The sequence below is a fragment of the Candoia aspera genome, chromosome 5 (assembly GCF_035149785.1).
Source record: "Candoia aspera isolate rCanAsp1 chromosome 5, rCanAsp1.hap2, whole genome shotgun sequence".
NCBI classification, from domain to species: domain Eukaryota; kingdom Metazoa; phylum Chordata; class Lepidosauria; order Squamata; family Boidae; genus Candoia; species Candoia aspera.
In genome coordinates this window covers 10,904,438-11,006,830 of record NC_086157.1, presented here as the reverse complement: position 1 = coordinate 11,006,830, position 102,393 = coordinate 10,904,438, and the positions used below count along the sequence as shown (strand labels likewise).

The following is a 102,393-nucleotide window of genomic DNA, read 5'->3' as shown; positions in this document are numbered from 1 at the left end:
GAACGATGAACATGACAGTAAGAGAGTCCCAACAGGAAGTAGAACTTGCTTAGTTCTTACGTGGAAGACCACCACGACATCCCAAAGTGGGAATTCAAAAAACATTTGGGAAGAGGGCAATGTGGCATCTATTGCCAAGAAGCTGAGTTTGACCTGAGAGAGACATTAAGAAGGTCTCTGAATAGAACTGAAATATCAAAAGAACTGGGGTGATCTCCATCCTAACTTCCCCGCAAACACCATGAAAGCACCTGCTGTTCCATCTTTTCTAGACACATCTGGCCCTAGTAGCTTTAGCAGATGACTATACAGGTAGTCCTCGCTTAATGACCCCGAGACCAGAATTTCAGTTGCTAAGCAAAGTGGTCATTAAGCGAATCCAACCCAACTTTACAACCTTTTTTTGCAGCAGTCATTAAGCGAATCACCACAATTGTTAAGCAAACCACATGGTCATGAAGTGAATCATGCAGTTCCTCATTGATTTTGCTTGCCAGAAGCCAGCCAGGAAGGTTAAAAATGGTGATCACGTGACCAAGGGATGCTGCGATGGTCATAAAAGCAAACTGGTTGCCAAGTGCCCAAATCGTGATCACATGACCACAGGGACGCTGCAACAGTCATAAGTGTGATTACCGGTTGTAAGTCTGGTTTTTCAGCACCGTCGTAAGTCTGAACAAATGGTCATTAAGTGAGGACTACCTGAATGGCACACCAGACTTAAGCTTTTTTACCTGGTGCAAAAATGAAGCCATGAGAAATTAACTAGCTGTGTCCCCAGTTGCAGTTAAGAGCCACCCGAGGAGGTAGGCTTAATAAAAAAGCTGCACTGGAACTCTCTGTTGTTTTCCTTGAGTAAACACAATGTGAGAAATAAGGTAAGATTGTTCAGCCTTTGGCTCCTTCACAGCTCTGATATCTAGCTGGGCAGTGGCTGAACAGAATGGATATACAGCAGCAGGTATGTAGCTCGATCGTGCCACCTGGTGGGCAATTTGATGTTCAAGCTCTAGAAACAATGTTTTTGTAGTGAGGACAAGTTTGTACAGTAACTGTAGACGTAGTTTAAGAAATGCAGGGTTTCAATCAAGTTGGCTCTAAATAGCAGCCGTTTATTACACGCACAAAAACTTAAATTAGGTAAAGATGACATTGCTGCCATTTCTTAAATTAGATCTGAGCTGTAATAAGTCAGATGGCCATTAGGTGGAAACAGAGTCATACAGAAAAACACAAGTCACCTGGATTATGGCAGCCAAGATGTGGTAGTCCTCATTAAACGCATAAAAGCTTCACTAGGAGAAAGCAAGGCTGTCCTATGACATATAATGTAAACATTAGAACAAGGTAGGAAGAGAGACTTTTAAAGTATTGTATAGAAACCGGGAGACTGTGAGTTCTAGTCCTAACTTAGGCAGAAAGCCAAGTAGGTGACCTTGGGCCAGTCCCTCTCTCTCAGCCCTGGGAAGCAGGCAATGGCAAACCATTTCTGAAAAACCTGCCAAGAAAACTGCAGGGACTTATCCAGGCAGTCACCAGGAGTCAACAATGACTTGAAGAGAAGAAAGGGAGGGAGGGAGGGAGGGAGGGAGGGAGGGAGGAAGGAAGGAAGGAAGGAAGGAAGGAAGGAAGGGGGATTCCTGTTCTTTTCCACATTGAAAGCCTTTTTGTAAGACCCAATGAAAGGCACAGAGTGATTTAACATCCCAGTTACCTTGGACCATGGCAGGATCATAGCAGACCCCAACATACTGTATGCTCTCAAAGAGGAAAATCTGTACCATAGAAGGTAAGTTTTGGAAGGAGAGCAGGCTGGAGAAACACAAATAGTATAGAGATATTAAAAGATAGGGAATTCCCATGTTATGTATGAATAAGACAATGCAAATGAGTTTGCTTGGACAGCCCACTCCAAAAAGTTCACAAACAAGTCTCTCTTTCCCAACTACACTATTTCTTGGAGGAATGGCCAAATGTTGGATTGGAAGATCTCCCCAGCCGAAACCCACCCATGGCTTCCTCTGAAGACCTCCTCAGAATGTGTTGTGCTGGTTAGGTAGACAAGTGTTTGATGGGCTGGTGAAGGATCACCTCAGTTGTTCATTTGAAAAACTGCAGTTGGACCTCCAGAAGGAAAGGAATGAAATGTGTGTGCCAAGGGTAGGAAGAAAGGAGAAACCTTGTTATTTATTGAAACTTTGGACCTGTCTATTGTTTCAATTTACCCACAATTTGGTTTCTGAGTTCTAATGTTATTGACTTAAATGTTTCATTGCACTGATTTATCTTTGGAAAGAGAGAGATCTGTTGTTATTAGCCATGAGGACCTTTCTTCCAAAGTAGAGTCAGACCATAGCTCAGAGCTAGAGAAGATGCTTTGCATATTGAAGCTCTTTTTAAGGGATGCTGACTCTACACTCACACACCAGGTGGCCAAATATTTTTATCAAGTTATACCATTACGCAAAACTTGTAATTAGATATATTGTTTCACTGTTTAATGTTTTCCTTTTTCCTGACAACAATTTGTTGGATTAAACTATTTTCCTTTATTGTAAAGGCTGGTCAAAGACAGTAATAATGATATTCATTCATTCATTCATTCATTCATTCATAGTGAAGGTCCTGGTGTCAATCCAAGGGCCACTCCAGGTAGGACAGGGAAGAGCCTAGCCTGGATCCCCAAGCAGGCTCCATCAGTCAGTGTGGATGGAACAATATCCTTTTTTAATTTTTTTTTAAAATCATCTTTATTCATTTTAACAAAACAATCTCTAGCCTTAAAGAAAACATTAAAAATAAAAAGAAATTAAAAGTACAGACTAAAAATACAAACTAAGAAGAAAAAAGGTGGGGGGGAATCTATCTTATATTTCATACTTATCAGTAGGTAAAGGTAAAGGTTTCCCTTGACGTAAAGTCCAGTCGTGTCCGACTCTAGGGGGCGGTGCTCATCTCCGTTTCAAAGCCTTGGAGCCGGCGTTGTCCCTAAGGACCTGTCCGTGGTCATGTGGCCAGCATGACTCACGGAACGCCGTTACCTTCCCACCGAAGCGGTACCAATTAATCTACTCACATTTGCATGTTTTCGAACTGCTTGGTGTGCAGAAGCTGGGACGAGCAACGGGAGCTCACCCCGCCGCGCGGTTTCGAACCGCCGACCTTCCGATCGACAGCAGTCACTGGTTTATCAATGAATTCACTATTATAATATGAACAGTACAAGACATTATTGTAAGTTATCACAGAATCTCCGCTATGAGAAAAAAGAAGCAAAAGTACAAAAAGCATTACTAAGTAAATATTTAGTTTCTAACTTCCCCTTTGCTGTTCTCTGAGTGATACACAATATTTATAAACATTTAATATTTTCTTATATTCTGTTTTCAGTTCTTTAATCAATTGTTTTTTCCCTAAATACCATGCTCTAAATATTAAAATTTGCCCTGCTGTGTAATACATCAGTGCAATCCCATACTGAGTCAAGCTCCATAAAGCCAGGATCATGAAAGCTAATGCCTTAATAGACGCACTCCATGTTGTACAGTGTTAGGAATGATGTTGGCGTCAACTTCACTCTCCATGCTCATTTTAAGTAATATTTGAATGTAGAGGAGGTGACACATATCGCTGCATCCTTTGATTAGTAGAGAATACAGTAGTGCCTTCACCAAAACAGATAAATCACACATTTCTGACAACCATTCCTTGACATCTGGAATAATACCACTTCTCCAATTTCTTAATACAATTCTTTTTTAAATTCTTGGATGGATCAATATCTGATTTGCTACCAGGTAGTTCTAGAAGTTTCCCTAAGTGAAATAAAGATCTTGCAAAAAATAAATTATCTTGAAAGATCAGTTCAGATCCATCATAAGGTGCAAAGGTTTGCAATGTTTGAATTCTTTATCTTACAGAGAGACTCCTTAGCTATCTACATTTCTTGCACCACCTTGCCTAGCACATTTACAATCCATAATTAAAGCTTTAGAGAGCCAGTTTGGTCTAGTGGTTAAGGTGCTGGGCTAAAACCAGGAGTCTGTGAGTTCTAGTCCTGCCTTAGGCATGAAAGCCAGCTGGGTGACCTTGGGCCAGTCCCTCCCTCTCAGCCCAAGAGTCAATCAGGCGTAGTAGGAGAGTTCTAGTCCTGCCTTAGGCATGAAAGCCAGCTGGGTGACCATGGGCCAGTCCCTCCCTCTCAGCCTGACTGGGTACAATGTAGACTAGCCTCCTCATGGTGTACCCCGGGCAATGTGGCTAAATAGTCTACACATCTGGCTGCTGGACCTCACAAGGATTTCCCAGCAACAAAAAGCAGCAAGAACACCGAACTGCTGTGCCATATGATAAAAAAAAAAAATTAAAGCTTTTCCTCAAACCAGCCCTCAAAATAGGCTTGTGTTGAATCCAGTACATTTAATTTAACCTAATTACACAGTGGTGATCCTGCTGTTTAGTCAACTCACAGCCCAGAGTAGAATTAAGGCTAATGTTCTATTGGAAACAAAAGCCCAGCAGTTTTTCAGACTGAATCTATTTAAAATAAACAAAGCTAAATTTAGGGATGAGTATTCTCCTTGTGACATAGTCATCACAATTCTGTGAATTCTACCTCCCTATTTATTGGAACAATAAAACGTAAAGCTTTCAATCAGAAGAGGCTGCTGACTACCAAGAGTTAGTTTGCACATGTTTATTAAACACATTGTGTAACACACAACATGAACTATGCATGTGATCTTCACAATGAGGATCAAGCTTGTATTTTCTAAATAGTCTTCTTATGCTTGGTCAGTTCAGTCAAGAGGAAGGGATCATTGCCAAGGATTTTAACAGTGTTTAGTATATTCAAAGGGATATTTTTAAAAAAGAACAACATATAATCCATCCTTCTTCAAAGTGGCTACCTTTCATCCCCAGATATGTAGAGAATACCCCAAAATATTATGAGAAAAAAAAACCCAAATTCTTTATACATTAGATAGTTCCCTTAAAGTTGAATTGACTGAGTTTATTGTTGCACTGTTACACTATCAAATAATATACAATGATGAGATGCCAAAAAAGACACAGACTGTCCTCCTGCTGATAGGCCATCTGAAAGAGTCTGAAGAATATTTTCTTAACACTAAAATGTTTGGATTTTTAGCCCAATCTCTGGAAAGCCATAATGGCCTTTTTCACTAGAGCACAAATATGTAGATTGGTCAATGGCTATTTATCTGCCTCATTTCCAATAACTCAGGTTAGATACCAGGCAGAATTGTCCTCTTTTTTCTCTCTCTCTCTGCTGTCTTGGTGACGGGGGCCATTACAAATACAGGTAGTCCTCGCTTAACAACCATTCATTTGGCGATGGTTCAGATTTATGATGGCGCTGAAAAAAACGACTTGACAGGTCCTTGCACTTATGACCATCAGAGTGTCCCATGGTTACATGGTCGCCATTTTCGACCTTCCCAGCCAGCTTTCCAGCCAGCAAGCAAAATCAATGGGGAACTGCATGATTCACTTAACAACCACATGGTTTGCTTAATGACCACATGATTCACTTAACAACTGCTGCAAAACAGCTTGTAAAATCAGGTCGGATTTGCTTAATGACCACATCACTTAGTGACCAAAATGCCAGTCCCAATTGTGGTCATTAAGTGAGGACTACCTGTATTGCTTGATGAAGTGCCATTAAGTTGGGTGTTGACTCTTAGCAACCACTTGGATAAAATCTCTCCAGATTCTCATAATACAAATACCATCAGACTTGATGTTGATGATATGTTAATGGCAATAATCATCTGCATTATTATTATGAATAATTATTATTCAAATAATCGCCCTTACTTTATTAATAGATTCATAAACCTTGTTCTTAGTGCCACCTAAGGATTTAAAATAATCTTTAAAATTACTTTGAAACAAAATAACAAATTGGAAATTCTTAAATGCAGGTTCACGATTTCTCAACACTTCAGCTTTAGCAACAATAACCTTTCAAGGAGGGCAGTGATTATTTCAGGGAACTGGAACAGCACACCTACCCAACTGTAGTATTAAGCTGTCTACAGTTTAATTTATCGACTAGGGGCATTGAGTTAAATGGAAACTTTGACTAGAACTTTTCCATCAAGGCTCACCTTGGAACAATTCAGTACTGTTTCTCTTAAAGTAACCAGAGCTTTATCATGCAATAGTGCATAGAAAATAAAGACAAAGACACTTTTGTCCATAACAGTCTCTTGGGTGTACTACCCTAGGTGTACTACCCTAGTCATGGACACTGCATAGCTTTGCTCAAGACTCTGGATTTTGTGGAACTTTAAAAGGAAAAAAAATGACTTCCAATCACTGCACAATTCAAGCATAATTATACCGGTGAGACAAAATGATTGGTGTAGTCAGAGATGGGTTGTTTGGCCTCTTTAAAAAATTGCTAGAAATAAATCACTGAATCTGTCAGTCCAGGAAACATCTCCCAGGCCAACACCTTTGCAAACTTAGTGTATGAATGAGGCTTTTTTCCGATCCTCAGAGAGAGAGATAAGGAAAAGGCGTTATTTGCTAGGCTCTTAAAGCTTCACTCCAGAGTAAAATAAAGTTGTCCATAAATTATATATAAATTATATATTATTACTGCATAGGTATGTCCATGGGTCACAACCTCATATAGTGCTTATAAACTGTTACTGCTATAAACTATTTTGGGACTGAGGGCATAACTCAAGAGGCACTTAGAAAGAGGTTGAGCCAACTATGAGCTACTAGTGATCTTTGAGATTTATTTCCTTTTCCACTGGCCTAACTATAAAATATAAGGGATGCGGTGGCACTGTGGGTTAAACCGCTGAGCTGCTGAGCTTGCTGATCGGAAAGTCGGCGGTTCAAATCTGCCTGATGGGGTGAGCTCCCGTTGCTAGTCCCAGCTCCTGCCAACCTAGCAGTTCGAAAACATGCCAATGTGAGTAGATCAATAGGTACCGCTTCGGTGGGCAGGTAATGGCGTTCCGTGTAGTCATGCCGGCCACCGGACCATGGAAGTGTCTACGGACAAACGCCAGCTCTTCGGCTTTGAAACGGAGATGAGCACCACCCCCTAGAGTCAGACATGACTGGACTTAATGTCAAGGGAAACCTTTACCTTTACCTAACTATAAAATATAGTAGGTGATTGGCTGAGTATTTCGTGCAAATTGCATATGCACTGCCCAGGTTAAGACATTTCTTCTTGTCTTTAAAATAACAGGCAAGTATTGCATAAAGCATGGACAGCATAAAATGTAGGTGATGAAAATAGCATGCAACAGGCCATTTCAAAAAAACGTTTGAACAAGTGAAGGCTGAAATGGTTCAACCAGAAAAGTGAAAAGAGCTACCAAGAAGGTATATGTAGAGAGTACCATTGATCTTTCCCCATTGAGTGGAAATGCTGTCCACTCATTTCTGAAGTGAAGAAATGTCTTCAGAAAGACATTTTTGCATCATCCAACCATCACTGAGACAAAATAATGATGATGAGGACAGACTTTATATCACAACAACATCTGGGTGACTCCTGAAGATATGTAAATCACTTGTGAAGAAATGGCTCAATTCAGCCGAAAACTATGCTGGCATGAAATCTCCTGTCCCCCTTTCAGATTGCTCTTCTGCCTTGATCGCTGGTATTCCCAGTCACTGGTTTCCATCCAAGATAATAGGTGACAAAGATTGACAGATTTGACACTCCTTATGGCAGTCCTTGGATGCTGTTGGAAGGCTTTGGATGATTGATTATGTGCCATCAAGAGAGTATTGACTCCCAGCAACAACTTAGGTAATTTCTCCAGGATGATCTGTCCCCAACTTGGTTCTTCAAATCTTCCAATAGCCTGCCTTATTTATAGGCTAGGGACTAGATGAATACAATATTATGGGAAGTTTACACGGAATTAGATGCAAGTGAGGACATGGGGCACAGTCAAAGTAATCTGAATTGTACTATTAAAATAGTGGCACCCCTTATGGAAATCTGTAGCCCTCCAGATGTTGCTGAACTACAGTACCCACCAGTCCAGTCTGCATAGCCAATGCTATGATGCTGTGAATTACAGGTCAACGACATCTGAGGGATCTCAGGTTTCCTACACCTAAGTAATAGGAAAGGAGTTGCTCACCCAAAGCCCTGTCTTTATGCTACCTATGCACATGTTGAGAAATGTTCCTCTTGCATTGGTCTAACACATGCAGGATTTCCAGACTGGAAATTCCATTTTCCCTAAAATTATTAGCTGCCGATGTATAACTGGCCATCCTCTGTCTGTACAGGATGCTATTTTTTCATCTTTAGCTTATACAAGGAATGAATAACTCAGCTATTAATATAAGTGCTCTTATAAATTTATTTTGCCATGTATTTGTAATGAAGCAAACCATCTGCCTATTTATCCTAGCAACACTGTTATGGGACTGTGTAAGTTCACCCACAATTTCAAGAATACCTACATCACACATAATGTTGCTTAATGTGTGGTCACTTCTAAACAAGGGGTGGACAACCAGATCCGGGATGCAAATCTCCCACTAAGGAGCAGCAAAGGGTTAGAGTTTTTGAAATCCCTTTGCTTCCATCTAGTCCATTTTTTGGCTGCCCAGATGGGGGGGTGTTGTTTATTCGTTCAGTCGCTTCCGACTCTTCGTGACTTCATGGACCAGCCCACGCCAGAGCTTCCTGTTGGTCGTCAACACCCCCAGCTCCCCCAGGGACGAATCCGTCACCTCTGGAATATCACCCATCCATCTTGCCCTTGGTCGGTCCCTCTTCCTTTTGCCTTCCACTTTCCCCAGCATCACCATTCTCTCCAGGATGTCCTGTCTTCTCATTATGTAGCCAAAGTATTTTGGTTTTGTCTTTAATATCATTGCCTCAAGTGAGCAGTCTGGCTGTGATGATTGCCTTATCCTAAATAAAACTCTCAGACTCAAAATGTCAATTCAGGTTCTGGATTTATTTAGAAAAGAGTGCAAACAGGTAAAAAGCTGAGAATGAGAAAAGCGTGCCTAAACTCAAACTAAATAGCGTCTTTGCAAACAACACCCCACCCCCTCCCTCACATACAGTTCGCCCCACATTCCCAGGTGCTCCTAACGAGCTCTGCTGATCAACGGGCAAAAAGACCTTGACATTTCAGAGATAGCCTAAACACATTCCACCAGGCACAGATCAGCACGTCTCCTGTACAAGGCTCTCAGCAGCACCCTCCCAGCCCGGACACGTATCAGCACCTTGGCAAGCGAACTGTTATGATGGAGACAAACACCGGAACGGTGAACATGACATACCTCCCCCCTTAAAAAAATCAACTAACAGAGGGCTTGGAAGGGTAGGCAATATGAAAAGCGTGTGTTAAATCAGGGGCAAGAACATCATGTGCAGCAACCCATTCAGGATGGGGAAAGTGTTTCCAGCGGACGAGGTACTGCAGAGACCCACGCAGTCGGCGAGAGTCGAGCACTTCTTTAACCTCAAAATGTTGCTGGCCATCAATCATGATCGGTGGAGGGGGAGGTGAGCGGGGATGCCAGTGAGCCGAATCCTGAGCAGGCTTGAGTAAGCTGCAGTGAAAAACAGGATGCAAACGCTTCAGATTATGAGGCAAATCCAAACGAACAGTGACAGGATTGAGCACGGCAGTAATTGGAAATGGCCCAATGAACTTAGGAACCAGCTTCCGAGAGGGCTGAGGGGACTTTATAAACTTTGTAGAGAGATAGACCAAATCCCCTACTCGAAAAGCCGGCTGGCGGCACCGCCAATCAGCATGCCGTTTATAAGCCTCTTGAGCCTCACAAAGAGCGGTGCGAATAACGGGCCAGGAATCAGCCAGCCTGGAGCCCCAATCGCAAGTGGCAACAGCCGGAGCAGGAGGCTGGGGAAACTCTGGAATGGGAACAAAATCCCTACCAGAAACAATACAAAATGGGGTTTGTCCCATGCTCTGGTGAACAGCATTATTGTAAGCCACTTCAGCGAAAGGGAGCAAGTCAACCCAATCATCCTGATGATAGTTAATATAAGAGCGAAGGAATTGCTCCAAAGTGGCATTAAGGACCTCAGTGGATCCGTCAGTCTGGGGATGCCAAGCGGTACACAAAGCCTGCTCAGTGCCAATAAATTTCAAAAAAGCCCGCCAAAACTTCGAGGTAAATTGTGTGCCCCTATCGGTCACCAAACAAGAGGGGCAGCCATGAGGACCGTACACGTGTACCAAAAATAGTTTAGCTAGCTGTTGCGTCGAGGGAATAGAAGCGCAGGAGACAAAATGAGCCTGCTTAGAAAAATAGTCCTTGACCACCCAAATGACAGTTTTCTTCTGACTGGGGAGTAAGTCTACAATGAAATCCATGGAAATCACATCCCAGGGGTGTGCAGGGTCAGCCACTGGCTGTAGGAGTCCCTGTGGCTTACCAACAGAATGTTTGGACATCGCACAGACAGGACAAGAAGCCACATAGGCTTTGACATCCTTATGTAGGGTGGGCCACCAGAATTGCTTTCGGATCAAATGTAGAGACTTCAAAAACCCAAAGTGACCAGCCTGCTTACTGTCATGAGAACGAGCCAGTATAGCAGGACGTTGAGAGTCAGGTACATACAACCGCCCCTTAGCCCAAGCGAGGTCGTGCTCCATGGACACCTTGTCAGGATTAGCAAGTAGCCAGGGATCAGAACATAGCACAGAAACAAAAGTAGAGCGCAATGCAGCGGACAATGGAGGCGGCTTGCGAACTGGCGAGGAAGGAGGCGGGGGCTGGCCCCGAGCACTGCTACGGGTGACAGCCACCAAACCCAGTTGTGGCCCCGATAGGACAGTGCCAATTACATCGGAAACCGGGCACTCATCTTGTGGCAACCTGGAAAGGGCATCAGCCAGAAAATTCTTCTTGCCAGGTATAAATTTAAGCTGGAAATTAAAATGGCTGAAAAATTGAGCCCACCGAATCTGCTTTGGGCTGAGGCGCCTGGGCGTACGGAGCACCTCGAGGTTGCGGTGATCAGTCCAAACTTCAAAAGGGGAGGAAGCACCTTCCAAGAGATGCCTCCAAGCCTCCAAGGCAGCTTTAACAGCAAAAGCCTCCTTTTCCCAAACATGCCAGTGTCTTTCTGTCTCGGAAAATTTTCGAGACAGATACGCACAGGGCTTCAAAAGCCCAGCAAAATCCTTTTGTAACAAAATAGCTCCAAGTGAAAAATCAGAAGCATCAACTTAACGACAAAAGGAAGGTCAGGGTTAGAGTGGGAGAGGATGGGCTCCTCAGTAAAAAGAGCCTTCAGCCGATCAAATGCAGTCTGACAGGCAGGAGTCCAATTGAGCACAGCCCCCGGGTTCTTAACTTTTCGGGTGTCCCCCACTCTCTTAGTCCGTAACAAATCAGTTAGGGGCAGGGCAATTTCAGCGAAACCCCTGACAAAGGATCTGTAAAAATTGGCAAACCCAAGGAAACTTTGAAGTTGCCGCCGGGTCCTGGGTCATTCCCAAGAAAGCACAGCTTGAATCTTAACAGGATCCATCTCAATGCCCTTATCGGAAATCCTGTAACCAAGGTAATCCAAGCAAGACTTATGGAACTCACATTTAGACAGCTTAGCATAAAGCTTGGCAGCCCTAAGCTTGGTAAGAACCTATTTGAGCAGTCGTTCATGTTCCTTTAAGGTTTTAGTATAAATGAGTACATCATCCAAATAGACCAAAACTCCCTTAAACAAGTGGTCATGCAAAACTTCATTGATCAGCTGCATAAATACCCCTGGCGCCCCCGCCAGACCAAAAGGGAGAACCTTATACTGAAAAGAGCCCAAAGGGCAATTAAAGGCTGTTTTCTATTCATCCCCCTCCCGAATGCGAATGCGGTAGTAGGCTTCGTGGAGATCCAACTTTGAGAAAACCCTGCCAGTGGACAGATGTGCAACCATGTCTTTGACGAGAGGCAGAGGGTACTTGTTGGAAAGGGAGGTGGAATTTAATCCGCGGTAGTCCATGCAAAGTCTCAGGCTGCCATCCTTTTTCTCCCGAAACAAAACAGGAGCCCCGACCGGCGAGTTAGCCGGTTCAATGAAGCCTCGAGCCAGGTTCTTGTCAATGGACTCCCGCAAAGCGGCAAGTTCTCTCTTAGTCATAGGGTAAATCTTTTGCTTCGGCAAGGGGACATCCGGAAGAAGTTCAATAGAACAGTCAGTCTTGCGATGGGGGGGTAACTGGTCGGCCTCCTCCTCCCCAAAAACATTGGCAAAGTCCGAGTACATGGCCAGAAGACCTTCCAAGGGGGATGGGGAAGGCAGAGAATCAACAACCTCTGCCTGCCCAGCCATCGGAGGCATGGCACGCCCCAGAAGGGGAGCTTGATAGAAGCCATCCTCAAAGGTAATGGAGTGGGACCGCCAATTGATGTAGGGGTTATGCGAGGCGAACCAGGGAATCCCTAACACAACCAAAGGATTCCCTACGGGGGTCACGATGAACTGAATGAGTTCGAAATGGGACCCCATATGCAAAGCAACTTCGCCAGTAAACTGGGTAGCCGCCCCCCCCCCCTGCTGTAGAGCCATCCAGCTGTTGAAAAATCAGCGGCTTTGGGAGAGGGAAGCAGGGCAAATCCAATGCCTTGACTAAGTCAAGATGGATTAAACATCGAGAACAGCCTGAGTCCAATAAAGCCCAGACCTCGAGGGATTTGGATTGACATCCCAATTCAATTTTGACAGCGAGGATAGGGCAATCAGCACTCACCATGTTGGGATTGTGCCCGGATCGAACCACCTGCCCCGTGGCTCCGGTTAAGACAGGTGGAAGTCGTTTCCCGCCAGCTGTTCCAAAGCCTCTAATTCGTCTCCCGGGGTGTAGATATCATCGTCGTCTGCAGTAGCCAGTGCCCCTGTCAACCGATGAGGAGGGTTGGTTGGTTTCTTGGTTGGTTTTCGGGGCACTTTTGCGGAACGATCCGGTACCTTAGCTTTAGGGCAGTCAACAGCGCAGTGACCCGGTTTTCCACAGGTGATGCATTGACCGCGAACAAAGCGGTGTTGCTTCTCCGCATCCCATCTAGAGGTCGACGGAAGAACCGGAGCTCGGGTAGTGGTGACAGGCTTGTCTTCTTTGGTGGCCATCATAAAAGTGCGCTGGGCATGTTCTGCTTTACCAGTGAGGCAAATCCAATCATGTAATGAGTTGGGATCATCCCGGCCAAGTGCCCAGCGCAAGACTTTGCGATTGAGTCCATCCTTAAAGCGATCAGTTAAGGTGGCCTCGGACCATTCAGGAACTTTACCTGCCAAAACCTTGAATTCAAGTGCATAATCAGCCACAGGCTTCTGTCCCTGAACCAGTTCTTTAAGAGCGACCTTAGCCCTCTCTTTAGCCAAGGGATCTTCAAAGTAGCACTTCAGCGCAGCCAAAAAGGCATCGAATGTGGCCAGGGCTGGCGCCCCAATCTCCGACAGTTGGACATACCAGTCAGCAGCCCTGCCTTTCAACTTCGTGGCCACTGCAGCTATCTTCTCTTTCTCTGAAGGAAAGAGGTGGCCATGCCGTCTCATGAAGCTGGCGGCATTGGTGAGAAAGAAGGACAGATTAGCGGGGTCACCATCAAACTTAACCGGGAAGTCCCGGGGGGTTCCCCCAACCTGCGGGACCCCACCTGATTGTTGCCTCAGGGCCACCCCTATGGGAGTGGATCCACGCGGACCCGATGGAAAAGCTCATGGTGGGGTTCCTCCTCCAGCAGCCGGTGATGGGGAAGGCGGGAGGCTAGGTGCCCTCATTGCCCCGGGACCTCGGACAATCTGTACTAGGTCCCCAAAGGCAGCCGACATAGAACGCAAGACGTGTTCCATAGATTCGATCTTGGACTCCAGGACCCTAATCCTGTCAGGTGTAGTGGAGTCCTCCAGCACTGGACCTCCCGGTGGTGGGCTCCCTGATACATCAGGTCGTACCTCTCTAGGAGTGTCGGGCCAGTGGAGCTTCCATGTGGAGCGGGACGTGCCTGGTCGGGGGTCCACCAGGGCATCCCATAAAAATTGTTCCTGTGCCTCCATGTCATCTGGCGGGGGTTTCTTCAACCCCGCGGTAGAGTAGGAGTCCCCGGACTGAGGTGTGGCTTGGGCTGGGACAGGGCTTGGGTCCCTGCTCAGGAACGTCGACTCAGGGAGTTGTTCCGCCTGCTTCTCGAGCTCCGTGGGATCCTTTCCCCCTTCAGCCATTGCTAATTCCTCTTTCACAAGAAAAGTAAAGAGTAGCGAGGTTGGTTTGAAAAATGATTCTCAGCTTTATGTGATGATTGCCTTATCCTAAATAAAACTCTCAGACTCAAAATGTCAATTCAGGTTCTGGATTTATTTAGAAAAGAGTGCAAACAGGTAAAAAGCTGAGAATGAGAAAAGCGCGCCTAAACTCAAACTAAATAGCGTCTTTGCAAACAACACCCCACCCCCTCCCTCACATACAGTTCGCCCCACATTCCCAGGTGCTCCTAACGAGCTCTGCTGATCAATGGGCAAAAAGACCTTGACATTTCAGAGATAGCCTAAACACATTCCACCAGGCACAGATCAGCACGTCTCCTGTACAAGGCTCTCAGCAGCACCCTCCCAGCCCGGACACGTATCAGCACCTTGGCAAGCGAACCGTTACGATGGAGACAAACGCCGGAACGGTGAACATGACACTGGCTTTATTTCCTGGAGGACGGACTGGTTTGATCTTCTTGCAGTCCGAGGCACTCTCAGAATTCTCCTCCAACACCACAGTTCCAAAGCATCAATCTTCCTTCTCTCAGCCTTCCTTACGGTCCAGCTCTCACAGCCATATGTTACTAGTGGGGTAGCCCTATTCTAAAGCAATTTTGTCTCTCATTTTTCCACTTCAGACATTTGATGAAGTGGACTGGGATGCCCCCATTCTTATGCAATAATAAACAAGTTCCTATTTAAGAAGCCTCAAGACAGTGGTGATGGGCACACTTTTGGGAGACCTTCAAGAACAGGTTATAGATAGATCATCATGAAGAAAATCTATGTGGCTGCTAGGAGTCAAAAATGACTTGGTGGCACATAATCAATACCTCAAAAGAACAATTAGAACCTTTTTAGAGTTAGCTTGGTTGTAGTTTTCAATATCTCCCCACACAAATCTGATACACAGATACCAAGAAAAGTCGTATCAAAATATAGTTCTAGGACAGTTTTCTGAGTCAATTCAGTAAATGGCAACTACTCAGACCATTACATGATCTAAAGCACTAGATGGCGCTACAGAACGTGCTTAAAACAAACCAGATCATTCCTCTGCCTGGGAAGAGCAGCATTATACTGATTTATTTATTTGAACAGCTGTCTGAAAGAAATCTCTGAAAGATCATATTCTTACTAACAGAAAGAATTTGTCAGCCAATCCTAGTCGATCAACTGTTCAAGTTTTATCGTGCAATGCTAATCAGCTCTTCAAAGAAGTAAGTGAATGGGGTTTACTTCCAAGTGTATAAAAGACTATAGCCTTAGTTAATCAATTAATTCATTAATCAATTACTTCATTGATTGAATTGCACATTTTAGAAATCCAACAGTTCAAATGGTTTGTTTTTTGGTTTGTTTTTAGTGGAATTCTAGTGAAAATGTGAGTTACTTAGACTATTTACTTAGTTACTTAGACCGTTCCAACAGGTCTACATCATGAAGAAATTACTCTGGATCTGACCCTTCATTCTTAGATACTTCATGGGACTTTTTAAGTACAGTAGTTTTTATGTAATACATGTCCGTTTGCAGCTGATATTTTATTTCTCTTTCTTCTCCCACACAGGGTGGAATGCCTTCTTCTAAAATGTTTGTCATCTACCGTTTTTAGAGCTACTTATCTTTTTAAAAGTTAAACAAAATGTTTTTAAAAAGACAGTAATGTTCCTCACCAATTCCTTGGAAAGCTTTCATTCATCCGACCATCTCATTTTGAAACCTGTTTCATGGGGATCCCATCATGTTCTTCCCACTGAGTCCTGTTCATTTCATGAGAACAAGATTACCTTCAAGTTTGAAATGAACACACCTCTGATGTGAAGGTACAGGAGTTTGGGCAAGATAAGACAGTTACTGGACTTCTAGACCACCACCAACATCTTCTCTTAATTTCCCCCTCTGGCCACCGCTAATACTCAATTGGGCAGGCTGAAAAATTGAAAAGCATCCAGCAGTGGTATTCTCACTTGAGTTCCTCGGTAACTTTAAGGGTGCCCATGGGATAGTTGTTATGGATGCAACTATTGTTCCCTCAGGCACCATTCTATGTATATTATTATATTGGGTTGTTTTTACTGTGTTTTTAATTGGTTAGCCACCTAGAGTGGTTGTCTGCAAGATGAGTGGCCATATACATTGACAATAAATAAAATAAATACATAAATACATAATAAAGTATCTATAGTATTTGGAGATAGAGAATTAGATACAAGATTAGGTGATGGTTCTGAAGGGGATATTTTAGTTTTGCTCAGCTGCTTTTGTTTGCTGTCGTTTTTCTTTTCTTCCCTAAGTAGTTTAGTACAGAATTTTTACTTCTGTAAAACCTTTTTTTTTCTTCCCTACTATATAGTTGCTTCTGTACGAAAAATTAGGTTTCTTTCATGAAGCGTGTAACTCTAGATATCATAATTATATACTTAGTTTGCTATTTGATTTATATATCATACTACAAACTTTGGAGGGTTTTTTTTTCCAAAGAGCTGTTAATCTTAATGCTTTTGAAGTTTAATCAACAATGGAAAAAATAAAACATGGCTTGAAATGCCACTGAACAAACAAACCTTTTAACACCTTCTATCTCGCAGGCATTATAAATCAGCAAAGACTGGGACAGCTGTCCAAAATGGATGTCTTCCACCATGTTCCAAAACCACATTAAGCCCTACTGAGGCATTACATGAACAATGTAAATGCCCAAGAGCGTTTTGGATAAATCCTCCTTTCTCCACTAATGTTGCTAAAATGTTGCTGCAAACATTAAGGGCAGTCAGCAGAAGTCTTTGCAAGAAAAACAATCTCCACATGTTCAGCTGTGAACAGGCTGGCTTTCATAAAGCCAGGAACCAGAACTAGCTCAGAGAAAAGCCAACACACATTTCAGTTGCACTGACAATGGTGTTTCTCCTTGTTGGAAGTCCTGGCAATCCAGCATGCCTCATTCGCATGTGGATTAGCATGTAAATTGAGTTGTCCCACAATGCAACTCTGAGGGAGCTGTTTGTTGCCACTCCCACTTCCTCCTTCTGTCTTTCCCCTTCTTCCACCCAGGGAGAAGCGAGCATGCTGCTCTGCTCTCCATTCATCAGGGCCATGTGCTCGGGCCTTGATGAAGAGTTCTGCCCTTTGTTCCACACAGCTCTTGGCAGATGTAGGGCTGAGAGTTTAGGGCAAACTAAGTAATTAGAAAGAACAGAAGAGCAAAGGAACTTCATCTTTTCCACCAAGATGCATGTTACAGAAGCAACAATAAAGTCAGTAAGAAATTATTTTACTTATCTTAACCTAATCTGTCTAAGCGTGTGATTCTTTATGCTTGGGAGGGCTGAATATGTAAGATCCATAACCTGTGTTTCTCTGGCATGCTCATTGAAACTATCTAAGATAATTTTCTTTTTCTGTTCCAGCTTCTCAGCTGTGTTATCAGCTCTGCTCCATTTCAGTAGTTCTAGCAGGCCACTAAATTGGCTTCACTCCTAAACAGATTTGTGCTGAATGCACACAAATGCCTGGAGGAGAAATCCATCATGCAGGGGTTCATCTACAACACTCACCAAATGAGCAGTCCACTAATATAACACCTAAATTGGAATATTGTCTACATAATTTAAGTGTCTGTAAACACTCAAGGCCAACTAGGCAGGCTGAAAATTCAGAGAGCTACATTTTGGTACCTGGGGAAGGCTGAATTAGGCACTTGACCAAGTTCCCAAGGTAGGCTAGGTCTGCACACAGACTTAAAACTTGGGAAAGAAGCTGACCAGGGTTGGAAAGAGAAGGAGAGAAATGGTAGATGAATTAATATAAGTATTGCAGAACAACTATACATTACTATGGTCTTCTGTCAAGAAAACAGTGGGAAGGCACTCTACATGTTTCCATCTTCTCCCTGTCTCTTTCCAGCTTAATTATGCCCATTCACGGTTACTTGACAGATGGCTAAGCAGGAGAGAGGTCATCTTATTCTTGGCCACTGAGGCACAAAATCATCTTCAACAAGCAGGAACACAGAGAAAAGACTGGTGGAGCCGCGATACTATTTCTTACAGAGTATATATTCCTGGAATGATTTTTCAAAGCCAGATGTCATTGTTGATCCTAATACTTTTGGATTCAAGCAGAGTACATTTCCTCCACTGGATGCTTCTAGTGATGTACCTGGGCTGTGGGAAGACCTTTCTCTAGATTATAAGAGAGCAGTTAGAAAGATTAACTTCTAGTAGAAGAAATTCTCAGTTTTGACTTGATCGTAGTTTATAATTTTATGTAGGGATTTATATTGTGTTGGCCAAGATTCTTGATAGTTAACATTGCTTAAAGCTTAATGGTGATTTAATCATTTAAAGCAATATATTCAAGCATTCATAATTTACTAAAGATATACTGGAAAACTATGACCTCCTTGACATTTTTTAGATTCCTTGTTTACTCATTTGTGCTTTATTCTTTTATTTGCGTTCTAGTTTCTATTTATACACTTTCTCTAAAACGTTAAATTAAAAAAAAGAAAGGTCAACTTCTTTAAATTTAACCACTGTTACATGAGGCACAAATAATAGGAGGAAACAAACATTACTCTACTGCAGCCTTTCTCAACTCTTTGACCCTGGAGGAATCCTTGAAATATTTTTCAGGCCTCGGGGAACCCCTGCACATTCAGGCTCCAATATAGGCCAGAAGTTACCAAATTAGTATATTCGTTTCATGTGTGGGCCTGTATACAGTATATGCATCAACAGTGTTCTGAAACTAAAAATAAAGAATGAAACTTACCTCTTTAATGTGAAGGTGCCTGAATTTGAAATAACTTTTTAAATAAATCGTGATCTCCCAGGGAACCCCTAGTGACCTCTCACGGAATCTTAGGGTGCCATGGAACCCTGGTTGAGAAACCCTGCTCTACTATATAGCAGAATACATAAGCTTTTTTTAAAAAAAATCAGAAATCCTTTCTAATCGGGGCAGGGAAAGATGAGGTTATATCATAGTAGGATTTGCTAAGGTTACCTTCTCCAGCTCAGATAAGATGTTCATATTTAACTTGAAAAAAATGTGAAATGGGATCCTACTTGATATACTTTTCTATCCTGAAACAGTCCGTGGTTCACCTCTCATCTCTTTCTCGTATTTCAGAAATGGCCTTAAATTGTTGGAGGGAAAGCATTTGTGCATGTGTATGACTGATTCTGACAACAGGAATCAAACTTGAGTGAAGATTAGTGAAGCAAGTCTTAAAGTAATTACAAAAAGAATTTTTTGTGTCAAATATCTCTGATACAAACAACAGGTAGGGTAATAGACAAAGATGTAAAAAAAATTCCATGCCTTTGAGTCACTGTTGACTCATGGTGACTGCCTGGACTAGTCCCTGCAGTTTTCTTGGCAAGATTTCAGAAGTGATTTGCCATTGCCTCCTTCCTGGGGCTGAGACAGAGGGACTGGCCCAAAGTCACCCAGTTGGCATTGTGCCTAAGGAGGGACGAGAAATCATGGTCTCCTGGTTCCTAGCCCTGTTGCCTTAACTACTACACCAAAATGGCTCTCTAGACAATGATGGGGCACAGAGTAAACCATCAATTATGTATTGGTCAGTAGGCCACGCAGTGCTGAAGAGTTAGTGCCACTGAAATCATACTTCCAGCATAAATAAGATGTTACCAGCCAAGATGGGAAGCCTCATATAAACAAGCAGCAGGCTCATAGAATCATAACTGGGAGGACCCATTTAGTCCATCAAGACCAACATCCTGCTCTGGTCAAGAATTCAGATTAAAGTTATCCCAGAAGATGGCTCTCCAGCCTGCTTGAACACATCCAGGAAAAAGGAACTCATCACTTCTCAGAAACTAAACAATCCACTCCTGAATTGCTCTTATTTTGAGGAAATGTTTTCTAACACTCAACTGGAATCTGACTTGCCATAATGAGAATCCATTATTCTTTGTCCTGGAAGAATGGAGAACAGCTCTCCAAGCACATATTCCGAGGATTTATGGCCCGATAGGACTTGGGGCAAGTATTCAAATTCACAGTGGAGAAGATTCAAGCATGTTTTTCTGCGATGCTTAGAAATCACGTAACTCTATAAAAGACTGTCTCTGATTATTCTGTGGATTAGTGTGAAGAAGCTTCATACTATTGCTTGTGAGTCACAAAAAGTCTGCAGCATGGCAGACCCAGTGTTGGTAGATAAAACAAGATTTCTTTGCCACAATTACTACCACTCAATTGATAGGTGATGTAGACCGTTTTCAGCTGCACATATTACAAGGGTTTCTTTATTCAGTTACTATCCTAAACGTTCCATCATCCCCAACTTGCTGATCTTACCAGGAGGAAAGAAAACTTATGAGCAGTTGTACTAGTCACCCAAATTACCTACTCCAGCATTAGTTCTACCAGCATGAAATTCTCCCAGAATTTCCCCAGTCATAGTTCTGTCAAGCTCCAGCTTGATCCAGGCAAACTGATTCTTCAAGGTTATGATTTGGGAGATATTAAAGGCAAAACTGAAATACTTTGGCCACATAATGAGAAGACAGGACACCCTGGAGAAGATGCTGATGCTAGGGAGAGTGGAAGGCAAAAGGAAGAGGGGCCGACCAAGGGCAAGATGGATGGATGATACTCTAGAGGTGACGGACTCGTCCCTGGGGGTGTTGACGACCGACAGGAAGCTCTGGCGTGGGCTGGTCCATGAAGTCACGAAGAGTCGGAAGCGACTAAACGAATAAACAACAACATGATTTGGGAACCAGCCCGTCCTGCTCTTACACATTACTTGCCTTGTTTAACTGTCCTTTGGATTAATCCTCAATCTACATACAGGAAGGATCAATGAACACAACATACTTTGACCAGGCCAAAAGTAAGAGTCCTCCCAAAAGATTGAAACAGATTAGCACTAATGATTTTAGTTTTCAGTTTTGTTTTGCAGGACTAATGAAATATTACATGTTTTATTTAGAAGGCTAATGTAGGGGAAAACATCTGGATGCTCAAAAGGCTCAGTGTAAATGTTAAGCATTAAAATCATCTGTTTCTTTCTTAGGTTGAAAGAAAAAGCACAGGCTATGTCCTCCTGGTTATGTACAGGTAATCCTCTACTTACAACCATTTGTTTAGCGGCTGTTCAAAGTTATGACACTGCTGGAAAAAGTGACTTATGACCTGTTCTCGCACTTATGACCGTCAGAACATCCCTGCAGTCACATGATCAAAATTCAGGCGCTTGTCAACCGGCATGCATTTATGACAGTTGCAGCATCCTGGGTCACATGATCACCATTTGTGACCTTCCCAGCTGGTTTCCAGCAAGCAAAGTCAACGGGAGAAGCCAGATTTGCTTAATGACCACTTGGTTCACTTAACGACCACTTGATTTGCTTACCTACCACAGCAAAAAGGGTAGTAAAATTGGGCATGACTTACTTAATGACCGTCTTGCTTAGCGGCAGACATTCTGGTCCCAATTGTGGTCATGGGCTACCTGTATACTTATATATACTTAAGAGAGTAAAATCAGACTTGTTCTGCTTAGAGCAGGCCTACTGAAATGAATTGCACTTAACTTAATAATATCTAACAAATATCCCCCAGATTTCTAAGTAGCATCACATTTGGATTTCACTCAAGGACCCCAAAGGGTTGAGTTGTTGTTTTTTACAAAAACTAATGCTGAAAATAAGCTGTGATAAGGAATCGGTCTGTAGACGTTCTACAAAATGTAGCAGAAAGAAAAATGCAAATGAATGGGTCCAGAAGCTGTTCTTTTCCCAACAGAAGCTATGAATTGCCCGTTACTTTTGGCCTCTTTGATATTCAAGCCTCCATCTTTCTCTTGTTGCTGACATTTAATCCAGATGGAAAGTGTGGAAGGATTCAGACATGACATTCTAGGATCATGACATCGCCCATAAAACAGCCTATGATCTCAGCCAATAACTAACTACCTGTCATGGGAATTGTCATTTATCCTTATTAAACATGTAATCAAAATGTTGGAGAGAGAGTAAGATCAGGTCAACTGAAGAGGAATTAAAGAAAAAGGGGCCATTTCCCCAGATGTCTTTAATTCAAGTGCAAGACATGTTAAAAATGCAAACACATTATCATCACAGGAAGCGAGACCAGCTGGAAGAAGAAGTATTTGCAACACAGCTCAAGATGAATAGAAAGTACGGACTGGTCACATGCACGTTGGGTTAAAAAGGAGTGACAAGTTCAAGCCCTGCTATTGATTTAAAGTAAGACTAGCTTGCAAATTTTGATCTCTGAAAGATTCCCTGTGCATATTCTGAAATCTGAACTGGAGATGTAAAAGGTCTGAACCATGCTGATGGTGGAATTCCAAATTATCCCTGCTTCTCCTGCTCTTCAACCTATCAACAAATTTATATAACTGCCCAGAGTCATTGGGAGTCCAGGAGGAGGAGGCAGCAGCTATGAGTAACAGGCCCATGCCTCTACCTTTCCCTCTTTCCCCACTTGGAAGTATTGGCTTGGGCCATAAGGACCAAAAACCCCGGTAATGGTGGCATCTGTCTGAAGCCTAACCTTCCAACAAAGGTGGAATGTCTGTCATTGCATCTGCCACTTTGAAAACATGGTCTTTATTCATTGCTGAATAGCAAACAACATGAAATAGAATGTTGATTTTAGCAGCTGTGTCTATACAGTTTTACTTCTGATGTCCGCTGTCTGCACAATAGACAGGTGGGAAGTGAGAAAGGCTTCTCTGCTGTTGTCCTTATAATTTGACCTGTAAAGTTCCTGGAGATGATTCTCCTGCCATGTATCATCTTAACAGATGTTTCTCTCCTTCTTGGCTGACTTCCCAATGCTGTGATGTTCCTTCAACCACGCCAGCATGGAGCCAGGACTGGCCTTTGGGCAGGCAAGAACACTGTGTCCTCCAAAGTCATTCTTTCCATGGTGTGGGGGAAAAAAACACTCAACACGTCTACCCGTCACAAACAAACAGACCCTCTTGGCATTTACTGTGTATTTTTGTGTATACTTTTAAAGGTAGAAGAGGGGGGAGGGAATCAGAGTTAAGGCCTGTAAGAAAAGGTGGAAGCATGGAATTCATAGGGGTTCAAGGGTACAGTTCATTTTTTTCCCCTCCTGTCCAGATCATTTTAGGGAATCCTGTCTTGCAGAGATGAGCAATCCTCCTTCAGAAGAATGAATTAGATACTGGGGAAGCCTCTTTAAGCAGAAGATACTACAAGTGTTGCAACAAGCAGTTGGAATGAATTTTAAAAGCTTGCTTAGAAAGAGACGGGGGGGGGTGTCCCTGGGAAAGTAGCTTTCTCTAGTTCCTGTTCTCACAACGCTACACTCACTCACACACACTCACACACACGCACATGAACATACACCAATTAATAGAGTCAAACATTTTAAGGAGCCATGAATGGGGAGCTCAGAAAAACAAGGCAGCGGTGCCAATTGCCAATGTTTGCTTTGGGGTTGAGTTGAGAAGTTGGCGTCAGTCAGGGCAAAAAACGCGCCAGTGGAATGTTGCATCGAAAGGAAGCAGCGTGTCACTCAATCCCTGGCAAAACGCCTAGAAGCAACGGGTTGCCTTCAGTCTTCTTAGTTCTTCTACTTTTGTTTTAATTTGGTGGGTTGTTGTCATTTCTGGTCTTCTTAAAGCAAAAGCAAGGGCTAACAGTGAGAATTTTATTGCCTCGAGGCACAAGTTTATAGGAGAAGGTGTTCCACTTCCTGATTGTCCTTCCTTAAATGCCTTGCAGCTCTAGCAACACGCCTGGCTTGAATGAGTGTAACAGATGTGCTCAATCCTGGCCACCCCTGGGAACACTCCTTCGGCAAGGAGGGTAGGCAACTTGCAAGATAAGGCTGGGCATCCCACCCGCATGAAACTTGAACCGCCAGAATTCATAAAACTGGGGTTGCAGCCTACTTGCAGCTGCCTTGGACAATGGTGGGGCTTTCTTCTGGACGTAACTAAGGCAAGTAAGTCAAGGACTTCAGTGAGTACTACAAGAAATAGGCAGAGGATGAGAAAAACAGTTTTCTAAGAGGTATCTAAGGTATCTAAGAGTTTTATAAAGTTGGCTGTCACCACTTCATGGGAACATGGAAATTCACCCTCGTGATTTATAGAACACTTACGCAAAACGTTAACTGCTCTGCCCCACCATAAAATAGGGCAATTGGCTTGATTCCTTGGCAGGGGAAAAAATGCAGATGAACCCAAGATCTTCATGATTTAGGACAGACTTAGGACAGACTTGTAATGACAGTCTAGAACAGTGTTTCTCAACCTTGGCAACTTGAAGATGTTGGGACTTCAACTCCCAGAATTCCCTAACCAGTGGCTGAGGAATTCTGGGAGTTGAAGTCCATACATCTTCAAGTTGTCAAGGCTGAGAAATACTGGTCTAGAACTTCTATCCCTTGCTTGTGCTTACCCCATGTTCAGAAGCTTTTCTGCTTAAGACAAGCCAAAGGAGGAAGGATGTACCCAGAGTGTGTTCAGAAAGGTCAAATTGGCACACACAATAGTTTGATCAAAGCTCCGCCTGTACTTTATGTGTAATGCATATAAAAACTGGGAGGAGCTTTGATCACATCATAATGCCCACCATCTTGACTTCTTTTGAACACCCCCGCAAAGAGGGGACGATAACCATCCATGTCCAGCAGAAATAACTGTATGTAACTAAAGAGTCCTGATTGCCTTGCCAGTTGCTTCCCTTTGCAGTGACACTACCTTCTAGAGGTAAAAGATTAAGTATGTTCTAAGAGCAAAATTAAAACTATTTCACTTTCTTGACAGTTAAAACCATGGGATGCTAGCACACCCTTTAAAACAATCTTCCCCAACTTGTCTCAGGCCCTACTGAACAGCCAGGAGGTGGGGGAGTGGTAGAAATTGTAATCCAACACCCAGCTTCTATTCTACTTCTCTATCTGTTCATGCACAATGCAGCCTGCAATGATTATCATTTAAAAACCACAATCTTTATCTGTGGCAGATAAAATTCAATCCAAAAGCAGAAAAAGGAAGGGGAGGGGAGGGGGGAAGGAAAGGGAGAAATGGATGGAAGGATGGAAGGATGGACAATAACAACAGCAAGGACAATTGTAATAATACTTTCATCGGTTAGGTCCCTTGCTGAGTACTAAATTCAGCCCTTAAATCGCACTTTCAGAAGCAGTCAGAGCAACTGAGGTTTTAAAAAAATGAGGCAACAAAGATTATCACTGAAACTGAAAGAGAGGAGAGGGGGAGAGGAAACAAGGTAAGCTTAGCCTTGAGAACAGGCAGGATGCAAGAGCACTTTCCAAGTATCTAAATATGGAAAGCTTTAAAGAGCTGGGTCTTCCCCCGCAAGTGCTGAGATAGCATGAGGTAGGCGCTTTGGATGGTTCTGTTGGATCCATCCAAGGAGGATGGCTGCGGTGCCAGGTTTCTGTTTTTGGTTTTATTACCATGATTGCTTTTCTGGCTTTTATTGTTGCTGTGAGCTGCCGAGAGTTGTGTTCCTAAGATGGGCATACAAATATTTTAAATAAATGAATGAATGGGTATCACAAAGACTCATCCTCTATCATCCTAGAGGGCAAAACAATGGAACAATAGTCCAGATTTTCTGGAAGGCAGATTCCAGTTCCTCCTTCCCAGGGGTTGGGGAGCAATAGCAACCACTTTTGCCGCCTTGATACAGGTAGTCCTCGCATAACGTCCGTTCATTCAGAAACGATTCAAAGTTACAACAGTGCTGAAAAAATGGACTTGTGACTGGGCCTTGAATGTATGACTTTTGCAGCGCCCCTGTGGATTTTAACTGCAAAAGGATAGAGGAGACCCTTTGTCTCCCTTCATTGCCTTTCCTGGGTTTGTATACTTAAATATATGTCAAGCCGTAAAACAGCATTCAAGCAGATTTGGGGAGTGCAATTTGGAAGAATTCTTAGCTGTGTGTCATGATCTCTTATTCTCCCCCACCCTCAACATATTATAACATCTCATGGAATATTTTCCAGCTTTACTCAGGAAAGGATGGGAAATTGAACTTGGAGAAAAATGACAATGAACCTTGAAACCATGAACAATTATTTAATTTTTATTAATAACAGAATTCTGTTCCACAGCCTCTGCAGTGTAAGTTTATGCATACTGACTCCAAAATACAGTTAAGTCTTATTAAACATGGTGGGACGCACTCCCTAATCCAGGGTTTCTCAACCAGGGTTCCGTGGCATCTTCGGGTTCTGCAAGAAGTCCCTAGGGATTCCCTGGGAGATCACAATTTGTTTAAAAAGTTATTTCAAATTCGGGCAACTTCACATTAAAGAGGTCAGTTTCATTCTTTATTTTTAGTTTAGTTCGTACTGTTAAGGCATCTATACAGGCCTACTCATGAAACAAATATAATAGTTTTTTAAATTCTGGCCTCTGTTTGAGCCTGAACGTGCAGGGGTTCCCCAAGGCCTGGAAAATATTTCAAGGGTTCCTCCAGGGTCAAAAAGCTGAGCAAGGCTGCCCTAATATGTACTTGTAGTCCTAAGAACAGAATGTTGAGTGTCATACGTAGGAGTCATTTGTGATTGAGGGACACAAGTAAAGTGCTTAAAGTTTGATAAAAGTCATGCGTGAAACGTTGAGAACCAATCAATGAATTAGGCTGCTTCATTAAATGCCAAAAATCACTCTACAAAAATCCAAGTGGCAGTGAGTTTATTTGAATTGTGAGGCATTTCAGAAGAAGCAGAAATGTTTCACAACTAGCAGATCTGGAGAATGCTCAGAGACACTTTTACTTCTGGGTAGCTGCGTATTTCCTCCATCATTGTAAGAACTGCACAGACTTAGGGAAAACTTGGGCAAATCTGTTTGTTATAGCATCATTTTAGCAGCATTGCAGATACCAGTGCAATTCCCTGGAAATGCCTTTGTCCCATAAAGGAGTATGTATGTATGTATGTATTTAATTAATTAATTAATTAATTGACTGACTGATTGATTGATTGATTGATTGATTTCTATAGCCATTAATATAGCTGTTGCTAGTCCCAGCTCCTGCCAACCTAGCAGTTTGAAAACATGCAAATGTGAGTAGATTAATAGGTACTGCTTCGGCGGGCAGGTAACAGCGTTCCGTTTAGTCATGCTGGCCACATGACCACGGAAGTGTCTTTGGACAAACGCCGGCTCTTCGGCTTTGAAACGGACATGAGCACCGCCCCCTAGAGTCGGACGCGGCTGGACTTAATGTCAAGGGAAACCTTTACCTTTACCTAATAGCCGTTAATGTTATTCTATAGAATGTTGGGCCCAGACGTTCAGGCTGAGGTTTCCAGAAGACCACTTTGAGGGAATTATGAATCTAGAAGCTGTAAAAATACATCCTGGCCAGGTCTGTACAAGATTACAAGATGGCAGACCTTGTAATCTACCAGTGGAAGATACCCTGCCTGCCAAGACCATTTTATAATCTGCCAAGGACCTTCCTGTTACAGTCTCAAAAGCAGGAGATCCATGGAACATGTGAGTCATAGCCACCTTCAGCTTGATGAATTCCAAATTCTATAAACCTAAATATAGTTCTATAAACCTAGTTTAATATAGTAAGTTGATAACTATCCGCACCATTGTATTTCCAAACTGGGTGGAGGGGAGTGGGGGGGGAATCCCAGAAGAAGCCAAAGGGGTACCATTGCTTAGCTGGTGCCAATGAAATAAAATGATCAGGTCCATGTAGACCCCACCAGGAGCTAAGCTCAAGCCAAGGGATTCTCTACCTGACCTGATGTTGGTTTGGTAGCCTGTTTCTGAAGTTACATTAAAAGAGAAGTCTGCTTAAAGAGGGGGAAGTTACTCTGTGGGGAGGAACATAAACCAGTGTTCTTTTGTGCTAGTCTTCTTCAGGTCTAGCCAAACCTGATGAACTAGTGCGTATATGAAACCAGCACATATGTGATCTCCTGCAGTGCCCATCAAAAACTATGCTGGATGAGACCCGATACTCTATGTCAGTTGGCAGTCGGTCAGATGATTCTGCTCCTGGAAACCACCGGAGCAGAGTGTGCAATGCACACCTGTGCCTGTTTGCTGGAATTAGTAGCCTTTGGTAGAACTCTGATGTCACTCTGCTAATTTCTGGTCATGGAGCAAAGTAATAAACTAGACTGTTTGCTGACAGCATGGAATCCTTCTGCAGCTCCCATTGCTGTGAGGGCAAATGTTCCTGCAGGTCAGGTTCAGAAATGCTAACACCATTGTGAGAGTTGGGCAAAGCTTTGTAAGGCATGGGAAAAAGGATTGCTTCTCTCTGCGCATAAGTCTGATTTCTGCCCTGCAGCCTTCCACAACTGTCCTTGTGGAGATAACCCCAAACATATAATAGTAGTCTTTGTTCCTTGTTTTAAAAGAAATGTTGGCTTCATTATCTATTTCTCACAGTTAATTCATTTATCATTTGTATTTTGGTATTCCCTGGATTTTAAACTCCTAATGGAGTTTCAGCCATAAGGATGAAATAGAAGCAATGATAAAGTAAGAAGTATATCTCAGATTAAGAGCCTTCCTGAGCACAATAGCTGATGATGGTGATGGGGGGGGGGGGTATTATTGCTTTCTCTGCTTTCTACACTTCCATTTTGCTCTTGTGTGATTTGTGGATAACTCCCCAGCCTTTCCAGCTTAAAACACCCCACTTTGGTTGAAACAATTTAATGTGATCTCATTAACCAGAAATGTTTTAGAAAGGTGCTACTCCAGTTTGGTATCATCAACACCAGATGTACAAAATACCCACTCTTTTTTATATCATTGTTCTCAAAGCCTTTTCATAATTTAAGCACAGCTCCAGTCCCATTCAGTGAGTCTTTGGTAAGCAAATCTCTTGCTGTTTTGTGCCATTTAGGTATAAAGTTCAGCTCTGATCAAATATTCCCATCCAAATATTGCAAGAGAAGCAGCTATCATTTTCTGAATTTTAGTGTTGCATGGGAATTGCTACTTTGAAAGGAGTCTAGCCTATAACAGGGTCTTAGGACAATGAACATCTTGAGATATACAGTATATCAAGATCTGTATAGCTGTATATTTCAGATATAAAGCCATTAATTTTCCAACCTTGTCAGTCATATATTTTCACCTAGATATAAATATCAAGTAAGACATTGATTGCTATTTCTTTTTTCCTTATCACAATTTGCACATCAACTTCATAATTAGCTGTCCCCATGCCTGGCACAAGGGTTCTGCACATGGAACATGGTGCATAATGCCAGAGATTGCTTGCTGTTTTTACTGGGGCAGCTGTTTCTCCAGAAGAGATGGGTTTCTTGGCATTTCTGAAGAAAAACCAGCCAGAGAAGGTCTCCTTGCAACAGAGCCGAAAAGAGATAGAAAAGCATTCCCTGTGTCTTTCTAGCAATTATACTAAGAATTCAGTTTTCTTTCCATAAAATAGCACCACAGGAATGATTCACGCACACATCAATTTGATGACAAATCATATAGGCATCATTTGTGTAAGAGGAACCAGAGGCATCCACTTTCAGAGCCAGCCCCTGTTACCATCAGAACCATCAGTGAACCTCTTGGATTCTTCTTCTGTTCAAAAACCAACTTCCCTTTGAGCTGAGCTTGATTTCTGGTGCCTTGATGGACATCTCCAGATGGTTTTCTAGGCAGTAGGACCAATGTAGTTTGACCCTGTTTTCTTCTGGGATGTTCTTCACAGTTCAATCTATTTCACAGTTCAACCTACAGCCTTAGGCTTCTCTGAAGGAATCCCACACAAATATTAACCAGGCCTGATACTCCCATCCCAGACAAGGTCAGCCTAATGGTGTCACTTGCTGAGACTTTCTCCTGTTGCTGTGTGCTAAACACACATTCCCCAGCTCTATGTGCAATGCTGTTTGGAGCATGCCTATCTAGCTATGGCAGTGGGTCTATTCTGGATACTGATCAATGGAGCTGACTTTGTGCAGAAAAGAATAGGTATCACTCCTTACGAAATTGAGCATGGAGGGGAGATTATTGGCCACCTTATCTCAGCAACTGTGCCCCTTCCCAGTTTCCAAGTAGCTTTTAAAACCATTAGTTTTCCATTTTCTAGCAATATTCCCTGTACATTTTTATGAGTGTTAAAGCAAGGTTATAGGGCTTTTCCTAATGCAGGAAAACTTTATTTTCATTCATAACGAACACAGTTTTCTCTGATTCTTTACAGGTTCAATCTGTTCATGTTTAAATGAAGCTTTTATGGAACATAAAAATCATAGAATCGTAGGCCCTGAGGCCTGCAAATTATTCATACACTAAGCTGCCAACTTTTTAGATGTTGTCTCTCCATAATACAACTGTTCCTATAAAAATAAAATTGTTCCTCTCTTACATATGATTTTTTACTGCATGTATTTATGCATCACAATATCCATATAGAAGTTACATTTTGGAATATAACTGTGAGCAAGGCCCATTGTACAGCATGTCTTTTATGTGTTTAGTTAAATAGGAAAAGCCAAAATGCAGAATAGACCTTCCATCTTTCTCATGGATGTGTTACACATTGATATACCCTCTGGACCTGTTCAGTTGAATTATTCCCTTTGCTCTCTAACACCAGTGTTAAGATGCATGTTTTTCTGACGCTGCTAGAAAAAGATGATTGCAGATGGAAGTAGTTGAGAAAGAATGCAAGAAGAATACAGTACAAGCTGGGAGAGTTGTTTGTTTGTTTGTTTATTATTTCTGCTAGCGAATAAAATAGCATTTTCCAGACTGCTGATAGCCTAAAGAGGTTATAATGCAAAAGAATCTCATATTGTGATGAAAATGAATTATTCTTCTCTAACTCACAAGTGCACAATATATTTCACATTTGGGCACAATGGCATTTAATAAAAAACTTTCCCATGCATAAAGAAGTGCCACAAGTTTAGAGAACAACATCACTGAGAAATCGTTGTTGTTTATTCGTTCAGTCGCTTCCGACTCTTTGTGACTTCATGGACCAGCCCACGCCAGAGCTTCCTGTCGGTCGTCAACACCCCCAGCTCCCCCAGGGACGAGTCCGTCACCTCTAGAATATCATCCATCCACCTTGCCCTTGGTCAGCCCCTCTTCCTTTTGCCCTCCACTCTCCCTAGCATCAGCATCTTCTCCAGGGTGTCCTGTCTTCTCATTATGTGGCCAAAGAACTTCAGTTTTGCCTTTAATATCATTCCCTCAAGGGAGCAGTCTGGCTTGATTTCCTGGAGGATGGACTGGTTTGATCTTCTTGCAGTCCAAGGCACTCTCAGGATTTTCCTCCAACACCACAGTTCAAAAGCATCTATCTTCCTTCGCTCAGCCTTCCTTATGGTCCAGTTCTCACAGCCATATGTTACTACGGGGAACACCATTGCTTTAACTATGCGGACCTTTGTTGTCAGTGTGATGTCTCTGCTCTAAACTATTTTATCGAGATTTGTCATTGCTCTTCTCCCAAGGATTAAGCGTCTTCTGATTTCCTGACTGCAGTCAGCATCTGCAGTAATCTTCGCACCCAGAAATACAAAGTCTTTCACTGCTTCTACATTTCTCCCTCTATTTGCCAGTTATCAATCAAGCTGGTTGCCATAATCTTGGTTTTTTTTCAGGTTTAGCTGCAAGCCAGCTTTCACTGAGAAATAAGCATGCATAAGATTGACTAAACCATAACAATAATCCCTAACTTAATCTTGACTAAGCCATAATAGGGTCTACATTTAAGAGGAGTTTCATCTTTGCTAAAACCACAAATCTTTTCTTTATAAAGTTATGAAAATTTGTCCTGCCCCTATGAAATCTGATGTGTAAGATTCAGGATTGGACACAAGACGTCCAAATTTTAGGAAACATAGATGGAAAATACCGTAGCTACAACACTTGACAAAATCTAGATGCAGAAAGCTTTCTTTGGGGGTGTTTGTCATTATTTTTCATTGACGAGTTCACTTAGATCTAACGTAGAAGCTTTCCAAAATTCACCTGTACCAGTATAACCTTTTGCAGGTCCTTATGTTGACCATGATGGAGTTTTTAAAGGTTAATAAAATAACTTCAAGCAGCTAACAAGAATCTTGCAAAATAGAAGCATGAACCAAAACTTGCACATTAAGCTTAATTACATTCAGAAAAGAATTCAGTCTTCACACAGTAGTTAGGTGAAGAGAAAAAAAAAAGGTAGCTTACATTTATTCAGTAGATCTGGATACAATCAGCTTCATAGTAGAAAGCACTTATTCATCACTGGTTCTTTGTAGACACATTTCTATGTGGAATAGAAATGTCTGCATGCAAGCGAGATGAAAGGGACGAGAGCCGCATTCTGCAGCACCTCCTGCTTGCAGGTGTGCCAAAAGGGTAATGGAGATCGTTAATCCCCAAACCCAAGAAGAAGGAGGAAGTGGAAATTGGGTGACCCATGTAACATCCCACAAGCACAACAGAGATGTGTTTACTAGAAAGACCCCCTTATGCTTATGAGACAATGCTGAGTTGACCCCTGATAATTCCAACAGACCAGAGGAATTTGAAGGATCCAACACTTTTGTCCAATTATAAAAGCAGAATTGCTCCATTGTGACATCACACCTTCCATATGTGTGTGCAGTATAACATAACAATGCATGTATAAATGTGGCAGAGCCTGCATTGCATCAGTGCAATGCTGCTGTCCTCATCTTCCTCTCCTTGACCCCCCCCAACCAGACGCCTCTGATGCCAACCTTATAAAAGCATATCTTCTCCATAACACCAGAACCACCTAACTTGGGTTGGTTTCAACATTGGAAAACCTGCAAGAATACAGCCAGCCAAGACTCTAGCTATGGCAGAGGGCTACAGCAGTGGGAGGCTCCCCATGGATATCTTCTGCTTCTCACAATTCTCTCAAACTCAGATTGTCACAAGAGCCACATGAAAAAGTGAAGAATATCATAGTAGGCCACAAAAATATATATATATATATATATTTAAAAAGCTACTATGGAACAGAGATACTTATAAAACAGCTCTCATCAGCCAAGGAATGTCGGTTGGCGGGGACTAGAAGGCGTGCCTTCTCTGCTGTAGCACCCTGCCCTCTGGAATATTCTTCCTTCAGAAATCAGGACGTCCCAGACCCTGTTGGCTTTCTGTAAGGCCGTGAAGACCTGGTTATGTGCCAGTCCTGGGGCCCCGAGTGTGTTAAGGGCCCCGTTTCTTGGCTATACTAACATCTATGCATTGTTTACTTGGCGACCATATATATATTTTTGTACTTTTTAATTGTTTTCAATTATTTTAACTGTTTTACGGTTTTCATGATTCTAAGCCGCCCAGAGTTGCTTGCTGAGATGGGCGGCTATAGAAATTAAATAAAAATAAATAAAATAAAGTAAAATAAAACAGCTACAAAACAGCCATTTCAGTTTGGCTGCCTAGCTGGCAGCAGTATTCATTAACTAAAACACAGAGATTAGGTTTTTATTACTGGGTTGATACCTAATATTTTTTCAAGATCAGATGTAGGAAGATACTATTTGGGAAACTCTTCCAGTAACCCTGCCTTTCTTTTTCTTCTCTTTTCTTGCAGAGAAGACAAACCTTTCTTTCCCTTGGTATTTTTCTCATTTGCCTTCCCTTCGCTTCTTCCATGCCTGGCTGAGGCCTCCTTCCCCCCCTCCTGCCTTTATGCCTCCCTGCCTTTGCCTAAGAGAAGGATTTTGCATGCTTCCTCTTTCTCACACCCTGCCCAGCAAAAAGACGCTCATGGTGAGCAACCAAATCTGGCCCCTCTTCCTCTCATCTTTCCCTCCCTTGAAAAGCCCCAGCCTCCCATTCTCACTGGCTAAGACCTGTTCCTGCTGCCCGGGGAGCCCCGTGCCACCTCATACAATATCCACCAAGAAGTCTGAGAGTGGCAGAAATCCCCAGAGGGCAATGCCACGTGGTGGACACTGCATGAGGCGGCATCAGGCCCACCTGATGTTGCCAGAGACCCACCAGGTGGGTTGAGATGAGATGTTAGGCCACACTGCCAGCCTGCAAGACTTCACGCGGCCCATTCTGAGTGTCCATATGGTGGACGCAGAGAACAAAAATGACTTCGAAAAGGGCCACATGTGGCCTGCAGCCTCCAGCCTTGAGACCTCTGGATTAGAAGGGTATGACCAGAAGTGAACAAAGAGCTTCAAGAGTAGAGCAAGTAAAGGGTGGAATTTGCCTCTCTCTAAATTCTTCTTCAATGTTCTGTTTGCATTTCCCAGATTGATGTTTAATAACATTGCAGAACTATAACATGACGCTTTTTCTTGGTGTCTGGAATGAATTTGGGTTCCCTGAGCATTTTTTTCATCAGCTTGCATTAAACGATTGGCAATACAGGGTTCGCTTCACTTTCTCGTGAAGGAGCTTTCTGAAGTCTTTGCGAAAGAGTTGAATTAAAATATGTCATACTGAATGTATGATCTGTTACTTTCCAGACCTTTAATTTTATGGTTATGCACACATGATCAATTAGGAACGGTTTCCAGAGTGCATAATACACCAGGAAGAGCCAAGGATGAAAAGACACCAGGCCTCTGGATGTATTTACGTGGTTAATTAAGCTGCAGAAGAAGGAAGACTCAAGATCTTTGGTGCAAAGGAAAAAGGCCAGATAAGGAATTCTCAAAATGGGCAAATTTTGCACTCTGTAAAAGTGCAAAAGGGGGGGGGGGTTAGTCAAATCCGTCAACCCACCTTTCTCCAGTATCAGTCTTCTCCACTGCTTCTCAGCAGCAGGCAGTTAAGAACTGCTGCCTGTGATTCATGGCGTAGTGTCTAGCTATAAAAACCAACAGTCACCAATAAAAACCAACAGTCACCAATAACCAAATCTTCTATAAAGTTTATAGAATCCTAGGGTTGGAAGGGACCTTGCAAGTCTTTGAATCTAATCCTGTGGCTGGGAAACCTTAGATCATCCCAAACAAATGGCTGCCCAACCTTTGTATGAAAACCTCTAGTAATGGAGTCCCCATTACTCCAGGCTGAACGTTATTCCATGGCTTAATAGCTGTCATGATCAGGAAATTCCTCATTCAAGTTTGGATCTCTCTCAGTGAAGCTTCCAACCATTGGTTCTTGTCTTATCCTTGGGCGCTACAGAAAACGTCCATACACTCTTCCCCGTGACATGGAAGACTACTATCATCTCTCCCCTTAGCCTTCTCTTCTTCAGCTAAACATACTCAATTTATCCAGTGCCTTGAAATCCATCTAATTGCAGCAAAGTCCGGAATCCTCCCCCCATTTCTTTTTACCTTCTCTCTGCCCACATTTTCCATGTAACACCTGACTGTGTAGATGGTTGGTTGTCATGTCCCTCCTTACCTCCTTTGCTATAAACTAAAAGATGTGGTCCTTCTCTGCCCAAGATAGGATCTTGCCCACCAATAGTTTGGCTCGCCTTTTTCAGTGTTTGTTCCTATCTGCAATGTTCTTTTTGAGTGGGACAGGACATTCCAAACACAGTAACATCACAGATAATGCCTCTTAGGTTGGTAGGTTTATATATTATTAAATTGGAAGTTTTAGATTTGGTTCTCTTCCTGATGATTCCAAGCTTGGAATTTGTCCTAGTAACAGCCACATACTGGCTGGGTTGACACTGTCACCATAACTTAAAGATCCCTTTCCTGTTCTTCACTGAACCAGTATGTAATGTGTGAATCCATCCAGTATGCAGGATGGAGCAGTGCAAGATGGACCAGTGGTCATTTCAAATCATGACCCCACTTGAAACTCATAGCCTCTTCTAGAGTCATCCAATCAGTGTTGTGCCAAAATAACCATGATTAGGGCAGGTTTTAGATCAGCATTTGTCAGAAAAAGGGATCCTTTTTCTGACCAATCACAAGAGGGTGTCAGACGTATGAAAATGGTGGTGCTACCAAAAAAATTCTTAAGACTGTACTACTGGGTTTCTCTCATGGAATACTGGAAGAAAAATACTGGAAGAAAAAGGGCAGCTGAGTAACAGTGGCACATCTTACACTTGCAAACTTACAATCGCAGCCAATTGCAGCCTGCCCCCGCCCCCAAATTCCTGCAGTGCAGATGCATTTGAATGAGATCTGTTGAGCTAACTCCATTGTTTGTTAAGTGATGGAAGAAGCTCTTGCGTTTTTCCTGCTATGCATCTTCCCAGTCCCCTGAAGCTTGCTGATCATGCTTCCCAATCTAAAAAAAAAGTACGTTTTCTTATTCCCCCTCCCCTCTGGAATTTAAGTGAAATGAGGGAAGCCACAGAAGCAGCAGATTGCACAATGAAAGGAAGGAGACGCTCTTGCACATGTTCCTTGACCAGCTGATGTGCAAGATAAGAGCAAGAACTGCATAGTCTGTCTATATGCATCTGTAGGAAGGTGTTGCTGAAGGCGGGGGGGGGGGGAATTGGAGGGGGAGGGAAATGTTGAGAATTCCTTAGGGCGAAAAAAAAAGGCTTTTTTGCAGAGAAGAAAACTTTGGGGAAATTGAAAACAGATTTTCGCATTGTATCACTTTAATATATGAAATATAGATCAGATAGCAAAAGCATCAGATTCCCTACATAAGAAGGAAAGGAACTATAGAACCTGAAACAACTTGGCCTGTTTTTCTTTTCGTTTCCTTTCCTTTTCTGAAATAGGTGTTTTACAACTAGTCGTAATCATTATGGATGGAACTGGTGGAACACTGTGCGCAAACACAAGCACACACACAAACACAATATGGGAGTCGTGATAGTGCCCAAGGTGTCATCCAAAGCTACAAATGTGTCCATTTGGGACTCCATTATCCCACTTGTAGCTGTTAGTGGCAGGAAAGCCGATTTCTTTTCTTTCCACTCCAGGCCAATTAAGGAAGAGAATGAAGAGAATCCCAAGAAGGAAATTAGTCTAGGACGTGACTCCATCTTTCTGCATTTCACTCTGGAGTTTGCTAGGGAAAAAAAGAAGGGTATTATATATGATGACTGAGCCGTATCATTGAATCATCAATCTATCCTAAATCCACAAGAACAATTCCAAATTGCTGGTCTTTGCTACTCCCTCTGGGAGACAATCACACAGTTTATGCATCGCATGGCAAAATATTTTCCTTTGTCTGCCCTGAAGTCAGTTTCCAGCCATGATTTTCAGTATTCTGAGAAAAGGGCTTCCTCCACATTGTGCAGGGACGCGGTGGTGCTGCGGGTTAAACCGCTGAGCTGCCGATCGGAAGGTCGGCGGTTCGAAACCGCGCGGCGGGGTGAGCTCCCGTTGCTCGTCCCAGCTCCTGCACACCAAGCAGTTCGAAAACATGCAAATGTGAGTAGATTAATTGGTACCGCTTCGGCGGGAAGGTAACGGCGTTCTGTGAGTCATGCCGGCCACATGACCACGGACGGGTCCTTAGGGACAATGCCGGCTCCAAGGCTTAGAAACGGAGATGAGCACCGCCCCCTAGAGTCGGACACGACTGGACTTTACGTCAAGGGAAACCTTTACCTTTACCTTTACCACATTGTGCATAACTCTTATCATGCCATTCCTCCAACCCCATCACTGCTTTTTTTTTTTTTAAAAACAGCCTTTAATGGATTTCAGGGACCAGTCTGAGGAACAACCTATAACGAGGGTGGGCAGCCCATCCACCCCCATGCCCTATTTCAACCCCTCAGCCACCTGGTCCAAGATCACACCACCCAATTTCAGCCCAAATGTTGGTTATGTAATTCCATACCCTTCATGAGTTAGAGAGTTTTAAATGCTTGGGGTAGTTTCAAGGGGATACTTTTTAAATGGGAGCTTATCACTGAAGCCAATTCAGTGGCCTGCTAGAACCACTGAAATGGAGCAGAGCTTAACACAGCTGAGAAGCTGGCACAGAAAAAGAATATTATCTTAGTAGCTTTAATGAGCATGCCAGAGAAACACAGGTTATGGATCTTACATACTCAGCCTTCCCAGGCATAAAGAATCACATGCTTAGACAGAGTAGGTTAAGATAAGAAAAAAAGAGTTTTAAAGACTTTATTGTTGCTTCTGTTACATCCATCTTGGAGGAAAATATGAAGTTCCTTTGTTCTTCTTTTCTTTCTAAATACTTAGTTTTGCCCTGAACTCTCAGCCCTACAGCTGCCAAGAGCTGTGTGGAAGAAAGGCGCTGAATTCTTCATCAAGGCCCAAGCACATGGCCCTGATGAAGAGAGCAGATTCCGTGCTGCATGCTTGATCGGTGGAAGAAGGGGAAAGAGAGAAAGAGGGAGTGGGAGTGGCAACAAACAGCTTCCTCAGAGTTGCATTGTGGGACAACTCAATTTACATGCTAATTCACATGCTAATGAGGCATGCTGGATTTGCCAGGACTTCCAACAATCACACCTCCCAGAAATTGGCTTCCATTAGGGTTCCTGTAGAACCTTCTGCAAGGCCAGAACTGGGCCCAAAATTATTGACACACCTCTCCCCCCCTTTTCTCCATCACCAGAGGAAATCCAGTACCACAAATAGATCGCCAAAACGTTGAACATTTGTTTCAAAGACCATCTTCTTGACATGAATTAACGGAAGGACAGTACCACCCTGAAATCTGCCAGCCAAACCAGGAGGATCCCATGAGATGGAAATGAGATGGAAAATGAAGAGGTTCAGAAGAACTGGTTGGCTTGCAAAGGTCTAATTAGTTAGGAGAAGCAAGGTTTCAACAGAAGTCTCTCTCTCTCCAAACACTTTGCCCACATTCTCAAGATCAACAAGCTGAGAAGAATCCAGAATAACAGGAGATGCTGCTGCCAAGAATACCTCATTACAGTCTGGCCCAGTGCTGGAGTCCAAGCTGAGGTGCATCCGTTTGACATTATCCACAAAGAACCATGCAAATATTTGCAGCAAGCGCCTAACTGTTCTAGCCCCACCCCACATCTTGGCAAAGAAGAAACTGTATGAAAAACAATGTTGGCCTGCTACATTCTGCTGTGATGAGCGGTAGAAGAATGTTTTACTTGCTTCCCTCGCCACATAGAAAAGATCTCCAAATCCTCAGTCTAGTTTCACCTCCAGTGTCCTCCCTTGGTGCATTAACAATTGTCCTTTTTGCTTCATTGCTCCCAGTTCCCGATAAAACTGAGGAATTGATCTGATTTTTTAATGACAAAGAAGATATATCACAAAGTTATCATCCCACTGAGGTCATTTCTATATTCCTCAGGAAAGAGTTGGCGAACTTTTGTGAGTCGGGGGCTGAAACTCCAACCAGTCATTGGGCTGAGAAAACCTTCCTGTATTTTGTCACTTGAAGGCTTCCACTGTCATCCTTTCCTTGTTTCTGAAAGTTTTAGCCATGAATCCAGTGTCAAAAATTGGCCATTGCGCTGCTAAATTTCTGTCAAATCCCACATAGCTGAGCAAGATCAAGGGATCAAGAATCACACAGACTTCAGTATGGTATCTTTAATGGGGTTTCCAACTGAATCTTGGAAACTGCGCCCTGATTTATAGTGACTTGCTTCAAGTGGAGTTGCCTTGAATCCTTTGAAATGCTTCCATCCAGTTTTCCCGCTACCTGGTCTGAGTTTCCATTCATTAAATTAGTTACCATTGGCTCACCTTGTATCTCTTGATTCTTTAGGTCTATTCTCCCTTCTAATCCTTTCCCAGGCTCCACACAATCTCTCACCATTTCAGTGCCATCATCTTGGGATGCTTTGGGGGCCACAAATGGAGTTTTATGGGCTTCCAGGTTGCCCACTCATAAGCTCATAAACAAGATGATTCCCAGGTCCATTCAGAAAACCCGACAGGCTCACCAGAGACCCAGGGCAAGATGTTTTAACTTCCTTGTGGAAGTTCAGTGGCAGCCATTAGAAGCCTAATCAGAGTGATCTGTTGATAACCTTGGAATCACACGGTACTCCTCCACCTTCAGATCACCAACTCTCAGATCAAGAACATGCCCTGGAGTGTGATGGGGCCTGATCCTTCAGACATGTCATGCTGATCCTGACAGACAAAAGATTCAGAGCCACTTCTACCTGGGCCATTTCAGCATGGATGTTGAAGGAGAGGGTGACAAAGCCCACCCCTGAAATTGTTCCAGCTACTCCAGAAGGAAATGGTTGATATGAATTCTGACCAGTGCCAGCTCAAGAGAAATGCACTTCTAGGCCACATTGACTGGTGGCCTCACCTCCCACTAATGTGAAGATGTGCATTTTAGAATAATTTGGAAGGAGGGGCAGCCTTGGCGCCCCCTAAGCTTTGGTGCCTAGTCCAGTGCCTACGTGGCCTTAGCCTAAAACTGGCCCTGATCCTGATTTTGCCTGTGCTTGAGCACAGCAGTGAGTACCAGAAGGTCTACAACTACTTGACAGTCAAGACCAGTGTCTCTCAACCTTGGCAACTTTACGATATGTGGACTTCAACTCCCAGAATTCCCCAGCCGGCATGGTCAAGACAACTGAGCTCTGGTCAAAGAACCCCTCAACCCTGTTTTCCCATTCTCTGGACTTAGCCTGATATGAAAAAATGAAGGAATGGAAGGTGAGAAATGCTTCCCCCTTCCCACAGCCAGGTTTCTGAGGAAAACCCCAGGACACTCTTAATCCAGACACAGACTCATGGCTGGAGAATCCATCATGACTCCCCATTGTGAAGGGCAGGAGGGCAGTTATGACCAGGTGGGAATGTCCCTCCATGTTTCCGTTTGCCAGTTGCTGAAGCACTCCCCCTCTCGTCCTCTACCCAGACTCATCTTTCCAAGCCGGCATTAAAAACGTCAGAAGCAGGGCCTTCTCTGCCTTCATGCTCAGGCGAATGAGAGTTCACACTGGCACATGTGGGTCCATGAATCTCCAGGGACGCCCCTTCCCCAGCAGCGGCAGATCCAGAGAGTCAGGCAGGCACAAAGAGGCCGAGCATCCTTTCCAGAGGCCTTCAAGAAAGAACAGGTTGAGAGCAGACCCAGTGGCAACTTGCAGTTGCTTACAGGTAGTCCTCAACTTCTGACCACCAGAACTTCCATCACTAAGAGATGTGGTTGCAAAGTGACTCACGCTTGATTTTATGACCTTTTTCGGTGCGGTCGTTAAGCAAATCTGGTTTCCCACATTGACTTTGCTTGTTGGAAGCCCCCTGGGAAGGTTGCAAATGGCGATCATGTGGCCTCAGGATGCTGCAACAGTGATAAGTAGGTGCCGGTTGCCATGTGCCCCGAATTTTGATCATATGACCGTGGGGACACTACAACAGTCCTAAGTGTGAGGATCCGTTGCAAGTCACTTTTTTCAGCACTGTCATTACTTTGAATTGTTAAATGAATGGTCGCAGGTCGAGGCCTACTGGAAGATACCTCGGGCTGAGCAAGGGAGCAGGTGCCCACTGCTGTGTAAGTTTGGCTCGGAAGGAAGGAAGGAAGGAAGGAAGGAAGGAGGAAGAGGAAGGAAGGAAGGAGTGGTCTTGGCTTTCAGGTTGGCCTCATATGGTCGCAGCAGGAAGTTGCTCGGAAGAGGCATTTCCTCCAAGCTGGAGAAAAGCCCCTTCGGAGTTGCCACCTGCCAAACTGCATCAGAGATGGCAAGCGACTAGGTCCTGGGACCCCCTTGGGATCGGGCTGCGCGGCAGATTGCCCTGGCTAGGAAACTGGGGGCACGGCGGGCCTAGCTGCTCTGCAAAGTCTTCCGGCGCCTTTCGAGCCGCTCCGGCGCGCGGTCTGCAAAATCGCCGGGCTCGGCGAGGCGGCCGGCCGCCTGATCGCGCCCACAGGGGCTTCTGTGTAAACGGAGGCTAAGCAAACACAGATGGCTCGCTCGGCTGGGCTGCCCCCCCAACGCTGCCGCAGCGGCGGCGGCGGCAGGGACTTCAGCTGACAGTCTGCGCCGCCTGCCGCCACCCCCCCGCGCGCCGCTTCTGCAAATCTGGGCTCGGAAGGAAGAGCAGCAGCTGCTCCGCGAACGCGCCGCCAAAGCAGCAGCGGCGGCGGCGGCAGAGCAGCCGGCGGGGAGGCGCTGCGTCCCGGGAAAGCCTCGGCGCCGAGCGAGCCAGCCAGCCAGCCGGCCAGCCAGCCAGCCGGCCAGCCAGCGAGCGAGCGCCTCTCGGCCGGGAGGGCGCCCACCATGAAGAACTTGCAGCTGGTGGAAGCGGAGGCGCGCTGGCAGCGTTTTTGCCTCAAGGAGCTCCGCGGCATCCAGAAGCTCAAGCGCAGGAGCCGGCAGGGGCTGCGCGGCGGCGGCGGGGGGCAGCTGCCGGTCCCGGAGCACGTGCGCGCGGGAAGGCCGGGGGGCGCGCGGCCCGAAAGCCTCCCCGAGGGCGGCCGCGAGGGGCTGGCGGGGGCCGAGCTGCCGTTCCCGCCGCTGCGCTGCCGAGGGCCGCTTTTCCCCGGGCAGCAGAGCCTGCCGTCCAGGGCGGCCGCGGGGCAGCTCGCGCCGCCGCGCGCCCGGGAGAGCCCCCTGGCGCCGCCCCCCTCCCGCGCCCTTTACGGCGGCAGCCCCGAGCCCTCCGCCTCGCCCCGCAAACGGCCGGGCGAAGCGGCCGGCGCCGCCACGGAGATCAAAGCGCTGCAGCAGACCCGGCGGCTGCTGGCCAACGCCCGGGAGCGGACCCGCGTGCACACCATCAGCGCGGCCTTCGAGGCGCTCCGCAAGCAGGTAGGCGCTCCTGCCGCGGGGCGGGGAGACGGGGGCTGCGGGGCTGACCCGGGGCGCGGAGACCGTCAGCTCAGCCCGGGATGCGGAGTAGCGCACCCCGACGGGCGGCTGAGCGCGTGCCCCGGCCCTGCGCCCCGGCGGTGCTCCGGCTACTTCGCAGGCGCGGCCCCTGCCTTCAACGTCGGAGCGGCTTTCTGCGGAGAGGGCCGGGGACGAAAGTCCGGAGGGGGGGCGAGGCCCGCCGATTTTCCCGGGACGCCACCCCGGGGTGGGAAGTTTCCCGCCGCCCAAGACGCGAGTTGCCAGTTTCCCGCGGCAGCCCCCAATTGCCTGTCATTCCACCCGAATCTGGGGGTAGGTTTTGGAAGAGAGGCGTTTGAAGGGCTGGTGCCTGGCAGACGCCCCAGTCTACCGCACTGGGGATCTTTTTGACAGGTGACTTCAGACAACAGCCGCGTTTGATGCCCAGGAGTGGCGTTTTTGTTCCTCATCTGTGCATCAGGCAGGAGGGCTCCCCTTGGGGACACACACACACACACACACACACACAAGGAACATTGGACCCATTAAGACGACCATTAAACAAAGCATGGTATGCGGCTAATCGCTTGACACGAAGTGATTTGGGGTGACCCATCCCTTGCCTCCCCACACACACAGCTCCTCCCCAAGAAGTAAACTTGGATGAATCACAGGCTGTTATCTTAAAGTTCACACGGGTCTCTTGCAGGGTGTAAATTATATCTTCCTGTTAATCAAATACACTTTCCTGTCAGTTATCTGGCTTTGTGCTCCCAGCATATTTTTCCAGAGTTGCTCTGTGGGTATGTGCGTGTGAAGCAAGCTACAAAGTCAAATCCTTTGTCCAAAAATTGATCACTGTTGCACATGTCGGAATCCGTGTTTCTGTCCTGTGTAAATATGGTTATGCAAGGTATTAAGAGAACAAAAGGTTTTCTCTTTCTTTCTCCCTTTGTGGACCAAAGGTCCAGCTAGATTAGATTCCACTCTACAATACTGGTAGCACATCATTTACATGTATCTCCAAGATAAGAGCAACTGGAAGTTTGGCTTAATCCCAAGTGAATTAAATTAGGGTGGCTTTAAGACTGCCAGACAGGTCAACCACGAATCTTAAACCTTGCAAATAATTCCTAGAGGTATAATTTAGAGCAGAGAACCTGTCCTCAACCAGAAATTTGGTGACTTCAGGCCAGCTGGAGAATGCCAGACTGAAGAAAGTTGACTGAGAGGAAATAATAACAGCAACTAAGAGCAGGGGTGTTACATCTAAGCAGCGTTCACATGACATACTGAGCCACAAGCTAGCCAGCCACATTTTAATGGTTGTCCAGCCAAGGTGATTCATGTGCTACGTGAACCTAAAACACTGAAATTACTAAGGTTATCACGATACACTTAGCCATGAATATTGGCTAAATTCATTCCTAGCCTAGGATGCTGTTCTCATGGCAACGTGGTTGTTCTAAATATGGAGGGTTTGCTATTTGGGGATATTTAGTCCTGAACTACTAGAGAATTTAAATGGCAGGACACGTCTGGAACAGAGGATCATCTAAGCCAGCTTTATTCATCTCCTGTGGCCTGCACCTCCAAAATCTTCTGGCAGCAACACCGTTGATGAACTTCTAGAAGCTGAGCTTGACACATCTGGTTGGGAAGGGCTGATGTAAGCCATACCTGCACGTCTCCCAGAAATACTAGGATATAAGTAGAACCAATTAAAACTAGCCACATCATTGTGACATCATTTGTCCTTATTCAGCCATTATCTAGAGACTAAAAAGAAATTATAGCAAAATGTTATGCACAATATAAAGGGCATAGAAGTAGAGTGTGTAAACTGTTTAGTATCCTTTTTTTTTTTTTTTCGCATTTTGGGAGGACCAGGCAGTGTTAAGAAGCAAAATACCAGAACCCACCCCCCCATGGGCCTTAGCTCCACATACTTTTTCAGTGCAGATGTTCCATGATGCTCTCAAACTGTTGGATGTAATCACTGTTGGTGGTTTTTGATTGATTGATTGATTGGCCTCAAGTCGTTTTCAACTCCTAGCGACCCCATAGATAGATTCTCTCTATGATGATCTATCCCTAACCTGGTCCTACAGCCACTGTAGCTGAGTCCCTCCACCTTGCTGATGGTCATCTCTCTTCTCTTTCCTTCCACCTTTCCCAGCATTAGAGCCTTCTCCAGAGCTGGGTCTTGATCTTAACCATAATCACAACAGGGTCATCTTTTGCAACTCACTGCAGCCTGATATTACAACTTACTTCAATATACCTGCAGATAGGTAGTCATTCAGACAGCAGTCTGACCTCCTTTTGTACTTATCTGCCTTTTTAAAACATTTTTTTTAAAATCAGTGTTTGTGGATAATTGCAACTGTTCTGGCATTTTGGTGATTTCACTGAATCAAATCTATTCCCTGCGGTCTTTCCCCAGTGCAGAATGAAATAGTTGGCATTGCTGCAGAATGTCTGTTGGCTTTTTTCAGTGCTCATCCACAGGGGAAAAATGTGAAACTTTCTGTGTGGAACCAGTGTTACAAAGTTTGTTACTAGTCTCCAGAAATTTCAGCATCCATCCTCAATTTCTCTTAGGGAGCAATTGCTTTTTCTAGGAGAAAAAACCCAACACTCTGAATTTGGCCGACTTTTCTTCCCCACTTTTTCTAGCAATATGTATGGACCAAGGTAAGGTCAACGAGCCATCTACTTATATAATTTGGTATGTTACAAAGTGCGATCCCTCTTGCAACAATCTTATCGAATCTGTTTAACTTTTGTGGAAATGTATTTAGCCTGAGAAAGCGGCTTTGCCTGCAATGTTGCTTTTGGTAACCTTTAACAAGAAACAGCTCCTCAGCTTTTTATATAGCCCAATGGATAGTTACTACTGTTACTTTAAAAAAAAACACTTTCCAACTTTTTGGTGCAAATATACATCACTTGTTGATGGAATTATGAGGGCCTTTGTTAACTTTTGAAAAGGCTCTGGGAGATACCACTTTAGACCAGTGTTTTTCAAACTTGGCAACTGTAAGATGTCTGGTCTTCAACTCCAGCAGAATTCCCCAGCCGGTTGCCAAGTTTGAAAAACACTGCTTTAGGCCATGGCTAAAGATCTTATAGTTTGCTATTTACAGTTATTGTTTGATATTTCCTGTGGTATAAAAGTGCCATTTTAAGCAGGAGCAACAGGCTATATTGCAGTAGAATGACACACAGTTAGTCCTTGCTTAATGACCACAGTTGGGTCTGGAATTTTGGTTGCTAAGCGAAGTGGTCATTAAGCAAATCACCACTCATTAAGCAAACCATGTGGTCATTAAGCGAATCACACAGTTCCCCATTGATTTTGCTTGCCAGAAGCCAGCCAGGAAGGTCAGAAATAGTGATTATGTGACCACGGGATGCTGCGACAGTCATAAATGCAAACTGGTTGCTAAGCAGCCAAATTGTGACCGTGGGGATGCTGTGACGGTTATAAGTGTGAGCACCGGTTGTCAGTCAGTTTTTTTCAGCACCATTGTAAGTCTGACCTGCCACTAAATGAATGTTCATTAAGTGAGGACTACCTATATCGCAAACATTTTTCAGCGTTTTTCTCAGAGCTTCCTTGTGCTGGCTCCCCCAGTGATGAAGCTAAAGGAATGTAGCTTCCTCATTTATGAAATTAAAGTTCCCATAATATCTGGAAGTGAGAGAAATTATGATTACATTTCACTACAGATCTGTATTGTAAATTTGTTCAAAATGACAGAAAACAACTAAGCAATTGCACAAACCCTGATAGGGCATCAAAGCTCATCCAGGTCATCTGTAAATCTTCCCTCCAGCAGACCTTCCTTCCCATTCAAAGGGCCATATAGTTAGTGGATTCAGTCTGGATTTCTTCTTAATTTACATTATCTGAATTTTTGACCAGATCTTTCATAAGATTATGTCCCATGTTCTATTTCCTTGCTGTGGAGAATAGGTACCGAGGACCCACTATAAAGTAAGAGTTAAAATAGCACTCTTAATTATTATAAGTCATTTTAGCTGTTCATTGAAGAAAATTGACTTAATAACAATCTCCAGTCATTTGTTGCACAAACTGTCTTTATGGGGCCCCAGAGCTGTGGGCCTTTTAAGGTCCCCAGTAGGTCATTTTACACCAGGTGGAAGAAAGGTCTATACTGGCTCCAGTTTTATTTTTGATCTTCTGAAGACTCTCCTCCATTCTTCCATGGTCTTCCACTAATAAGGCCATCTTAAACAGCAGGGCAGCTTGACCTGAAACAGTGAAACCAATATCCTTCTTACAACCAAGAAGTTAAGGGGAAAAGGTAGTAGTCAAGTTCAGGAGGTCAGTATCCTGCCTGTCATTCTCTTCTGGCTTAAGAAGCAGGGCCATCCCTAGGAGGCAGCATGGCCAATCAACTGAAGCCCCCACCCTTTTCACGTGGGGGCTGATTGAAGTGGTGGGGTCTCACTTGCGCAGTCACAACCACCATCTTGGGCAACTTTGCAAAGAAGCAAAAGAAACCGCCTCGAGGACGGGAGGTCATTACCACTTCCGACTTAGGAAAGTTGGATGCAGTGATTAGAAGGGCGGTTCTCAAAGCACGGTCCTCAAGATCAAAACTTTTTTCATAATAACACTGAAATGTTACTTGCCTTTCCATGAGCCTGGAGTGGAGATTTCTAGGAGCTGCATGACAGGTGATGATGTCGTTGCTCTGAGGGCTTTGGAATGTGCGCTTGTGTATTCTTGTGTTTTCTATCATTTTCTCAGGCCGTAGGTTCAGGGAGTAAATCTGTGTGTTGTCAGAGATTAACTCAGTTTTAAGATTATTTATGTAAGCATGCATGTGAATCATAACCGCGTACAGGGACGTGATTTTGCTTTGCCGTAAAACAATAAGCAAAACTGTCTGCGATGATGCTTGAGCATTGAATAGACAGGCCTCCCCAAAAACATGAATACTTTGTATTGCCAGGGGTGGGCAACTTTCTGAAGGTGGGGGCTGCAACGTGCACCTTTAACCAGGTGGAGGGTAACTCATCATGTCACCAGACCAGTGGAGGCAGATTTGGGGGGACCATTGTTGAAATCTTTGAAGATGGGAATGGGGGTTCTCTGAGAATGGGGTTCTCTGCTACCCTTTCTCCCCTTTAAAAAAAACCTCTCAAAATAGCTCAGAATCATAGCGCTGAACTATAATGGCAAAATGGTGGGTTTGGGCCATACAATTCAGGAGAGTAGAGTTTTTAGAAATTGCTGCTGGTTGATACACAGTAGCTCAATGACTACTGTGTAGTCAAACTATTACACATTTTCAAGTATACCAAGAACATACCCAGAATAATATGCCCATGAGCGATATTAGCTTCTTGGGGTTTACTGGTTGTTTATGTATGGTAGGTGCCCCTGTCAAACGCCACTCCCTCTGCACTGATGATTTTACCTACCCTGATAATGAAATGTCTGCAGGAGAACCACCAAACTCGTGAACTCAACAGCTCAACCCTGAGCCACTCATAATCTCTTATTGCAATGAGAAATACTCACCTTGCATTTTCTTGTAATCACCTTGAGCACCATTCTCAACTTCAGGTGGATATTCAAGGTATCTTGATCCTGATCAAGGTATCAAGATACTCAAGGAGTCCGTATAATACAAAAAACCTAGAAAATCCCAGAAAAGCAACCTTTTTCTCTGACTGATCATTTCTAGGGCAAAGAAATTTGATCAAGCACCGTCAGACCAAATGTGTTTTTCCCCAGTGAATCTGTTTGAAAGCAACACATTCCTCTCAATAAAGCTTTCTGAAAATGGGCTAAAATCTAATTTGAGGTGGATTTATCAGATCTCAATCCATAATTTGTTTTCATTAGGGAGTTCACGTCTTTCTTCATATTTGTTGGTTAAATTTATTTTTCGACATACTCAGCCTGGCTAGAATGGCGCTGCAGAGTCTTCCAGAGCATCTGCTGAGAAAGTTTTCTTTTCCACAATAATCACAGGCTAGTCCTCATACTTAGAATTAGAGGTATTTAATGTGCGTAATGCAAACAAGACCCCTGTAACGTGTCTCCCTTTAAGTGATTTGTAACAATAGTACATCAGTCATATTAAGAAACTTTGCCAAAGCACTCCGATTACTACAATCTAAGTAATAATTTGGGTTTGTTTTTCTCTTTCATCAGTGAAGCACATGCAAAAAATGAGGAATGCAGATCCAAGTGTGTTTCTGGAATGATAGGATGCCAATTTTGGTTTTATTTTATTAGCTTTTATAGATTGCTTGAGAACCATTTGGTTTAGTTGGTTAAAGTGCTGGATTGGGCACAGGGAAACCTGAGATATAACCCTGCCTGAGGAATGGAAGCCAGCTAGGTGACGTTGGGCCAGTCCTTCCTCTCAGCCCTAAGAAGATGGCAAGGGCAAACCACTTCTTAAAACTCCATGTAGTTGCCAGGAATGAAGTCTGACCAAGGAACAATGCATGTGTGCAGGGGTATTCTCCTTCCCAAATGATCCATGTATTCGAGTTGTATACCCTTTAACTAATTAAAAAAGAAAAGACATGAGCAGATGGCAGGATCTGGCTAACCTTGTCTGGGCAAGGAAGCTAAGTAGGGTTGGACCTGATTAGTGTTTGGATGGGAGTCCATCAAGAATCTCAGTTCTGTAAGCTAGTCTGGGCAGCCAAAAAAAGTCACAGAAGGAAACACAATGGGAAGCCATTTCTGCATTTTCAGGAAAAGAATTGCATGAACCTATCCATGAAATCACCAGAAGTTGAGTTTGACTCAAAAAAGACTTGTGGGACCCAACTGGATCCAGCGTATTCCTGCCATCATTGCATGAAGAATTTGGAAAATATACTGAAATCATGGCTGTCGTGATTTTACCATAATGAATTGAGAGAATGGGCAAAGGCTTGGCAATAGTCATGAATCCCTAGTATGTGTATTATTACCCATCCACTCAGAATTATTTAATGGGGATTGAGCTTATACACTGTGTTAAAAGAGGATGAGGGTTCTGAACTACAGGATTTTCAAATACACTCTTAATTGCATGCTAAGTGATGGACCATTAAATGCTGTAGACACCTCTTTTAATACCCATGAAGGCTCCTCCTCTTCCTCTTTATTGTTGTGTTAAAAATGCTGGGCACTTTTAGTCCAAAATGGCAAATGTTTGAGTTCCTGAGGTGCAGAAAGCATCTTGTTGTATCCTTCTCTCTCAAGAATTATGGGTGGGTTCATGGCCCATGCAGTTTGACTCAGTGGCACCTAACTAACTAACCAGCTTTTATGGGCCATAAAAATATTAGCATGCTGGATGCTGAAGGACATGCTATCAAGTTGCTGACAATGTAAAAAAAAAAAAAAGGAGCTTTTAGGATTCCAGTGTTGATTATATATATTTTTTTATTTTATTTTTATTTATCAAATTTCTTCACCGCCCATCTCCCTCAAAAGAGGGACTCTAGGTGGCTTACAGTAAAGCTAAAAAAGATTAAAATACAATAAAAACAAGGTATCTTAAATATAAACATAAAATAGCATCCAAGATGGCAATATTAAAAGTTCTGATTTAAATTCATAAGTACACAGGAACCACTTTAAGGCACCAGCCACCCCCAGGATTGACTACCCCCCTTCCTGCCCCAAGCGAGATGGCAGAGCCAGGTCTTCACCTCTTCCCAGAAGGCTGGGAGAGTGGGGGCCTGCCTCACCTCTGGGGGAAGAGTGTTCCACAAGGCGGGGGCCACAGCAAAGAAGGCCCTCTTCCTGGGACCCACCCATCGACAATCCCTCATGGACAGGATCCGTACCATGCCCTGTCTGCCTGACCCAGTGGGACAGGATGACCAACACCTTGAATTGGACCTGGAAGCAGACTGGAACCCAGTGCAGCTCCTGCAGCAAAAGTATTATGTGTGCCATTCTTGGGGCATGCAAGACTGCTCACGTGGCTGCATTCTGAACCAGCTGTAGCTTCTGGATGCTCTTCAAAGGTAGCCCCATGTAGAGTGCATTGCAGTGGTCTATACAGGAGATGACTAGGGCATGAGTGACTGACTGGAGGGCCTCTTGATCCAGGAAAGGGCGTAGCTGGCACACAACACGAAATTGGACAAAGGCTCCCCTGGCCACAGCAGTCACCTGCTCTTCGAGCAGGAGCTATGAGTCCAGGAGAACCCCCAGATTCTGCACCAGGTCTGTCTGGGGCAGTGCAACCCCATCCAGAACCAAAGATGGAAAGTGTCTGGATACAGAGCAGCCCCCAACCCACAGTCACTCTGTCTCACCAGGGTTCAGCTGAAGCCTGTTGTTCCCCATCCAGACCCCCACAGCCCCCAGGCACCAAGAAAGGGCAGTCACTGCATCACTTACCTCACCCGGGATGGAGATGTACAATTGGGTATCATCGGCATACTGGTGATACCTCATCCTGTGGTGACGGATGATCTTGCCAGCAGTTTCATGTAGATGTTAAAAAGGAGCAGAGAGAGAACGGAACCCTGCGGCACCCTGAAGAGGAGGGGCTGCAGGCCGGATCTCTCGCTCCCTATCAACACTGATTGGGACCGGCCCTGGAGGAAGGAGGTGAACCAGTGCAGAACTCTGCCGCCCACCCCCAACTCCCTGAGCCGGTCCAGAAAGATACCATGATCGATGGTATCGAAAGCTGCTGAGAGGTCAAGAAGAGCAAGGATGGATGCACTGCCCCCATCCTGCTCTTGCCAGAGATCATCCATAAGTGCAACCAATGCCGTTTCCATCCCATATCCAGGCCTGAAATCCAACTGAAAGGGGTCCAGATAATCCGTTTCATCCAGAATCCTCTGGAGTTGCAACGCCACCACTTTCTCAGCCACCTTCCCAAAAAAGGGGAGGTGGGAGACTGGACGAAAATTGTCCAGCACGGTGGGGTCCAGCGATAGTTTCTTGAGGAGGGGGTGCACGAGCACCTCCTTAAAGGCAATCGGAAACACTCCCTCTCTCAAGGATGAATTCACCATCGCCTGGATCTACCCACATGTCACCTCCCAGGCTGCCTTCACCAGCCAGGAGGGGCATGGATCTAATTGACGAGTGGTGGCATTTACAGTCTGGAGGACCCTGTCCACTTCCTCGGGCCCAACAGTATCAAACTGTTCCCAGCTAACCAGGTAAGAACGCTCCCCAGGCATCTCCCCAGACCCTGCTACACGCTTGGAATCCGACTTGGAACAAATCCAAGCGATTTTATCCTGCAGATGCCCTGAAAACTCCTCTGCACGGCCCTGAAGGTGAGTTACTGGGCCCACCTTTCCCAAAAGGAATTGAGTGATCTTAAACAGGGCCTCTGGGCAGCATTCTGCAGATTCAATAAGAACGGAGAAATATTGATGTTTTGCTGCTCTTACTGCCCCAAGGTAGGCCTTGATAGCTTGATTATATATTCCTGTTGAATAAAATAAGAACAAAATGTTAGGGCTGAAGCTTGGCTGGAATGAATTGGCATGGTTGAAGTCAACAGAGAAGCTTCACTTGAGACCCTGTTATAATCCATGCAGTTGGAATCTCGTTTTGCTTGGCTTAGTTCTCCTCAACAAGTTTTGCAAAATGCAGCAGGTGGGCTCTGAACCAGTTCAAAGGACAGGGATCAAATGAAGCCGTTACTGAAATGACTGTTGGTTGGTTGCTTCTTGGCATATTTTCAGGGTTGATCTTAAACTTCAGAGGAAAGGATCAGCACATATCTTTCTGAAGTTCCACCTGTCTCTGTAGGAGCACTCAAATCTGCAGAGAATCCCCCCTGAAAATGTTCCCTAGTCAGAAGCTCATCTTTCTGGAATACAGAAGACAGCCTTCTCTACCCTGCCTTTTTCCCTGGCAAGGGAATCCATTCCCTTGGAAGTTTTATTTGTCTGCCACCTTCTCCCTAATTAGAATATCTGTGAAGACACCTCTCTTTTAACAGGCTTTGAATTTCTAATTGGTTTTAGTGTTAGTGTTAATGTTTTTGTTTTTGAAGTTGTGTTAGCCATCTTGAGTACCTCCAGAGGAGAAAAGTGGGATACATATTGAATAAATAAATAAGTCGGGGTGTATAGTCTGTAACCTCACCCATCCTGTTTGTGGCTCTGGAATCCCCTTAGATCTTGATTTAGCATCATTCAACAAAACACAATGTCTGACAGTCTCTCTCTGTGAGTGTCTCTATGGAGAATCATGAAATGCAGAATAAATATGTTAAGCTTCCTTTAGGGTTAGCATATCTATTCAATCCTTTAAAAACTCAAACCTCTAAAAGTTCAAAAAAAAATTAGGGGGACTTCCGGTCACATTTCTTCCAGTGACTGTACAATGACATTGCTACGTCCCCTTCAGTCCTCAGAGTCAACATTTGAGGAGGTGGAGGAGTAAGGACAGTGAAACATTTGTTCACCTTTTGTTAGAGAGTTGAACACTGCAAAGCTCTTGTCGGGGGAGTCCTTGGTGCTCCCTGAGCGTGGTTGCTCACAAACAACCAAGCTCAGAGAGCACCAAGGACTCCACAGTTCAACCCTGAGCTACCGATATCCTCTTCTATTGGAATCTCTTGACTTCCTGCTGTGGCAGTTACGAGTTGGTTTTGCTGCTCTTGAGAGAGATGAAGATTTGATTAACATTATTTAGGTCCCAATGAAGTAATGAAAAACCTCTGGGCACACTTATTAGTAGCTCACCTAGATGAAACCAAAACCAGAAGAATCAATGTCTAGATGGCATAAAGAGGATAATTTTGCCAGTTTGGCATGGGCAAGATTAACCTTGGATCATAATTCAATGCAAGCAGCAACAGGCATGGAATTGTGTTACTTGAAGATCTCCTGTCTCTGAAACCTGCTGTAGATGTATGGTATAGCTGGGAGCTATTCTTTTGTTACTGACTGGATTTAATTCATCTGTTCCAGTCTTCCTCCTTTTTTCTCTTCTTCAAAACACCTTAACTAACCTTCTAATTTAAACAGCAATCCAGATTTGAGCTGGAAGCTCTGGATACATTTCACAGTAATAAAACAGGAAAGGTATTCCTTTCAGTTATTTGCTTACTTACACATCTGTGTATATATATTTTTTTAAGGAGGAAGCACTAAAATGCCAGCAACGTAGCTAAGAAGTATCTTTAGGAAACAGATTAGCATTGTGAATTAATAGATCACACCACTGCCACCACCAAATAACCACTGTCTTTCATTGGTTTTCCATTAGTGCAATCCTTCAGAAACAAACATTTACCTGTGTGAATTTCAGGGATGCCTTTTGTTCTTGGAACACAGTTTCCATTTGTACCATTAGAAAAAGATGCACGTGTACCAAGTGATTGTTTCTGTTGGGTCTGAGGTTGGAAGGTGTTTGTGAAATCACGGCTGTCATACTGACTTTTTTGACACCCCCTCAACACATCTGCAATAAGGTAACCTCTTCATACCATCTAGACATTGATTCACATGGTTTTGCTTTCTTCTAAGTGAGCTACTGATAGTGTGCCTTTATTCATTGTCTCATATCTGAGCAAGCTGCATGGAAAACACTATGTTCAATAGGATGTTATAACATCCTATTGAATAATAACATCAATAGGATGTTCACAATTGCATAGCATTGAAATCAGTCCCAACAGATGAACACATCTCATGCACCCATGCACACATGGGTGCAGCAAGACTTTAAAACTGATGGAGTTTTTAAAGGTTAATAAAAGAACTCCAAGCAGCTAACAACAATCTTGCAAAGTAGAAGCGTGAACCAAAAAGAAACTTACACATTAAGCTTAATTACATTCAGAAATAAAATTCAGTCTTCACACAGTAGTTAGATGAAGAGAAAAAAAAAGGTAGCTTACATTTATTCAGTAGATCTGGATACAAGTAGCTTCATAGCAGAAAGCACTTACCTGTCACTGGTTCTTTGTAGACACTTTCTATGGAAATAGAAAGTCTGTGTATAAGCAAGATGAGAGGACAAGAGCCGCATTCTGCAGCACCTCCTGCTTGCAGGTGTGCCCAAGAGGTAATGGAGATAGTTAATCCCCAAACCCAAGAAGAAGGAGGAAGTGGAAATCAGGTTACCCACATGACATCCCACAAGCACAATAGAGATGCGTTTACTAGAAAGACCCCCTTATGCTTATGAGACAATGCTGAGTTGGTCCCTGATAATTCCAAGAAAAACAATATGAGGAGTAAGAAATTCTGTGTTCCATTTATTGTAGCCACTTAGATATAGAAAAGTATATACAGTAAGTAGTCCAATACATTTACATGAAGTGATGACTTCTGTCGGGTTTCCGGCTGAAAGTTTCCTGGCTACGATTATCAAGAACCATCAAGGGCACTTCTACGCGTCCAAGGATACATTAGTCTCCTCTCCAGACTACAGACAATGCAGATTTCCTATATGTCTATCATACCATTTGAGTAGCTGTTTTATGCATTTTCTCAGTCTAAATAATAAAGTGGTTGTAATCCCCCATGATGAAGGATCAGGCAACTTCTCTCTCATCTTAGTTTACCAAGAATTGACTCATGGGTAAACCTATTAAGCAATCATTTCAGGAATTTTAAGTATACCTCTGTGTGTAAAGGTCAGAACACAATGAATAAGATTGTAATACAGATTTAACTGCATTCACCAGTGTTTTTATACCTATAGAAAGAAGGATAGGCTACAGTGCAGTCCTATTCCTTTTCAACATAATGCTAAGACCCCAGTTTTCATTTTAGAAAAGAGCAAGTCATAGGATCATAGTGGGGGAAGGGGCTATTTAGGTCATCAAGTTCACTCCCTGGTCGGAAAAGGAAACCATTAAAGCATCCCAGTCTCTGGTTGAACATATCCATTGAAGGTATGTCACTGGTATCGCTGCTGAAATGTTCTTACTATTAAGAAGCTATTGAAAGTCTAACATAAGTTGGAATTGGTCTTCCTAACTTAAAACCAGGATTCGGTGTCCTCTACTCTTGTGAAAGAGAGAACAGGCTTTGACCTCCTTCTGTATGATATGATGAAGAGTGTCATCATATCCTCCCTTAGTCTTCTCTTCTCTCTGAGTCCAAGAATATGTTAGTCTCCTTTCCAGACTACAGACAATGCAGATTTCCTATGTCTATCATACTATTTGAGTGGCTTTCCCAGATCCTACAACCTTCATTGCCCTTCTCTGAACCTGCTGCATTTTCTCTGAGTCCTTCTTAACTTAGGAGGTGTTGAAAACTAAGCTCAAGAAAATCTGCTTAGTTTAACTTTAAGATTTATGGTCCATTTCTAAGGTTTATATCTTATCTTTCCCCTTCCCCAAATGCCACTGAAACTGGCAAACGCTAATGAAAAAAAGGATGCAGGTAGCATTATAACTAAATATAATAAATCAATTAAAGAATGAATGAATGAATGAGAGAAATAAATAAAAAGAATGTAGCCAATTAATTAGAACCAGTCTAACCAAACAGACTAACTTCGATACCTGTCAAAGCATCAAAATGTTGCCAGCTGTTTAAAATATTCTGCCTTTCAGGAATATCTGAAAGGGATAAGGTGAAGGCTCTTTCTCATTTCTGCCAAATGGGCCTTAATATGATGAGCCCAAGAGAAGCATTTCCCCCATGGATCCCAAAGCCTGGGAAGACGTTGTATTTCAAACCGCTGAGTGCCAACACAGGGTCATTGCTGGTGAAGTAATACTTCCAGGTCAAGCTCCACTCCTGATGACTTCATGATCTGTGAAGATTTTGCTAGCAGTGGTACATGAGTAGTTTACCATTGTCCTCTTCTGAGATTTTTTTTTTAACTTTCCTATCTAGCCTACAGCTCTGGGGGTCCCTGATGGTCTTCAGTCCATGTACTGCAGAGGTGCAAGCCTGTTTAGCTTCTGAGTCCAGAAAGGTCAACCAGATGCTATCACCTGCTGAGGTCAAAACATTCCAACCTCAAAATGGCTGTTCTACCCCTCTGAAATGGACCATTCCAAGTCTCTGACCTTGAAATGAACCATTCTGAGCTCAAAAGTTGGAACCATCCATTTTGAAGTTGGGCCATTTCCTGTACATTCAAAACGCCCTTTGAAATGTTTTGCAAATCTCCTTAACAACCAGCATTCTGAATTCTGTCTGGAAGTGGATTAGCAGCCAGCAGAATCATTTTAACAAAAAAAGTCATAAGGTCTGCATGATGGCCCCACTCAGGTCTGCATCATTTTGAATTACCGGATGCTTGAAACATAAAAGTGCTCCATATAAAACATGCTGGGATTTGGCTAAGGTATGTTTACTGTTATCAAAGTTGGTATCGTTACAAAGGGACACAGCAGATTAGCTTAGATGTGGAAAAGCACTCCTGGCTTTGCTGCAACCTGGATATCCAGAACTGAGTTTAGGAGGATGCTGAAATTGCAAAGCTGAATTTTCAAGGAATATGAAATCTTATCCAGTGCAAGCTGCATTCCTGTTACCTCATTTTTCAAGTTCCTCATTTTCACCCCTTTAGTCTATTAGTAATGAAGCCCATGCTGCAATGTCACCAAAACTTCCAGAAATGTGTTGTTCCAAGAGAGCATTGGTCAGTTCAGAATTAAAAAAATATAAGTATTGTGTTATCATTCTATAACATGAAGATCATTTTCATAACCTATCAGTGTGAAAATGTCATTGTTATAGAAAAAGATGTCATATTCCCTGAACATACTCAATATGTTCTTAAGGCAACTCTAATGTGTTTCTGCTTTATGTACAATATGATTTATATCAACAAAACACAGGGAAAATGTGCATTTGTGCTCTGGGTTCTCCTCCAGGAAAAAAACTTGGAGAATTCAATTAAGCATAGGCACAAGGAGTATCTAGAGAGCTGTGGCAAGATAGACAAAGTCTAATGAATGGCTTTTTGTATATTGAATTTCATTCCTCATAATAAGTGATAGTTGCCAACCATCTCTTAAGCAAGAGAACATCAAATAAATTGAGTAAGCATCATTGAAATAATCAAGAGCTTTGCTATAGTAGCTCCTGTACAGCGTTCAATAATTTCAGTGGGACATCGCCAAGAGTTTGCTTCCTCGAATTGGCTGTAGGTTGAGTCATGGCGACTGGATTTCTTTCTTTTTGGTAGAAACATTTCCCTGCTTGGGCCCAGACTGAAGAAGTTGCTTGGACAAGCAGTGAAACATTTCTACCAAAAAGAAAGAAATCCAGTCGCCATGACTCAACCTACAGAGAATTCCACCTGGTTGACTGAGAACCTTCATCGACATATTCCTTGGATTGGGTCAACTTAAGGGGAGAAGGACTTCCTGCCAAGTTGAAAAACATGCTATTCATACTCAGGGTCTATGTTTCATTACATACATTCTGAGTGTCTCCACATTTTATAAAGGACTCGTTAATAGGATTGCTTTTTGTGAAATCTCCAGGCATCAGATATGGTGGTGACTACCGATTTAGACTGATTTAAAGGGAAACTAGATAGATTTATGGAAGATAGTTTTGTCAGTGGTTACGAGCTGACTGGTTGGGTTCTTCATCCTGAATCAAAGGCAATGTGCCTAAAACAATACAGTTGCTAAGAAGGAAGGATAAACGCATGCCCTGTTTGCGAGCCCATCCAGTCCATCTAGTTGGCCCCATACAATACCAGCCGAGATAAGCTTTTGGCTTGTTCCATCAAGGCACTTCTTATGTTGCCATTTTAAGTCCCCTGACTCTCTACCGCAGGGCATTCATTATACACGATGCCCCTTTGTAACCTGGAGAACAATATGGAAAGGTACCTTACGACAGTTGGTCCATGTAACTGTAAGACTTCAGTTGCCTGTTAAGCATTGCTTTGATCATCTGACCTCATGTGCCCTACTGTCCTTTCCAGGTTCCCTGTTATTCCTATGGACAGAAGCTATCCAAATTGGCCATCCTGAGGATAGCATGTAACTATATCCTCTCCTTAGCTAGACTGGCAGACCTGGATTACAGCGCTGACCACAGTAACATGAGCTTTTCGGAATGTGTGGAGCAATGCACAAGAACCTTACAAGCTGAAGGAAGATCTAAAAAAAGGAAGGTATGTTTCAGATCAGAGGAGAAAACAGCCAGTTATAAATGAATGGGCAACTCTTTCTGTTCTTTTACTTTATAAAGATTTGCTGCTGCTGCTGCTGCTGCTGTTTCACCGTTATCAGTCTCTTATCTTTAAAGCTTTTCCCCAGTCTGTGATTTATGTTCTTCCACAGTTCCTCTACGGTCAAGCACAGATTTCTTTCCTTTTTGTTTTGAACACATTCTTTTAGGTTTGAATAACCTTGATGGAGTTATGTAGGTTTTAAGAATTAAAAACAGATCAAGAAATGCAGTCCTTCGGCTGTGGTTTGGGTTTGCTTAATTTTTCTTTCATTTTTTTTTTTAATTGGGAGGCATGGGCCAGCCAAGTACGTGTAGAATTCTGGTCGGCCTATGGTGACTTCTCAGGCTGGGGAGGGTGCAATTTTTAACTTCCTTCCATTCCCCCCGGTTGACTTGTTCACATTCCTAACAGCAGAAGTTGGTAAGGAGGAGTATTTGCCAAGCTCCCTGGACCATCAGAACATCCACTCCCAATAGCACTGCTGCTTTCACTTTACATGGGGGACCTGGGAAAACGAGAGGAGTGAGAAGGATGTTTCTGGCTCCCCCACAACATCAGAAAAGTACCACCAACTTGGCTGTGCAAATACTGAAGTGTGCTTCAAGGTCATCAGGATATTTCCTAACTAACTTAGCCTTCTTCACTGGGAGCTGTAGACGCAGCACATTTCTGAAACACGCCAGGTTGGTGTTTCAGGTTGTTACCGGGTTGGGTGAGCTGAAGTAGCTGCTTCCCTCTTGACATGGTCGTTGTGGCCTAGTAAATAATAGATTGCCACCTTCGGTCTGCAAAGATCACCCTGCAGTGCATTATCATGTTTTTCCACTTCTCAGAACTCCCCTAATATTAACTAGTGCCTGAATTTCCTATCCAATGCTGGTGCCAGTTTTTAGGAAGCAGCAAGGAAGACCATCCTGTCTTCTCCCAGCATCATAGTTGGCACATTTCACTTTCCAATCAGCTGTCTCGAGAAGCTGTTGCAGGTAGAAATCGGGCCCCCTGCCACTAGAATGGCTTACAGCTTCCCAGCGTGCCAGTGGCTTTCTTTCTAATCCAAGAACTTGGTTGGTGTAAGCCAGATTACAATATTTCATTGATGATGATGATGATGATGATGATGATGATGATGATGATGATGATGAGAATGACACAAGGGACTGTCTGTTTTCTAAAAACTAGCTGGACTGTCACTTTCACTCAGCTGGTGACTTGGCAGGGAGACCTCAAAGCAAGAAGCAACAGTGGTCTTTGCTTCTGGTGGTGGTCAAGGAGACATGAGGTATAGCTGAGGTTCACATGAATTGCTCAGCAGACTTTCCTCACACTTACTGGATGCTGATAGAAGCTGATGATTAATCTGGTGCATCAAAACTAGGACACTTCTTTATTATTCATTTCCATACTTCTTTGATCAAGGAAGATGCCTATGGCTTGTTTCTCCTCCCATTTGCAACCAGGTCATAGATTTATAGAAGGCCAAGAAAACTAGGGATGGGAGGGTGAGAGTGTTTAGACATACAGCCACTATCAAGATACTTTAATGAGACTGAAAGAATATGAAGGGATCTGGCAAGTATTTATTTTATTGATATTTTTTTTTAAATAATAATAAATTTCTCCTTTTCTTCTAGTGAGTCTAGGCAGTATGTATAAATCCTCTCCGTCCCTTTTTTTCTAATCTCCACAACAACCCTTTGAGCTAGCCACAGTAGGGAATAGGGGCTTGTAGGACATCACAACCCCATCTACTGCATTCTTTGCTTCCACCTTGAGCCAATTACCTGAAGACCTCATCAAGCCCTATTAAAGAGGAAACCAAGCATTCTGGTTGTTTTTTTCTCCTGGAAAATTTACACAGGTAAATTAGAAGACAGATTGATGCCACTGCTGTTTTATGACAAAAGGAGAAGAGTAAACTTCAAGTGAACTTCCTGTCTGCCTTCAGGACCCAGTCATGCTGGCTAATAAACCAGCTGGATTATAATGGAAGGATAGAAAGATGGCTAAATTGAGGGCCATGTCTGTCTTCATTTGATCAAGGACAAACTGTCCTTATCTTCTCCCAGCAAATAATGTTTCAGATTCCAGATGATAAAAGGGCTGAATGAAAAGTAATACCCCCATGTCCATAACATTAGTTTAATTAGGGATATTTTAATAAATAAAGCAAGAAAATAATCCTTGAAATCAGCTCTTTAGTTATCTGTGTTTACTTCTTTAAGTAATGAACACCATTAGCTTCTCATTTCGGCTGATGATGGACAAGCTTCTTAAAGCTGACATGAAAGAACACTACATTTTGTCTCTTCAGCTAGGTCCTGACAGCACTTTCCACCATTTCATTTGAATCAGATTGATTCCTTCAAATCTGGAAAAAGATGAAAGTTGCCTGGGACCAAGTCTGGATTGTATGGCAAGAGGGCTAAGACAGCGAGATCCAATTTCCACAAATGCTTCTCTGGCAGCTCATGAGGCCTAGTGTTTTCTTGTTGCAGCAAGATTATCTTCTTGTGCTTCTGAACTCTGCTTAATCATTGTTTCAAAGTTTTGAGTAGTACACTGTGGTGTTCTGAATTGATAGTTCAAAGAAATCCATGTGAATAAGACCATCTATGGCCCCAAAAACTGGAACCATGAGTTTTCCTGCCAAAGGTTTTGAATGTTCTTTTCTGCAGGTGAAGCTTTGTGATGATATTCCATGGATTGACGCTTTGTTTTGGGATCATAATGATGAGCCTATGTTTCATCAACTGTTGTGATGCTATGAAGATATTCCTCACCTTTATTCTTGTAACCTGAGAACAAGTGCTGGCAAATTTCAACTCTTGAAGCTTTCATCTGTGCCATCAGCATGTGAGGAACACATCTTGCATAAACCTTCTGATACTGAAAAATATAAATAGTGTGAGTCACATGTTCCTATGAAATTCCAGGCTTGATGACAGCTTCCCTCTGATGATCTGCTGATTGTCCTTAATCAGTTCATCCGCCTTTCTCATATGAAACTCATTAGTTGCTTTCACAGTTTGTTCACTTCTTGATCCTACAGATCAACTCTTCCAGGTTCACTGTTTTTACATTTTTTGGCCCAGTGATGCACAGTACTCACATCAGCACTCAGTACTCACCATAAACAACCTGCATTCAGTGCCAAATTTCAGTTGAAGGGATTCCTTCAGCAGTCAAAAATTAAGTCCAGCACATTGATTAAAGTGCACTGACGTGCTCAATGTAGGCTTTCTTTTCTCAAAGAAGAGAAACAAAGCAACTTCCTGCCAACTGAAGAGGAAGAACCAATGCTAAAGAACATGTCAGAGCTTCTAGCTTATCATAACTGCCATCTGCTGCTGACTTAACATTCAAGACATTACTTTTCATTCAGTCCTCATTATTAAACCAGTACTGGCACAAAAGGCATTTCTTTGCTTTCTATTCTGTACCATTGATGTCATCAGTGTTATACTCAAATCTGAAGCATTATGGGATGGATATCTCTGTGGAAGTCTGGGGGAGTTAAAAATGTTGAGATAGCTGTCATGGCTTTGTAATTGAAGCCCTGTCTCTTTTTGACATGTGGCACATAAAGAGAGGCAAGGTTTTGATTGCATAGCCCCAGTTGCCAACTTGGCTTTTTTTTTACACCCCCCACCCCCACCATGGAAGCCCCTTGATAGAGTTTATTTTCTATTGCAAGGGACATGACAGTGTTTCTGGATGGGGAGAAATCTTGAAGCCTGAATGTGCTTGTTTGAGCATAGTCTCTCCCTTATAACCCATGTGCTCCTTGGTGTTTCAGCTATATCAATCAGGGCATGATCACCTACTGGGTTTTCCTTCTGTGCTTTTGAATGATTCATTGAACCTGCCAGGCCCTCCCTGGTGCCATGGATAGTTGTCTCCCCTCCCCCCAGTCCTGTCCTTTCCTCCCCCTGTTGCAAATGAGTTTTCCCTGCCATGGTCAGTTTTTCACACTTCCCCAAAATGGCTGGCTAGAGCCTGTCCTGGCAGGCAGAGGCTCCAGATGTTATATTTTACTGCCTTGTGACTCACCTTTCATTTGCCTTTTGTGCTCAACTATCTCCTTTTTTTCCTTCTTTCATTTGTTTTTACAATAAGAAACAAAGGAAGAATGTTGCATTCTCTCCTATCCAGCTTCCTTTGCTAAAATGCTGAATTCCTTCACAGTGTGAGGGAAGCCAGAAATAGTTTAGGAACAACAATAACATCATCATCATCACCACCACCACCACTATTGCAGTCAATAAGCCTTTAAAATGAACCTATTTTTTAAAAAAGATATTTGACATTCTTAATAGGTCACCATTTAGCTACTTTGACAAGTATAATTCTCCCTGAAAAGGAAAATGTTGCATTCCTCTCCCCTTCTCATCCCTTAATAACAGGACCGTTATGAAAGCTGCCCAACATAGCTTTTATTATAATCATTTTTATTTACAGCCAAGAGACCCAAATAACTAGCCTTTATCCATGAATTAAAATTAGAACCATACTTCACCCTTAGGATCAGAGGGATCTTAGATCAAGAAATGCCTGCCCTCTGAAAAGGTATTTCTAGTTGGAATGAGGCCAACCTACATCACCTAGTAATGTGGGATAGTTGCAAATGTCCTTAGTGGAAGACAGGACAGTTCTGTTGCTTCCCTGGGTTGTGGGTAATTAAATAATCCGACTTAACCTTATGCAAAGGCTGGGCAGAGTTAGCCACACATGGCCTGGGTGTTGACAGAAGCAAGGGCACCTGTTTGTAATCTCTGCTCCTCCAGAAATTCTGGGAATACAACTTTTTCTACAGCCATGGCTGCGCTGGGTATTTGCTGCCCAGCGAGAATTCTACATCTTCTCTGTGGCCTTCCCAGTGTGATGGCGCATTCTGCCCTATCAAATTTTGAGTCTCGAGCAGGGAAGAGTTTTCCTCTGGATTCCCAGGCCCATTTGCTAATCCTGCCCGGGATTACACACACCTCACGTTTTTTGAAGCGTTCCATTAAGCGTGGCCCATGTGAACTCCAAGTAGCCAGGCCCCGCAAGCACTGGACACAAACGCCTACATGATCCTCCCAGAGCGTATCCCACAAGATGCAGATCCTTTGTTGGCTGGAAAATGCCTCGAGAAGCCCAGAGAGAATGGCCTTTCTTGGTTCTTCCCCTTCTCTGTACCAACCCGCCACTCTGTCTCCAGGATTTGAAAGATAATATTCCCTGCTTCATTAGTTTTCTGAACATAACAGTGCCTGGCAGTTGGGGGAGGCTGCTGACCTGTAGCTGGTTAGCTTGCAAGTTTCTTAATGTGGTGTGTGGGTGCCTGCACACACTCCTTTTTGGTTTTGATTAGTTATTTTGCTGGTGAGTAATATTGTGGAGTAGAGGGAAGCTGAGCCGGAGCAGGGAGGGCTTCCCTCCCCCCTCCCCTTTGCTCTTCTGGCAGTCGCAGACTCCAGATGTTCGGAGTGCTAGTTGGGAAGTCCTGCTGGCGCCAGTCGGGGCAGAGGGCAGGGGAAAGGCACGCGAGCTGGAACCGAAAGCACTCAGTCACTGCAGGATTTGGCACATCCCCAGCTCTCTGCTGGCACATTCCCCAGCATTCTCCTAGCCATCTGTTCCAAAAAAACACTTTCAGGACCTCATCATCACTCAGGATGCAACACTGAGAGCAGCTGCTGGAGAAGCAGGAGCAGGGGGGTGGGGGGAGCCCTGCGAAAGGTCTCTTTGTGAGAGAGGAAGCCGGGCTCATAAATAACAGCAGAAGAGTTGCTATAGAAGCGTGGGGCTAGAATTCGTTTCTGTTTTTTAATTGCACCCGCACACACATTCACATTTGTTGAGAATTTAAAATAAAAGGATAATACTATAAAATCAATAGCTGGCCTTCCATGCTGAGGAATGATTACTTTGCTGCTCTCCTTTAGAGATCAGATGGAAAGAACAGAACCACAGTTAAACTCCTGAAGTTTATCCTTTGGGGTTTGTTTAAAGCTTTTGTTGAGAATGAGGCAGTTGGATTGCTTTGATTCTGCTGTTATATGGGAAGGTGAAGTCAGTTCTTTATATGCAGCCTCATCAATGCTCCATGAAACAGCCTCCACGTGGATTGTACACGAAATCCACAGGTAGGCCCGTGCTGACGAGAAAGAGAAAGCTGTAACTGTCTTCGGAAGGAAAATGTGCCTTCAGACCAGGGGTGTCCATAGGCAAGGGTCATCAAAACCAAGATAGCAGCTGTGGCCATGAGATCGAAGCCCCTCCCCTGTCCGAGGGATGTCACGTGACACATTCCGACTTTGCCAGTTCCCTCAAGAGTAATAGGGAAGGGCCTAAGGTCAGAGGTGACCTATTTCCTGACTGCTTTACACACATCTGCTCTCTAAAGAGAATCAGTTACAACAAGTTCCTTGACGCACCAAGAAGCTAAAAGAGAAGAGAAGTTGGGGTGTGCAGATTAATGGAAAACAGGTTCTGTTGTGAACCCAAGACACCCCTAGCAGTTTGGGCAAACCATTGCAGTTCAGACACAATTTGGCGAACGCAAAGCCTGCAGTATTTTGGTTATTCCAAGCGTTAACTAAGCAAAATGCAGAGGGATCTTGGAGTGGTTTTATAGGGTGAGAAGGGCCAGGACAGTGCTTGTCTTCCATCCTCTGCAAAGTCTGGGGTACTTCCTAGCACTTTCTCTCCCCCTCCCCAGGCCCCCACCCTAGTTTCCCGGCATAGCAAATACTACTGCCCATTATTAGCTGTACTGTTGTCAAAGTAACATTTCCCCCTTAATTCTTACTTGAGAACCTGTTTGGTATTGGCTATTGCTCCCTGAATAGGACTTGGCTTCCTATATTAGATGAACATTGCCAGTCTGTGTCAGCATGGGTTCGCTCTGCGTGCCCAACACAAGTCCAGCAAAAGTGGTGTTCTGCTATCACTTTTTGAAAGCCTGCTAAAGTGGGTAAAACATTGGGTTCTGTGTTGTGTTGAGCACCCGTTTGGTGTAGAGGTTAAAGACATGGGCTAGAAACTGGGAGATCTACTGTAGTCCCGCCTTAGGCACGAAGCCAGCTGGGTGACCTCGGGCCCGTCACTCTCTCTCAGCCCTAGGAAGGAGGCGGCGGCAAGGGCAACCATGTCCAAAACTCTTGCCAAAAAAAGTGCATAGACTGCTGCAAAGATGATGAGGAAAAAGAGATAATATTTTGATAATATTTGAGATTCTTCTATGTCCTTACTTTGATGCCAACCCAATTTAACCCAAACCTACCTGAGGGCAAAGGAATTCTTGCTTTGTAAATACTGGGAGTGTACAAGATTATATTAACAAATGAGTGGAAATGCTAGCAAATTTATTCTGGTGCTGTCCTTTGGTGCTTTAGGGCAGTGTTTCTCAACCTGGGAAGCTGGAAGATGTGTGGACTTCAACTCCCAGAATTCCCCAGCCTGCCATGGTGACTGGGGAATTCTCGGAGTTGAAGTCTACACATCTTCCAAGGTTGAGGAACACTACTTCAGGGACTGAAAGTGGTGGTGAAGCTATGGGAGGGCTGCAATTGCTGCCCCTTTTATTTTAATAATCCTTACTCCCCATGGGCAGCTGGGTGTGAAAAACTGAAAAATATGAACCTTGATTTTACCATGCTTCTTATTTTAATTTTCCTGGGACAGTTGAAAATCTGTGGCTCAGATCCATTTCCCTGGCAATCTCCTGTGGCTTCTTTGAGCAACCTGCTTTAAGATGCATGCATTGGCTTCCACAAGGAAAACACACACACACACACACCATATGGTTCACAACACCCGGAACAGCCCTCTTGGGGTGAGACTGTGACACAAATGTAGGATTTTTAAGAGTTTTTTTTTTCCCCTACACAGTATTAGATGCATTTATTTTGCAGGATTTTTTTTCTCTTCTACATTTGGGGCACACTGAGGATGTCTTTCCTAGTGCATTGGATGACTTTGCTTGTGGATAATGTCCCCACAATCTAGTTCTTCTCTACAGCTACCCGCTGCAGCTCTCTGGCTGTGCTCACACAACACGCATAAGCCAATGAGATAAAGACCTAGCAGGTGGATGGGTGCAAAAGCTGGAAAAAAAGTCTCTAGGGGAGTGAAAATAGTCAAGATGATGGCCACAAGCACATGACGGAAGCCCCACCCCTTTTGTATGTGCATCAGTGCATGTCAAAAAGGAGCTTCCATGGGGCAGTTGCGGCTGCCATATTGACTGTTTTTGACCCAACCATCCCTAGGGATTCACCTGTTAGACTAGGCATTTCTAAGTGAAAGCAGAGTTTCTGTAGAAGGCAGATCTTGCTAGTCCTTTGGCCACACTGATTTGGGTATTTAATTAAAAGCCCTCATTCCATTGTCCTAGTTTCTTTCTTCATGGGTATGCTTCAACACCTGAAAAAGTGGGTCTGCTTGCTTTATTATGAAGAAAAGCAAGAAATGTTCCTGGCTGTGTACATTTGTCCTCCACCCTCTCCCACCCAATATTTTGCACTTCTACCTCAACCTTTCTGTTATGCCAGACAATCCTCCCATCTCCTGTCCAAGCCAAGCTCACTCCCCAATCCACTAGCCCATCCTTCTAAGTGTATCCTCCCAAGGTGATGTATGTAGACACACGATAGATAAATAAACATTTCAAAGAATAAGCTCCAGTTAATGATTCAATAACAGAATAGCGACTTAACTGAAGGTCACTATGGAAGAGTTCAAGGCAATCTTTGAACACCAAGGAACGATGGGACCTGGCCAGGGTTAACCAGCTGAGGTTATTATCATGCATCTGACATCTGACTGTCTTTGAAAGTGCAGTTGGTGTGGATTGCAGCAACCAGAGTGCTGGTATGTAGGCATTATCTGGAGCCTACAATGAATTTCTATTTAGTTTATACTGGCTCTCAGATTGTATCCAAATCCAGTTCAAAGATTTTAAGGCCCTAAATAGGGTTGGACCAGATAAAAGGAATTATGGTAACAGTCTCAGTACCCAAATCAACCCAACCCTTGAGGTTCCTTAATTATGAATTTTATGAAAAATTGGGTAGCATTCAGGAGGCAAAGGACATGTTAGGGATCTAAAAATATTAGCTTTAAGTTATTTTATGGTGTGGGAGAAGAGATGGGCTGTCCATTCATTTCAATCAGAATGTGTTGGTGATGTGGAAAAGAGAAGCTTGGAAACTTATTTATTGAAGTTCTAAGTCAGTGTTTTGTCTGTACAAAGATAAATGTTTTGACTGTATTATTTCCCCTGACTCTGCATATTTGCACTATAGGAAGATAACCTTCAGGGTGAAAGGCAAGGAAATATGTCCCTTGATGCAACCCCAATTAATGTATCTGGTGGTTCAAATAAATTGTATTTAACTAAAACCTGTTGCTGACATTGAGAAGTTAACACCAAAAATTCATTTGGTTGGGTCAAGATTGGGTTTAAAATAAATGCTCCATCAGTTTACAAGAGTCTATTAAAATTCTATTTTTAAAAAATCTGTTATGTGTAAGAAGTTAGAACTATTTAAATTAAGCTGAGTCCAAGAGAGTTTGACACTTAGCTACAAAATGCTGATCCAAGAGATGGTTAAATCTATCTCAAGGTGGCCAGGGCACCTCATGATGGCAAAGAGAGCTTGGGAAGTGCAGAGTAGGCCATCCAGTACCCATTGTCCTGCCATCGACATCTCAATGCCAACTTCCCCAAACTGTTTGCCTGATTTGTTTACCTAACAATAGGGCCAGCCCTGCTAAAAAAATTACACCTTGGCTTTTACTCAGCATGCTAAGATGTCTTATCTTAGACAAAGAGTAGTAAAAGTTCCATACTCCCTTTGGATCTCAAACCTGAGGAAGGAAAGTTAGAGATGTCTTTGTCGTGTTCTGCTTTCTCACTACAAAATGTTGTGTTCATGTTAATGAAGTCCTGGCTTTGTTTTCAGCTCCTCTCCTCCGCATTTAGGCCCTTTTCCACCACCTACAAAACACTGTTGCTTGGCAGTGATGAAAAATGCTCCACACAATAGCCTTGGTTAAGTACTCAGTCCTTCCTCTCTGCTCCACATTGCACACTTGCATCCATTCCCACTGGATGGTGAAGGTCTAAGCAAGAAGTCTGCTTTTCTCAGATGAGCCTGCATGATCTAAAATGCGGGTGGTGGGAGATTGAGAAAAACAGGTTACTCCTTCCTCATGCTATCCTGGTTAGAGTTGAATACAACAAGAGATGGATGAGCTGTGTGTATAACCAAGTCAGAAGGAGAGGACTGCTCCTAAACAATTGGTATCTCCATCTCGCATTCCATAGATGCAAGGCTAAATATGCTGAGGACTATGGCAATGAGTGTTTCTACTTTTAGTTTACTGCATCATCATGATGAAGGACATGGTGTTCCTCAGAGATCTTTCAACTCATTTATGGAGTGCAGTGATACCAGTGCAAATAAAAGGCTGAGAAATTACAATGATTCTTCATTCAGTTTCATTGATTCTACTGTAATTTATTTCAGGAATGATAACCAAAGGGTGGATCAAGCAGCAAAATTGTCCTGATGTTCCATCTTACTTCTCAAAGCGTGCATGTTCCCATTGAAAAGAGCAGAAGGCATCTGTCATTGAACTGAAGACTGGCTATGGAAACACTCTGGGTGTGACAGCCTTTCAGAGAAGACGTTTTCTTCTATTGTTTTCTTCTTAAGCCAATCTCACGTTAGTATGTGCAATGTATGGACAGGCTTTTGCCTTCCACTGTCCCCGTATCATAGTAGATTGGAATGATATTGCTAGTGCCAAAGAGCTGGTTGAGTCTCAAATCCAGAGATTATGATCTGTAAATTTCAGTAGTCAGCAGCATAAATCAGGGGCAGACTGAGATGTGGAAGTCATTGGTGGCTTTTGATGGGATGCGCATTAGAATGCACATGCATCTGTCGAGGAAAGGGGAGGCAAAACCTGTTTAAAGCAATGGCTGTGGGGCTAATTCAGAATTGGCAAACCTTTCTGTAAATAAACACAGTTCTATCTGTCTGAAAGCTGAAGCACTAGTATCATCAGGAAGCTCCAATGCTGCTGTTCCAGACACTTTTTTTCTTCACCTTTACTAAATTCTGCTTATTTAATAAGAGTCAGCTTTTCAGGGTGAAAAAAATGGTGGCAAAAAGCGAGAGCCATGACAAGGGATGATTTCTTTACATTTTTTTAAACACACCATTTAACCCAATTAATTAAAATGTATATTATGAAAGGAAAGTTAGCCAGAGTCTGTTAGCAGAATATTCCAGAAAGGTTTACAGGTAGTCCTTGCTTAATGACCACAATTGGGACTGGAATTTCAGTTGCTAAGTGAAGCAGTCACTAAGCAAATCCAACCCGATTTTATGACTTGCGGCAGTCGTTAAGTGAACCACATGGTTGTTAAGCGAATCATGTGGTTCCCCATTGATTTGACTTGCCAGAAGCTGGCTGGGAAGGTTGAAAATGGTGATCACAGGACCCCTGGATGCTGCGATGGTCATAAATGCAAACTGGTTGCCAAGCACCCAAATCGTGACCACATGACCTTGGGGATGCTGCAACAGTCATAAGTGTGAGGACCACTTGTAGGTCATTTTTTCCAGCACCGTTGTAAGTCCAAACCATCACTAAACGATTGGTTGTTAAGTGAGGACTGCCTGTATAACATCACATTTTGAATTTTAGAAATATTAAAGCCCATGTAATGCAAAGGCATTTGAATACTATGTTGTATATTTCACTTCAAATTGAAGTTAAAAAAATGTATGGAGAAACTCACTTGGAGTAAGCAAACTTTATAAATAATGCATGTCATATGTAAGACATCTGCTTGTAATGAAGAATATAATTCAGTGTTGCAGTAAAATAATAGGGCCCTTTGAAGAAAAGATCACCATATTTCAGTCAAATGGCAATGTATAACGGCTATGCATTGCAGCTAAATTTAACCTTCTGTTATTTCAGTATAAATTATTTGTGCTTCATTTTCACTAATGAAATTGATCTGAACAGAGTTCATTGTGTGTTGTTGAGAGATCTCACAAGCCTGTATCTCTTCTCATTTGGAACAGCAAGATCTTCCAATCTTTAAGCTTAACCCTAAGTATTTAATGTTGGGACTCTGGCTGCTGCTGTTCCTGCGCTGGTAGGTGTCTGCCCGTCTCCAGTCTTCCAGCTAACCTGGGAATTATGTTAGTAAACCTTCAACTGCAATCCTAAATTCCCAGCATCCCAAGAGGCATCTTGAAGGTTAGATCTTCTTTCTTGGCCCCCATGTAAACACCTAGAGGAATTCAACGTGGAAGGAGGGCGGGGAGGCATCGGATCTGAAAGACGTTTTAAAAGCTGCAAAGGTGATGGATTCTGCTCTGCCCTGGCCCTCCATCATTAGACTACTTCTGTCTCTGTACACCTTCTTAAGAGCCTCAAAATGAAGGAGGGCTGGCTAATGACCTCAAGGACAGAAATGGAATAAATCTGGCCTTTACGTTCTCATGATGTTCTGGAAAGACAACACAGTAATCAAAGCGGGGACAATGCTTTTGAGGGAATCTCACTGGCCTTCTCTGAATAGCAGCACCCTCGGGAGATCACCATTTTGGCCCAAGTAAGTAAGAAGAAGGTTGTAAATAGAGAAACTGTTGTCATAGCATCTCAAATATAAAATGGAAGAATGAAGAAAGCCAATTTGAGTGGTAAGTATTACAGCTGCTTTGCCACTGTGAACGAAATAAACACCTTAAGCGTGCAGATTGTATCGAGGGGAGTATGCCGGCTCTTGTTGTGTTCTTAAATTAATCTGCTCACCACAATGATGCGAGTGTTCTCAAATACGAACTGCTAATCATAGGTATCCACTTTCTTGATCAGACATGGATCAAAAGCTGATTTGAGCCACATTTAGCATTTGGCATTAGCTTCACACAGCCCACTGTGGAACATGTGGTGTTTTTCCTACTAATCAACGCTTCGTGTCTGCAGTGTCAAGATACAGACTGTGGGAATGGTCAGTTAGAGGTCAACTGCTGCAGCGCACCTCTCACAGAGAAAGCAGCAATAACTGAAAGACTGTTTCTCATAGGAGACCGGTCACCAATCATTACGCACTACCTCTGATGTCAGAGATCCGGCCAAGCCAGAAAATCAGGTGATTACCCAACAACCTTGAAGCTGAAAGATAAAGCTATGGACAAGTTCTAAACAATTAAGATACACGTGAAAAGAGGTTGTTTAAGATGTGCATTGAAGCAGAAATACGAATGTCTTTTCAAGCTTCTCAGCATATGGCCAGTGAGATGTTCAAGATGCTCACATAAAGCAGGGAAATAGGACAAGATTGTGACTGTCAGGCAAAAAAAAAATACGATAAAATAAACTGTCTTAGGCTGCCTAGCCCACTTAGGAGATGAAGCCAATTTTCTGGTTATTATTTTGTTTGCAGGCAGTTTTTAAAGATGGGGAATGTGTTATATCATGGCCACAGATAACCTTCTGGTTTTCTCTCTCTATCTTCTCTTCTAATTGGGCAATAAATTCCTAGCTACCATCTCTAAAGGGTCTAAATCAAGGGGAAAAGACCCTAAAACAAAGCAAAGATCTACTGTAGGCCAAATTTCCTTTCAGGTAAAAGCCTAGCTGGAAACATCCATAAAGCATCCTTCAGTTCTTACAGAAATTCACACTTCTTACAATCTCTCTCTCGCTGATCAAAGAATGGCATGGGAAGGTGTGGAACAATGGGCCCTATGCATTGCTTTATTATAACAAGTAAGCATGAATGTCTTTAAGGGAGTCCAGTCTTGCTGTTAGGTTGAAAAGAGTGGCTGGCTCGGACAGCAGATTTTGGACGTCATAAAAGGAGAGCAGGTTGTTAATTACAGAATTTTTGCCATTGAATGTTTAGAGTAAAAAGCAAGGAAAGTACAATATGATGTAATTTACTAAAGCATATAAAGCAGTGTTTCTCAACCTTGGCAGCTTGAAGATGTGTGGACTTCAACCCCCAGAATTCCCCAGCCAGCAATTCTGAGAGTTGAAGTCCACACATCTTCAAGTGGCCAAGGTTGAGAAACACTGGTTTAGAAGGTAGATTGGAAATGCTTATTCTAGGATTGCTCCATTTATGCTAGGATTTTATCTTGAAAGTTTTATCTTTAAACTCTGGATCATGGTAGTCCAAAACATAAAGAGCCTAATCCCCTGCAGAAAAATAATTGCACATTTTAGAGCAACGTACAGTTAAATCTGATCCGATAAAATCATTCATCCTGATTGGATGTGGATTGTAGGTACGGAGGTGATAGAAGTATGGAGGAGGAAAAAGAACCGGAGACCACCAACCCTTTTTTTGAGACAAAGGCAGGCAGCATGAGCCAGGCAATTCCCACAGGGCAAGACTTTGTGGGTGACCACCAGGACCATCCTACAGCACAAGTGATCCCTGGGGCTTCCTTGCTGCAAACATCTTCATCCGTGGAAGGATCAATTGGACTCAAAGGTTTGGCTCCGGTGAACTAAGTTCTTTGGCGTGCCTCCCTGTCTGATCCCTTGCTTGGTCCTCCAGAGGAGAAACCCTTGGTGGCAATGCCTTCAGCTGCAATGTGCAACTGCTCTGGTCACCAGGGTGCATGAATTACCACCTGTGGGCCTCAGGACAAGCCTTGAAGCAGTCAGGAAGGGCCTCAAGGCAAGCCTCAAAGCATCCCAATTCATCTCTCCTGCTTCATCTCCCAAAGCAGATGCTTTGGCTCATGAGCGCTGGGCCAGTCCTACTCGGTCTTCATTTCCCATTGATGCAGGTGAGGCATTGGATGTCCTGGACTGGGGCACAGGGAAAGGAAATGACCATGGCCGAGTCCCAATGGAACATACTGTGGCTTGGTTGAAGTGGACTCTGTACAAGGTGGGCTTCTCAGGAAAACTGGTCAGCTGTTTTCAGGAAAAGAGGAACTGGATATTTTAAGTCAGGCTACCAGATCTGGGCTTCAGACATCCAGACAACCAGCAGATGGTAGCAAAGGACTTGCTTCTCTCTTCCCTGCCATCTAGTGATCATCCAGAGATTTTCAGCCCAGAACTGGTTGTCTTGGTTCATACTTTGAAGTCTAATGGTAAAGGCTTTTATGGAGAAAGAGTTTTGTGAATCCACAGAGCATATGATCAAAGGATGCACAGCAGTGAGCTGTATCTATTAGTCTATCCCCATCCTAGGTTTTATAGAGATTTTGCTGGATGCATGAATGAATCTTATGATCTAGGAGGAAGGACAAACTGCCCCACTTCCATGCTAAGGCAGGTGGGCAGCTCTAGACTAAATTCTTCTCTTTCTTACCCTATTCAGTATTTCGAAATGACATTTCTGGTCCCTGAGCTCTCACAGAATGGAAGCCCTCTTCTTGAAAGACTTACTGCAAGCTTCTTTCTCTGCAGTGTTGCTTTGCCTTTGCAAACCGCGGTCTACTGGACTCCAGTCAAAGTTTTACGGTCCTTCAAATTGAGGTTGGAGCCAGAGAGGAAATACTAAAATCCTGTATATACAACTTCTGTCTGTGACAGGGAGAGAAATGCCATGAAAATTAGCAACTCAATAGTGGATAAAGTTATATCTGATTCGAAGTCTAGGAGGCTGTTTCTTTCTTGTTGCAAGAAACAATGGCATTGTCATGCAAGAAAATTTAAATTGAAGCCTGAATTGGGAACAAGGTTTTGTTACCGCCAAGTATTTAATTAACAACAGCCCATCATTTCAGAAGGTTACGCACTGTAAGGAGTTTATACTAGCAAGAAAAAAAAAAAACCCTGCTCATTTTTAAATTTTAAGTGCTATATATGCCAAGGTTAGGAAGGTGATTCTAAATATTTCCAAAGTGCTGTCAATCAATTAATCAATAAATTTCAGTGCCAGTTTCCAGGGATTCCTCCCCCCACCCTTTTTTTTATCCCACTCCAAAACCATCTGGAAATATAGCGGAAGGGGCTATGTTTCATAGAAGAACCACAAAGCGGAAAAAAACAACAAATGATTGGTTTCATATTTTAAGGAAGTGTATCCTACGTAGGGATGTTATACTATCAAACCAAATTGCGATGCAGCTAAAAAAGAATTAGTTGGTGCTGCGTATGCCTCCTGGAGCTCCTGAAAAGGGGGGGGAGGCAGAATATTAACACACTTTCTATTTTATGTGGTCTTCACTCAAGGATTTTTAAAAATTCTTGAAAATTTCCAGACAAATTAGCTGTCTCTGGCATCAAGTCAAATTATTATCTGATTGCAGTTAATCTGTAATACCTCATTCACATATGCTAACAGGGGTGCACAGGAGGTAGGGTGTCAAAAAAGACAAGATGGCATCTGTGAGCATGTGTTCTTACCCCCTTTCTATGTGTGTTGCAGACTTTTTGGCACCCACTCCCCACAAGAGATACCCTTGTGTGCTAAGCAACAAGTGGTGGATTTGAATTTACAAAATGGTGCCATAGCATTTTTCCACCATTATATGAAATGCTGTAGCCTGGATACTTAGGGATGACCTGTGCACCAAAAAGGTACTATTTCCACCCAATTTCCAGTGACATGGTAGTTGTCTTTGTTCCTTGCTACAAAAGATAATCTTGCAGTATTTGAAGAGGAACAAAAGCATTCATATATAATGGGCTTCTCTACAATTCTTCAGGTATGGGATGCATATTTTGGTTAGCAGGTATGTCATGCCTTTGATGGAATGGGTTCTAGTCCCCAGAGTTTACGTCAGAACATTCTGGCAAGTTTCAGGTGTCACAACCATCTTCTGAGCCAAATTCGCAGAGCCCCTTTTTTAGGCAGACTCAAAATTCACCTATCTGCTCTGGAAACCTTTTAGAAATGGTTGAAGCAGCTTCAGTGAAGCAAATACTCAAACGAGGATTCTGACAGGTAGGTCCATGTGGCAATATCCCAGCTGCTATAGAGGCCAGTGGCTACGCAGAAGCTGATTCAAACCCTTGATAAGGAAGTTCCCAGAGAACTTACGTTGATGACATTCATATGGACCACATTAAAAGACATCTTGCACCAACCCTCCAAATTATCTTTTGAAGTTTGGGTCTCAGTTCTCCAGTGTTAAGATCTCAATTTCTACTGTCTCTTCCCTTGAGAAGCTGTATTTGAAACGATGACATTGTAACTAATCATTGTAAATGATGTCGATAGCTGAAGATAAATGACTTTCTGACCTGATGTTAAAGACACCTACTTTAACAGCAACTGTATCTTTAATTCGGTCTCTTGTTTGCTGAAGGTGTTTTTGGAAGGGATCAATCGAAATTCTCCCATTCAGTATTTGGGTTGGCTGATACACTGCAGTCATCTCAGCAGCTCTAATACACTAATCCCAGCTGGATTAGTGGACCCTTTCAAAACAGGCTAGAATGGATGGGTGGGTGGGTGGATGGATGGATGGATATGGTTACTTGATTACTAGAGTATTATTGGACCATTGGTGTAATGTAATCCTCTAAGTCTGAGGAAATAGAACAAAATATTGTAGGCAGGAAGACCTCATTTCTTCCATATCAGGAAGAGGTAGCTACATCTCTCCTGCTTCACAAGTCAGATAGAAAAGAAGATCAGAGGAATGCAAGAGCATCATCTTAATATGTTTACCAATAAATGGGGTCTAAAGGACAAATCTCCAGTTTTCCAGATTCTGTAATTTAACCCCTTCTCTTTTCAATCAATCTGAATAATGAGACTCTCTGAGACTCTAGCACTCTTGTGAGTAACTGTCAGCAGCTTAACTGGATATTATGAGTGCATTACCAGTGACAAATTGGAGGACTAGTTCTTACACAAAGGATGGGTTGGTGGGGATGTTATACACCTCTCCTGGCCAGCCCCCATTAGGGCTTAAAATTAAAATGAGACCCCACCCCTCAACTAAAAGAGGTAGCCTTTTTCTTAGGTACATCATGCATTTGTTGATTTCTCCATTCACTCTCTCTCACACACACGCGCGCACACACACCATCTTTCTGAGGACTTTTTAAAGACAGTCTAGTGTAGTGGTTAATGTGGGGGTTAGGAGTGAGGAGCACCCAGTTCTAGTCCACCCTCAGCCACATAAGTTCATTGGATGATTTTGGGCCAGTCCAACTACCTCTCAAAGTTGTTCTGAGGAAAATCAAAGAACGGTGCTCTACGTATGACATCTGGAGCTCTGGAACAAATGGCAGGATACAAATCAAATCAATCCATTAACCAATACTGTACTTCTGGGATGGACCCCAAAAAAGCCAACATTCAAGGGATTCAACTGGTATCACTTCCTTTGGAGAAAACAAATCGTAGTAGGAAAATACCTGAGTGATAAAATGAAAATGTCTCCGTTCACAACTACATAGGTTTTCCCCATTTGCCAGCAGTGGTGAAAGAAGCCATTATAGACCCAAGCAGGGAGTCGTCATCCTAGCTATGCTTCTCTTGCTAAACACCATTAAGTGTAGTTGTTGGCTAATCCAGCCTGATTTTTAAAAGGGGGGTTAGAAACTATGTCTTGTGCACCATCGCAAGAGGTCTTGGTTATTTGATTAAAGATGTTATATTTCAAGCCCTGTTCAGGCATTCAAAAACTCATCAGTCACCAGATAGGTCTTCTAATTAAGTCCCACCCTCCTCTGTCCAGGGGTGTCAACAAGGAGGTCAAAGATGTCAAGATGGTGGCCACACCACGCAATTGAAGCCCATCCATTTTTCCTCTACTGCCCTGCAGACAGACACCCCTGTGCCAGCCCCATTCAGCTTTCCTTCTGTAGACCTCACGCAAGTGGTTTTAACAGGGGGAGTATCTGGAATGTTCAAATGTTCAGTGTCCCAAATGCCAAACACTGAAACCAAGTACTAAAATTCAAAACAATCTGGAGAGCTTAAAGAAAAGGACTGAAAGTAAAAGAATGAGATAAATTCAAGGTTCTTCATTTAGGAAATCTACTACTTGAGGATGGGATACCTGGTTTGGCAATGTACATGTGAGAAAGATCTAGGAATAGTAGACTGCATACCAAATATGAACCAGCAGCATGTTGTGTCTGTCAAAATGGCAAATACAATTTTAGGCTGCATTAAGAAAAGAAAGTATAATTCCCAAATCACTGGAAATAATTATTCCACTCTACTCTACTCTGGTTTAACCCTCCCGCTGAGTACTCAGTCCAGTTCTGGGCAGTTTAAGAGGAAGTGGAACAGGTTCACAGAAGAGCAATGAGAATGATCAGGGGATGAGACAACATGTCTCAGGAAAAGAACTTGAAGGAGTGAGATACGGTTAGCTTGAGAAAACTGAGGTGATATGACAGCCCTCTTCCAACACCTCACAGGATGTCACACAGAAGAAACTCAGGACCAGTTCAGGCAGACCTGGATAACCATGTTTTAGAGATCCTGCACCAAGCAGGGATCTGGAGTAGACGGTTTCTGAGGTCCCTTCCAAATCTCTTGCCTCTATTACTCTCCCTCATTCCAGACTGCAGGATGTGGAATAGTGAGTTTAATTCAAGGAAGGCAGTTTCTAAAGGAGTGTTAGAAAAAGAAACAAGAGCTGGTTTGGCAGTGGAACCGAAGCCCTGGAAAAATTAGTGGGCTTTGCTTCATTGGATGGGGGACAAGCAGAAAACCATCTCCCCTGAACTGAGGACAGGGTTGAACCTGATGGCCCCTTCCAACCCTCAGATTCTATGAACATGTGAATGGGGATTCTATCTTGTATGCATCAAACTCTGTCCAAAATACCAGACCATCCCTGCCTCTTGGATGCTCTTCTGTTTTGGTTCTCTTGTTTACAATTGCTTTTCTTTATCCTGCATCTGCTCACCAAAGGTGTTCTCTGCTCTGTGAAAGTCCAACGTGTTCTTTCTTAGTTTTTCTATGAATATTTAAGAAGAGAGGGGGAAGGGGCAGTATTTTCCAACAAAATATTTTAACCTTACAAAAGACAGCAGAGAGGCTTGGAGACTTCTGAGATAACAGCTTAACAGTGCCACCTGGTGTCTCCTTTCCAATATAGCAAAAGGCCAAGGAACATCATTTGCATCTGAAAAGAGACGTGGAACAGGACGCCTAAGGCACTTGTGAGTGATCCCAGTGAAATCTGACATTTGTGTCACATGTTTCTGATGAGGTAATGCTAGTGCAGGGAAAGGTGTTTTGTATGCTCCAAATATACTCTTGAATGATCTGAAGCTGCAGAAGACAGCTATTGTTTCTCCCTGTTCCGTTGCTGTTGTCCTCATGTTCCTAAGTCTCTTCTTGCCACTGTTCCTCCAGGATCCTGGAAATATTAATCTGGATTTTCTCTCTTCAGAGAAAAAGAGAGGGAAAGGAAGCCTTTGGAAGTCTTCCCCACTGGAAGACACCACACTCGGATGGATGCCAATGAGGCACACCCTTACCATTGGTCTGAAACAGCAGCTTAGCTTAGATACCAGGAAAAGGCTGTTCATTAGCCCATTGATTTATTTGATTTAATTGGCTGAAGTAGAATTTCTACTTCCAAGGACCCAAAGAGATACTCATAGGTTTCCATGCTTGAACTGGGGAAGTAACTTGAGCACTCTTGGGTACTAGACACCCTGACTTTTAGAAAGAATAGTGCCATTTTTCTCTAATGCAGCCTTTCCCAACCTTTTGACCCTGGAGGAACCCTTGAAATATTTTTCAGGCCTCAGGGAACCCCTGCACATTCAGGCTCAAATATAGGCAGAATTATCTTTGTTTCATGGGTAGGCCTGCATATATGTACTAACAGTGTTCTCAAACTAAAAGTATGGAATGAAACTTACGTCTCTAATGTGAAGTTGCCTGAATTTGAAATAATTTTTTAAATAAATCGTGATCTCCCAGGGAACCCCTAGTGACCTCTCGTGGAACCTGAGGGTGCCATGGAACCCTGGTTGAGAAACCCTGGTCCAATGCAATAGAAATGTGATGATCAAGCATGGGCCTACCTCAAAACACTGAACCTTACTCAGTGAAAGCAGACGCCATTTATCCCAATAAGGAAAACAGCCTTTTCCTGTTCCTGGTATCTCAAAATTTCCACTGATTTTAAGAGAAATTTGAATGTCGTATTTTATCTATAACCCTTTTTTTTAACTTACCAAAATTTCAGTCACTTAAACATCCTCACTGTTGTTTGACTTAATTCATTCAGCTGATGGAGTTAATGGCATGTATGTTCTAGTGTGCCAGTACAGAAAAAATAAGGCATAGAAATCAAAATGACCCGTAGCAGTGCTTTCCATTTTATGCAAGACATGAGAAAAGGCCTGGGATGGTTGGCTCTGAAAACGTCAGCCTGAGGGTATCCTTGGAGGATTGCCCTGAGAACACAACAAACAGCAAATCCAGAGTCACCAACTGTAGAAGCACAACCTTTCCCCCCGTAAGCCAGTTAAGGGATTCCAAACAGGTTCAACTGCTTCAGAGGGATTTAAGAGAGAACCTGCCGAGAGCCATAGATTTTAAAAAAAAAAAAAATGAGGAAAAAAAAAAGAAGTGAAAGCAATTTTGGAGAAACAAAGTTCTTTTTTTCTGTCAGAGTAGTAGGCTAACTTTTAGAGATGTCCACAGGCTGATGCGGCTTTGACAAAAGTATGACAGTGGTGTCACAGCATCATGCTGCAAGCTTCACTCCTTTCAGGTATGTGTGTGACGTAATATTTTCATTGCTGGAATTTTCCCTTATTTCCTGAAAGGATTTAAAAGGAAAAATTAGTCTCTTTAGTTCTGCAGAAGCTTAAGACACCGATTTTGTTCCTTGAAAGTGTAGTGAAATTGTCCCAATTTTGGACGGAGATTAAGGATTTAACAGGGTACCCTAGACTGATGCAAAGCTAATGGTGTCCTTTTTGCCCCTTAACACCCACCCCCAAACTAAAAAAAGGCAAAGTATATTCAGTCCTACCCATTTCTCAGAATGTAACTGAGGGCCTCGGAGTTGGCTCTGTAAGTTATTTACTCCTGTTCTGTTGAATTTTCCATGTTTTGGTACTTTTTGAAAAGATACAAAACCTTCTTGCCCAAACACAGGGATGAGCTGAAATAAAATTTTGTATATGAAATGAATCTTCTTTCAAATCTCTCTAAATTCACTTAAAACAATTATGTCTTTCCAACCTGACTCCAGATCAAAATAATCTCCAGACAGAATAATTTCCAAACCTTCCCTGTGTTAATGACTTCTTCCCTTTCAAATATGAATATGTTTAGTTTATAGTTAGATTTGTAACCTTGACAGTCCTTGAAACACATCTGTTCTTACTTATATAATTATTACATTTATATCCTGCAGCAATAAAAAATGTCTCTCTTGGATTTATGACATTATTTCAATTCCTTGGCTCTTATTCTTAGCCCCCCTGAAGAAAACTTATCATGGGTGAAGAGATTTAAAGAACTTTCATTTCAAACCAAGCATATATGTAACCAAGGCTACCAGTTCTGGGCTGAAAATCTCTGGATGACCACTAGATGGCAGGAAAGAGAGCAAGAAGCAAGTCCTTTGCTACCATCTGCTGGTTGTCTGGATGTTTGAAGCCCAGATCTGGTAGCCTGACTTAAAATATCCAGTTCCTCTTTTCCTGAAAACAGCTGACCGGTTTTCCTGAGAAGCCCACCTTGTACAGAGTCCACTTCAACCAAGCCACAGTATGTTCCATTGGGACTCGGCCATGGTCATTTCCTTTCCCTGTGCCCCAGTCCAGGACATCCAATGCCTCACCTGCATCAATGGGAAATGAAGACCGAGTAGGACTGGCCCAGCGCTCATGAGCCAAAGCATCTGCTTTGGGAGATGAAGCAGGAGAGATGAATTGGGATGCTTTGAGGCTTGACAGTAGCCCTTCCTGACTGCTTCAAGGCCCACAGGTGGTAATTCATGCACCCTGGTGACCAGAGCAGTTGCACATTGCAGCTGAAGGCATTGCCACCAAGGGTTTCTCCTCTGGAGGACCAAGCAAGGGATCAGACAGGGAGGCACACCAAAGAACTTAGTTCACCGGAGCCAAACCTTTGAGTCCAATTGATCCTTCCACGGATGAAGATGTTTCCAGCAAGGAAGCCCCAGGGATCACTTGTGCTGTAGGATGGTCCTGGTGGTCACCCACAAAGTCTTGCCCTGTGGGAATTGCCCGGCTCATGCTGCCTGCCTTTGTCTCAAAAAAGGGGTTGGTGGTCTCTGGTTCTTTTTCCTCCTCCATACCTACCTTACAGTTGATTCAGTCAACACCTTTTCTTGCTTATTGATCTAATCAGGATGAACGCCCTTATAAGATTTAAATGTATGTTGCTCTTATTTTTCTGCAAGGGGTTAGTCTCCTTAAATATGCTTGTTTGAAGAAAACATAATAATTTGGGGAAGTAATTCTGGAGTAAGTGGAGTTTCAAAACATTTAAGTCTACCTTCCAGAACTTCAACAAGCTGGCTGGGGAATTCTGGGAGTTGAAGTCCACACCTCTTAAAGTTGCCAAGGTTGACAAACACTGTTCTAGAACTAGTACCCCTACTCCCAGTATATGCTTCTCCCCAGCTCATCATTTGTCTGCTCTAAACAAGTGGGAAACATTTGAGATCTTGGAAACAACGGAAAAGAAAGTTAGGAAGCCAAAACTCAAAATCTTAAACCTGGAGTATGGCAAATTACTTTCTTTCAGTGGGAGAATGAGAATCAGAGAGTCTTCTGGGGATCTCTGGGCAATCTCAAATCCTGACACGATTGTCATTTTATATGTAGATTATCTTTTGTTAACTAGAAGGGAAATCACTGGATTACATTTCTGCAAATATGGGTAAGGTGAAAGAGTGGTGACTGAATTTCTGGATTATCTAGATTGGATTTTCATTGATTGGCTTTGCCACAAAAGATGAGATACGGGGGATTTGCAAGTTACGTTTTGTGTGGCACTTGCTGAAGAAAAACAGTGTTTACAGGCTACTGGCAAGCAAGTATATGAGAATGACACCATCAATTTAAGGAAGAAAAGCATTCAACCACTTCTGGTACATGGGAACAGCCTGGTTCTGTACACTTACTGTATCAGAACAGGACATTCTGAAGTTAGACTGTTTAGATCCCAAAACATTTTGTGCAGCACTGTCACAGTCATGGGAGGCACAGGAATTTCAATGGCTAGAAAGGATGCCCTTGTATCGATTAGGATTGATGCATTAACTAGAACACTTTCTGGGCAGAGAGCAGTTGAGTATCAGTTATACATACCCAGGTAACCTTTGGGTTGCATTACTGGAATGTAATCCTATCTCTGAAGACGATTGGAAATTTCAGTTAGTCCAAAGTAGGTTACAAATGGAGGTAGCACAAGACAATCGGTTTGAGAGTTGCCAGTTGATTTTCAGGCCCAGTTCAAAGTTTTACTTTGATTTGTAATTCCCTAACAACTCGGAGCACAGTATTTTCAGAAATACTTTTTCCCTTACAGTATGTTCTTACCCTGGTGCTTCGGTCATTTTTGGGAGTCTCCTCAGGGTGTCACCATCAAATGAAGAAAGGCAGGTGTGGGAGATTGTGGGGAGACTGGGAAAGGGGGAGGAGAAGAGTAGACAAGTCTAGAGATAGGAGGCAAGTCCTGCCCAGCTCACCCTAGTTGGCCACAAAGCTGGGAAGAAACATTTTAGGTCATTCAAAGGGGCTCCACCTTGATGAACTCACTATGAGAGGAGGGTTGGAAATTCCTCTTATGGTTTCCAAGACTTACCTCAAACCAGCACTGACATGTTACTGAAGTGTATGTAATTCTTGCTTCTTTTACCTTGTCTGCTGCCTGGGGCTTGGCAGGGGCCACAAGGAAGAGGTCTTCCCAGTTGTAACAGTGATGGAGTGGGATTATATGCTGAACAGTGATAGAGCATCTTTTGGAGTCCAACTGCTATAATGCTGTTCTTTTAAATATCTTTAGTAAACCTTCCTGTTTTTAACAACTTTGGTGTCCATCTGGAGAATGTTGGTTATTGGGAAGGTTATCTATCTATCTATCTATCTATCTATCTATCTATCTATCTATCTATCTATCTATCTATCTATCTATCATCTATCTATCTAATCATTTATCATCTACATCTACATCTATCATCTAATCATTTATCATCTACCTATCTAATCAATTATCATCTATCAATCTATCTAATCAATTATCTATTCTCTAATCAATTACCATCTAATCATTTATCTACATCTAATCATTTATCATCTACCTAATAATCTATCATCTATCTAATCATTTATCGTCTATCATCTATCTAATCAGTTACCATCTATCATCCATCCATCCATCCATCCATCCTCCAACCCCATTTTAACTCACAGGACATACAATTAGTCCTTAGAGATGGTAACAGAGACTAGCAGGCAGGCACTGCAGAATACTGACCAGTGAGTCATCTTCCTAAATAGTAAAACTGTAAGCCTTGTCATCCTCCTGTTTCAAGGACAATTGGAGGAGGGAAAAAAATATTTAGCATGTCTGACACAATCAGCTCTGTTTCTTAAGATGCTAAATGTTTTTAATTCTTCGAGCAACTTTAACAGTTATTTATTATTTACAAACCTGTTGTTAGAGTAATATCAAGACATTTCCTTTCCATATGAGCACCAATCCTTGGGATCCTACCCTTCTCCCACACGGATGGAGATTCCTCACTGGTGCTTGGAAAAGTGTGATGTACATGACACTAAGCCATCATGTGATTTGTTTGCTTAGCAGCATACTGGCTTGATCAACAAACCATGCTAAGTACTTGAGAATTCAGCCTGCGAATGCCACGCCGCTCAAAGAACATGGAAATCCAATCTTCATAAAACACTGTTCTTTATTAACTTAAATAGGTCATTACTTCATTTTACAGCAGCTCATTTTTTTACATTTTTCTCTATCCACTTATAATTCTCCATTTATAATTTGTCCATTTTATATATTATATTCCATTTATAATTTTTTGCATTTCATTTCCAATTTGTAATTAATTCTTGAGACAAACTTTCAAGTTAAAACACTATTTTTAACGCGCATTTGCACATGGAATTTATTTTGCAGTTCAACACTGGTTCTCTTTCGTAACTTTACATAATACAGGAACAAATAATAAACTTCATCTGCCCGGATAATCAAGGAACCTGAATCAGTTAATTGCATTTTGTTTGCTCACATTTTTGTTTCTGCTGAGTATCTGTAACTTTTTTCACTCTGCTAAACACATTTACTATTAGGTAACATTTAAATACCTGCCTCTAAGGAGAATTTGTCATTTCAAACTCCACAAAGGGAGGTTCAAGGATGAGACACAATTCTTTCCTTCATTTCTGGACCTTATTTTCTGTTCCCTACAGGGCTGGCAGAACCAGTGTGAGATTAGTTGCCTGTCCTGAACATGGCATTTGATCACATTTGCTCAATTATGCCAAGTCTGTTTTCCCAGGGCTTAATGCCTGCTCATGGTAGTGTTTCAGCTGGTCCATTTTTATTCGTTGGCTTATTTTATATCAGTGTTTCTCAACCTTGGCAACTTTAAGATGTGTGGACTTCAACTCCCAGAATTCCCCAGCCAGCATGGCTCGCTGGGGAATTCTGGGAGCGGAAGTCCTCACATCTTAAAGTCACCAAGGTTGAGAAACACTGCTTTATATGCTTTAATAAATTACATCATATTGTACTTTTATTGCTTTTTACTCTTTTGATAGCTGCCTTGGGGATATTAATTTACATCGGAAGTGGTACAAGCAAGAAATTGAATTAATATAAACAGCGAACAGGGATACTTTCACCAAAGTGATAGTCTCTTTCCTATTTTCTGCCTTCTGAAAATTCCCAGAGCAAAGGGAGAGGAGATGGGGGGCATTTTTTCCCCAATAATCCTTTCCCCACTCATAATACAGTAAGCTGGTAGGGGCACGCACAAGCTATTTGCCCCTCTCCCCCCGTCCTTTATTTTCTTCCTTCTCCCATTATGTTCTACCAGGGTGGCCTTCCCATTTTTCCATGCCTCACACCATGCCTCCATCCTAGGTTAAATTAATAGAACATACCAAACTGCTGGTTCATTTAGGCACTCTGAGAGGAAGCAAGAGCTGTTTATAGAAACAATCAGGAAATTATAATTCAAATTAAGTTTCAGACCCTTTGTTCCACATATTCTCCCACTGTCCAATCGTAATAGTGTACCCAAAATTCCTAGCCCATTTAGTCATACTCTAACATATTCATCTTCTAAGTTCAATTGTAACAACATTCTATACATCTTAATAAGATGCTCAGCGTTTGTACAAAGTTCCATTTCAAGTTGTTTTTTTTCATGAACAAAATTATGTACTTTCTTATCCAGATTGAACCATTCTGACAATTGTGCATAATTAAACCAGTGACAGGTGAAACCTGGTTTGATTTGACTTACAAACGGATAAGCATTCTGGCACCCAAATTAAGTATATATTCAAAAATAATTATTTGGGAAATGCATGCCTCTTTTTCAGTTCCTTGAAGTACCGTGTATGTTATGAAATCATAAAACATCTTTGAATTTGTAGCACGTTTTGAAGGAAAACGTCTTCCCTTTTTAGAAACTAAGGGCCAGTCAGATATCACTAAGTAATTATTCTGGTTTTGTTGTTTATTTGTTTAGTCGCTTCCGATTCTTTGTGACTTCATGGACCAGCCCACGCCAGAGCTTCCTGTCGGTCAACACCCCCAGCTCCCCCAGGGACGAGTCCGTCACCTCTAGAATATCATCCATCCACCTTGCCCTTGGTCGGCCCCTCTTCCTTTTGCCCTCCACTCTCCCTAGCATCAGCATCTTCTCCAGGGTGTCCTGTCTTCTCATTATGTGGCCAATGTATTTCAGTTTTGCCTTTAATATCATTCCCTCAAGTGAGCAGTCTGGCTTTATTTCCTGGAGGATGGACTGGTTTGATATTCTGGCAGTCCAAGGCACTCTCAGAATTTTCCTCCAACACCACAGTTCAAAAGCATCGATCTTCCTTCTCACAGCCATATGTCACTATGGGGAACACCATTGCTTTAACTATGCGGACCTTTGTTGTCAGTGTGGTGTCTCTGAACTATTTTATTGAGATTTGTCATTGCTCTTCTCCCCCAAATCCACCTCCAATTTCCAGAAATGAATGGACCAGTAAGAAACTACTTAAAATGGCTACAGGGGAGCACAGGAGATGGGGTTTTATCTCCTTTATTCCATTAATTTTTTTTAAATTCTGTTAGAACAAATTCCCAGGCCTTAACAAATTGCTCTTAAAATTTCTGTTAGAAAATATTGTGGTTTCCAGTCTACCTGTTTTCAGTACGGTTTAACTGGGGGGAGATTACGCTAAAATTCCTTTGGGTTCTCACACTAAGTATAGGACATCCTGGATCTTGATCTTTATCACTCCTTCTACAGCAAATTCAGGTTGTTGAGTGGTTCTGAGGACCAGAACCAAAAGAATGTTACTGAGAAATCTCAACATGTTTTGGGTAAACCCTGAACTATACAACAAGACATAGCCTCAGGAAATGTCAGCCTTACCAGGTAGACCAGACAGGAAGCAGAGCAGATGACCTAATTCTACTTTACTGTAAGGCTACATTAACAGAATCTTGCAAGTCTGAAGGCACAATTCTTCCCTTCCCCTTTAGACACCGAGAAACCAAGGAGGGTCTCTTCTGAGCCTCCCAAGGTCATTCGCACATTCCATTATAGGAAACTCTAAAGTGGAAGGGGGGAGTTATCCCTACCAAAAACATATTATCTGAAGGTTTGAAGAGGAGCACCATCTTCTGCTTGGGCATGAGGGAGAATGCACGGAACATTTTGCTATGCCCTCTTTTTTCATCTCCTAAATTTACTTGTTCTCCTACTGTCCTGACTAAGCAACAACCACGCCGAGATGAGGAAGAAGTCTCTAGTGCTTTATTATTGCTATAAAGGTAAAGGTAAAGGTTTCCCTTGACATTAAGTCCAGTCGTGTCCGACTCTAGGGAGCGGTGCTCATCTCCGTTTCAAAGCCGAAGAGCCGGCGTATGTCCGTAGACACTTCCGTGGTCAGGTGGCCAGCATGACTAAATGGAATGCTGTTACCTGCCCGCCGAAGCGGTACCTATTAATCAATTCACATTTGCATGTTTTCAAACTGCTAGGTTGGCAGGAGCTGGGACTAGCAACGGGAGCTCACCCCGTCACGTGGATTCGAACCGCCGACATTCCGATCGGCAAGCTCAATAGCTCAGCGGTTTAACCCGCAGCGCCACCGCGTCCCTATTTATTATTGCTATAGTAGACAGAAAATCCTACCAAACTGAAGAAGCGTGGGAAAACCCAGACAGATAAACCCCCAAAAGTCAAGGCGGGTCTGTTCTGTGTCTCTTTGAATGACAGCTCAAACTCACTAAACTACGCATGCGTTTTTGCCCCTGGATAGTGGCCCCCTCCTGCTCACCATCAGTACTCATGACACCTACTGTGACCATCTCCTCCTACTGTGAAGCCTGCAGGATCAGGAAGCATATGAAACCCAGGCCTCTATGATTCTTCACAACATCAGAAGAAGTTTTGCATCCTCCCTCCTTAACAAGATGCTCAAACCCTTCTGCTGTGACTGTGCATGCACACACATCCTTCTAAGAACAGTGACACAGACTACCGGGAGGCAATTCATGACTGGTTTCATCCTTATCTGGACTCATCAGATGTCTGTAGCCAAACCTGTTCTTTGGGCTGCAAGCCCTCTATCAGGAATAGACCTTCACACTTTAGGGGACTATATACAGTGCATTACTTTTAGGAACTACCCAGGTCCTAGCACTCAGTGCTGTTCCAGGAAGGAATATACAACATCTATCAGAATGGCATATACACTCCACCACCATCAGATACGTATATTTTGTCATGTCCCCATGTACAAGGTGGAAACACCACACAAAATATTCATGACACAAAACAGAGAAATTTCCCTGGGGGGTGGGGGGAAGAGTCATGCAAAACCTCGTACATGGGGACGACATAATGTAACATACATATCTGTCGGCCTCAAGGGATAAACCAGATAGGAATCACAACCAGATGAGCTAATGCTACTTAACAGTACTACTTAACCGGAATGGTAGGTCATTCTAATGCACAGGACTTCTGAATGTTTTTGTCTTGAGACATGAAGAATGAGTTATAAGTTACTCGTTATAGGGATGGGAAGAAACTCTGTTACAAGTGTGGATTACAGTATATTTCCTGGATGAGTTTAGTTTGCTCTACACTTTGGCTGCTTTCATGCGGACATAGATATTATACGTATGTAGGAATAACAAAGAAGCTTGGCCTGTAATAATGTGATGCCATATATTTTCAGAATAGCTATTATGACCTACCATTCCGGTTAGCTGTGGAACACATTCCAAGGGGGAATGATCCATGTTCAGAAATCTTTGCCAAACAGTCAACAAAAAAAAAGTTATTTTCTACTACTACAGAAGTTCCTTATAATGGTCTGCATGGAATACTGAAATGGCTCTTTTCAACAAAGAGAAGCTTGCAGGAGCATGCAAAAGTCAACCTCCGACTTGGGGTTCTAGCATTAGCTTGCTTTTTCACAGAAGTCACAATAGATTCCTCCACTGAGATCTCTCACAGCACCTTCTTTTATCAGCTTTTGCAGAAATATTGTTTCCGTTGTCACGTTGTGCATGATTTGCCCATTCATTGTCTTCATGCAGAGACTGTCATAATAATGCAGCGGTGCGTCAGGTTGTCTGAGGTCATATCCAAACCCAGCTAAACTCACTTCATCACATAAATGCGTAGCCAGAACAACTGCTGTCACTCCAATTGTGGGTATGTTCTAAAGGGAATCAAATAAAGATATGTATTTCTTCTGTAATAGCATTGTGCTGTTGTGATATAATTGCTATTGAATTAATTAAGATAGAATTGTCCAAAGTGATGTCTGACAGATCATAATTTTGCAAACACAAGGTTATGAAGGTTTATAAATCATGCTGGATGTTTCTGACCCATTTTACTTACTTATTTACTCAATTTGCATGACTGCCAAGCCCACCCAATGTAACTCTAAGTGGCTGACGCAGGATTAAAAACACAACCAGATAAAAGATGCTGAGGCGGGGAAAAACAAGTTTTTAAAGCTTTATAAAAGGCCAGTAGGGTCAGGGCCACCCAAATCCTGGGGGAAAGTGGGGAGGTCACTGTTCCAGAAAAGGCACACCTCCTGGGTCCCATTAGATGGCACTGTTTCATGGAAGGAATCCAAAGCATGACCACTTAGCCTCAGAACAAACCAACCCAAATGAACTCTGAAACCCAACAGGGTTCATCAGAAGCTTTGCTTTGCTTTGCTTTATTTTAAGAGCAGAGACATTAATGATGTAAATTCAATTATGATACTCTCTTTTGCTTAAGTGGTAAGGAATACTTATATGAATATAAGTATATATTCTTAATGGTTGAAAATTTTAGTATCTCATGTTGCAGTCACGCACAGCTCTAGAAGCATCTCATTTTATACTTGAATATCTTATAATAATTGAATGAACTTTACATGGCACAAATTGTTAAGGCAGAAATAATAGCAGAAAGAAATGGTAGCACTCTCCTTCTTTCACAAAAGATACACTCACCTTATCCCAGCCCCAGAATTTTGTTCGAGGTTCCGGGTACTGCAGAATATCCAAAGCAACCTCCTTAATGATTACTGGGTTCAAAATCCGAAACTGCTTAGGCATGACAGGTATTTTTGTGGGCACTCGCTTCCAAAAAAAGAGCTGCATCCAGAGGGGCTGAACAGCAACACCACACAAAGACATCCAAAGTATTATAAGTTTTCAAAACCGTTATAATGTGAAGCAATTAGTCCAATGTATCACTTAATTACCCGGAAAAAAATGATAGTCCATGCTTAGTGACCGCAATGGGACAAGGAACTATGTTGCTAAGCAAAACATCATGTGACTATGCCAGACTTACATTATCACTTCCCATTTGATCATTAAGGGAGTCACCATGGGTCATTAAGCGAGACATCACATGACCACAACTTGCAATTTCACTGTCAGCTTCTCCATTGACTCTGCTTGTCAGAAGCCAGCTGTGAAGTGTGCAAATGGGGATCACATGACCACGGGAAGCTGTGGCAGTCATAAATGCAAGGACTGGGCATAGAATTATTTTTTCAGCACCACTGAATGGTCGCTAAACAGGACAGTTGTTAAGTGAGGTCTACCTGTAATCCCTTAATTGTCAGGGGTTACTAGGTCTTCTAAAATGTAATGCCACAGCAGAATTTTCAAAATGGCTACATCTTGATCTTCAACATCTCCAGCCAGAGATGGGAAGAAGGCCCTGCTACTAATGGGAGCAGTTAAGGCAAGGTAAAATGAGTTGGTAGTTTGAGGCATCTTCATAGGACACCCATCCCACAGGGGAGGTGCTGAAACAAGCAACTTGCCAGGCATATTTTAAAGACTGAAAGAGAAGAAAATTATAACACCAAATTAAAAAGAAGTATACAGCAAGAAAGCAATAGAAGAAAAAATAACATAATTGCATGCATATGAATGCATATATGACCTTAAGGAGAAGTGCAAATATTTTTTGTAAACATCTATATTCAATAGGAATTCCATATATTTCTTACTGTTAGATTGGTTTATGCTGGATTTGGTTTTAGTTTATTTAAGTGGACACTGCTTAAGAGTGGCTTGGCGATTAAAGGGTGCTAATAAATTTAATGATAATTATAGTAATTTATTTATTTAATATTCAAATTGATATAATTTATATAGTAATAATACATTAGCCGTATTACTTCCAGTAAAGCCAAACATCTGTGCCACATGACCATTCGGTGGTACCAAAATAAACCTGAGTTCTTAGAAAGTGTATGTTTGTATTCTACAGAACAATATCACCTAAAAATGTTCATATATGTTGTCACACACCATGAAAACCTGCGTGAAAGCTCTATTCCTCTTTAAAATGCCGCCAGACTTTGTTATAAGAACGTTATTTTAAAAACTGACAACCTAAAATCCTTCTCTGAACTTGAATTATGCTCCTTTTTTCCCCTTCAGTTTAGAAATAATCAGAAGTATTTGGATGGAGTTCAAACTATTTGTTGTTGTTCATTCGTTCAGTCGCTTCCAACTCTTCGTGACTTCATGGACCAGCCCACGCCAGAGCTTCCTGTCGGTCGTCAACACCCCCAGCTCCCCCAGGGACGATTCCGTCACCTCTAGAATATCATCCATCCACCTTGCCCTTGGTCGGCCCCTCTTCCTTTTGCCCTCCACTTTCCCTAGCATCAGCACCTTCTCCAGGGTGTATTACCCACTATTGTATTATTTCATTAGCACACTGAGGTTAACAAAATGCAGTCATCTTTCAAGAGGGTCAAAATGATATATTTTGGTCTTAAGAGCCTGCTTAAGTTGACATAACTGTCATATTAATCTTTTTTGTTGCTGCTTGGGTGCCTTTGAGTCATTTCTGACTCTTGGCAACTGCCTGGATAAGTCTCTGCAGTTTTCTTGGCAAGGTTTTTCGGAAGTGGTTTGCCATTGCCTCCTTCCTGGGGCTGAGAGAGAGGGACTGGCCCAAGGTCACCCAGCTGGCTCTGTGCCTAAGACGGGACTAGAACTCAAGATCTCCCAATTTCTAACTTGATGCCTTAGCCACTACACCAAACTGGCTCTCCATATTGATCTAACTTAACAATATCAAAATATTCCCATTTTTAAAATAAAGCTACTGCTTCTTTGCATAATAGTCACATCCTATCATCTGAAAGGCCCTCAGTTCATCACCTAATTCTGATTTTTTACCTGAGCAGCAACTGAATCTCCTTCTTTTAAAGAAACACCTAACTCAGCAGCTGAACTCTAGAGAGCTCAAATGATCCTGTTTCTTCTTTTCAGAAATGAAATGGGTCTCTCTCCAAGAACCACAAACTGCTTGGCATGAAACTGGATCAGCATTCTGAGATCTGAGCAAGTTTTGAGAAGTTCCATATTCTCAACCACCAATTTTGGCAGTCCTGACAGTGACCAGCTAGAAAAAAATTTGAAATGGAAACTTACTATGGTAAACACACAAACAATACATTTCTGGTATTGTCGCTTATTTTATATAAACTGTGTTTAATACCATCACTTACTAGCATTTCATTTTTTACCATTGCTTTGATCCAGTCAAAATCAATAGCCTTAAATAAAACTGCCACAAACAAGCCATCTGGATTATATTCATCCTGAGATAAGGGGGCTCCCTCCGGGTAGGTCATTCTTATTGTTGTTTTGTTACCGACATCATCTGTATATCCCTGAACAGGTGCATTATTTAATCTGTAAAATAAAACGTATCACATAACTGAATGAACGACTGAATACACAGCAGCCAGGTATGGGTGAAACTGGAAATTAAAGGCCCAGGCAACAGGAAAACCATCTTACCTGGAATATCTTAAATACCTTATCTGGAAACCTTCCGCACCACACAGATTCAACAAAATTCACATTTTTGTTTCAGCACAGGGGTGACCAGTCTCACAGACCCTGGGGTTTTCAACAGAGACCCTAGTCTATTTTCTCGCATTATATTTGATTTATGACCTTAGACAAAACCCAAGACATACCTTATAACAATATCAAAGCGATTCAGGACGGAACCCAACTTCAGTCTGTGCAGTGCTCCGCCATTTCCCACCACAACGCAATGTTTACAGGGCTTAGACCGCAGGTCTTCCGGCAAATCGTGTTCAGGTAGGAGTCGCAGTAAGTCCTGAAGTTTCTCCGAAAACTTGTGAAATCCAAAAGGTGGCTCATATTTGAAGAGAGCTGGTTGAGTGTGGATGTCTTTAGTGATAAAAGGAGGCATATCCATAGTGTACTTGTTCATAAATAGCTTGGTCATTTTGTTCTTCGCAAAAGATGGCCGACACTCGGCTTGCAGAATTCCCTCTATGTACTTCTGGGCTCTCTAGAACAGCAAAGCACACCAGCAGGATATGAACCCTCTTTGCGGCAAGAATGTGCGGTCAACACAGCCCAGTAATATGAGATTCAAATTTTCATCTATTCTGCTTTGATATCCGTTCTTTAGCACACTTGGCGCATTTCTTCTCCTCCTCCTCAAAAAAAACATTCAGTCAAATAAAACCATGGTACAGGTAGTCCTTGACTTACAACAATTTGTTTAGCAACCGTTCAAAGTTACAATGGTGCTGAACGAAGGGTCTTACAACCAGTCCTCGCACTTACGACTGTTGCAGCGTCCCTGCAGCCATGTGATCAAAATTCAGGCATTTGGCGACCAGCATGTATTTATGATGGTTGCAGCGTCCCAGGGTCATGTGATCTCCATTTGCGACGTCCCCAGCCAGCTTCCAACAAGCAAAGTCAATGGGAGAAGCCAGATTCGCTTAACAACCACATGATTCACTTAATGGCTGCAGTGACTCACTTAATGACTGTGGCAAAAAGGTTGTGAAATTGGGTGTGACTCGCTTAACTTAGCAATGGAAGCTCCAGTCCCAGTTGTGGTCATAAGTTGAGGACTACCTGTATTCTCAAGAATTACACTCTGCTTGTTGGTCCAAAATTGTTCCTTCACTGCCAACATTTATAAAAGAGGTAACCTTTTATAAAGCAGTTGCTGTAATTGCAATCTGGCAAGGATAGCCAATGAAAATTAAGGATATTTCAAAAGACATTAAATAAATGACAAATATATTTATCTTTTTTTCAGAAAGAGAACTGCTTGTCAAATAAAAAATAATTCACAGAGAAAACAAAATTAAGGAATTTATTTTTTTATTTCAAAATTAAGGAATTTATATCTAAGGGGATTTCATACTACTGTATATGCTTGTGAATAAGCTGAGTAAATTGGGTTTTGCTTATCTGAGGATGGGCTTAACCATGAGAATATATGGTAATACTTTTTTAAAAGTACCTGTATATCCCATATATACTCATGAATAAGCCCATCCAAGGATAAGATGACCCTCAATTTTTTAGTCAAAATACTACAAAAAATCAATAATTCATGGATTACCCATGGATGAGGCAATTGTGAAAATTAAAACATGAAAATTTTGAGGAATGGCTTATTCGTGGGTAGCACAGTTTTCATTGTATTTTAGTTAAAAATTTGAGGGTCAGCTTATCTGCAGATGGGTTTATAGGTAAGTATATACGGTATTTTTCTGGGACTGGGAAAACTTGTTACAGAATACTTTATGTAACTCTATGTAACTTTCCCCATGTATCTTTGGCTGAAAAGTAAAATTACCAGAAGCAAATGTGTCATGTACTTTTCAGTATTTCAAAAGCTGACTTTCAAACAGTCTCCAGAACAAAAGAAAGATAATAGTCAGTTGCATCCCTGGCCACAGAGTGTTTCTTTCTTTTTTATTATTTCAGTCACTTAGCAATGGCTTCAGTGCTAGTTTGTAAATTCAGGATAATCTTCTGAGAAGCCCTGTAGCAGCTGTATACTAGGAACAAATTTAATCATACTTTTTCAGGTCACAGACTCCAGGTTTAAACCAATTTTAGTCTCAAACTGTTTCAGGTAACTACCTGTGTTTTTGCTTCTGTTCAAATGAGTGTGTAATCCTTCTCAAGGAAGAGGAAGAGGTAAAAGAAACAAAGCCTACAGCAAATGCTTGGTGAGCCCCTTCTGCAGCATGGCTTATTACTGTCCTACCAGCAGTTGTTAAAATGATGAAGGTGACTAACCTGCGCATGATCAGGATTCACATAATGACCTCTTGTTGCATCACATGTCTTGAAATTTATCTTGATCATGTAAATAAAACAAAGTCCGATAACAACTAGGACGATATGTCTAAAAGTGTAAAGGCAAGGTGGTTATGTATTTATTAGATTCCTACAATTTAGGAATCGAATTCCAAAAATACAAAATGCACACCATTTAGTCCCACATTTAGCCTAGTGGACTAAATGGTGTAGAGTTAATAAAATACAGATCATAAATATAATAAATGATGTAATAATACATTTTAATTAAATTTTAATACAATTTAAAAAAATAAGTTAACAAGGATAATTTGAAACCAGTTTCTGGTGCATGCCTCAGACCAGATCACTCCCCAAAGGCCCCGCCCACCGCAAAAAACCCCACCCCTGTCGTAATAAGACTCCGGAAGGCCCAAAGGGAAGGGGCCACAGTCACCTCAAGAGGTGGACTGTCCCTCAGAAGCAGAGTCCCACACAGAATGCCTGCCTCTGGGTGTCCCCCCACCCCCCACCATCATATCTCCTAAAGGGTGGGGACTTTCAGCAGATTATTTCTCTAATGAATTTCTATTTCTACTTCCAACAAAATGCATCCTGCAAACTTTATTAACTGGCAATTCAGCAGGTAAAATCCTCCTTGATTTGACTACTATATGTATTTTAGAGGGGGCTTCTAAACAGAACTGAAACTGAATCATTTTGCTTCTGATAACTATTCTGACTTCTGCTGGCAAGAACCACAATATGTAGCATTCTTCTACTACCCTTTGCCACTTAAGTAGTATTTTCTTGCTATTAGAGAGGTGCAGAAGTGCTACTTAATTGTTGGAGATATTTGGGACAGCTATGTAAATAGACTCTTAGGGTTAATTCCTAAACTTACCGATCCATTCAGAAAATACAAGCGCAACAGGCATACAAATCAAAATACATTTTGCTAGAAGTGACTCAAATGACTAATGTCAATATTGTACAATGTGCTTAATGCTAACTGTGATTAGGGCCCCAATTTATTAACTATATCTCATCACCCACAATACATGATATTTCTCTCCCAGCGAAGTTGGCCACTATTCCAAAATGCTGTTCTGTGCATGGTAAAAAGCAGCTGTGCACAGATACTTTTTTTTTTTGTACCTGCTTATCTGAAATAAAAAACGCCTTTCTGAATAACTGATACCATCAATACACACCTTTCTAAAATAAAGTCGGCTTTATTTGACTCATTTGACTCATCAGCCATTTTATATGTACAAAACAGATAACTCTCATGGATGCTTTCATGAAACTGTCTTGAATGAAAGTACAGGTAGTCCTCACTTAACAACGATTCATTTAGTGATGGTTCAAACTTTCAGCGGGTGTTGAGAAAAACGACTTATGACCGGTTCTCACACTTATGACTATCACAGTGTCCCGTGGTCACATGATCACCATTTTTGACCTTCCTGGCCAGCTTCTGGCAAGCAAAACAATAGGCAACCACGTGATTTGCTTAACAATCACATGGTTCACTTAACACCCACAGTGATTTGTTTAACAGCCGCTGTAAAAAAGGTTGTAAAATAGGGTCAGATTTGCTTTATGACTGCTTTGCTTAACAACCACAACTGAGATGAGAATTTCGGTTGCTAAGTGAGGACTACCTGTATTAATAAACATTATATTTTTGACCTCTAATGTACTGGGTTTTGAAATTCTTATCCCAGTGCACAGTTAAGAATCCAAGTTTTTCCCTGCTTTCAAAGCACTTCGTGCAATCATTTGAGGCTATGGATAATTTCTCATGCGCTGAAACATGGAGGCAAGAAGACCACCACTGCTTATCACAAGGTTCAGATCCAGGCGGTAACTAGATAAAAGTGTTCCGGTTGAAAAAATAAAAAAAATAAAAAGGGACAAGAATTCTAGGTATGTTAAGGTCAACGTATTTCCCAAATGAATTGGAATAGTGATAACAGCATCATGAAATCCGTCTAAATATAAGAAGAAATGTCAAAATGTTCAATATAATCCCACCAAACTTTCAAAACCAGACTTAGGGGAATCTGAAGCTGAGTTCCTGCCTTACTATGCTTGTTACAAGCCAGAAATCATAACACAAAAAATGAAACGTGGTTTGCAACTCTATTCAGAGCACCACAAGCCACTTTACATGTGACCCCTGATCAGCAGAGGTACCTTAATTAGCCAGAGAGGTCAAGCAACAAAAACGTGTTGCCCACATTCCAACCATAGTCTACTCAAAGTAAGTCAGTATTGTCTGGGAATTTGACAGGCTGACTCAATTCCAAGTAAAAAAAAACACAGAAATGTGCTGCTAGTGCAGCATATGCATTAAATCTGGAAGCATCACTTACTTTTTAAGGAAGAGGGGGGATATGGTATGATTAAGAGATCAGAAATAGCTGCAATGATACTTTACATCTAAAAATAATCAGAATTTTAGTTTTTAAAGTAACTGCCTGCTATAATTCAAAAATAAAGTAAGAACACTTATTCCTATATTCCTGTCCTGTCAATGTTCTCGCTCAAGCCCAGTTTTATAAGCAAATGCTTTTAAAGCAACTCTATACTTCAGCGAAATGTAAAGTGATTTTCATCCTTACTGACAGAGACACTTACTTGAAAGTACCTTTCAAAAACCCAGTTGGTCTTTTCATCTTCATGTGCAACCAGCTTAAAGCATGGCAGAGAAGACCAGCAGCTCCTCTTTGGGTGAACAGACTTATTTTCTCTCAGCATTGCTTGCAAAGAAAAAGACTTTTGGTTAAAATGGTTTATATTCAGCATTTCAAAAGAAATTCCAGTTGCTCAGACAGTGAGTGTCTATGCAACACAAAGGCATTACTTGTTCAATTTCTAAGAACTGCCGGTTCTTCTTGATAATATGGCACAGATTTTGATTTTTATGATCCTCTCTTGAAAGTCTTTGGCTCCAGATAACCCAGTGATAAAAAACTGCAGAAGATTCAAGTTAAGTTTCTGCCATCTCAATTAAAATGGGGATAGGCACCTTTGCTGAGCTGATGCCAGGCCACCTACTGCCCCCCACAACTACCTATTATTTTACAAAAGTGAGGAAAAGGGATCAGACCAGAACTCTTAAGGGAAACGCTTCACTGTCAAATACAGTCAAGAAGAAAGAAACTTTCACTGGTCAACAAATGTAGTTTTAGCATTAAATTTAGCTAAGCATTAAAAATAATAAGGATAAATACATTAACAGGGACAAACAGATGATGACAAAGAAAACTCATGGAACCCCCAAGAAGGAAAAGAAAAAGGGGGTTCAAACTATTTATGAGAAATAAGAAGATAACAAGATCAACTAAAATGTTCACAGCTTTGGAGCATTTTCTCTACAGTGAAAACATACAGGTTAAGTTTTAAAAGATCAAATAAAATAAAACCTCTAAACGTATTGAAGTGAAGAAGCCAGTTATTTATATTTATTTTACAAATTGGTATGCCACCCACTCCACAGTGCCTATTGTTTATCAAAAAGAATGACATCTTTAAAAATGTGTGGCATGGTAAAAATGAGGACAATCTAATCTCCTCAAGAGATTAGATTAAAATTCTTCTTAATACTTTGGCAAAAAAAGCAACAACCATGAAGAAAAACTGAGTTAACTATTACCTCCCAGGAACTTAATGAAGAAGTCTGATTTATTCTTTACATTAAATTATTTAGATTTATTACTTCAACTACATAAAGACTAAAACATGTTTCGTTTAAACTTGGCAAACAATCCAAAAGCGAAGTGTAGTTTTAAAGTCAACACTGGTTCTAAAAGACATCTTGTCCTCCAGCTTATGGGCACATAAATAGCCATCAAATGAAGAAAGGAACTGTGGAGCCCTTGGCACTCTCTGAGCCTGGTTGTTTGCTTGCAGATGTTTCATTACCCAACTAAGTAACATCATCAGTGCGAGAAGGGAGTGTGGGGTTTTCTCCCTGTTTAAATAGAGTCGCTTGCCCTGTGTCCTAACAATCAGGAATCACGCTGAGACGAGGAATAGGTCTCTAGTGTTTATTACTGCTACATAGGACAGAAAATCCTAACAAACTGAAGAAGCGTGGGAAAAACCCAGACAGATAAACCCCAAAAGTTAAGGCGGGTCTGATCTGTGTCTCCTTGAATGGCTGCTTAATTCCTCAGTACTACGCATACGTTTTCCCCCCTGGATAGAGGCCCCCTCCTGCTCGCCATCAGTACTCATGACACCCTGCCAGTGTTGGTGGGGGTGTGGTTTTCTCCTTGCTAGTTCCTTGATTAGGGTACCTATCAAGGAGAAAGCTACTGTATACAAACTGTATACAAACAGGGAGCAAACCCCACACTCACTCGCACTGATGATGGTACCTATTCAGGTAACGAAATGTCTGCAAGCAAACAACCAAGCTCAGAGAGCCCCAAGGACTCCACAGTTCAACTCTGATTCTCTTCAAGTGGAGGAAAGGAACTGTGTGAGGCACCAAACCGGCCTGATGCTGAGCATCCAGGCCCTGGCATCAACAGTAAGGCAAATCAAACTCCACCATTCCTGACCCTAGCCCAAACTTGCCTGTGCCATGAAAGCTGCTGCTCCAGAATGGAAAGCCAGAGGATAGAGTAAATAAAAAGAAAAAAAGAAGACGGGTTATCTTGTGATGTGATGATCTACCAGGAGTAGGTTACTGCTCCTGAGCAGCCTGTCTTCTGCACTCTGAGTTTATCTGGGCAGAGTGCACCTGGATAGATGGAAGTGGAGAATTTCCAGCATTTGAGGTCCATCTGAATGGACTGGAACAATCTTTATGACTGACCACCAAACTTATATCTTTGGTTCTTGCCTCCCTGGAAGTCTTAACCTTACCTAGATATACAAAATGCCATTTTCTGACTTATAACCTACTTCAGCTTATGTTGGACTAGACTGGGACTACAGTCCTGCTTTCTGACTCCAATTGTGAATGAAAGTTTGAGCTCAGCTTCTGAAGACTTCATGGACATGTCCATGAAGCCTTCTAGACAAGAAGTAGCTTTCTACTGCTGCTTGGATTTTATTTTTTACTTCCAAGTCTAATCGTGATCTCCCAGGGGACCCTCAATGATCTCTCGCAGAACCCTGGGGTTCCATGGAACCCTGGTTGAGAAACCCCGATTGTATCTATTGCAAGCTCTCAACTGAATTACTGTATATAATAAGCATAGTGATCTTTATTCAGCTTGCCAATTCACAACGTTAAGTTATGAGCAAATTATCACTAGCTATCAATCTTCAGCTTCAGCAAAGGATCGTTACCTTGTCGTGGTGCTGGAGCTTGAGCACCTCAATGATGCCATGAGCTAAACCGTGAAGGGCCACCCAAGACGGGAAGGTCATGACAGAGAGGTCAGACTAAATGCGATCCCTGGGGAAGGTAATGGCAACCCACCCCAGTATTCTTGCCGTGAAAACTAAATGGATCAGTACAACCAGAGATATGTCGGTATACCATCGGAAGATGAGACCCCCAGGTCGGAAGATGGTCAAAATGCTACTGGGGAGGAACAGAGGATGAGCTCAACTAGCCCCAGACGTGATGACGCAGCTAGCTCAAAGCTGAAAGGACGGCTAGCGGCCGACGGTGCTGGTGGTGAACGGCGAATCCAATGTTCTACGGATCAACACACCATTGGAACCTGGAATGTAAGATCTATGAGCCAGGGCAAATTGGATGTGGTTATTGGTGAGATGTCAAGATTAAAGATAGACATTCTGGGCGTCAGTGAACTGAAATGGACTGGAATGGGCCACTTCACATCAAATGACTACCAGATCTACTACTGTGGACAAGAGGACCACAGAAGAAATGGAGTAGCCTTCATAATTAATAGTCAAGTGGCTAAAACAGTGCTTGGATACAACCCAAAAAATGACAGAATGATCTCAATTCGAATTCAGGGCAAGCCATCTAACATCACAGTGATCCAAATATACGCCCCAACCACAAATGCCGAAGAAGCTGAAGTAGAGCAGTTCTATGAGGATCTGCAGCACCTACTGGACAACACGCCTAAAAGAGATGTTATTTTCATCACAGGAGACTGGAATGCTAAGGTGGGCAGTCAAATGACACCTCGAATTACAGGTAAGTATGGCCTGGGAGAACAAAATGAAGCAGGACATAGGCTGATAGAATTTTGCCAAGACAATTCACTCTGCATAACAAATACTCTCTTCCAACAACCTAAGAGACGGCTTTATACATGGACTTCACCAGATGGACAACACCGAAATCAGATTGATTACATCCTTTGCAGCCAAAGGTGGCGGACATCTGTACAGTCAGTAAAAACAAGGCCTGGAGCTGACTGTAGTTCAGATCACGAACTTCTTCTTGCACAATTTAGGATCAGACTAAAGAGCTTAGGGAAGACCCACAGATCAGCTAGATATGAGCTCACTAATATTCCTAAGGAATATGCAGTGGAGGTGAAGAATAGCTTTAAGGGACTGG

The 102,393-nt window shown here is 42.7% G+C and overlaps 2 protein-coding genes across 3 annotated transcripts; one reads left to right on the top strand and one right to left on the bottom strand.

Annotated features, from left to right (window-relative positions):
- Positions 1 to 42,327: 42,327 nt before the first annotated feature.
- ATOH8 (atonal bHLH transcription factor 8) lies at positions 42,328 to 70,875 on the top strand. Its single transcript, XM_063304584.1, has 3 exons — positions 42,328 to 42,912; positions 58,829 to 59,020; positions 69,598 to 70,875. The coding sequence occupies exons 1-3, from the start codon at positions 42,382 to 42,384 to the stop codon at positions 69,601 to 69,603; spliced, it is 729 nt and encodes a 242-aa protein (XP_063160654.1). The 5' UTR covers positions 42,328 to 42,381; the 3' UTR covers positions 69,604 to 70,875.
- Positions 70,876 to 89,542: 18,667 nt separating this feature from the next.
- Positions 89,543 to 98,753, bottom strand: ST3GAL5 (ST3 beta-galactoside alpha-2,3-sialyltransferase 5). Of its 2 annotated transcripts, none has more exons than XM_063304582.1 (6): positions 98,539 to 98,753; positions 95,883 to 95,991; positions 93,776 to 94,119; positions 93,299 to 93,485; positions 90,765 to 90,923; positions 89,543 to 89,968 (listed from the first exon to the last, which is right to left on the bottom strand). In XM_063304582.1, the coding sequence occupies exons 1-6, from the start codon at positions 98,694 to 98,696 to the stop codon at positions 89,705 to 89,707; spliced, it is 1,221 nt and encodes a 406-aa protein (XP_063160652.1). In that variant the 5' UTR covers positions 98,697 to 98,753; the 3' UTR covers positions 89,543 to 89,704. The 2 variants fall into 2 exon arrangements, with proteins under 2 accessions (XP_063160652.1, XP_063160653.1); XM_063304583.1 differs by having other exon boundaries at positions 89,545 to 89,968; positions 98,529 to 98,747.
- Between the last annotated feature and the right edge of the window lie 3,640 nt (positions 98,754 to 102,393).

Coding starts and splice junctions, on each gene's coding strand:
- ATOH8 (XM_063304584.1), top strand. CDS start 42,382: ATGAAGAACTTGCAGCTGGTGGAAGCGGAGGCGCGCTGGCAGCGTTTT. Junction 42,913..58,828: donor TCGAGGCGCTCCGCAAGCAG/GTAGGCGCTCCT, acceptor TGTCCTTTCCAG/GTTCCCTGTTATTCCTATGG.
- ST3GAL5 (XM_063304582.1), bottom strand. CDS start 98,696: ATGCTGAATATAAACCATTTTAACCAAAAGTCTTTTTCTTTGCAAGCA. Junction 93,486..93,775: donor CGCTTTGATATTGTTATAAG/GTATGTCTTGGG, acceptor TTTATTTTACAG/ATTAAATAATGCACCTGTTC. Junction 89,969..90,764: donor AATTCTGGGGCTGGGATAAG/GTGAGTGTATCT, acceptor GATTCCCTTTAG/AACATACCCACAATTGGAGT.